The 144,179-nt window shown below is 39.6% G+C and overlaps 1 protein-coding gene across 1 annotated transcript; it reads right to left on the bottom strand.

Annotated features, from left to right (window-relative positions):
• Nucleotides 1–52,004: 52,004 nt before the first annotated feature.
• Nucleotides 52,005–125,705, bottom strand: MTX2 (metaxin 2). Its single transcript, XM_004577029.2, has 10 exons — nt 125,456–125,705; nt 94,237–94,284; nt 93,211–93,257; nt 72,486–72,558; nt 65,154–65,230; nt 63,718–63,810; nt 63,160–63,198; nt 62,650–62,775; nt 61,529–61,605; nt 52,005–54,483 (listed from the first exon to the last, which is right to left on the bottom strand). The coding sequence occupies exons 1-10, from the start codon at nt 125,493–125,495 to the stop codon at nt 54,312–54,314; spliced, it is 792 nt and encodes a 263-aa protein (XP_004577086.1). The 5' UTR covers nt 125,496–125,705; the 3' UTR covers nt 52,005–54,311.
• Nucleotides 125,706–144,179: the final 18,474 nt, after the last annotated feature.

Below are 144,179 nucleotides of genomic sequence, written 5' to 3'. Positions count from 1 at the left end.
ACAGTATTCTGCTTAATCCTCAGGAACTTTCTCTGTGGCTTCTCAAAGATTTTCTCAGCAGCCCCTGCTCTCAGGACATCTCTGAACTTTAACTTCAATCTTGCACTTAGCATTGGTCTACTTAAAAATGAGATGATTTTGTTTCCTTGTAGCAAAAGCTTCTGCCCAGTTCAAAAGCTTTTGCTACAAGGAAACAAAGGAAACCATCTTTGGATGGTGCAGTTTTGTTGGTCTCTATCTTATAGTCACTGTAATATAAGCATGAATTGACCATCACTTGCAATTTCTTTCTGTTTTAAGATTTATTTTATTTTTATTGGAAAGGCAGAATTTACAAAGAGAAGGAGACACAGAGAGAAAGATCTTCAGTCTGTTGGTTTATTCCCCATGTGACCACAACAGCAGGAGGAGCTGAGCCCATCTGAATCCAGGATCCAAGAGCTTACTCCTGGTCTCCCACATGGGTACAGGGTCCCAAGGCTTTGGGCCATCCCCCACTGCTTTCCCAGGCCACAAGCAGGGAGCTGGATGGAAGGGAAAGGGAGCAGCCAAGTTACAAACCGGCACCCATATGGGATCCTGGGCCATCGCATGGCCCTACAATTTCATTTAGTAAAGCAAACTTTAAATATGTTGTCAGGAATGAGTTAGATGTGCTGTACGGATCTAGAAACTATCAGTAACAGGAAGAGGATATGAGCGTCCAGAAAATGTCTCAAAAAAACAAGTAACTCATAAACTACTAAGTGTAAGATTTGACCTTGCTACCAAGTTCAGATGGAGCTCTGTGACCTTGAGAGGTCACGTCATCTGCTTGCCATGCTCCCCCACTATACAAATGCACATGCTACACAAACGTACCTGAAGGTAAAGAAATCCAACACCCAAAGCAGAGAGTATGGAGCCTAAAATAGGACAGTTCTCATAGATTTTAGACATTGTTCTTTATCCTCTAACTTTAGAATCCCAGACTGTTTTAGGAAAGGAAAGGAAAGAAAGAAGAGAGGGAGGAAGGAGTAGAGAGAGAGGGAGGGAGAAAGAAAGGCTGTGTCCTTCCCATTCAATGCTCTGGTTTACAGTAATGCAAAGAACCCGTTGTTTGTCTCCTGCAAAGACAGGAACCTAACAGTGTGTGCACATTCAAGGTAAGACAGAATCACAGCATGAGAAATGTATTCCTTTAAGGTAAAAAGAGGAAAGTACGCCAATAGTGTCACCCATACTTCCATTTCCTTTCCATGACCTGGTCATGGCAATTTTTGAAAAGATCCTAAACAGGTCCTGCAGTGTCGCCAGAGCAACAGGCTGCATCAGGCAAGAGGACATGAGAGCGATCAATGTCGTGACACGTCGGATCCCCTCAGGACCTGCATGCTCTGCCTTCTGTGGTGCCCCACGGATCTCACTCATTTACCATTGCTCTCCACCAGGCTTGTGCCTTCTGCACTCTTCCATTTAGCCTTACTAAGAAGCTTTTCAAAGATGAAATTCAAAGACAAAGAATCAAATTCCAGAATTATCCAAACTTCAATAACACTGGAGACATGAGATTCACAGAATCATACAGCTCAGGGTACATGATAAATAGCACTTTTATCCTTTGGGTTTCTGGTGTACTGTAGTAATGTAACATGTCACTTCTTTGTCTTTACTGGATATGTCTCCTTTCCTCTATAGAGAAACACACACACACACACACACACACACACATATATATATATATATATGTGTGTGTGTGTGTGTGATTTTGTGACAAAGGTAAATCTATAGGCATATTAATGTGTTATTTTCCAGATATTGTAGTAAGTGCACTCTAATAAAGTTTTCCAAAGACAGTGACTGCCTCCATTAAGTAAACTTAAAGGCAAAAGGTGATTCAGAAGTCAGTATGCAGCTATTGAAAAAAATATCAAATGCAGTAAATAACATATTAGGACAAATTTATAAAAATAATAACAATAAGGGGATGGGGGAAAGCACGATGATTAAATTGGCTAAAATCCTTCCCTTGCAAATGCTGGGATCCCATATGGGGGCCAGTTCACATCCCAGCTGCTCCGTTTCCCATCCAGCTCCTGACTTGTGGCCTGGGAAAGCAGTAGAGGACGGCCTAAAGCCTTGGGACCCTGCGCCCAAGCGGGAGGCCTGGAGGAAACTCTTGGATCCTCGCTTTGGATTGTTTCAGCGCTGGCTATGGTAGCCACTTGGGGAGTAAACCAGCAGATGGAGTATCTTCCTCTCTGTCTCTTGGTCTCTGTAGATACGCCTTTCCAATACAAATAAATAAATCTTTTCAAAAGAGTCAAAATAAAAACCCCACTTGCATTTCTCCCACTCTGTGACAACTTCCACCATTCTCTGTGCAGTCTTTGTCACCCACACATACTGTACAAAGACTACTTCATTCATATGCCACTGTGGGTTTTGCTTTCTAACCCTTAGGAACACATCCCCTGTTTTCTACACAACAAACACATTTTGTCCATTCACTATAAGCCTGCCAATTTAATGACTCTTAGGCTTAAGTAGCAAAGGTTTCTACTTGAATAATCTGTCTTCCATAAATCCACACTGCTTATAAGACACATTTGAGCTCAGAAGGTTTCTAGCACAACGTGCCAGTTCGGAAAACAGGTTCTCCAGGCGTTATGGGATTTGTCAGGATTATTCTCACCCACCTAGAACTGCAATCCACGTTTCCAAAAGCCCAGATTCTGCTCTTCCTGCCCAGCCCCAGAATCTCCTTTTGCTCCAGGGAGAGCGCTGGCGTCAGGGTGGAGGAAATGGCAAGAGCAGGGTAGACACAACAGCTGAAACTTACTTTTCAGCAGGGCTGGACACGAACCAGTGCCTATACGGGATACCAGTGCTGCAAGGTGAACGAGCCTGCTTTGCCATGTGCCGGCCCAACTTTTCTAGTTCTAAAAAGCTGTTCTTTGTTTCATGGGAGGCTGAGTCTTTGAGTAACTGGATTCCAACATGGTAGTAGGCCACCAAATTGTGTCATGGGGTTGGAAACTCTATCCACACAGAAAAGACACATAGCTCCCAGGAGAGTTTTCTAGAGGTTCATATCTGAGCTGCCTGTTGATGCTTTGGAGTAAGACAGAGCCTTGGATGGCCCTCAGAGCTACGTGACTGGCTCAAAGATGAGGAGTCAAGTCCGGAAGCCAAGGTCTGCATTTATACACTGCATCCTCAGCCAGTATACGCATGCATGAAAGCGTTCCTTCCAGGCGGTCGGAACTGATGTGGGTAACCCAGTCTCAGGCCGAGCTTTCTCCAGTGCGCATGCGCAGCAAGGGTCTGTAGGGCCTCATGACTCGTCATTGGAAAGTGGAAAGCACCAGGTTCAGATGCTTGGAGTGTTGGTCCTCTCCCCAGCTGTCTACAGAGGAAGCAGGCATCACTGCCCCACTTGTCAGCAGGCTTGGGCGGTGCCAAGGGCAGCCATGCTTCCGAAGCACTAAGCACAGCTGGCTTTAAACCCAGGACCCGGATCCCTTTACAAATCCCTCAAGTCATGCCAGCTTTCGTGCTTGCTGTTCTTCAGGTTTCACATCCTTTTCCACAAGTCAGGCACCCATTTCAAGAGCACTATACAGAAAGCAGCCCCCACAATTATGTGATAGCAAGGAGCCCTCAACTTTAGAGTTTGCATCCCCTCAACCCTGCCTCCAAAGCAAGCACATTGGTTTACAGATTCTATGTAGGGTTGCTCATGTGGGGGATTCTGTCTGCTGCTAATCGATAGAGAAATCAAGCCTGCAATGCACTTCGGAGCACTCCGCCCTTCTGTAGACAATGCTTTGTGAAAAGCGGTGACAGCATCCTCCAAGATGTCTGCTACGGACAGATGGCTCCTTGTGGACAATCGAGCATTTGTCAGGAATGTTAGACAAAAGGGGCTTTATGTTCATGATGCAGGGACTGCTGTCAGCAGCATTTGTTCAAAATTAACTGGCATTAAAAAAAATAAAATAAAACAGAAAGGCAGCCTATCTTCTCATTGGTGACAGCACTCTGCAGGGCATGCCTCTGTGGGTTGAGAACGATGAAGACAGGCTTTCAGATATGCATACCTGCTTAGTTTGCCCCTGACCAATATTTGAGGGCATTTTAACAAGTTCATGGAGAAAGAAAATTATAAGACAACTTAATTTTGATACAAAATATTTAAATTTCATGCACAATGTTTTCATGATGTGCATTTCTCCATGAGCTTTTTATGACCAAAAATATGCGGCAAATCAAGTTGTGTTGACTAAGCACAGGTTAGCTATTGAAGACAACAAATTTATAGAAATTTTGACACAATTAGAACTTCCGGAGTATTTTGGACTATTAGTTCTTTTTTTTTTTTAAAGATTCATTTATTTTTTTTATTACAAAGTCAGATATACACAGAGGAGGAGAGACAGAGAGGAAGATCTTCCATCCGATGATTCACTCCCCAAGTGAGCCTCAACGGCCAGTGCTGCGCCGATCAGAAGCCGGGAACCAGGAACCTCTTCAGGGTCTCCTGTGCGGGTGCAGTGTCCCAATGCTTTGGGCCGTCCTCGACTGCTTTCCCAGGCCACAAGCAGGGAGCTGGATGGGAAGTGGAGCTGCAGGGATTAGAACCGGCACCCATATGGGATCCCAGGGCATGTTCAAGGCAAGGACTTTAGCCACTAGGCCATGCCGCCGGGCCCGGACTATTAGTTCTTTCAAAAAGACTGTTGTTTTTTATCACCTTACTTACTTCATGATTAAAAAATACCAAATACCAAATGCTTCATGATTCAAGAATACAAAATAAATCTTAAAATCAGGGACAATTAGACATTCCAGCACATTTTCAGGACAGTGTTTATCTTTTGCTGGTTACAGTTGTAGATTTTGCCACTTCTGGGTGCTCTGTGGCTCAAAAGGCATTAACTCTTTTGTGGTCGATCAGAACTAACAACCTTCTTTTCTCTGGTATAGTTCTGCTTGAGGAATCCCCTGGTGGTGTGTGTTTGGCAGTATTGTGTGTCTTTATCCATGTACTGACATTTATGATAATATGGGAAATGTTCTGTGTACCCAAACTCCTTCCCTTCACCCATATGGATTTCTCACTACAAAAATTAAGTGTCATTCTTGCACACCATTGCTTTTTGTAGACAGCAAAGCACAAAACGGGCTCACTTATCCTTACCATTACATTTTCAAAAACTCCTGAAATAGTTTAGAATCATTTCTTCAGTAGAATACAATATGAAACAAAACACAAGTGGAACCATATCGATTTCTTCTGTATTTACATATTACACTAAAAACATTTGCTTTGCTCCTATAATACCAAGTATTGCATTCTGGGTAGGAGAAAATAACGTCTTAGTGGACTTATGACTGTTCATGAAGGACCACCCATTGTAATACTAGAGGAGAAATCAGTAACGGGGAGGAAACTTGGGGAGAGGGTTGGAAAATCCCAGAGACCATAGAACTGTATCATAAAACAATAAAAAAAAAAAAAAACAAAGAAAATAGCATCTTAGCCCTCATTAATGCAGTTAGGTATTTTATGATTATGATTATCTGCTCATAGGAATCACGTGGGATGCTTATCAAACCTGTAATTCCCCGATCTGCCTTTGGAGCTCTCGGATGGGGCTAAGGAGTCTATACTGTCATGTAAATACCCAAACTATCCTATGACCAGGCAGGTGGAGGAAACACTGCAGCAGTCCAAGCAATGGATGCTTGAAACCCGCCCTTCAGAATCATAGTGGTAATAAAAAAACAGAAGGGCAGGGATCGGGTGCACTTAAGTGTAGTAATAACGTCCACATTTCTATGCATTTTATTATGGTGTCAGTACTCTAAAAGAGGCCTGATATGTGTAAAAGCAACTTCAGAAGCCTTCTACACTCCTAATGAACTCTCCTTCATTAAAACAGAAAAGCCTGAGGCTGGCGTTTGGTCTAGCAGTTGATATGCTGATTATGATGCCTCCTGTCAGAGGGATGCAGCCCATTCCAGGCACCAGCTCCTGACTCCAGCAGTCTGCTGGCACAGGCTCTGGGAGCAGCAGCGACGGCTCAAGTAGCTGAGTTCCTGCCACTTATGCAGGAGACCTTGAGAATGTTCCCAGTGTCCAATTCAGTCTTAGCCCATCCGCAACCATTGTAGGCATTTGAGGAGTGAATCAGCAGATGGGAGTTCTCTGTATCGCAGATAAAATATATATACACATACATATTAAATGCATGTGTGAATATACATCTAGTTTATAAAGTATAATTTATGTATTACATATGCAATTTATATGTGTCATATAATTTATACATATACATTACAAAATTATACATACATGTGTATGTACATGTAGTCCCATCAAAAGAAATCCCAAGGTCTGAACAGTTTCAATGGACAACTCTGCCTTGTTAATTTAATGGAGTTCTTTGCACAAGACCAAAGAGGAGAGAACAACATATTCTGTGTCATCAACATCATCCCAGGGCCAAAACTAGACAAACAGCACCACAAAAGGATCCTAGGCAAGAATACATCTCATGTGGTCAGGCATAAAATCTCCAACAAAATTTTAGCAAATTGAATTCAATAATATTGAGAGTTATGGGGCAGGCATTTGGTACGGTGGATAAGAGGCTGCTTGAGGTGCCCACATTCCTTACCAAACTTTTGGTTCCACTTCCAGGTGCAGCTTCCTGCTAAGAGGAACTCTTGGAGGCAACAGATAATGGTTCAATTCCTTGGATTCCAGCCACACAACTGCAGGACTGAAACTAAGGTCCAGGTTCCTGGCTCTCCTCCAGTCTTCCCTAGCCGTGGCAGGCATTTTAGGGAGTGACTTAGCACATTGAAGATTCTCTCTTCTCACTTTCTCTCTCTCCTTCAAAACTTAATTATTAACTAAAAGAAGTGTGTACCACAACCAAGTGAGATTCATTCTATTAGGTGACTTGGTTCAAAAAAAAATCAAAAAATAAAACCTAACAAGTTAATCAGTTAAAGAAGAAAAAATAACCATACTATCATACCAATGCACATAGGAAAAGATCTGTTAGGATGCAACATCCACTTTTTTTTTTTAAATTTTGTGTCTATTTGTTATTGTCTGCAAGGTGAAAAGGACAGAGAAAGGCAGAGAGAGATGCTGAGAAAAGTCCCTGTTCACGGAAATAAAGGCATCTTAATCATTGTCTTAATTGCAGGCTAAATAACCTGTCAACATCCAGTTTTGATTGAAACTCAGCAAATCAGAAATAAAAGAGAACTTCAAATACTTGACAAGAGCATCTACAAAAAATCTACAGCTCACATCATACTCAATGGTGAAAGACTGGAAGTTTTCTCCAAAACACAGAACAAGGTAGTGATGTCCCTGACACTACTCTTACTCAACATAATTGGCTAAAAAGAAGGATCATGGCCCTAAATGTTAAATGGGAAACTATAAAACTGTTAAAGTGGAAAGCATAAAACTATATAAAAATAAGACAAAGGTCTTGGGGGTAGAGCATGGAAAAGAGTTCCTACACCTGGCACTGCACGCACCACTCATAAAAGGGAATTTAATAAGTTGGACTTCATCACTATTGAAAACTTCTACTCTGCAAAAGACTACATTGAGAGGATGAGACGATCAGCTAGCGACTGGGAGAAAATAGTTGCAAAGCATGTGTCAGAAGAACACTCAAAAGTCAGCAGTAAATATCAAACAATTCAACTAAAAGACAAAGAAAAGACATGACCCAGTATTTCACTGGAGAGGATAAACAACAAGCCCATGAAAAAACATCCAAAATCATCAGCTCTCAGGAAAGTGCAGACTAAAAGCCTGATGTCACTACACACCTATCACAATAGACAGCTAAAATTAAAAACAGCAGCAGCAGCAGGAAATGGCAACAAGAAACCGGATCATTCACACATTGCCAGTGTACACACACACACACACACACACACACACACACACACACACACTCCCCCGTAGGAAATAGCATGGCTGTCTCACAAACCCTAGTACAGGACCATCATATCTAGCCATTGTACTCTAGGGCATTTGCCTCAAAGAGATGAAAGTTCATATTCACACAAAAGCCTGTTCTTGAATGCAACTTTTTTTAAAAAGATTTATTCATTTTTATTACAGCCAGATATACACAGAGGAGGAGAGACAGGGAGGAAGATCTTCCATCCGATGTTTCACTCCCTAAGTGAGCCGCAACAGCCGGTGCGCGCTGACCCGAAGCCGGGAACCTGCAACCTCCTCCGGGTCTCCCACGTGGGTGCAGTGTCCCAATGCATTGGGCCGTCGTTGACTGCTTTCCCAGGCCACAAGCAGGGAGCTGGATGGGAAGTGGAGCTGCAGGGATTAGAACTGGTGCCCATATGGGATCCCGGGGCTTTCAAGGCGAGGACTTTAGCCGCTAGGCCACGCCGCCGGGCCCTTGAATGCAACTTTATCCATATTTATTCCTGTTGAGAATGGGAAAAGCCCATGAGTTCTTCAATAAGTGACTGGACAAGGGCTAGGGATCTTTTTCTTCCAAGGGTCTTTTGGATATAGATAATTCACAAGCCATACAGCATGATCAACTTAAAAATTAGTCTGCTGTGGATGTATTAAATTTGGAGTCTCACCTGCACTTGCCTTAGCAGGACTGGATTGAAAGATTTCTACAACTTTACATGGCCTGCAGGTTGGACTTTTCCAACCCCTGAAAAGCTATGGTGGGTCCCAATCACGGAATGCTCCTTTGCCTGGAAAAGGAGCAACCTGAGGAGGTACACTCAGAGTTACACTCAGCGGCAAAAAGCCAAACCTAAAGGTCACATACTAGATGATTCCATTTAAATAAGAAGCATAAACTTTCAAATGCATATATAGTTGAAAAAATTATAGAGATGAAGTACAAATTAGTGGTTAAGTCTGGAAATGAAAAGAAAGGAGAGGGAGGAGGTAGCTACAGACATCATACAAGAGGGCCTTGTACAATGCAAGAGTTCAGCTTTGATTGTGATGGTTACACAGAATTACATGTGTGATCAAATTGGCCAGAACTACACATACACAACTGAATGAATATAAAACTGCTGGAACTTGAACAAGTCCTGTAGATTGTACAAATGTCAATTTCCTGTTACAACATTGTCATACAGATATACAAAATGTTAGCATTAGAAAAAATCAGATAAACATCTATGTATTTTTTTCAATTCTTATGTTGAATTTTGAATTTTATGATACAATTCCATAGAGTCTGGGATCCCCACCCCCAAAAGATTTCATGTACATTTTTTGGCAACTTCTTATAAACTTATAATTATTTCAAAATACAGATCTCAAGGAAACTATCCTCCTTTTAAACTGGAGGACATGGCAGGAGCACTTAAGAGAGTGAAGCTGGGAAATTGGATGGGGTCTTGCACATTTAATTTTCTATAATTCTCTAAGTGGCTGAAATGAATACATAATACAAATACAGATCCTTAGCAGTCAGAAAACTCAGCACAGATTGGTGGGTTCCACTTTTAAGACTTCTGACTCAGTAGGTTTGGAAAGGAGCCCAATCATTTGCATTTCCAATCCATCTTTTGCAAGATGAGCTATGGCTGCTGGTCTGGAACCCACACTTTTGAGAACTAGTGGCGCAAGGATATAGGAAATCAATTGAATCTCTGCTTGTCTGGTCTGGTAGAAGAAGGCTCCTTTATCTGGTGGTTAGATAATCATAGAAACTAATCTGAGCTATCCTTTCAAATTTCATTTCTTTCAAATAGACAAATAGAGAAAAATACCCGATCAGATAAAACGTCTTTCATCTGAAATACAGGACTACTCAACCAGGCCCTGGAGAAAAAAAATTCAGCTTACAAAGGGAGATGGCTCCCTCTTACCTCCGTCATGGAGTGAATCAAGCCTTCGCAACAGCAGGCAGGAGCAGTCTTTGTGCTCCACCTGCGCTGATGGCCCAGAGCTCTGAATTTTCACGACTTCTCACCTGAAGGAAGAACACCCAGTGTCTCATAGTGATAGAGACAGAGTGGAGTGGATAAAGCATCCTTCTCTCATTTCATGTCCTTTTCTGTGAATGTATATCACCACAAAGAGTCCTGGCTCTGAGGATCTGGCAAGTAACTCCCTGCTGAACAGGCAGGAAAGAAGCCTCATGAATCACACACTTCTGCAGTCCACTTGCAGCCTTCCTGGCCAGTAGTTGGGACCTTTGAAGAGTCTTCAAAGCTACAGAGTTGAAAGCAGCACTTTTGAAAGCAAAGATCCAACTATTGAGCTAAATGTCCCTAGAAGTCACCCAGACACCCTAGTGAGCCACACCCAGAAGGTGTCAATCACTCCCTTGACTTCCTGCCAGCACTCAATGGTCACCAGCCAAAGCTCAATGAGAGCTTGCCTATCTGAAACACCAACTTCCTGCAATAGGAAAGCAACGTACTTACTGGAATGCTAAGATGTGCAAATACAGAGCTTGGCCATGCATTCCCTGGTAAGGGGTCAAGATGATTCAACATAAGGAAGCTGGGACTATCCGCAGGACTTCTGTTAAGAAGCTAACATCCTAGAGCCATTTAGCTCAATAGGCCAATCCATACCTCTAAGAGCCAGTGTACTATATGAGCACTGGTTCATGTTCCAACTGTTCCACTTCTAATCCACTCCCTGCTTATTGCTCGGGAAGGCAGTGGAGGATAGTCCAAGTTCCTTGGGGTCCTGTACTCATGTGAGAGACCTGGAAGAAGCTCCTGGCCCCTGGCTTCAGATCAGCTCAGCTCTGGATGTTGTGGCCATCTGGGGAGTGAATGAACAGATAAAAGATCTTTCTCTCTGCCTCTCTTTCTTTCTGTAAATTTCCCCTTCAAATAAAAATAAACTAATCTAAAAACAAAACCAAAAAAAGCTAATATTCTGGAACCTAAAGACATTCTGAATATTCTTAAGTCTTTGCCACTCAAGATTTGTTTCTTCAATGAGAAACATAAACATTAACCCAAGAGCTTCTGCAAGACCAAACTCTGCAGTCCCACCTAGACTGTATGATCCCATCCCGTACAAGCCTGAGCAGCTTGGCTGTAATGAATAAGGCAAAACATAGCTGTCCATGACAGTTGGAACGTTGCTTGTATCTCAGAACTGGCTGTTACCAACACAGACTATGTAAGACCAAAACCAGAGAGCTAAGGCTCCGAGTCCAAGTCTGCACAATCAGGAAAAATGCTGGAAACTGTGGGCTCTGTCCTCATCAAATGTTGGAAGGCTCGAAGCTTCTAAGGGCTACCTTTGAAAGTGGAAGAGCTATTTCAAATTTAAATTGCTAGGGAATTAAAACTGAAGATTTGAATAGAAAAGCAGTGGAAACATCAGTGTCCGAGGACTTTCAAAGCACAGAAAATTTTTATTTGAGGCTTCCTAAGTTAAAGTTTCAGTCAAGGGTGATTAAAATGAACTTGAAATGGACAAGAAAGGTACAGGATATGTTTTACCAGAAATGTATCATGACACTAGAAAAGGAGAGAGTTTAATCTGATACAAGGAGTTGCTTGACCAAGACTATAAACACAGGCGGGAAACAAATAAGGATTGTAGTCACAAGGCAATGATGTTGATTTGGACACCACAGCTTAGAAGTGAAGCTAAGGTAGCCAAAAGGGGAATATGTCTTCAAGAGCAGAATCAGGTTTAGGATGGGAGAGTATGGCACCAAATGGAGATGATGCTCACTCCCATTGTTCTGGGTGGCCCAGTCTTGGGCCCGAGTGTCACCCCAATCCTACATTTGGGACCTCTTTTACTTGACCCAGGTCCCTCCCCTACAGGGACCTGAGTTCAGACTTGATATATTCCCAGAGAAAAACTTTACCCCACTAGCAATCTCCCAGTTAAATTTCTCATTTCTCAAAAACACGAGAACTTGATAGTTTGGAAACATGAAAATTGAATGTAGATGAAAAAGCATGACTGGAGATTCAGTGTTTGAAAAAGCAGCTTAACAGCAATTGTTGTATTCATGAGCTCTTCAAAGTTGACACAGAAGAGAAACGGTGGGCTCAGGGCTGAGCCATAAGCAAATCTGTGGAAACCTGGGCAGAAGGAAGAGCTAGCAGGCCAGACCAGAGACACCCAGAGGGTTCAGGAAATGGGCATTCTGTCTAAGCACGGTAGATTGAACACACATGCAGGCTTCCTGCAAATCATGACTTAACATGCGAATGAAACCATTTTTGGAAAAAAAAAAACCATTCAGCTGCAAGGGTAAGAAACAGGTGAGGAACTGACAGTGCTACGATTTTGGACTTTGAAAAGCAGGTGAACAAGTCCTGACTAAGAAGAGGTAAGAGAAGATAACTCAAAGCCAATGAGGGTTAGGAGTGGGGGAAGCCTGGGAACCAATACAATTGCATCACAAAACCCTAAAAGGTCTAGAAGCAGAGGCTACTGATGCTTCTGGAGGGGATGTAGGGCAACTGATTGTCTAAAATTGTGTATATTCGACAACGGTTTAACACAGCAAATCTCCTCTCCAGCCAGCATGCTTAGATATGTCCTACACCTAACCTCACAGGATTCTGGATTCATTCTCTACAAAGTAGAATTTGAGTGAGTTGGACCACAAGGGTGCAAGTGACAGCTTAGCATAGGATTTCTATTCTGACAGTAAAAGAACCAAGTGCAACTCTATCTATTACCCTGCTGTTGTAGCTTGCCTCATGGACATTTCGGGCTCTTATCTCTGCCATGAGAAGGAATTCGAGAAGGAGACGCAGGTGAAGGTGAACCTAGAAGCAATATGTATTTAAATTCCAAGCAAAAGGATACACCCAGAAAAGAGTGTAGCCAAAGTCAGGAGAGAAAAGGCTGCACTGAACAGTGTTCCAGCTGCCTTTTGTCTGACCTGTAGGCATAGGTGTGATATGTGGGGTAAAGCTTAGTGAAATATTCAAAGTGGGTGGAGTTTGAGGCTAATCTTGAGTGCTACCCAAAGTGACCAGGCATCAGGTACATGGTAAAAGTGCAAGTGTGAAATATGGTCAAATTAGTGTGACATCACCTTGAATTAAAGATCTCTGGGGGATGAAGCCACCAGCTGTGCTGGATGTTTTCTGCCAACACTGCTTCTGAAGCACAGAAACTCCAATGGCTGTGGTCTGCATAAAATCAGTAGGATTCGATTGAGACTACAGTACAGGGGTTGCCAATCCTCAGATCTTTCTGGCCACCTGCCTGCCTATACAACTTCCCCGGCTGACTTCCAACAACACTTGGGACCTGGCCTCTGTAACTGTCAGGCAAGATTCCTCTCTCAAAGAAACTGACCAAACTAAGGAAAAGACTCAGGAGCTTCTGCTTCTGGCATTGGTATCTTGTATGAGCACCAATTTGAGTCTCAGCTGCTCCACTTCCAATCCTGCTCCCTACTTACAGCCTGGGAAAGCAGTGGAGAATTTCTCTAGTCTTTGGGCCCCTGCAACCATGTAGGAGACCCAGAGAAGGCTCCTGGCTTCAGGCTCCGCATTGGCTCAGCTCCAGCTGTCACTGTGGCCATTAGAGGAGTGCACCATAAATGGAAGATCTCCCTCTCTATCTTTTTGGAACTCTGCCTTGTGAAAACAATCAATTGGTTGATTGATTTAATGAAAAGAAAAGATCAGAATAGGCAGGTGTTTGGCACACGAGTGATATTCACACAAGGGCTGTATCCCATGGAGGAGAGCACATTCAAATCCCAGTTACAATATTTCCCATTCAGCTTCCTGTTAACACTTAACCTAGGAAGGCAGCAGATGATGGCTTAGAACTTGGGTCCCTACCACACCCAGGGGAGAAGTAGATAGAATTCTGGGCCCTAACTTTGCCCTGGCCCATTGCTGGCTGTTTCAGAAGTTTAGAGCAGTGAGCCAGCAGACTGAAGATGTCTTTTTCTGCCTGTCTGTCTCTGGCTTTCAAATAAAATGAAAATAAATAGCTTGGGGTTTTGTTGTTGTTGTTGTTTGCTTCCTTGCTTTTAACAAAGGAGAAGTCAGTAAGTACAAACAGCTTTGGTCCTGCCTACATGAAAAGAATGCAGTCAGGCCACCTAATAGTGAAATTTACCAGGAACTTGGACATACACACCTACTTGCACACCTGGCTTCCAGGTCACATGGTACATTCAAAATGCACAGACAGCCACAGGTCACTAGACAATTAAAAAAAAAAAGCACTTCTAGCATGAAGGAAAGAAAACGAATGGAAGAACGACATTAGACCTGGAAAAGGAGAAACATGGGGGGGGGGAAATTACAAAATAAATATAATTACATAAAAGACAAGTTATTTAAAAGTAATAATCTGTGGATGGTGTTGTGGCACAGCAAGTGAAGCATCCCATATTAAAGCAATTGTTCAAGTCCTGGGTGTTCCACTTGCAAGTCATCTCTCTGCTAATTTGCCTGGGAAGTCAGCAAAGGATGGTTAAAGTAGTTGGTGCCCTGCCACCCACACAAAAACTAAAGCTCATGGATCCTGGCTTCCTTGTAGCCCAACCTTGGCTATTGCAGCTATCTAGAGCTATCTAGAGCCTGTGGGACCCAGCTCAATAGCCTAGTGACTAAAATCCTTGCCTTACATGCACCAGGATCCAACATGGGCACTGGTTTGTGTCCTGGGAGCCCCACTTCCCATCCAGTTCCCTATTTGTGATCTGGGAAGCAGTGCAGATGGTTCAAAGCCTTGGGACCTTGCACCCATGTGGAAGAACAGGAAGAAGCTCCTGGCTTGGATAGGCTCAGCTCTGACCATTGCAGCCACTTGGGGAGTAAACCACAATATGGAAAATCTTTCTCTTTGTATGTCCTTCTCTCTGTATATCTACCTTTCCAATAAAAGTAAACAACTTTAAAAAAAAAAAAGAAAGCGGGCAAATTAGAGTGCTCGCTCTCTCTCCCTCCCATGCATGCTCATTTTCTCATTCTATTTCAAATAAAGAGTTTTTTTCAAGGAATTCATTTATGTATTTATTTAAAATGCAGAGTTAGAGAAAAAAATCTTCCATCTGCTGGTTCATTTGCCAAACGGCCGCAGCAGTTGGAGCTGGGACAGTCTGAAGCCAGGAGCCTGAAGCATCTTCCGGGTCTCTCATGTGGATGCAGGTGTCCAAGCACCTGGACTGTCCTCCACTGCTTTTCCAAGAACATTACCAGGGATTGGTAGTGGAGTAACCAAGACACAAGTGTTGCCAAGATTGGATGCCGGTGCCACAGTTGGTGGCTTTTATCATCCAGGCCACAGCACTGGCCCCTCAACAGCTTCCAGCTGTCGTATATCATGGGAGGCAGTGGATGATAGCTTAACTACCGGGATCACTGCCACTGGTGTCGGGAAATGGCTTTTTCTGACTCCTTGACTCAGCATGGCCCAACTGTGGCTGTGGCAAATATTTGAGGAAGCAGTGGATCAGTGCATGGAAGACCTCCCTATCTCTCTGCCTTACAAGTAAAATGGAAAAAAAGTGAGTGACTTAGTACAGCTTCAGAATGATGGTGTCAGTCTTATTTTTTTTAAAAAGAGCAATTTATATAATATGTTTAGGAAGTATAACCTTTGAATAGTAGCACTTTATAAAGAAATAACAAGGTAAGAGAAGGAAGAAAATCTTCAAAGAAAATGCCAGAGGGAAAAATAGAAGAGAAAAAGACTTCAATTTTCATATTAGTAGGGCCTTTAATGTGCCTAGCATAGTAAAATGTAAAATTCTGGAACCTAATATTCTAAGGATGTAATTTCAGGACTTTGGAAACAATGAGAAAATTCAGAAAAGCCTGGGTGTAAAGGTAACGTTTACATCCCAAGCAAGGCATAGGGCATCTTCACCACCAAAGCAGAACCTAGAAGGCGATGGAACACTACCTTCCAAACACTGGGAGAGAAATTGTTGGTAGGCTAGAATCAGAATCTCAGCCACACAGTTGATCAGATAACGAGAGAAGAAAATCACTCCTGGAAATTCAAGGATGAAAAAAAGTATATCCTCCCTATCTTTTATTAAAGGCCCAACAAGAGGGTAAAACAAGAAAGAGGAAGATATGGGATTCTGGAAACAAGGGTCTAAGACAGGGAAAAGTAAAGAGAATCCCAAGAAGGGGAGCTTCAGAAAAAGCAGCAAGCAGCTGATGCAGACCCAGGCAAGTGCCAGGGAGAGCTGGAGGGAAGGTTCTGAGAAAAAGGCTGGCTAATTTTTTTTTTTATCATAGTCAGAGAAAGTTTCCTCCTCTGTTCAGGACTGAGGAATAAACCACAACAAAACTAGAAAACCAAGCAGATGAGAAAGAGAGATCACATTTTCATATATATTTTAAGATCGGAAACATCTAGGATAGCGAATGTATATTTCAAATGTAATGACCAAGTTTGTTCACCAATCTCTCAAGTTTTCTAAAGTCAATACACCTGGTTAAAGAAGAAAAATGAGATGGTTGTTTTGGAATTCTACAGCCACCGTTATGAAAGGTGGTTTTGAAGGGAGTTCAATGACTTTAAGGTTACGTTAAAAGCTCAAGTTCTTTCTATTCTTTATAACACCTGTCAGTTGCTCTTTCACTTTCTGCTCATTCTGGTAACTGGAAACAATACTGGAGAGGTGACAGAGAAGTACGAGATCCCCAGTGCTGAGAAGCCACAATTCATTTCCCATGTTGTCTGGATGTCTAGTCAGTAGACTCCTTCATGAATTTTTCTTTTTCAACTCACCAGCTGAATAGATTTTCACTTGTGCAGATGAATCCATAGTGGTTCACAACACATCTCAGCTTACACACAGAAACATTTCAGTGGGACAGAAAGCAGCACTTTATTCAAATAAGAGATTAGGGATGAAATAGTGGGCCTATGGTTGTTTCTGACGTTTAAAAAGGGCTGAAGTATTATTTGTATTCCCTTGCTGGATACCTAATAACTTGCAAGAGAAGATCCCAACACGTTACACACACTGAAACTCTAACCAACGCAAAGTCAAATTTTCCTTTCGATTTTTCATTTCTGGATGCTGACTCCAGCCCACAATATAAACATTTTCTTTTATTGATTTTCTTATAAAATGTATCCTTGTTAGATTCATTGATGACTATACATTACTGAGGCACCTGATAAAATTTCACTGTGTTATTAGCACTGCTCGGAAAATGCATTTTTTGCCAGATGAAAAGAGTACTTCCCAAGATGAAGATGAAGCTGGACTTGAGGTCGGATTCCAGAGACTGGCATATTTGAAAATGCATTAAGAAGAAGGGAAGCGGAGGGGAGGGAAAGGAAGGAAAGGAGAGGGGAAGGGAGGGAAGGGAGGGAAGGGAAGAGGCGGGGAGGGGAGGGGAGGGGAGGGGAAGGGAGGGGAAGGGAAGAGGCGGGGAGGGGAGGGGAAGGGAGGGGAAGGGAAGGGGAGAAGAGGGGAGGGGAGGGGAGGGGAGAAGAGGAAAGGAGAGGAGAGGGGAGGGAAGGGAATAAAAATGGGAAAGAAAAGATGAGCCTTCCCATATTGCACATTTAGTAATACAAAGCTTTAGTTCTTCAAGACAATTTAGTCTCTCATAACTGGCCTTGTGCATTGCACTTTTCTAAATCTTTCTGGTCTTCAGTGACCTCTGTCTGATTCACATGAATTAATTTGGGCCAGAAGATTTGCTAAAACAATTCAGGTTTCACAAAGCCTTTGCATTAGCAAATTGTATACATACATAATCCAGTTATTTTGTTTTTTAAGTTAAAAAAAAGTTTTGGTTTACCTGACAGATAGACAGACAGGTGGGTATATAGGGAAAACTCCCTTCCATTGACTCGTTTCTCAAATGCCTTCAGAAGCCAGGACTAGGTTGAAGACAGGACTGGGAACCAGGAATGCAATCCAAGCAATCCAAGACTCCCACATAGAGGCAGGAACCCAGCAACCTGACTCAATACCTGTTGCTCCATAGAGTGCTGCATTCCAGCAAGAAGCTGGAGTCAGGAAATAGAATTAAGAATTTAACTCAAGGATCTGATTGTAGCACAGCACATTAAGCCACTGCCTATGATGCCAGCATCCTGCATTAGCTCCCATTCTAGTCTTGGCTGCTCTACTTCCAATCCAGCTCCCTGCCAATGTGCCTTTGGAAAGCAATGGGAGTTGGTCCTATCACCCACAGAGTTCCAGGCTCCCAGCTTCCAGCATGGCTCAGCCATGGGTAAGGCGGTCATTTGGGGAAGGAAACATGGGACAATCTCTACCACTCTCCTTCCCTCTCCGTTTTCCCTTCTCCCTCTCCTTCTTCCTCTCAGTAATTCTGCCTTTTAAAAAACTAACACAAAAATAAATAAATTTACAATGTAACCCAGTCACTCTAATATGGGACATGGGAATCCTAACCGCAAGGCTAAATGCTGGCTCCCTATTTTTATATTTTATTTAGGGGTGTCATACTAAGGTAGTCCTCCTGACCAAAATTCCAGACACCACACTGTTAACAACAATAAACACATTTTCAAAGTTTAGTCAGAGATTTTGAATTACTACCAGAAAATTCCTTTTAAAAGGAGAAAAAGATGTTAGCGCTTGGGCAGGCATATGGCCCAACAGTTATCATGCTCACATTCCCAGATCAGAGTACCTGACTGCCACGCCCTGCACCTGCTCCAATGCAGACTCAAGGCAGCAGGTGTTGACGTAGGTAGTGACATTCCTGCTCCCCACCTGGGAGAGCTGGCCTGAGCTCTCAGCTCCCAGATTTCGCCCATTCCCGTCCAAGCCATCGTAGGCCTTGGAAGAGTTAAATCAGTGATGCCTCCCCTCTCTAATTAAAAAAAGAAAAAATTAATAGTGTCACTTAAAACTTTGATCTTACATATTCATTTGAGATAATTTACTTGTCAGTTAAATTTTCTCTCACTCTGGGCTGTTCCCAATGGAATAGCTCATGGAAACGTTGGTTTCAGAAATGAAGTTAAATTTTCTTCTTGGTGGGAAAAGATTTCTAAAAAGCAATTTCCTGCTTGAAATTAGGATGATTGTTAATTTTAAAATAACAAAAGTATTGAGAAACCCACTGGGATAGACAACAGCAAATTTATGAATAAAGCTAATTTTTTAAAACTAGTACTTCTTGCCACATCAAAGTTGACATATGATATGGCAACAATTCCTAATTCAGAGTAATCTGAATTAGAAGGCTTTTAAATCAATGTAGTTTTAGTTCTTTAAACCACACTCAATAACTCATACAACTAGCAAGGCATTGCTAATGTGAGATTATTGAAGGAATTGCTTAAAAAATAAAGAAATAGCTCATAATTAGTGTGGCAACTGTATATGACCAGCTACTTCCCCAGACTGGAAATAACATATTGCACTAAACTTTGCTTCTATGTGGATTATTAATTAGTTTAGCAAATATACACCCCTTTGCTCCACAGTCTAAAGGCCAGAGCCCATCTCTGCCTTGCTTAGCACATCTCAGCTGCCCATGGGTTACAGGCAGCAAATTGGCCAGGTTTTCTAAGAGCCCAACTTGTGTTCCTTGTGACCCATTGGTTTCTGCTCAACTCAGAATAAGTCATTTGTGTATCTGCATGCCTTAGTTTCCCCTCTTGCAATGTGACCCAGAGGATCTGTGCATATCCCAGTGAATCATCTGTGAAAATCTAATTTGATTCGAAGAAAGATGACCAGGCAGACAGCACTCCCCTCCACGAATCATCTTGAGAGCATTTGACCACAGTAAACCCCTTTGGGCCATTGTAGCAAATGTGTGTAAGCAACACTGCTCATGCAGCCCTTCCGAAAAATATACACTTGGGGACTTATAAACAGCATATTTTCACTCATTAAAACATATCCAAAATAGGCTGTGAATGACAACTTAAAAGTGCTTAAGAAAATATTATTCATTCTGTGAAAGAGCTGCTATGCCTTAGAATGCAAACTGGTCATTTGGGACTATTTTAAAACTGGAAGCAGGAAGAGGCCACAGTCATTGCCCTCCTCCCCATCAGACTTGCTTGTGGGCCACTCCTAGGTTGGAACGGTCTGCTCACTGGGGTTTTAACTGCCTGGACATGAGCAAGACTTTTGATTTGAACAAGGCAGGAAAATGACAATGTTAGAACCAAATTCGCAGTCAAGGAAAAGAGCGTAGTTTGTGTTCCAGATTTTATTTTAAAACATTTATTCAGGCTTCTCTATGATTTCAAGCTCCACAGCCCAAAGGCATTAAGCTGTATTGAAGCTTAATGGTCTGAAAAGTTTCCTTTTGAATTAAAGCACATTCAGTTACAAAAGTGTGTGTGTGTGTGTGTGTGTGTGTGTGTGAAGTGGTTGAGGACTGCATCTGCAACTAATCTGAAAATTCCATTTCTGACTCTGGATTTTGAGAACACAAAAATGATGTGATCCTTTCCAGTCATACAGAGGAGAAACTGTATTGGGACCAGCTGAGTTCCAATGTCAGCGCCCAGTGAAGGGGCTTCCCCATCAATGAAGGCTGATCTATAACATAGAAAAATTGAGATGGGTGCTGGGAAGGGGAAAAGATATATAAGCATTTTTGACCTGTTATTCTCATCAAGTGGAAAATTCTAGAACTTTTCATTATATAGATGAAATGGGGCTTTTGTTATCCAGACTTACAGAGTCCAAGATGGGAATAATATTCTGGAGTTCAGGTAGAAAAACTTTTAATTCACATATACTATTCAGATGATCTTTAATTCTCTGTTGGTCTCATGTAGTATGCATATGACATTAAGCACAACAGCATATATGCATTCCCCTAAATAAATAAATGGGTGTGTGTTGGGGTACTCAATCATGAAAAGCCTTAGACAGCGACTCCAGGTATCATACGGAGACATAGGTCTGATCAACCTAGAAACGGAGGGAGAGCTGAAACTCACAATGAATCTAACACCGACTTGGCAAAAAAAAATTCCTTTAACACTGCAGTGGCAGCTGCCTTAGTCCAAAGAACTTGAGCAACAATAGCTCTACTCAGTCAGCTTCTCCGTTATTGCATCTTTTTCTTTTCTCTCATTAAAAAAAAAAGTGCTATCATGCATTGCTAACAATAGGACTATAAGAAAAGTACAGACAGCTGGGTCCTGTGTGAATCTTCATTGTCAACTCATATTGTAAAACATGCACACCTGTGTCTTAGCACCAAACAAAGCAATTCCGACACAATCATGTTCCATTTGATGCCCTGTCAGTTATGGTAGCTTGGATTATCACATATAGAGAGATTCAAAAATGCTCACTCTCAAAGCAGGCAGTTTTCATATCAACCTCAATTTGTTACTTTTATTTTTTTAAGATTTATTTTTATTTTTATTGGAAAATCAGATATACAGAGAGGAAGAGAGACAGAGAGGAAGATCTTCCATCTGATGATTCACTCCCCAAGTGGCTGCAACGGCCAGAGTTGAGCCAATCCAAAGCCAGGAGCTTCTTCCAGGTCTCTCATGCAGATGAAGGGTCCCAAAGCTCTGGGCTATTCTGCACTGCTTTCCCAGGTCACAAGCAGGGAGCTGGATGGGAAGCGGGGCTGACAGGATTAGAACCAGTATCCATATGGGATCTTGGAGCATACAAGCAAAGGTTTTTAGCCACCATGCTGCTGCGCCAGGCCCCTCCTATTTTTAAAGAGCTATTGTAGTGTCTGTGTAAGCTGGGTATCAGGTCTGACTTTCAATGGTTCAATTAGTATTTCCTCTTTTATATGCTGCCTGGATGGTGGTTTAGTGAAAGGGGAACACGGCAGGCTTGGAGAAATAACATTCTGTCTCTCAGCTTCATGAAAAAAAAGAGTAACCCAGACTACCCTTGAAGGATCTGAAAAATTTATTCTTAACCATGTGGATAGCATTTCTTTTTTTTTAAGATTTATATGTACAGAGAGGAGGAGAGACAGAGAGGAAGATCTTCAGTGTGATGATTCACTCCCCAAGTGGCCGCAACAACTGGTGCTGCGCCGATCTGATGCTGGGAACCAGGAACCTCTTCTGGGTCTCCCACACGGGTGCAGGGTCCCAATGCTTTGGGCCGTCCTCAACTGCTTTCCCAGGCCCCAAGCAGGGAGCTGGATGGGAAGTGGAGCAGTTGGGATTAGAACCAATGCCCATATGGGATCCCGGCGCATTGAAGGCGAGGATCTTAACCATTACGCTATCGTGCCGGGCCCATAAATAGCATTTCAAAGTAAGGAAACATCTCTGCCCTTCAGAAATGTAACCTTACATTAAGGAATTCCAATAGCCATTACACATGGACATTGTCTTTTAACAGTTCCTGCTATTAAGTTTTTTTTTTAGTTTGAATAAGTAGATTCTCATAAATTGCTTTTTATAAATTTATTTTTATTTTATCTGAAAGGCAGAGAGGTGAGAGAGATCTTCCATCTGCCAGTTCACTATCCCGTTGTCCACAATAGACACAGCTGGGTCAAACCCATGGGCCTGGGCCTCCATCTGAGTCTCCCTCATGGGTCACAGGGATTCAAATACTGAAGCCATCACTGCCACCTTCCAGAGTGTATAGTAACAGCAAGTCGAATTGGGAAGCAGAGCTAGGCCTCCGATGTAGAATGCAGGCATCCCAAGTGGCATTTTAACCATTATATGAAGCACCGCCCTTATTCATAAGATTTAATGTATCTTATTCTAACTATAAAATGCCAAGGCCTGCAACAAGGTGCAGAGGGCCAATAGAATCCAAACACGGAGAGCCTCAGAAATGAGGTGCACAGTCCTGAAGTGGCGGGAGTTCATTGCCAGATGGACCAAGAGGGTTTGGCTGAAATCCACATGCACAGTAGTTTTTCTTCTTCTCCTCCACCCTGCAAGGCCAGGGTAGCAAATGTATCCTGGAGAACCAGGCTCAGGGACACGAGACACAGCAGAGAGCAATGGGGAGATGGAGTTCCCTGGGCCTGTTCACATTAAACAGTGTCCTGCCCTTAATACATGCAGGGCAGATACTGTGCTATAGCAAACAGATTAAATGCCTGCTTGGGTGCTCAGACCCAATGAAAAAGGGCTAGAGGTTTAGTTCTGCCTCTGCTTCTAATCCAGTTTCCTGGCAATATGCATCTAAGAGACAGCAGATAATGACCCAAGTACTTCACTCCCTGTTACCCACACGGGAGACCAAGATGGAATTTCCGGTTTTTGGTTTCCACCTGGCCAGGCCCGAGGCATTGGCATGTGGGGAGTGAACCAGCAGATGAAAGTTCTTTCATTCTGTCTTAATGGAGATGGTTTCAGAGACTGAAACAACAGATAATTGTATTTGGAGGGCTCTCAGTGAAAATGACAGCTCATGATTCATATTATAGTTAGCTTCATCAATTGACGAGTTCCTCACATACAAACAAGGTCTTAATCTCAAACACCTACTTCACTGTTTTCTTCTCAGTAATTTTTCTTTTGAATCTGTTTTCCTAAGGAAGTAATCAGACAAGTGGACAAAGATGCAGCTACAAAGATGCTTAGTACAACATTACTTGTTATAGAAGCAAATTGGAAACCTAAGTGCTTCTGGCAAAATATGATTGGCTGAATTAATTTTATAGCAATTAAAAACTGTACAGTAGGTGAAAGGACATGGAAAGATATCAATGGTCTAGTGATGGTGGGAAAGCAGATTTCAAATGCAGTGTTATGATTCCATTTATGTAAATGCATACTTATTTGCATAGAAATCCAAAAATGCATATATAATGTACGTTTTATATGCATAAAAACATGATTTAAAATAATAGCGGTTATCTCTAGGAGGTAGGATTCCAAGGAAATTTTCATTCTTCTCTAATGCTTGCATATTTTGTCAAACATATAAAAAGAAAGCCAAAGATTATTCCAGTTTAGAAAATAAAATATTATGAAAAATTTACAATATGGACCTTGATCTTAATCATAAACTTACAGCCAAGAAATACCAGATATTGTCCAACCCAAGTTGGGAAATCCTGACTTAAGGAATAGAAATTTAAAGCAATAAAGCTGGCAGAGAGAGGGAAGGATGATTGAGATAAACAACAGTAGTGCAGAAGCAAAAACAGCTTCTTCAAAACTATGATTTTTATTTTCAGCATGACAGGGTGAATATCACACTTGTGAGATGAAAAGCTGTTATAAAAAGGGAATAAGCAAATAACAGAAAAATATTTTAGAAAAAACTATATGACCAAAGTAAAAGCAAATAATAAAACAACAGAATAACCTAGGAAAACCTCCTAAAGAAATAATGAGGGGAAAATGTGATTAGATACCAACCCAGATTATGCACAGTTAGCAAATGTAACTGACAAAAGGGGAAAAAAAACAGAAAATAATTGGGAAAAGAGTATCAAACAAATGACATAGGAATGATTCCCAGAAAAAAACGGAACATAAGTGTAGAAACCTGAATAACAATAGGTCTTTTGAGGGCCTGGCATACTAATGAATAATGTTCTCATCATGAAAATTTAGAACACTAGAAATCAAGAGAAAACACTAGTAGCTTCTAAAGGGGAAAGTAGGAACAAGTTATGTATGAAGAATTAGCAATCAGAACCACATTTGATTTCTCCAAGACTACATGGGTACTCAGAAGACAATCAAGCAATGATGAAATGGGTTTCAATCTAGCGTCCCATAATCAAACAGTCATCCTAAATGTGGGAGTAGTTAACACATTTTGAGATTCAAAACACAGAAATAATTCCCTCCTCTGATGTTTTTTCCCCTTCAGACATTCATTCCCCCCGCCTTACAAAACAGCACAACAGAATAATAATCAGGGGAGCTGGCACTGTAGGTGAAGCCATCACCTGTGGGGCTAGCTTCCCATATGGGGCATCAGTTTTGAATCCCAGCTGCTCCACTTCTGGTCTGCCTTCCTGTTGATGGTCTTGGAAAGCAGAAGATGGCCCAAGTACTTGGGCCCTGGCATTCACTTGGAAGATCCAGAAGAAATTCCTGGTTCCCAACTTTGAACTGGCCCAGCTTCCGTTGTTGCAGCCATTTGGGGAGAGAATTAGCTGATGCAAGAGCTCTCTCTGTAACTTGCCTTTCAAATACTTCAAGATTGAAAAGACTTTTTTTAAAAAAATAGGCAGGAAACTAGAGGGGTGGGCTCTTGACCCCCCTAGAGAAGTTGCGGCTTTGAATACCCACAGCCCACATCAAAGTGTTGGGATTCAGGTCTCAGCTCTGCTCCCAATTCCAGTTTCCTACTAATGTGCCCTCTGGAAAGCAGGAGGTGTTGGCTCAAGTGATCATATCCTGTTAGCCACGGGGAAGACCCAAATTGAGACCACATTGAGTTCTTGGCTCTTGGCATCAAAAATGACAAAAAGGAGAAGCCTTACAAAGGGTTGGAATTGTCTTTCCTCCAAAGAAGGACAATATGCGCTTCAAGAAAACAAGGTATGGATATAAGAGGCAAAGGAGCGGCAGGTGTTACAGCACAATGGGTTAAAGATGCCCACAGCTCTTGAGATGCCCCCAGCCCATATCCAGAGTTTGGGACCAACTTCTGCCTCTGTTGCTGAAACAACTTCCTTTAAATGCACCTGGAGGCAACAGGCAATGGCCCAAGAATCTGGGTCTCTGCCATCCATGAGGGAGACGTGAATGAAACTCCCTGCTTTGGCCTGGGTCAGCCCTGACTGTTGGAACCATCTGAAACAAGCGAATGGAAGATGTCTCTCCCTCTCTCTTTGTAAGTCTGTCTTTGAAATAAATAAAAATAAATCTTAAAAAAATAAGCAAGTAAAAAAAAAGTAAATCCTCTTGGCACAAGTCAAAACTCCCTAGATGGTTAGCACAATCAACAGTTCAAAAAAGAGAACACATTTGTTGTTTAGAAATATGAAAGTCGCAGGTGAAAGAACAAAAAGTCACTGAAGGATAAGGGACAGAGATTCTCACACAGTGAATGACAGAATCTATCTTCGTGGAAGACTGTTTCATAGCTTTTGCGTAAAAGTCAACATCAGCTCTATCATCTACACAAAGCACTTCAATTTTACACTTAGGAAACTTGGCTGTAGTGTCCTCAAAGCATTTCCACTCATTGTAGGTCTGCAAAATCCTCCAGGCCAGGTTTAAACTGATTCAAACTAGACACTCTACTGGCCTGAATGAGGCATACACTCTCTCCTGCTTGCAAAACATCAGTTTTAGAAGTTTCTGGGCCAGTTGTCTAGAGCATGGGAATGTTTTTGCTTCCCCACCATAAGCGGTCCTTTAAAAAATGATTATTTATTTGAAAAACAGAGAGAAAACTCTTCCATCTACTGGTTTACTCCCCAGATAGCCATAACAACTGAGGCTGCACCAGGTCAAAGCCAAAAGCCAGAAATTCCATTTGGGTCTCTTCTGTGGGTGGCAGCATCCCAAGTCTTTGGACCATCTTCTGCTGCTTTCCTAGTTGTACTAGTGAGGATCTGGATCAGAATAGTAGGAGGAAATCCTACCCAGGATTTGCACTGGCATTCATATGGGAGACCAGCATCAGAGGCAGCAGCATAACCTGTTTGCCACAATGCCAGCCTTCCAGGAGAAACAGGGAGTAAGGGATGACTCAACACAAGATCCTGGATGATGACTGCTTCATGTGGTAGCCAGGAAGAAGGGATGAAAGGAATCATAGGTTATTGGAGGGGTTTATGTTTTTTTTCCATTTTATTTGGAAAGGGGGAAGAAAGAAAGTGTGCAGGGGAGAGGTAACAGAGAGAGAGAGAGATCAAGAGAGAGAGATCTTCCATTTGCTGTTTCATTTCCCAAACGCCCACAATAGCCAGGACCCACAATAACAGACCAGTTGAAGCTAGAAGCTTCAAATCCAGTCCACGTGGCCCACATGGCTGGCAAAGATCGTTTTCTTTCCTCAGAGTATGTATTAGCAGCAGGAAGCTGGAATCAGAATTGGAACCTGGACTTCAACCCAAGCACTCCAATATGAAATGTGGACATTCCAAGGGTTATCTCAACTGCTTCACCAAATGTCTGCCCGTAGATTAATCTGATAAGAAGAGTTTTTGTGTTGGAAGGTAGGTTTATTGACATTCATGCTTTCTAAAATCATATTCATAAATAAGCCTTGAAGCAAGATCAATTAAGAAAGCATATCATCAACCTTAAATAAACCATTTCTATGTACCAACAGAGAAAAAAAATGCAGACTCTTCTTTATTTAATGATACAATAGATGATATATTTATTTGCCTTTATATTTAGCAGATGAGAGCAGTAAATATTTCTTCAGTATCTCCTAAGGGTATGTTTATGTTTATTAAGAGAAATAGGATCCAAAGATTATAGAGTAGTCATCTTGATCTTTTGGAATCTAGAAGTTATATTCAAGTGTACAGACACACATGTATTCATCTCTTTATGCGTTCTATAAGCAGACACAAAAATGAAAACACCATGAAAAGAGGAGTGCTGCATCTCAGTGGTTGGCATTTGTGAAAAGCAGATTACTACACCAGGAATGTGGGAAGTTCAGAGGTGGTCCGGACTGGCTTCGGCGGGGTCCTGGTGCTTCGGAGCCCCATGGGAACTGGCGGGGCCAGACCTTCCCTCTGCTCTGACATATCTGTCCTTGAAGACTGCCTTAAGTTCACAAGTTAAGACTAGGGGGAAAGGTTTATGTCACAAATAAAGTGGGGGACGTTATCATTCCTGAGAAAACAATGGAAGTCTCACAGCCATAGTTCATCGCAAGATGAAAGAGCAGGGACCAGAGAGGTTGAATGCCAGAGTTTACTTCACTTGAGCTGCACACAGGAAGTCCACTTTCCACCTTTCTGAGTCCCAGGACAATTAAGAAGTCATTTATTTCTCTGGAGAACATGGCTATGGGAGGAGCCTGAGGGGACGATGCTTGGGGTAACACCTAAAGCTACCTTTCCAGCCAACCAAAGGGACAGAAGCCAAGAAAGAACAGTCAGGGGAGGAGGGGCCCTAGGTCTTGGGAAGCGAGTACTTCCTAGCCAGGGTGTGGGTAGGGTGAATAATGTCAGTGGCCAAGGTAGGGTCAGGTGACTCCATGCCTAGAGCCCACTGGTACAGATGACAGCACACTCCAGCTACCCGTGGATTTAGTACACTGAGGGAGAAAGCCAACCACCTCCCATCAGAGAGGCATTTGTAGAATCGGGCTTTATTTCCTATTCAACTCCTTTGGTTTTCATAAAAGGCATATGATAAGGCAACAGAGTAAAGTCTCTTTTCTTGTCTCAGTGGAGTCTTTCTGTTGAACTTGATTATGGGTGTGGTGCACAAGTGATGGCACAGGGGGCCAGGCTGAGAGCAGCAAGGTTTCTCAGAGCATCACCAGCAGAAAACAAAGGAGCCAGCCAACACCTGCCAAACCCAAAGAAAGCTGAAGTAGGAAGGTCAGCCACTCTAAGAATAACTGGTCTGCAAAAACAAAATCAGATCACAGAGAGCATCTCCTCCCCTGGCCAGAATCAGCAGTCTTTTGAAAGAGAGTGTTATGTTCTGATGCTTCTCTCCTTTATTCCTCTTTTGTTCCTAGTACGTAGGCCATCCTCCGAGAGAAGGTACGTATGTGATAGGCCTCATTTGACATCTATTTCAGCACTATTGAATTTGAGATGGTTATTTTCAGAAGCAAACAGAATTAAAGAAATAATCAGCAGCCCACAGGTAACTCTGGCTAGATAGTGGCCAGTGTTTCATGATTAGATTTAAAAACTTCAAATTGACTAAAACAAACAAACAAACAAAAAATCAGGTAGTTTTTTTGAGTTGGCTAGAAAGATGATTTTTCTGAAATCCAGGAATAGAAAGTGCCTCTGTTTCCCCATCTGCCTATCCCGTTCCTCTCTCTGCCCCCAGTCTGTGCAGTTGGCACCATCAGCTGGCAGTGTGGTGCTGGTGAGGGATTCCTGCTAACCCACCCTCAGCCTTTCTCCTGTTTCCACCCATGATGAATGGCCACCATTACAAGATGGCGACTGGGGTTAGGAGCGCAGCCTAAGGGAGCTCGCCCCCACAGGGGAATCAAAGGCTAGACCTTGGCCTCTTTTGTGTGATGCTTTAACCTATTGAACTAATCAGCCCCAGAAAAATAAGGATGCTTGTCACTGACTTGCTGAACAGAAATATGCTGAGAAAATAAAAGGAAAGATGTTAAGAGCTTTGCTTCCACAATAAAGTAGCTATTTCAATACCCACTAATATTGTTAGAAGTCAGGAGCAGACAGTGGCAATAAAAGCTCATTCTCTAAGTCAACAACTGGTTAGAGACTACATGTGTCTACAAAATGAATTTCATAAGATTATACTTATTTTAGAAACATCAGTACTAAGAAAGCAGTAACACAAAGTTGGGTTTTTTTTCCCCCTTAGTTTAAGCCCTTCTTCTATATGTATTATATCCAGCCAAGCAATAACCAAACAGATTTTTCTTCTTAAATTTCCCCAAGTTCAAGGATATGGCTTTGAGCATGTCACAAGCTTAATAAAACAGCCTAGCTGTAAGTATGCAATAATCGCTCATTTCCTGGCCATTAATTCAGACATCATGCAATCACTCAAAGGCATCCATTTTCCGTTGCTGCTATTTTGGGGACTGCTGCCCTATTGTCATCCCTGCCTTAGACCCCTGGCTTAGTGGTCTTTTAATTAGAGCCAGCGAGAATGGCAGGCGGAGTCAGCCTGCTGAGGGTGATCCATCACACGGCTTGCCTTGCTCCCTGGCCCCTGAGATGACTGTTTATAAACAGGATCTCTTGGATATCAAGATAGCAGTTTAAGGAAACAGAAGAACAAATGGTGACCGTTTTGCAAACTAATTCCCTGAGATGATAAACTCTCCTCTAGAGCCATATTGCCTGACACTATTTAGGTTAGATATCCAAATAAACTTTAGACCTGATGACTCTTTCAAACGTATTTTATGTGAGCCTGCCCTCCAACAAACTGATTCTCTCATCTAACAGTCGCCCAAGGTATTAACTTCGAGACTATAACTTAGCAGTTGGGCCTATTTTAGTGGATCTGGTTTTTTGTGTTTTGTTTTAGCTAAATCCTCTCCACATTGTTCAATAACAAGCTCCATTTCTGGAAAAGGGGGAAGGGAGGAGTCCTTTCTAAACTGGTAAGTTACTTTCACTGTCGTTACAGAAAGCACTAGAGAGTATTACTGTTCAAGCTCACTTTGCTGGTAAAGCTAAGATCTGAATCTATTCGCTCAAAGACATGGAAGACCAGAAGTTGTACTAGATTGTTACTGAAGTCAGCTTTGTACAAGCCAGCATGTGTGCTAGCGCTGCGGTTGCAGGCACCCAGTCCGTGTGCCTGAGAAACTGCCCTGCGGTCAAGGCAGCCATGCTGGCGAGACTGAACAGAAGGGCATGACCCAGGGCGAAGCGGCAGGACCTAACACAGCCCTGGCGAAGGCCAAAGCACGTCCGTCCAGACACAAGTCCCAGCTCCTCCATACCCCAGCCCTGCAACCTTGGGGAGGTTAGGCATCCCTGTTTTCTGGATTTGTTTGCTTCCAATTCCTTCCAATCCTCAACAAAAAAGTGAACATGATCTTTTTATATATTTAAGTTCTTTGAAAAAAATTGTTTTCATTTACTACAGAAATATGTATGAGAGCAAAAGATCTTTCATCACCTGGTCCATTCCCCAAATGCCTGCAATAGCTAGAGCTGGAACAGGAACTAAGTCTCTCACATTGGCAGCAAGGGCCCAGGTGCTTCCACCATCTTCTGCTTTCTCCCAGAGTACACATTAACAAGAAGCTGGATCCGAAGGGAAGGGAGGAATCAGTTCCAGGCACATCCCCAGCAACAGCTCAATCCACTGCGCTATAATGCCCACCCCTTAATTTTTAGTCTTAAAAGTCTACCAGAAGCATTTTCTGACAGTAATATTATTGGCCCTATCAAAAATATGCTCCTCAAAATGCACCTGTATTAAGCATAAGGAGACTTCTTTTTCTTATCATTAAACAATAAAACAAAAGAACAATTTATATAGTGTTTATATTATACCAAGTACGTGCAGGGGCAGGCATTTGGCACAGTGGTTAAAATACAACCTAGAGACCCACATCCCGTATCAGTAGACCTGGATTCAAGTTCTCACCCTATTCCTGATATCAGCTTCCTGTCAGTGCAAACTCTGATGGGCAGCAGATGATGGCTCAATTGTTCTGCTCCTTGCCACTCACACGGGAAACCCAGGTGGAGTTCCTGGCTAATGGCTTTGGCCTTGGCCAGCCCTGACTGTTGCAGGCATGCAGGGAGTGAAGCAACAGATGAAAGTTCTATATCTATCTATCTATCTTTCCGTCTATCATCTACCTCATCTCTCTGCCTTTAAAATAAACAAAATGATTTTTAAAAACCTTATGCCTAAAAAAAGTACAGTATATGGGGGCACATATATAAATTATGTATAAACAATATGCTACTTTATATAAGGGACTTGAGCATCCTCAGAATTTTAGTGTCTGAGGGGGATCCCTAGAATCAATGCTTTGTAGACACTAAGTGATGGCTATATTACTTTTTATTATGGTATTACAATAATACAGTGTGTGGATACATGTTAACTTATTGAAAAACTCCTTATTGTTGAACATCTATATTGTTTCTGTTATTCGCTGTAATAAATTCTGATGAATATTTCACTTGTCTTCTAAAAGACCTTAACAATAACACTAAACTGTAATATTTCATGAAAAATTGTTAAATTCTAATCATATGTGTATACAATTCAATAGGTGTTTTAGGTAAATATCCTGTAGCTTTTAAAATCTTTCTTTGAAAATTTCTGTTCCATTTTTAAAATAATGCATTTTTTTTTTTACAAATACTGCTATACAATAGTTATTTAACTCATTATTGAATGACAAATGCAATTGGCTTCTGGTCTACGGCCAGATACTGACTCACTACTGAAGATTCAGCAGTGAGCAAGATTTTAAAAAAAAACTTAGCCATCATGGATCCACCTTCCTGCAGATGAGATGGACAAAACAAGCGTACTGGAAATGGAAAGTACATCAGAAAGTGAAGAATGCCTTAGAGGAAAACAGTGAAGAGAAAGCTACGTGGTATCTGACCAGTGGGCAAAGTGATTTTTAAATAACATAGCCAAGGAATTGTTTTTTGGGGGAAGGTGATATTTGAGCAAAAATGGAGGAATAGAGGTGGAGAGTGATCTTGGCTGACTGAGCAAGACTCAACACGGAGGTCCATTTGGAAGGGGCTGAGTGCGAAAAGGAACCTCAATAGGAGCTATGCTCAGTAGAGCTGCAGGGGTCAGGCCATATCAGGGGTTTTGAGCCTTTGAGAGAACTCAGAGTTGAGCTGGTGGACTTTTGTTCTTAACTGTTGTATTCATGCAAATTATGAAAAAAATTCATTTCTTTTCAGGGTATTGTTTCCAAGTGAATATTATTTGGGATGAATCACATTCCACATATTTTAATAACCTTTCTTCCCATTGCAATTACCAAAATATGCCTTGTTGTAAACTTGCATATCCAAGTGGCTACTTAAGAGGAACTGACACTGCATGCAGTGGTTAGTGCCACCTGAGACACCTGCATCCCATATCACAGTACTTCGGTTTTAGTCTCAGTTCTGCTTCCAGTTCCAGCTTTCTGCCAGGGTGTTTCCAGAAGCCATAAGTTAGTAAATGGTTCAATTACTCAGGCCCCTACCATTCATGTGGGAGTGGGAGATCTACTCTGAGTTCTGGGAGCCAGGTTTTGTCCTGGCCCAGTCCAACTATTGTGGGCACTTGGGAATTAAACCAGTGGGTGAAGATTCTCTCCCTTTCACTCTCTCAAGCTTAAATAAATAAATTTTTTGAAAAGGGGGGAGGCTGTTACTGAACTTAAGAGCTCTATTCTTTTTAAAATAGATTTATTTATTTTTACTAGAAAGTCAGATATACACAGAGGAGAGACAGAGAGTAAGATCCTCTGTCTGTTGATTCACTCCCCAAGTGGTTGCAATGGCCGGAGCTGAGCTGATCTGAGCCAGGAGCAAGAAGCCTCCTCTGGTTCTCCCACACGAGTGCAAAGCCCCAAGGCTTTGGGCCATCCTCAACGGCTTTCCCAGGTCACAAGCAGGGAGCTGGATGGGAAGTGGGGCCATCAAGATTAGAATCGGCACCCATATGGGATCCCAGTACATTCAAGGCAAGGACTCTACCCACTAGGCTATCGCATGGAGCCCAAGAGCTCTATTTTTAAAGACCTGTTGTTGCTTCTTGAGAGAGAGAAGTATAAAGACTAGAAACACAAAGCAAATAGAACCAAACATTTTTCTGATTTCAAAAATGAGTTTCCACAGAAATCAGAATTGGGACCAGCTGATGTGCTATAACATCACAACAGAAAGCTCCCGGGGGGGGGGGGGGGAGAAAAAGATGATGCCAAAACATCCAATACATGACATGCTTACAAGAATAAAAGTGTGGAAGGATCTCTCACAACCTGAATTTGATATAAAATTGGAAAATGCATGTCAGCATTTAGAAGCCACACAACTGCAGCTCTAAAAATTCCAGGAGCCAGCTTTCTCTACCATTTTTCTGCAACCAAATAAGTTCATGAATGTTGCATGGCATCCAAAAATGGAACAATATTCATCCTTCTTAGAAATATGCACTGAACGCAGATCATGCGCCAAGCACTGTGCTTGCTGCTGGAAATACAAAGCTTATAGTCTAACCGAATGATACACTGAAGTGACCAAATGTGATTGCTTCTTTCCTAGACATACTCAATGCTGTAAGGAAAATGAAAATATAATGGATGGAAGGCCACAGCAAGCTAAAGGAAGTGGTGGGATGTATAGAATGTAGATAGGTTGAAATCATTTGGTGATCCAGAAAGACAAACAAGCCTACAGGGAATCCACAGATTGTTCATGAGGTTGCTCTACTAGGTTAAAGTGCAAAGACAGAAAGACGGAGTCTGCACTGATGGGAGAAGGAGGTAGTGACTTACCTCTGCGCTTCTAGGCACAAATGCACATCAAGATCTAGATTTCTTGCAGTTCCTGTTTTCACACTCAATATCCACACGTGGTAGGAGCTCAGATAAAAAGCAACTAAAACAATCATATAGCTGAAGCAGTTTTCACAGTAAGAAATACTACAAAGAATCAGAGTTCTTACTCAAGAAATCTAAAAGGAAAAGTGTGCCAAAATCTATGAAAATAATACAAGTGCTTACTATACTTTTTCACTAAATCCAAGAGACCAAATTCTAGGTGAAATGCACTCCACTTATATGCTAACTCTCTCTATAGTAAATGTCTCCTACATACATTATGTGTGTGGTCCTTAGGTGGTCCTTGTGAAAAACACAGATCCCAGACTTCATCCTACTTGTTTTCCACCCCACTCTACCTTCCTGCCAATCTCCTGAATGCAAATCTTCAAGAGAAGACTTGGAAATGTTTATCTTAACACAGGGAAAATGTGTAAATGCTGTTCTAAAAGCATAGACTAGAAACTTTCTGCATTGGTAATATTAATTACAAAAGGGTTCTGACCTAGCCAGTAGTATTTTCTGCATATATAAATCAATGATACACAGAGAGTTTGAATCATCTTAAAGGGTGGTGCCTGATTAAAAAAAATACAGAAGACATTCAATGAAACTGAATGTCTCGTGGTGATTGGGGATCCTTGAGGGGAGAGGGGAAACACCATTCATTCCAGTCATTGCCAACATTACCAGCCTCACCATCCTTTGGAAACCAAAAAAGCTCAAGTAGCAGTATTTAATCACAGCCAGACCAGCAGTCAAGTGGCACATACAAAACAAAAGTTTCTTTCAGAATTGTTCCCTGCTTCCCCAATTTCTGCCTCCAGCAACAAGTCGGTGCAACCTCTTCCCCTCAAGAACCTTCACTGAAGTTGGAAACACCCAGCCTTTCCCCATTTGGAAAGTCAGATATGTAGAGAGGGAGAGAGACAGAGAGGAAGATCCTCCGTCCACTGATTCACTCCCCAAGTGGCTGCAACAGCCAGAGCTGAGCCGATTAGAAGCCAGGATCCAGGAGCTTCATCCAGGTCTCCCATGTGGGCGCAGGGTCCCAAGGCTTTTGAGTCATCCTTGACTGCTTTCCCATGCCACAAGCAGGGAGCTGGATGCTCCTGCTAACTCCTCAGTCCCGTTCTTTTCTCCCCTCCAAAATGCCCTTTTCTAAAATGTCTTTTTTCCTTCATCTGTCACAGCCATAAATAGCCAGAGGAAGAGACTGAGATGTACATTACATTCTCTGACTTGAACATATCTAAGACTTTGCTGCTACAGGGCATATTACCACAGCCACTGTTCTGCCACCAAAAAAAGGTATAGCATTCACCCGCTTGTCAAATAAAAGATGTTGACACTCACAACTATTATCTTTGCACCCCTGCACACATCAAACAGATAATTTAAAAAAAATATCTGAAGTAGAGATTGTTTTGGCAAATTTCAGCTTGATGGTATTTGAAATACTTAAAGTCAGAATCAATAAAATTATGGAACTTCAACATCCTAGGAACTACTACCAGCTCTGGGAAAGAGAATGCCTTTCCTACAATTTGCATAAGTCATCAGCATGTGGCAGACAGATGCAGTATAATGAAAATGGTTCAGAGATACTTCTGAAACATACTTGCATTTCAATACTTCACAGTAAGTGAATGTATTCTAAGTGTGAGCTCAATTAAGCAGACTATAAACACAACTGTTTCTCACCATCCCAGTCCAAACAGCCAAAGGATTCAAGATTGTAATCAATTTAAGTCAAATTTGATCATTTGCTTTTTTGTTATTTCTCTTTATTTTAAATTTATTTATTTTTATTGGAAAGGCAAATTTACAGAGAGAAGGAAATACAGAGAGAAAGATTCGTCCACTGGTTTACTCCCCAAGTGGCCATAATGGCCAGAGTTGAACCTCTCCAGAGCCAGGATCCATGAGCTTCTACCAGGTCTCCCACATGGATGCAGGGTCCCAAACCTTTGGGCCATGCTCCACTGCCCTCCCAGGTCACAAACAGGGAGCTGGAAGGAAAGTGGAGTAGCCAGGACATGAACCAGAGCCCATATGAGATCCTGGCAGTTGCAAGGCAAGGATTTATTCAGTGAGCCATCGTACCAGGCCCTTGTGATTTCACGAAATAGTGACACCCACGGTCTGAAATGTCTGGAAGTAGCAGGACTCCCTGCTTGGACAACATAGAAAACTAAGAGAAGGTTCTCTGGGCAAACATTTTTCATACATTAAACAAGTGCAACACTCTAGAAATCATGTTTACAACTTACTAACAGCTACCGGCAATTTGATTCAGGCATAATCCACCTGCTATAGCTAGGTGACATATTGAAAGACTTATGTGAGTTTCATATGGGGAAAGAAGCTATCACTCAACAGAAGTATAACCTGCCATTTTCAAAACACCTGTGACTCTCAATAAGGACCATGTAAGGCCTTTGATAATGGTAATTCTCCCAGTCACACACATGCCCAGGGAGGAGATAAGCTCACATTATCTTTTGTGAGCATTTTTTTTGCTACCCCATTCCATTAAGGACTAGCTGCTTATAGAGGCAGACTCTTGTTCAGAAAAAGTCAAGTTCTCTGGAGATGTCAGAAACCAATCTCTTTTCATTATTCAGTATTCTATATTGCAGGATGCTTTTCAGAATCAATTATGAGCCAACATATTTATTCATCTGGCATGTTTGTGCACCCTCCACACACATCAATGTTAGTTTCTTGTTTCCCCTCCAATTCACTGGATAATAGATCTTAGTGCAGAAGTGCTTCTTTCAATTAAACTTGCAGTAGATCTAAAGGTTTGGATTGTAAGCCCATTACAATGGGAGTAACATAGGAGAACAATACCATTGCTGGTGGCCCTGACTGCCCAGACATAAGAGGAAGAATTCCTCACAGCAAGTTTCAAATTGAATCTTCATGTGAGTGGATTCAATTCCTATGAAGGAGACAGAATCAGACATCAAAATTCAATAAACAGAGCCTCTGAGCATGAAAAATCAGTAGTTGTGAAATATTTGAGAAAAACCAAATATTGAACATGGACTCAGAACTTTGTTCTATTGTGACCTGTGGGAGGCAAAATGGAAAGGCCCATGCTCCTGTCAAGCCACCCCACAGAGTAGCTGGGAGCCAGCTAGGCCCCGGGCTGAGGGAAGGCAGCTGGCACTGTTGCCATCAGCAGGAGGGTCTTTGTGTTTAACTCTTCTGAGGTTCTAATGCAAAACAGGTAAGATGGACCAAAGCCTCCAAAAAGGGTTTGCAAATCAACATCTACAAAAGCAACATTGTAGTGCATTATTTAAAACAGATTAAAACAATTCATTTGTAAATGATCATCTTACTGCACTTACCACTATGGACATAAAGCAGCATAGTGATGATGGTGACTTTGATGAGGAAAACTGCTGTTTCAAAGATGGAAATGCAATAAATCCTTGCTTTCAGAGCTTGTAATGCAAGAGGGGGGCAGACACAGCCCTAGTGCTGTAACTGAATGAAAGTAACTTCTCTAAATGAAAACAAATCGTACTTCTCTTCTTGAAATTTTGGTACTCAGTTTCTGAATGCCCTGTTTCAGAAGTTATTTTTCTGTGGGAAACTGGGAAATTGAGAAATTCTTTCTAAAGTCCATTTATCAATTGGTCCAAAGACATGCAGTAAAGCACTGATTTGGAAACATCTACAGCATTTGCTATGTCTGGTTAAACTGTAAAACACAGTTTTCCACAGTTGGCATCAAGAGCTCAATAAGGAAAACATGCCATATGGCCTTAAGTTCGTACAACAGAAGCAGGGACAGCACCATATGCTATTGAATCACCATTCACAGGTATTTCCCTGGGCTGAGAAAGAACTCCAGTGATATCATAAATAAAACATAAAGATGGCCATGAGATTCTCCTGAAACATCTGCATGTTAGCTTCTTGAAAGTACTAGAAAGCCTACTTACAGAAAACCCCCGGAAGGGACCACGTCTGTCTTACATATATCGTGCACAGTGATGGTGAGAAGCGAGAGCTAACAATTGCAGAAATAACCAGCCAAATTTGCAGGATGAGCTAAGAATGGCATGGATGGGAAGTTTTACTGAACCATCACCTGTAAAGATTTGAGATGGGCGACTGCCTCAGAATGCCCATGCTATGCAATGTGTGCTTTTATTTTTACCTAGCCAACGTGCATGATACAGTCCATGACTAAACATAATCCAACTTGATTTGTGTTGCCGCGGTGCTCCAAAGAACAAATCTACAAAATTACAACATGTGAAAGCTTAACACCGTGATATAAGACAGCAGTGGCACGGTTCATATCTTAAACTGACAGACTGATGGTGATTATTGCAAGGACAATGCCCTGCATATGTCAAACGATTTGCAAATAATTTATGTCACCTTCCCCTCCATTATTGTTTTTGCAGAGGACATAAACTGTGTCACCAATATTAAACTGTCTGCAAAACAGCCGAGCTCAGCTTTCTCTTCTTGGAGAGCGCGGAGCCATCTGCACCCAGACAAACATGCATATGGCCATCATTTGTCCAACATCTTACACAGTGTGAAGGTTTTTTACTTGAAATGCCAACCTATGTGGCAGATGATGTATGTGTTTCCTCAGTCCTGTGATTACCAGGCTCGCGCCGCTGTGCCGCGCTCTCACCTCATCAGTTCCACAAGGCACACTCCAAGGTGTGTGAGGCATTTGCAGCAATATGGCTTCTGACATGCGGGGAAGCAGAGGCGTCCCGCCGTGAATATCAGACTCCAGATTTGGCTTCAGTTAGGGGTCAAAGTCTGACCTGCAGAAATTAGCGTGGGGAGAGATTTAGGACTTGAAAACAGCAATTTGAAAATGCGAATGAATATATTTTGATAAAGGCGAAAGCAAAGGGCACCCTTGCTGTCCCTGGCTGACTGCTGTGCACAAATGCCTTAGAAATGATCCACGTTTTGTTTCTTTGAAAGACAATGTTGTGGGAGGCATACTTGTTAGCACCAGCTGGAAACCGAACTGGGTCCACCTGCAATGAGCAGATGCAACTACTTTCAGAGACTGGCCATCACTACATAGCAGGGGGTTTGTCAGCCCTGTAAAACAAAATGACAAGACGAGCTCTTCTACAGATCCACGTAGTTTTAGGAACACTTACATATGATTTCCTTTAACACATACACTGCTACATGAAGAAATTCATGGAAGGATTGGGCACTACAGGCAGGGAATGCCCACAGCCCACACTGGAATTTGAGTCCTAGCTCCACTTCTGACTCCAAATCCACAAATCCACACCCCAAGATGCAGCAGTGATGTTCTCCTGCCATCCATGGAAAATATTCAGACTGTGTAATTGGCTCCTTGCTTCAGCCTGGTCCCTGTTCGGGCTATTGCAAGCATGTAGATGGAAGATCCCTCTTCATCTCTCAAAATGGAAGTAAAAGCTATAAATGAAATTAAACTTACTTTAATGCAAAATCTCAAAATCTATGCAGTCAAAGAGTCCTCACAAAGCTCATGGAAAATACATTTTGCAAAAACACTATGCATGGATTTACACATTTTTCAAGATTCATTTATTTTTATTGGGAAGGCAGATTTACAGAGAAAAGGAGATGCAGAGATAAAAGGTCTTCCATCTGCTGATTCACTCCCCAAAGGCCTGCAATGGCCAAAGCTGAACTGATCCAAAGCCGGGAGTTTCTTCCAGGTCTCCCATGCGGGTGCAGGGTCCCAAGCCTTTGGGCCATGCTCCACTGCTTTCCCAGGCCACAAGCAGGGAGCTGGGTGGGAAGAGGAGCAGCTGGGTACGAACCAGCACCCATACATGGCGAGGATTTAGCCACTGAGCCATTGTGCCAGGTCCTCTGTGCATCGATTTCAAAAAATAAAATTTTGTTCCAAAGTAAATTTATCTTTTAGTTCCATGTCCATGAACGTTTGAAGTACTCTCAGGTAATTATACACACTCAAAGGTATACACATAAAGGATGAGAATAATACACTGTGATTTCTAAACTCTGTGATTTTTTTTTTTTCGCTTTTAAAAGTTCTTTAAATGCTAGCCCTTTAGGTCAAGCAGAGAAAATGGTATTTTTCTTTCTTTTTTATCAGAGAGGGAGAGAAAGCAACAGAGGAGGATCACTAAGAAGTTTAAAGATGGTCCCAAAAGGATATTTCAGACATCAAATATCCTTTATGAAACCACACATTTTGATGAGTTAAGTGTAAATTCATCAGAAACATATGGATTTACTTTTCTATAATATTCACATGGACATAAAAATATCTCCCCCACCTCCCTTTTTCAATGATGGGTGGGTAGAACTAAAAGAAGACATGTGATGGTTAGTCCTTATCCACTGGCACTTACCATATTCAGACATAACTTAAAAAGTTTCCAAACATGGACTTTTAACATTTGAAGAAAAGTACCTAATTTTAATAAAAAGAAAGAAATCCTCAAAATTAATTTATAAAACAAAAATCCATGTGTCCCAAAACAAAAACATGTCTGATTTAGGACCACTTATGTTTATGAGAGCAAGCAAGAGGCCGTTTAAATCGTGGCTCAATGGGATTTCCAGAAACTGAATACTCTCCATTGAAACTAACATGCAGGCAACAGAATTTCCATCAATGTTTGCCACTTCTGATTACCTGTAATTCTTTCAATTAATGCCAGGATAGAAGAAAATGGAAACATACATATGTTAGCAATAAAATTGGAGAAAAACAAGCATGATGGATTTTGTGGATTTATATTTGCAGAATTTTTAAGATGTGGCCAGCAGCCCCCTAGGAGTTGATCCTGACAAGTTTAATTTGCGTAGCTTTGAGTGAGCATTGTGAAGATTGGCAGAGCTAAATTATGGCTAGTTTATCCCTACCCCATTCCCAGCTATTTTTTAATACCTAAAAAAAAAAAGGAAATGGCTAATAAAGATTTCTACATCACAGAAGACTCTGTGAGAAAATTGTTTAGACTGAAAATTTATGCTGCTTAAAAATCACCCGTTGACAGTCTAGACTCCCCCCCCCCACCAGAAAAAAAGCCAGGTCCACCAAAATTACGCTTCAACACTATAAAAAGCTAAATATTACACTGAAAACAGACATGAGACAACTGAATAGTAATCTATAGCCATTTTAAGGTGTATAGAACCCAGCTGTATATAAACTAAAATTGAAATGTTAATGAAGAAGTCACAGGACGTGGTTAACAACTTGCATTTTTTTTAACATATTGGTTACTCAATACTATGTCAATTAACTCCATAACATTATAAATTGTTACTGATGTTATGTTGGGGCTTTTAATTGATCAGGATGATACTCTGCCGGCTCTACCTTCAGACCAGAGGTGGTCTCCCCAAGAAGCCGTTGAACTTATCTGGACAATAAGATACTGGACTCTATGCTTGGTATATGCTTGCAATGAAAGAATCTCAACTGAACTTGAACTGTGGCAATGCAGCAAGGTGGAAGAATCCACCATGGGGGGAGGGTTTGGGGAGGGGTGGGGGGAATCCCAGTACCTATAAAACTGCGTCACATAATGCAATGTAATAAAAAAAAGGATTATACAATATAAATAAATGCCCAGAACAAAAAAAAAAAAATCACCCGCTGAACACATCCATTTGGATCTTCAACACTGGCCTCACTACACCCTCATCATTTCCTTTACCAACTCTGTGGTTTGTGTGACTCCTCAAATGGCCATGATGACCAGGGCTACACCAGGTTGAAGCCAGGAGCTAGGAGCTTCACCTAAATCTCCCATGTGGGTGCAGGCACCCAACACCCATGCCATGCTCTGCTGCCTTCCTATGTACACAATGAGGGAACTGGATCAGAAATGGAATAGCTAGGGTTTGAACTAGTGCCCATATGGGATGCCAGTATTGCAGATAGCAGCTTAACCTACTACAACCCTGGCCCTTTAATGTTAATTTAATATTTATACATTACTTTCTTAAATTGTTTTTTCAAAGGCATTAACATTTTATTTATACGTTTTTATTCCAATTGTACTCTTGAGAGCAGGAGTTACTTCTATTTTGTTTGCCCTTTAGAACCTAACAAATGAAGTACATAAAAAGTTCAGTATTTGGGTGAATTCGTTTTGACTGAGTTCTATTAGTGGATGGTTTGTATATTTGGAATTTCCATCCAGGTCCTATAACGGGAGACCATATACAGATATTCTGACAACCTGCTATTCAGTACTTTTAACTTAACATGTATTTTACTTTTTTTGTTTACTTTAACTACATAGCATTAACTATTATCGAAGAAATATAAAATAACCTTTTTGAGATATTCTGACAACCTACTATTTAGTACTTTCAATTTAACATGTATTTTACTTTTATTTTAACTACATATCATTAATTATTATCAAAGAAATATAAAATGACCTTTTTGAGGGGTTATTTAGAAGCTAAGTTTTCCTTTAATGTTATTTTTCTGAGAAAATGTATACAGAGATGGTTTTTTCTAACTCCTATTAGAAAATAGGAATGTAACAATAATCAATAGCAATTTAGACACACTGTAAATCACTTTGATGAAATGCCAAATGGAGACCTGCATTGTAACATAGTAAGTAAAGCTGCTGCCTACCATGCCAGCATCTCATGCCAACACCAGTTCAAGTCCTAGATACTCCATTTCTGATCCAGCTCCCTACTAATGGCCTGAGAAGTCAGCAGATGGATCAAATCTATGTACCCATGTACCTCTGCACTCATATTGGAGACCCAGATGGAGTGCTGGCTCCTGGCTTTGTTCTGGTCCAGTATTGTCCACTGCAACCATCTAGGGAGTGAACCAGTAAGTAGGTCTCTCTCCCTCCCATTTCTCTGTAACTCTTTCAAAATTAATAATTAAGATCTTTTAATGATACTTTTTTTTAAAGATGTATTTATTTGAAAGGCATAATTAAGAGAGGAAGGAAGAGAGCGAAAGAGAGAGATTTCCATCCACTGGTTCATTCAAATAGCCCCAACAGCCTGGATTGGGCCAAGGTCTCCTATGTGGGTGCAGGGACCCAAGCACTCAAGCTGTCCTGCTCTGCTAACTAGAAGCATACGTAGTGGAGCAGCTAGGACACAAAATGGCACCCACATGGGATCCAGTGCCACCAGCAGCTTAACCCATGACACCACAATAGATCATTTTAAAAGAACTTGTACTATATCACAAATATGAAATTCAACATTTCAATCTGCTACTCAGGATTATTTTCTTTTTCTATTGCTTGAAAATCCTAATGACAAATGTTTTCAAGATTTTTTTTATACTTATTGATACACATTTTCTGAACAGCCAACTATACCAACCTGGCCTTTTGGCATTGGTCCAGTTCTTCATGCACATTAAAGCCCTACATCCACTGTCTATCCAGAATAGACCTGTTTGTCACTACTGTTCTCACTATCTTTTTGAATCTACAGAGTATATTTATGATGTTTGTTTCAATATTCTTGCCTACTAATTCTGTCATCATTTCTTTTTTTTTTTTCTACTGATTGAAGTTTCTCCTCTTGCCTCTTTACACACTGTGTCAGATGCTAAACATTTGTGAATTTTACATTGCCCAAATGTTGGAGATTTCTGTGTTCCTCAACTATTTTAAGGTTTTGTTCCGGGATGCAGTTAGGTTACTTGGAACGAATTCAATCTTTTTGAGACTTTGCTTTTAAGCTTTGGTAAGCGGATCCAGACAGCCATTAGGTCTAATTTGGCCCTCAAATAGAGACAGTACTCTTTGCGAATTCTATTTGGTACGTGTATCAGAACGGTCTCTCCATGCTTGTTAGTGTGACTCTATTGCTGGCCCTTTGAGAGCTCAGAGGACTGCTAAGCTTCCTTTATGCCAAAGGTCCTCCCCCGCCATGAATCCTGGTGGCTTCTTCACGTCTTATGACGATGAAGCCTCACTGAAGACTAACATAATACTCTGCCAATCTCCACGCTGTCAATCTTCAGGACCAGGCTTTGTCAATTCTGGTCAGGAGAACCTCAACCTTGTTGAAATTAGAATCTCTCCTCAATTCAAAGAACCTTTCTGTGTGCAACCCAGAACTGCCCACTAAGCAGAGACTGAAGCTGATTTTGAGGAGCCCCTCAGCTTGCTTCCGTTCAGGCAGGGATCACTTCCTGAACTATCTTTCCCTATCCAGAACCATTGCTTCCAGTATTTTGCCTGGTTTTTTTTAGTTAAGGCAGCAAGATTAATCTATTCTTTATTACTCCCATCAAGACTGGAAGTGAGCCTTCTTAGATAGCATTATGAAAGACAAAAATTGCTCTAAGAGATCAGAATGAAAATGAACTTTTCTTATTTGGAATTGTCAAGGACCAACCAAACCAACAGAAATGAAAATTCATCCTTTATAAAATAATACTTAAAACAAGGGTATTAAGTTTAAAATTTTTTAAAATGTCAACTACATTAATACCTTAGAATAAAATTTTTAATAAAAGGAGGCAATCCAACACTTTAAAGGTAGTTTATCCTGTTTCAAAATCACTTCAACTTCTTGAAGGTCACAAAAAACATTATTTCAATACTCAAGATATATATTCTGACTAATGTTGAAATAAAAGTTGCTCATTTCAGTTACTTGGTAACAACAACAAAAAAAAGACAGAGAAACGAAATAAACAAAACATTGGCCTGAGCAAGTTGGTATTTTTTTTTTCTTTTGTATATGCACCACTTTGTATTGGTAAGACCAGATAATGAATAGCACTTTTTCTTTGTAACAATTCATTAATCAGAGAAATGATCCTTGCTAGTGTTTAGATGTTTTACTTAATTTGGTACCTCTGGCCTGCTGCCCCACTTGTGCCAAAATTATTATTTCTCACCCACCAGGTGATAAATAACAACTTCAGTTGTGATTAATACCATGAATCCTTCAACCTAACGTGAAAAAACTTGAGACCAGCAGAACAAGTGGGTGGTAATTGTTGTGAGGACTGTTGCAGCTCAGCTCAGCTTGTGAGAAGGACAAATCCACAGGAAATGAAGCGTTCGCTCACAGTCCAGCTGATCCTACATGGCTTCATTAAGCCCATCTCACAGACACTTGCCATTTGAACACCAGTGCAAGGTTTCTCCCTCCCAACACTAAGTTTTAAGTATCTTCAGAGAAAAGAAACCCACTAACTTGTTATTGCATCAATTTAAATATTTATTGACGGATGAATGAATGAATGAATAATAAATGAGAAAATAAAATCCTTGCCCAAGTACTAGACATTGTTACTATGGGTCATTTGAGAGCTACATCTGGTCCTCTCTTGTCATTTCCCTAATAACGCAATTTGCACAAATGTTGTTTTGCTAAACCCATGCAAAATGAATATTCTCTACTGCTAGGAAGAGAACTGTTAACAATGGCCAGTAACTAAAGCCACATGATACTGTCAGCTTTATCACTTACCAAAAGATACCAACGTAGAGACTCGGTGATCTTCAGTGAAGCAGGTGGTGGCACAGGAATTGTGTAGACTTCAAACGCTTCCCAGAATACTCCTTGTGTCCTAATTGAGAACTGCTTTAGATGGTGCCATCTCTTTTAAGTCACATAAGGTAATGAATTCCAAATGGAGTCAACCAGTCACACCTGACCTACTGGCATGTCTGTTTGGCAAGCAAGCTATTTTAATATTTTTCATGCCTTCAGATAGAGGAATACATTATCCAGTTTGGCACAATCCCCACGGTTTCTTTTATCTAATACTTTTATCTATTTAAATCTATTCATCATAAGTCTAGCTTCTGAACTGAGCTTGTGATTCCTGCTAAATCAAAATGTATCAAATAAAAGCAAAGAAAAAGTAAGAAAATAACTTGGATAGAGGTATATGACAATATAGATTTTCAAGGATCACACATTAGGCCCAAACTTTTTCAACCATATCTTTTAGTTATATTCTTATCTACACAAGAAACACCTGGCATGGTGTTGTGACCACTTGCAAACTGCATCAAAGTATAATTAACACTGGGAACACAGAAGAGGGGAATAGAGCCCCACTCTGGATTTCAGAATAACTTCTAAGGACAGCTTTGAGCATAGCTGCAGTGGAAAATAGACAGTAAGATAAGAACCATCTTCCCTCACTAATGAAACATCTCATAATCCCTAATGATAAGTGAAACATTCATAACTGAAATTCTACACTATTGAGCTGTCATTGATTTATTCTTTAAAGTAAAAGGAAATAGAAGACTAAATATATTAGTGACCATAAAATGAATTGAATTGGTAGTCAAAAATCTACTCCCTCCCCCAAAGCTGGTCTGTCTCTCACCTGTTTCAGAGCACAGAAGAGAAAGCACCTCCCAATTCATTTAAATCAACTTAGAGATGTGATTTACATAAAATAGAATAGCACGCGGCTACAGTCCTCACCTTGAAGGCCCCGGGATCCCATATGGGCGCCGGTTCTAATCTCAGCTGCTCCACTTCCCAGCCAGCTCCCTGCTTGTGGCCTGGGAAAGCAGCCGAAGATGGCCCAAAGCTTTGGGACCCTGCACCCGCATGGGAGACCTGGAGGAGGTTCCAGGTTCCCGGCTTCGGATCGGCACAGCACCGGTCATTGCGGTCACTTGGGGAGTGAATCATCGGACGAAAGATCTTCCTCTCTGTCTCTCCTCCTCTCTGTATATCTGACTTTGTAATAAAAATAAATAAATCCTTAAAAAAATAGAATAGCACTATGAGCTTCATACTTATATACATCATATAAGCAAACTCAAAACACAGAATTTTTCCATTTGTCCTAAGTGCATTCTTCTCTGCATTCAACAATCTCTCTCCAATTACTGATCTGCTGTCACTACAGATTAACTTTGCCTATTTAAAAATCTTATATACATATACATATACATAAATACGTGCAGTGCATGTACTCACATGTCTAGTTTCTTCCTTCCAACATAGATAAGGTCTTAAGATTCACCAAGATTTGTGTGAATAAAATTTCATTCATCTTTATGATTAAGTGATGCTCTGCTATTGAACTGTTTTGTAATTTACCTATTCACTGTAGATAGGCTTTTGGATAGTCTCAAACACTGGGTGATTTTGAAGTAAGGTGCTATGAACATTCAGGTGTAATCTTTGCAAAGACATAGTCCCCCATCCTCTAAGTCACATGCAAGTGGAAGCACTCACATAGTGAATGTATCTTTGAACAAGTGTAATTTTTCAAAGTGGTTGCACCAATTCATACTCCCATTAGCAGTATATTTTTCTGGGGGCTAGTGTTATGGCACAACATGTCATTATGTAGCTCGTGACATCAGCACTCAAAATCGATTGTTGGGTTGAGGAGTTGTTGCCCTGCTTTCAATCCAGCCTTCTCCCATTGTGTCTTGGGAGGCTATGGATGATGGCACCTGCCACCCAGCTGGGAGACTTGGATGAAGCTGGGGCTCTTGCCTTCAGTCTGGCTGAGCTGTGACTACTATGGGCAGTTGCAGAATGAACCAGTAGAAAGAAGATCTCTGTATCTCCCTCTCTCTTTCGCTCTGCCTTTCAAATACATACATAAATAATAAACATGTAAAAAATACGATTTCCATTGTGGTATCATCCATGACCCTAGGCTACAGCAAAGTGAGTTAACTTCTAAGTATTTAGGGATTTTTCCATGACTTTGGTTCACTCAGCAAGTACCTCACTAAATTTGTTCCTGGATTTAAGCAGCAGCATTTCTAACTCAGAGTACTTTACCAACATTTATTGAATGAATGAAAATAAGCACTTTGGAGGATGCACACACAAAATAGCATTACAACTTCACTCTCAAGAGCATTAATCTAGTAATGAAATATGATACTGAGCACTAAAGACCACTGTTTAAGAATTTGCAGATATAGTACCTCTTTGTGTTGTCCAATTAAATACTCAGCATTTCTAAAGTCTCCCACGAGATAGATACCAGAAGCCAAATCAGTTAGAAAAGATTTTGAACATCGCAGAGTCAAATGACTTCTAATAAATAACATGGTGGATCTAACACTCTGAGTAATATGTGAAGATTATGTATTGCTCCCCAATGTTTTAGGAGATGTAGTAACCAAATTGTCATAAATTGGAATTTCAACAGCCCAGGACAAAACACAGGAGACAAGACACCAAGACTGCTCTCTAGCAGAACAAATCTTCCTGCTAAGCAGAACATGAAGGCTTTATTTTTCTCCCTTACCTTTCATATGTGGACACAATGTAGTTGAAAACTATAACTTGCATGTGATACCAGTTTTCCATTTTCCTCCAAAAATTTCAACACAAATTAAATTGAATGCACTTAGAAACTTTAGTGTTCTTTGCTAGTATTACTTTCGACATAAGTTTTAAGAGTTTAGTGGGTAAAGTGTGTAAAATCAAAAGGTGAACATGAAAACAGAAGAATAATTTGCTTAGTATCAATTGGTGGAGTCAGTTTCCGGTCACATGTTCTATGACTTTAAGATCCACCACAACCAAATTAGTTCCCAAGACTGTGCCTACCTGGGGTTAAAAATAAACAAGCCACGGGGGGTGTAGGAATCACTTTGCATGGGTGAATAGGGCCTTTTTATTTTAAAATCCCACCTGTTGATAGACCTCTAAAACTGAACCTTGATTTAAACATTAGAATTGGGAGGGATACCCTACACAAGACAAATAGCTCAAATCATAAAAGACTGATCTTCATTTTGACTATATTAAAGTTAAGAACTTCTACACCCAAAGGCAACATAAGATAATGAAAAGAAACACTGTCAACTACAAGGAGATATTTGTAACCATTATAACTAGCATTAATAGCTATACTACAAACGGGTTTACCACAGATCACTAGGCACAAACAACAAAAAATAGGCAATGCTATTATGAATAACTTTCTCCATTTCTCTCTCACAGACACATCCAAAAATACATATATACATCCAAAAAACCCAATAAACATAAAACAGTTCAATGATAATCTTAAAAAATATAAATTAAAATCATTTTAGAAAAATTGAAGTCTAATAATTGCAAATGTTGGCAAAGATATGCATAAACCTTAAGCATATAAAATCTTAAGCGTATAGTTAAAAATCTATTTGGAATTACTTAGTACAATTAAATATACACACACCTAACAACTGAACTATTACATTAAGTATATGCTGTGGAAAATCTCTTAAACACTTGTACAGGTAGATATACACAGGGTTATCCATATGCAGCAATTTTTTTTTAATTTTATTTTTTCATTTGAAAAGCAGATTTACAAAGAGAGAAGGAGAGACAGAGAGACTTCCATCTGCCAGTTCACTTCCCAAATAGTCACAACAGCCGGAGCTGAACTGGTCTGGAGCCAAGAGCCTAGAGCTTCTTCCCAGTTTCCAACATGTGTCCAGGGACCCAAGGACCTGAGCCACCTTTTGTTGCTTTCCCAGGCAAATTAGCAGAGAGTTAGATCAAAGTAAAGCAACCAGGACTTGAACCAGAGCCCATAAGGAGTGCCAGCACCTTAGGTAGAAACTTACCCTACCACATCATGGCACAGCTCCTAGGCAGCTATTTTTACAACAAAACACCCAAATGAATCCAAGTCTAAAACCAGAGAACAGAGATGTGCAACATTTATATACAGTTAATTGTAACATAATAGATAAAGTTTTTAACCATTGCTAGGATTAACAAAATGAATCAATTTTAAAAATGTAACATCATATGAAGGAAGCCAAAGCACAGAACGTATACAGTATCACTTCATTTATATCAAGATAAAAAAATGTGAAAATTAAATCATGGGGAACAATTAACAAAATTTAGAATAACAGCAAATCAGGAGGGACGGAGAGCTCAGATTAGATGAAACAAGTGCCAAACAGAGATCTTCGAAGCTATTAGTAACATTCTTTTTTCCACCTAGACTTGAACATAATACTAAGAAAAACACATTTATATGCTTTTTTTTAGTAATATGTATTTGAAAGGCAGTTATACTGACAGAGACAGAAAATATTCCATCTGCTGGTCTACTTCCCAAATGACAGTAACAGCCACAAGGTTGAAGCCAGAGCCTGGAACTCCATCCTGGCCCCATGTGGGTGAGGGATACAAGAACTTGAGCCATCTTCTGTTCAGTTGCCAGGCATAATAGGGAGCTGGATGGGATATGGAGCAGACGGGACTGGAACTGGTACTCCTAGTTTAGGTAACAGTTAAACCTACTGTGCCAACAATGGCAGCCCCTGAGTACTTATACTTTAAAAAGCAAATTTAGATAAATTGATATAACACATATTAAGTTAAAAAAATTTTAAAAACTGGAATACAGATTGGCCTTGAGTCATAACTGCTAAGCCCTAGCATAGTTCCTTAAAGAGGCAGAAGAAAGAGACTGGGGTGCAGCCCATCGCTCTCACTGCAGAGAGACTGGAGTGCAGCCCATCGCTCTTGCTGCATGTACAGTGAACAGGTCACATTCAGGTCTCAGCCAGCCGAGACTCCTGTCAGGGGTCCCCTTTGGGGAAACAGTATGCCATGTGCCTGTGGCATCCCACATGGGCTAGGCAGGCAGAGATCCAGGGGTGATCTCCCACAGGCAGGTGGGAGAGCCTTTCATTATTCTCTCCATTTTTGTATATGTATGAAGTGAGCAATAATAAAACCTCTCAGTACTTTAAATTTTAAATAACTGGCTTTTTAAAAATTATTTGTTTATCTTGAAAGGCAGAAATCTGGACCTCACATCTGCAAGGTTCACTCCTCAAATGCTGCAATGTTCTAACCAACAAAGACAGGAATCAAGTCTAGGCCTCTTGCATGGGTGGCAGGGATCAACCAACTGACCCATCAGGAAGCTGGAATTCCAGGGCACAAATCAGTATCAATTTCAAGAATCAGAAACCTAGCTCTCTAACTTATAGAAAGATGAAAAGAACAGTTTCCTATCTGAAAAACAACAAATGCTAGAAACTTTATAGATTCACCTTGATTCTCAACTCCATGAGAAAGCTGACACCAGTGCCTGCATCAGCTTGCAACACTGGCACCCAGCATTAGAGCACCAGTTTGAAACCTGGCTGCTGCAGCTCCAAACCAGCTCCCTGATAAATGTGCCTGGGAAAGCAGTAAAAGACAGCACAAGAACTGAGCCACTGTCATAAAATACTTGGGTTTCTGCCAGGTGGGAGTCTCAGATGGAGTTCCTGACTCCTAGCTTCTGTCTGACCCAGGCCCAGCTGTTGAAACCATTGGGAAGTGAACCAGAGCTTTAGAACAAGAAATATTATTAGTGACAGTACAGATACATGATATAATGTAGATGAACCTTGAAACATCATGGTAAATGAAAGCCAAACATAAGAAGCTACACATAGTACGTGATTCCACTGATATGAAGTATCCAGAAAACGGACATCTATAGTAACAAAAAGTAGTCTGGGGGTTTTCAGGGACCTGGAAAAGGGAAAAAGGGAATGCTTGATACAGGATTTCATTTGGGGATAATGAACTAGTCTGATGTGGTGGTTACACAATATTGTGCACATACCGATCACTTTAGTGTTCACATCAACATTAAAGAACTTGGGCTTGGCGGCGTGGCCTGGTGGCTAAGGTCCTCGCCTTGATCCCATATGGCCACTGGTTCTGGTCCCGGCAGCTCCACTTCCTCTCTATCTCTCCTCCTCTCAGTATATTTGACTTTGTAATGAAAATAAAATAAATCTTAAAAAAAAAAAAATTAAAGAACTTATTAAGAAAGTAGGTATCATGTTAAGTATTGTTACTACAATAAAGCTAAAAACAAAAAGGCTTGCTAGGGGAATGATTATGCAACAATGCAATTCCGCCCCCTGGCAGGCTCCAGGTGATGAAAGGTAAATATCACAGGTGGGTAGAAGGGACTACATGTGGGGGGGGGTTGGGGAGTGACTTCCAAGCTGATGACCGTGAACAAGCTGCCTAAAACCACAACAAAACTAGAGATCAGTAACAGAACATTATATTGGAAAAACTCAAATATTTCAAAACTTCACACTTACAAATCCCATGAATGAAAAATGAAACAATAGGGAAATCAGAAAATATTTTGAAATACTTAAATAACTCAAAATAAAAGTACATTATCAAAATTCCCTCCACACAATGCACAGAAGAAAAAATAGATTTAAATATATATAGTCAAAAAAGAAAATCTCAAAAGTAGTCTAAGCCTCCACATTAACAAAGGGTGAGATCCACAAACAGTTAAATCAAAAGAAGGTAGAAGGAAATAAGAGCTGAGAAGAACTGAGGAAATGAAAACTACAGAGGAAAAACAATGGCACCAAGTTTGTGACACAAACCAGTGAGAAATGAAAATGTTGCCCATAGCAAAAATAGTTTACAAATGCAAAAAAGGAAAAAGGGGTTATTACCACAGACACCACAGACATTTAAAGGTAAAAAAGGGCTAGTAGAACAACTGTAGAAAATGGACATACTCCTTGAAAGGTGCAAGCAAAAGAGCATCTAAGAGAAAATAGATAATCAGAATAGTTCTAATAAAAAAACTGAATTGCAGTTTAGAATGTTCCCATAAAGAAACTTCACAGTCTCAGTTGTTATACTGTTGAATTCTACCAAACAATGAGAGAATAACTCTAGATCTAAACTCTTCCCACATGTGAGAATAAGCAGCTCATTTATGGAGGGCAATATTAACATGACACCAAAACCGGACAAAGACATTACGCAACAACTGGAGAACAGCATCTCTCAAAACTATGGACACATACAAAACAGCAAATGGAATCCAACAATATGCAAAAGGATAATATATCCTTATTAAATGGGGTTTCATCCCAGGAAACCAAAGTTGCTTCAGCATTTGAAAATCAATTACTGTGACTTACCATTTCAATAAATGAAAAATTTTAAATGTGCTGTCATTTCAACAAATGTACAAAAAGCCTTTGATAAAGTCTACAACTGTTCATGACCTTAAAAATTCCCAACAAAGCAGGAATAAAAAGAACTTCCTGAATCTGATAAAGGATACAAACTTACTACTGGTGAAAGAGAGAATGTTTATGCCTACAATCATGAACAAGGGAGCCAGTCCATTTCCACCACTTCTATTCATCACTGAATTGGAAGTTCAGTAAAGCAATACAAAACAAGACAATAAAAGGCATACAGAATTGAGAGGATGAAATAAGAAATGTTTCATACCTATTTCGATAGCATCATTGATTTTTTTTTAAGACATAAAATATTAGAAAATTTATGTTTAGTTTTTTTAGTATTTACAAGTAAATTTTTGGCAATACTTCTAAAAAAAATCTTACCTCCCCTACAAAAGAAATGAAAATGTATTATTTAAATACTCCTATTTGGCGTTAATATTGTGATGCAGTATTAGGCCATCACTCACAACACGGCATCACCTATTGGGTTGCCTGTTCAATCTCCTGGGTGCTCTGCTTCCAGCACAGCTCCGTACTAATGTCCCTGGGAAAGCAGTAGAGGATGATCCAAGTGCTTGGACCCCTGCCACCCACATGGAGACCCAGATGGAGTTCCAGGACTACACTGCTGCCAGCCATTGCATCATCTGGGGAGTGAAACAGCAGATACAAGATATATTTCTCTGTCTTTTTGTCATTCTACCTTTCAAATAAATAAATAATTAACTCTGAAAGAAAAAGTCCTGTCTAATGAAGTATATTCTTCATTTAAATATGAAGAGTACACAGCTTTAAATGTTAAATCTGTGCCAGCTTTTAAAATCATCCACATTTCTAAGCATACATGTGTTAAGAACATTTTCCCATCATCAGGTATGCGATGTGTCTAAGCAAAGCATCTCACAATATGTAGCACACCTTACTTGCCTTAGAAAAGAGTGTTAATCTCACATTTACAAAAGGTAGCTATCAGAAAAATCAAAAGGAAGGAAATATGACATCAATAGTTACTTAAACTTTATTTTAAATGCACACATTTCAAGGAAATAAAAATTTCCAGGTACACAGTACAACATTATCAAATAAAACAATTCAGAATTATCTTATTGCATACACATGTAACAGTAAAAAGCACATGTTTAGGATATATTATATAATTTGTTTTGTGGTATTGAAACACAATGTTTTTGGTTTTCAAATTTTGACACCAATATACATTAGAACATTCAAGTAACACATTTTTTGAAACTTTGATTTTAGGGGATCATAACTAAATTAACCCAGAACTCTAAGACAACCTGCCTTTACCACGCTCTTCAAAATAGTGTTGCTCAATTCTTCTGCAGAAAGCAAGGAGGTTACTATAGTTTTTCACCTTCTCAGAAAGTTCATCATTGGTCAACTGGGTAGTAAGAATAGTATACAAATGGCCAAACACTAGTGCATCAAGTTCAGTAGGCCTAAAAAAATGGAAACGAGAGCAACTTAACTAATACAGTAGAAAACATAGTTTTAAAAATATTTTATTCATTGTTTTAAAAGAAAAAAGTCATAAGAAATCAGTATAATTTGAAAAATTGTTTTTGTTTAGTTATTAAAAACAACCTATGGCTTACAAGTTATATAATTTGTTATTTTAAAAAGTAGTATTCTTTAAACACTGTAAAAGAATATAGAATAACAGATCATATTATTTTATTGCTTAACTTACCAGATAAAAACAGCAGGTCTCCAATATGCCAGGAACTATGTCAAGTAAACGTGTGTACATATATATACGTATGTGTGTGTGTAGATACTCTAAGGCATGGTAAAAACGTAAATTATCACAATTTACTAAGTATTTTAATAGATACATGAACAAAATGCTTTGAAAGCAGAGAGGATTCGGTTGTGATCCTTGCACAACAAAACTGACACCCAATTATCCAAACATACAACACCAACATGATATAAACTCAATTTTACCACTTTTAAAAGAATTTAGATTTCTAAAGAACACATAAAAATGGTTCCAACATAAAATTTTCCAGTTTTCCTGCTTCAATTATATATTACTAACAAGAAAATGAAATCTATTCTATCACTAATGCTTTATAAGTAGAGCATCATCAATCTGTATTACATTAATTACTAACGCAATATTACTAAAAGGAGAAAATACCATAATTATGAATTATTGCTGCTATTCTCATAATAATAAAGCTTTTGAGAACACAGATACGAGCCTATCTAAATATGAAAACATACTTCAGTTATCTAATTTGGCACAGTAGATTTGGGGGATCACTGAGATCTAAATTTGAATCCTTCCAGGTGCTGGGAAACTAGATGGCCACTGATGAATGAGCTCATGAAGTTGTGTGGTTTTAAATAGTATCTTCACTTCACTACCTCTAAAATTAAGAAGTTCTACAGAAGTCTGTGGAAAACATGTACTATGAAAACAAAAGGCATGAATTTCAAAATTTGTACCAAAATGAATTTAACTTCTAATTCCATTATCCATGAACTTTCTGAAATACTTGTGTCATATTCTTTTCCCTAAATTTTAGATTCATACAATTAAAGGCCTTCATAACATCTCAACTTCAGAGATAAATAAGTACCTCAAATCTATTTGTCCCTCATTTCCCCAAAATAAAAGGCAACATTATTTACCCAGTTGCTCAAGACAACTTTCTAAGGGCAACCCTTAAATCCTCTTTTTCCCTCACCCTTCCTATAACCCTAAGTAAGTTGGTTGAGATACCTCCAAATATGCCCAGAATACCATCACTTGTGTCATTTTTACTTCCTAGTCTGAGCTACCATCATCTCTCACCTAGACCAGAGCAACAATCTTCTAATTACTTCCTCCTACTTATTCTGCATACCACTGCTAAAGTGGCTCTTTTTTGTTATTGCAATCAAATCTTAAAATTGCGTGCATGACCACGGGGAATTGGAGTGCCCTCGGAAGCCGAGAACTCTGAGGTCACCCACCCCCAGCCGGAGCTTCCACAGGGGATGGAAAAAGTCCAAACACTACCGTGCAGAAACTAACCTCATCGGACGACAACCAGAAGCCCTGAGCGGTCAGCAGAAACAGAAGAACAATAAACGTCCTTCGGTACCAGGGAGGGGACCTTTCTCTGGTCCTGGCCTGGTTTCGGCTCTGGACCCCCACCCTCCCTCGCAATGACCATCGGGATCGCTCCGGAAGCCCCTCAAAACAAACATACAAACAAACTAAAAAAAAAAACTAGAATTGGGCCCTGCGGCGTGGTCTAGCGGCTAACGTCCTCGCCTTGAAAGCCCCGGGATCCCGTATGGGCGCCGGTTCTAATCCCTGCAGCTCCACTTCCCATCCAGCTCCCTGCTTGTGGCCTGGGAAAGCAGTCGAGGACGGCCCAATGCTTTGGGACCCTGCACCCGTGTGGGAGACCCGGAAGAGGTTGCAGGTTCCCGGCTTCGGATTGGCGCGCACCCGCCCGTTGCGGCTCACTTGGGGAGTGAATCATCCACAGAAGATCTTCCTCTCTGTCTCTCCTCCTCTGTGTATATCTGGCTGTAATAAAATGAATAAATCTTAAAAAAAAAAAAAACTAGAATAAATAGACAAACAACAAAAAGTAAAGCTTAGAATCTGACAGGAAAGAGCTAGCATGGATTTACTCATACCTCACTAGGTGGGACACAAAGATTAGGCACTCCTCACTATGGTGTTGAAGATTTCTCTGCACACCCCTCCAAAAACAAAATGTTCTGCACCTTAATTGTCGACAAATGTCTTGTTAGAGTTATAAGTCAGTCTAGATTACCCTAAAATCCGCCAAGTTCAGCAAAATTATACTTCAACACAGCAAACGGCTAAATACTAAAAGGAAAATAGACACGAGACAGCTGAATAGTACCCTATAGCCATTTGAAGGGGTATAGCAGCCGGTTCTGTATATAAACTAAAATTGAAATATCAATGAGCTAATCACAGGATGTGGCTAAGAACTTGCATTTTTTTTAACATATTGGTTACTCAAAACCATGTCAATTCCATAATGTTGTAAATTGTTATTGATGTTATGTTGGGACTCTTAATTGATTGGGACGATATTCTGCCAGCTCTACCTTCAGACCAGAAATGGTCTCACCAAGAAACTGTTCAACTTATCTGGACAATAAGATGCTGGACTCTACACTTGGTATATGTTTGCAAAGAAAGAATCTTGATTGAATTTGAATTGTAATACTGCAACAAGGTGGAAGAATCCACCATGGGGGAAGGGCATGGGGAGGGCTTGGGGGAAACCCAGAGCCTATGAAACTGTCACATAATGCAATGTAATTAATAAAAAAAAAAATCAAAAAAATTGCGTGCATGAAATATTCCAACGGACTTCCATTCCACTTACACTAAAATGACCAACTCCTTGCATAAGGATACAAAACCTAGATGATCTGCCATCCATATACCTCTTCCACCTCTCCTGCTAGTCTCAACACACAACCAAAACTGACCCTGCTTCCTTCATCTGAGCACAGCAAACTAAGGCCAATATTGAAACCCTGACATAAGTTATTCCTTTGTTTTCTGGAATATTCTTCCCCGACTTACATGTTGGCCCTTTCTTGTGGTTTTTGTTGTTACTGCTGTTTTAGAATAAGGTTTAAATGTTACATTTTCATCCCTGACCACACAAACTGAAGTGGACATAGTCACTATCATATCATGTGATCCCATTTAAATTCTGTGTAACACTTAGCACTATATAATAGTTGTTGTTTATTGTGTGTCTCTTCCACCAGAATGTGACAGAAAGGACCTTCTTTGCTTTACTCACTATATTCATACTCTCTACAACAATGCAAGGCATAGGTGGGTTGCATGAATAAATAGAAAAATGACACACACATCAAGCTCTTCAAAGGCAAGCTGGCAAACAGCATTTGCTTGTGACTAAGGCAGATGGGTATTTTTTAATACTACTGATGCACATTCTTTCAAAGCCTTCTTTCACACTCCATGAAGTATTTGTCAAAGTCAGAAATGCAGTCTACAGCTAAGTTAAGAGGGTAGCAAACAGGACTGTTGAAACAATGACCAGTGTCCTTAGACTCAATAGTTTCAGAATCTCATTTTTTATAAGCAAAATTCAGTAACAGATTCCTTGACCAGACAAGAATTTAGTGCAGAAAACTAGAGCTCTGAAACACACTGATACCTAATATGAACACCAATTCTTCCACATATCTCTAAACGTATTTCTGAAAAGGTGGCTCTATCTCACCAATACAGCATATTCCCCCCTGATCTAGCTAACCACTACTTCTTGTACAAGGGCCTAAAAAAGGTGAATATGTGCCCTGAAGAGGCTTTCAGTAGTGTATGTGGGTACCCTTTATTGTAAATGACGATTCCAAATAAGTTCAGATATGAATGTGTGCTGAAATCAGGGCGTTTCACAAGCACTCCTGAAGAAGTCAAAATAGTAGCATTGCCACAAACATACATCCATACCATTCTAAAGATGCTAAATTATATATGGGTATAAACACCCAAAAATTGACTTGCTGTTACATACAGATAGCAACCTTGTGGAAGTTGCTTTAGAACATCTATCAGGAAGCAGAACACTACAGATTAAAACAAAGCACACATATACATAATTTTAAAGCATATTTTTTTGAACTTTCCTCCTTATATCGATTCTGCTGTAAATGATGAATGCTCACAATTGTTTCTTTCAGAAAAGTACACTTATGATGGCAGTTACCCAATTGTAGGCTATGGTAAAATTCTGAACTACGTAGATAAAATGGTCACTTTCTACCACAGAAAAATTACACCTCATAAACCTGACCTATAAAAAAGACAATAAATTAAGAAAATATTTGTAATTCATTTGAAAGACAAGAAAAACAAAAAATAAATTTTCCAGTATTCCTGCTGAATTGAATTGAATTTCTACTGAACTGAATTTTCTACTGAATCAAGCTAAGACCTTCATGTAGTTACAGAGTTCTAATTATCTTGCCATATCACAGGGAGAAAAAAATAATTTTCTACTCTTCTGGTTTACCAATTGGTTTGTGTACTATCATTTGAATAGAAGTAGGAATTTTCCTAAGGGTTCTAAGAAGTTTCAAATATGTTAAGTTTATAGACTTCATATTAGAAAAATAATCCAGAGTGATAAATATATTTTCAAAGTCCTGAGAAATTTGCTCCCTTCTTTTTGTGCATCATTATCCTTCCACATTTCTGCGGTTATCTTCCACTCTTCCACTTGAATAACAGAAACAGTATTGGAAACGTGAGCATTTTCCTAAACTTCTCCAGTTTAAATTTTTTATAGTGCTCATGTTTTTTGTTTTCTTTACTTATTATTATTTCATCTTTCTTTCTTCTTTATGACACCTTTCAAAATATTATCTAGTTCCAAAATCATTAATATTGTCTGGATGTTTTTTAATTTTTCTTTCTCAATATATTACTGTCATTTCTGTACACTACTGGAAATAATCTACAGATCTTTTCTTTATATACCAATCACCCAAGTGACAATTTTCACAATGACTATTTCTGCTGCAAACCCTCCCTAACTATCCTTTCCTCATCTCATCCAGTGAAGTCACGTGGTTTCTATCCTCAGATCTTCATCGTGCCTAGCAGGCAAGCTGGGAAGAAGTTGGCTCTAATTTTAGAGGGTAAAAATGAAGATACATAGAAAGTTAACAGCAACCAGGCCATCGGTATACTTTAAAACAAAAAATAAAATCCTGGGTTCTAACCTGGAGCTTAATATTATATACTTCCTCTTTTAACTAAGGCACAGTGTCCCACAAAGCAATAACACCTGCTACAGAAAAAATGGAAAAAATTTTACCATAACTAAGTGAATACAAGTTACCATTTCCTAAATGTTGCTTATTTGCATTTTAAAATGAACTAAATAACTGCATAAAATTAAAATTTAAATCTTTCGCAAACTTCACTTTTTACTATTTATTAAGCAGAATGTACTCATGTAGGGTAAAACCGCCTTTAAAACCTACATGTTATTACCAATTAAACAACTCCTCAAAACCAAGCCTTTGGTTTTGCCATTGTTCTACATCTGAATTTTTTATTACAAGTTTAAATATAACTATATCCTTATGAAAAAAGAATTGTACCTTGACATTTTCTGTGTCTCACATGCCAAATGTTACTAACACATTAACAATGAGTTTGAGAAGAAAACTGAGTTAGATTCACTCTTCTGTCTTCCACTAAAGATAGCATAAACAACAAAAATTAATTCCTAAGACAAAATAATGTACCTCAAATAATAAACATACTCTTGCAGACCTTTTCAAATCCCAAGAATTACAATATCCAAAGGATAAGGAACTACGTAATGCTCACATCTGGATGATTTCTTGTGTGTTGGGAACTAAACAATCTGCACAGCAAGCATCATAAACACAGGAACCAGTTGTCGAATCTTTATCTACCATGATTTCAGGGTGTGAACTCTGACCTTTCAACAATCAGTAGACCTCAAATTTAATTTTAATTAAGTTATATATATATATATACACACACACACATACACACGTTATTTGTGTTACAGTGTAATATAAGTACTTTCAAGTTATCAGATATTTTTACTTATAAAAATTAATATCTTTAGAAAAACATGTTTGGAGATGGATATAGAAGATGAATGTCTACAAACATAACAAATAACAGCAAATAAAGCCTTTTAAAAATTATCAATTTAAAAACCAATTTTCATTGAAAAGTCAAGAAAAAGTCCAACTCACTAAGTAAACCAGAGATATTAAACTAGCTTAATTTAAGCTTATAGTATACATAATCAGCACAGATAGCTAACTCCTATATAAAAGAACTATATTTTTAATAAAGGAAAATTCATTGTGAGGCCTACTGTAGAAAAATCTTTTTTAAAGTTGCAAAAAAATCTATAAATAAACATGAACTATTCAAGTTACATATATATAAACATATACATAGATCTATATCCTTTATATTCAATGTCTTATAAACATTTAAATTTACTTCCAAAAGGTAAGTTTCATTAACATTTGACTATCATTTATTGTTAGGTTTTACTGACTTTTCTAGTACCCAAGGTCACTCCTACATAGATAGCTATGGTTGCACTAATATCATTTTCTTATTTGTATGCAGTACATATTTGGAATTCTGCTAAGACACTGTTATTCTACACATAGTACCGTGAACAGTCTCTGGGAATCTTTATCACATCATACAATACTGATTGATTTATATGACTTCAATTAAGAGAAATTCTTAATGATAAAGACATTTTAGAAATTTTAGGTCACTAGAACCTAGTACCATTCCTGACAGCCAGGAGGTGCTAAGTAACATTAATGAGTGCAAAAGTAGATTTTTCCGTAAATACTTCTTAAAATAGTAATTTAGAATAGCAGAAATACAAAGCCTAAAAATAAAGGGACTAAAATTAAAATAAAAAAATAAATAGACTTTCTTACTGCTTATTGAAGAAATATGGCTGTGTTCCCAGTCTTTGAGAAAGAGCTTGACAGCATTGGTCTACATCTTCTAAGACCTAATGAAGACAATGGGCCCCAAAATAAGCAAATAAATAAACTGCAAGAAGCAAAACAGTAAAGTGTATCTAAAACAATTTATGTCACAGTGGATGACAAGAATGCAAATTTAGGTTAACTGTTTATATTTAAATCAGATTACCATAAAAATGACATATATATGAAAAAGGATGTAATTCTGGGAGCAAATTTCCTCTGCATATAAGTACATCTAAGTTATTTATAAGGATTACTATCCAGAAAGTTTTTCTGTATAAGTTCTAAACTAACATTTTCCTGAATGCATACATCCAAATAATTTTGTAGGTATTTTTAAGAATCTGCTTTATGAATTTGACACTGTTGGTACACCATAAATAAAATTATTGGAGTTGTTTTCCCACTAGAGGACATAAATTTTATTTACTTCATCTCTGTTCATTTCCTTGATCCCCTTGTGGCCAACAGCATGTATCGGTGAAATGGTTGGCTAGGGCTAGCAATAGCCTTGACAAAGAGACATTAATTAGCTTAATAATGATCAAACTCATAATCTGTACAAGATACATGTTTTCAAACTGTGCTACTTTGGTAAATTTAACACCAAAGAAAAACAGACATACTAAGTACTGCACTAGATTTAATAGTTTTCTTTGAAACCCCCTGGAGCTGCAAGTCCATAGTTATTAACATAAAATATTACCACCCTATATTATTCAATGGAAAAAATTCAGATTACATCAGCAGGAATATTATTCATTTATAGAAAATGTTACAAAGAGACACTGAGATGAATACTCACCAAAGAAAGGAGAGCAGCAATTTCTGGGTGGTAGGGTTTTAGATGACCTTTTTTTCTTCTATACTTTTCTACATTATATGATTTGCTTTGTAAAAATCACAATTTTTACAAAAAAAAAATACTTAAAGTAAGAGAAAATAATAGCTATTTTTGCTATTTTTGTACAATGCTAAGTTCTTACACAAGAGAATCAATAAAAATCAGGAACTTTTAATTAATGCAGAAAACCCTGAATGTCTTATTAACATTAACCTAAACTGACCTGGTCCAGAGTCTTGTTCCCCCATCCTATGGCTTTCATTTTGCGTTTGATTTCCCACTGTTTCTGATAGGCCAGAATATGATTCAAAGGCCAAGGGTAAGGAGATCCATATCTAGCATGGGTGATCTAAAGCAAAAAAAGATGTTGTTAGAAACATTGTTCCTAATAACAACGCTCGCTGGTTTTTATAAACAGAATTCTAAAATAAACATTTTCAGAGAACATAGAGTACTTTGAAAAAAATATGTAGGTTACAATCCAAACAATTAAAATTTTAAACCATTCCCTTTAAAAATATATAAACTTTTATGTACTTTGCAACCAGTTATATCAAACAATGACACATAGCTTCCTTAAAATGTATGTGCAAGCAAAATTAAAGTAAGTGAAAAACTATATCACTAATGGTATAAACCACAATGTTTCATTTATGAGCAGGGACTTGCAATTCTGAGCAAAAGTGTTTTCTCATTAAATTTTAATTAAGATAAATGCTGCAGATCCACTCACCTCCCCGACTGTAGCTTCATCACACCACTGAAGATACAACTAGGAACAAAAGAATAGTCACTAAAACTTTAGAATACCAAAAGGGAAAAGGAGAAAGGAAATTATTTCTTGCCCTGCTACATTGTTAAAAGCCAACTTTGTCAGTCACATAGCGAAGAATTGCTTTTTTTCCCCTTAGTTAATGTTCTATACAATCATTAAATAATGGTGGCACTAAATAAAAATATTTCTTATTCACTGCACCTTTAAGTATTGCTAAAGTATTTCATAGGCAATAATTAAGTAAATGTCATAAGACCAAAGTAAAATGAGGAGTTGCCTAAAAAAAAAAATCACCTCTCTTTCAAACAGAAAAACCAGAACTAAAAATGTCAGACAACACATTCAAAGATAATGATCAAACAGTCTGGATAACCACCTCAGTCCTAGAATCACTTCATTGTGCTCCACTTCTCTCTAACTTATAAAAAGAGCCCATGAGAAAGATTATATTTAGTGAGAGAATACCGACTTGAAAAGGTCACAGACAATTCCCAGCCCTACGATCATGTATTGTACCTCTGCAGTCAACAGCATGTTGTTGACTAACTCCATATAAGCTTTCATCTCTGCTTTCTGAACTTCATCCAGACCATCACTAAGAGAATGGCCCTAAAAGGAATACACAAAACTTTTAGTCACCTTACAGATAAGTAATGTAACATGCACAAATCCAACAGATTAATTTCCAGAATGCCTCACAAAATTAGTTTATTTAAAGGTAGACCTAATATTCTATCACTATAAAACACTACTGAGTACTTTTTATGTTTCCATACATAAGTATTTTCCAATGGACAAGATCACATCATCAACTACTTCACCAAAGAAAATAGAACAGTCAATGAAACTTGTGATTTTTTTTTAAATGACTGACATGGCTTCCTTCTAAGGTAGTTGAAAATGAAAAAAAAAAAAAAGTTGGTGAAAAAATAAGAAAATATGTATTAATTTTAAATTCTAATGCATTGTGGTAATGAGTAAACAATGATATGGTAAAACCTTCAGTTAAATCTGGCAATTTGTAAGACTGTTAAAATGCATACCCCATGACATCCCAATAGTACTTTGGGAAGTTATCCTAAGAGGATGGGTAAGTATACAAACGTATATATTCAAAGAAATGTATCATATTATTAGAGAAAAAATGGCCATAATCTAAAAGCTACACCAATAAAAACACGGAATAAATAGTATTATAATACATCTAACACAAAAGAATATCACACAACAATTTAAAAGTATGACACAGAGCCCGGCACAGTAGCCTAGTGGCTGAAGTCCTCGCCTTGCATGCACCAGGATCCCATACGAGTGCCAGGTCACATTCCGGCTGCTCCACTTCCCATCCAGCTCCCTGCTTGTGGCCTGGGAAAGCAGCGAAGGATGGCTCAAGGCCTTGGGACCCTGCACCTACGTGGGAGACCTAGAAGAGGCTCCTAGCTCCTGGCTTTGGATGGGCTCAGTTTCGACTGTTGTGGCCAGGTAGGGAGTGAATCAGTGGACAGAAGATATTTCTCTGTCTCTCCTCTCTGTATATCTGACTTTCCCATAAAAATAAATAAATCTTAAAAAAAAGTATGATTATTCCTATATATCAGTAGTCAAGGACATGAAGGAGTTTCCAAACATGCTGTTGATCTTAAAAGACCTGTTGAAAATTAACACATAGTACTAATTAACACCTTTTATGATCTATGTTTTTCTGTATATGCAAAAACCAAAAAGCACAAGTTAGAAAATTATCTGCCATTTTGTAAAGACCAAGCCACCTATTTTGTCACTGACTTACATTACAAAAAAAGATCAACTTACAATTTTTAATATTTTACAGTGGTTTGTACTGGCATTTTATATAACTGTTAAAATCTACATAAATGTCAAGACACACTAAAGAATGATGAATGTCTTATTCAAGAGTAAATGTGATCTAATACATTTAATACCTTTATTACCTTTGCTTTAACGAATTGGACTATTGGACCAAGTTCTGAAACTACTTGATTTCCCACATGAATGAAAGGCACTTTACCTGTTAATGGAAAAAAATGTGCAAAAGCATATCAACACATTAAAGTTTATGTTAAGAAGTTAACACAAAACTCAGAAGTGTTTATTAATAGAAGGATTCCATAAAACTATAACCTTTAAAAATCATAATTAGATGTGTATGTTAAGCTCTTTGAATAATCTTTGAAAACTACAATTCCAAAACAAAAGAAAAAACACAATGAATTCATTTATAAAATTCTCAAGAGGATACAATAATCAATCACAATATTCCCTTTTCATAGCTAGCACTAAAAAATCACAGCAGTAACCATCAAATATCCAAATCACACAAGCCAGGCTGAGTTACTGGTTCACTGACAGGTTTGAAAGAAATTTGACTGAGTTTTCTTGTCTCATCAGTACATGAATCCATCTTTCTTACAAATTATATCTAAGAAGCCCTTTTACCGTTTCAAATTTTAAATATGATATTCATTAAGCTGAGTATTTTAAACACATAATGGTAAAAAAAATCCTTGAATTCAAATTTGAAGAATTTTTAAAATCATCAATCTTTGATGGTACACAAAATTGTAAATTATAATACAAAGTATATTTCCAATGCATGAGGGGGAAAGGAACAAGCATTATGATTATCAAAACTGGTTTATTTAAATAAATGCCACACTAAAAAAGAATATTTCATTGTAATAACTACTTAATGAGATTACCAGGGATGAAGAGACCAAAACAGTCTCTTAAAAAACAGGCTTATTCCAAATGCCAAATGTTAAAACTTGCTGTCAGTCCTAGTTCAAACAGAGTTCACACTGCTAGCAGGCTTCTTCCTGTTCCTTTTCAATAGATTTTTCTCCTCTCTGGTTCAGTCTGCCTGGGGGTAATGGATGAGACGCACAGCATCAACAAAAGCTTCATCCATATCCATGGGGGTGCACACTTTACAAAGGAAAAGCCAGAGTTCTGGACCACAGCAACTCAACAGATGGATTTAGAAAACATTTCCTTCTTATCAGTTCTCTATTTCTTCCTGCCACTGCTTCACAGGTCTTTTTTAAAATCCCTTTTAAAAAAGGGATACTGATTCATAAATTTGCTCTAAAGTCTTTGGAACCACTATGTTATACCATACTACTAGAGTTAGAAGAGATCCTAAGAAAATCTATGAAAAACTAGTGCCTAGAATAAAATGATATGGGAACATGCATTTCTTCAACCAGTTTCAGATTCATGGAAAAAAAAATGTTTGATTATTATTTTTTTTAAGATTTTATTTTTATTACAAAGTCAGATATACAGAGAGAAGGAGAGACAGAGAGGAAGATCTTCCGTCTGATGATTCACTCCCCAAGTGAGCCGCAACGGGCCGGGGCAAGCCGATCCGAAGCCAGGAACCAGGAACCTCCTCCGGGTCTCCCACACAGGTGCAGGGTCCCAATGCATTGGGCCGTCCTCGACTGCTTTCCCAGGCCACAAGCAGGGAGCTGGATGGGAAGTGGAGCCGCCGGGACTAGAACCGACGTCCATATGGGATCCCTGAGCCTTCAAGGCAAGGACTTTAGCCGCTAGGCCACGCTGCTGGGCCCTTGATTATTATTTTTAAAGATCATGAAGCAAGCAAGCAGTGTAAGTAACCAAATAAGTAACATATATAAAGAGATATATAAAAGCCAAACAACAAATTTGAAGTGAATAATGTTTTCTGTCAGGAGACTGATGCAAGATGTAGCCAATATCACATTCTAAATATTATAATTATCAAGTAAAAGCAGAGATAGTTATTGTCTGGCACTAATAAAAGATCATTAAATTAATAATGAGTTGTGCTTTTCACTTTGGGCAGAATACTAACCATTAAAACTTATTTCCAAAGTAAATGAGAATAAACAAGCAAGTTTGTAGTTTTAGAGAATATTCAAAAGGGTTCAAAAATCTGACAACCTCATATAAAAATGCCTGTCACTGAGGCTAAAGGAAGACAAAAAGAATTTACAAAGCAACGTGTCTCGGGCCCAGCACCATGGCCTAGAGGCTAAACTCCTCGCCTTGAATATGCTGGGATCCCATATGTTCTAATCCCAGCAGCTCCACTTCCCAACCAGCTCCCTGCTTGTGGCCTGGGGAAGTAGTCAAGAACAGCCCAAAGCCTTGGGATGCTGCACCCATGTGGGAGTTCCTGGATCCTGGCTGCAGATCGGCGTAGCACCATTCATGGAGGTCACTGAGGGAGTGATTCATGGGACAGAACATCTTCCTCTCTGTCTCTCCTCCTCTCTGTTTATCTGACTTTGCAATAAAAGTAAAAAAATAAATCTTAAAAAAAAAGATCCTATATCTCTTAGCCAACTGGTCTTTTGAGAATTCCAGTCTCTACTTTAAAAATCTTTCATAAGGGCCCTAGCGGCTAAAAGTCCTTGCTTTGCATGTGCCAAGATCTTCCTCTCTGTCTCTCCTCCTCTCTGTATATCTGACTTTCCAATAGAAATAAATAAATCTTTTTAAAAATCTTTTATAAAACATCAAACAAATAATTTTTTTTTAATTTCCAGGTCATTCCAAATCATGATCAAAGGAGTAATTCGAAGTATAATAAAATGTAAATATCTTGGTAGAGATAGCCATTTTCTTTCTTTTTTTAAGCTATTTTCTTTCTTCTTCTTTATTTAGAAAACTAAATTCAATGGAAATTAAATGATCTAGCCATGAAAGACTCCTATGAATGAATACATATATATGCATATACTATTTATGTATCTGTAATATTTATATTTGCTTCCCATACTATAAAACAAGAGGTATCTAATGGGTATAGAAATTGAAAAACAGATGAATGAACTACATGATTTCTCGACAAAGATTTTAAAATTAGTATTAGACTACCAATAGATACCTTTTTGTAAGTGTTCATAACATTTTTGAATCACTATGCAGAAAAATCTAGATAAGACACAAAATAATTTAAGCCACCAGAATTCAGTAAAGCTTATAAAATCTTATGTATAAGATCAACACAAAAGAATCATGAATGTCCTCTAAGAACCCAAGATATGTTAACATTTATAGGTACAGAAATTATTTTATAGGAGGAAATGTTGATTCATGGGTAGTGGGTTAAAGCTAATTAAAAGCGATAAAATTTGTTGCATAGTAGGGTCACTACAATTAATACTAATGTACTATAAATTTTTTATTAAATTAGGGACATTTTCAACATTAAAATATTAAATATCTGAAGAGATAAATATGTTTATCCCGATTAGACATCTCATAATGTACACATGTACAAAACATTACATAAAACCCCATCAAATAGTACAACTTCTAAAATTTTTTTAAAGATTTATTTTATTTGGGGCCCAGCACAATGGCTCAGTGACAAAATCCTCACCTTGCAACCACCAGAATGGGCACCGGTTCATATCCCGGTTGCTCCACTTTCGTTCTAATTCTCTGCTTGTGGCCTGGGAAAGCAGTGAAGAATGGCCCAAAGCTTTGGGATCCTCTGTGTGGGAGAATGGTAGCAGCTCCTGGCTTCAGATGTGCTCAGTTCCAGCTGTTGCGGACACTTGAAGGGTGAACCAGTGGATGGAAGATCTTTCTCTCTGTGTTTCCTTCTCTCTGTAAATCTGCCTTTCCAATATAAATAAATATCTTTTAAAAATATTTATTTTATTAGAGAAGCAGAGTGATGCAAATGATCTGAAAAAACACAAGGTGGACTGACTGACAGAGCTTCTATCCACAAATGGCCACAATGACCAAGGATGGGCTGGGCCATAGCCAGCAGCCCAAAACTCCGTCCATGTCTATCTGAGTGGTACAGAGAACCAAGGACCTGGGACATCTTCCACTGCTTCCCCATGCTCATTAGCTCTTTAATGTGAAGTCATGCAACCAGTACTGAAACAGTACTCCAATATACGATGTCTGCGCTGAAACACTGGTTCCAGCAATAACTTAATTTAAAATAGAAAGATAGATATATATCAGATTGATTTGAAAAAGTGACAGAGAAAGACAGAAAGAACAGAGTCTCTATCAACAGTTCACTCTACATATGGCTGAAGCAGCCAAGACTGGAAGCCAGAAGCCTGGAATTCTGCTGTCTCTTTGGTGAGTGGCAGGGACCCAAGGAATTGGGCCATCTTCTACTGCTTTTCAAGGAAGCACAGTATCACGGAGCTAGACTACAAGTGGAGCAAAAGCACCCCCTATACTTACAGGCCCCTTCACAGTTTTTAAAAAAATACATATTTATGTATTTGAAAGGCAGAATGATACAGAAGTGAGAAAGTATAACTTTGATATGTTAAAATTTTTCTTTAAAGTAAAAAAAAAATTTAATTCCTTTATAGAAATGTCTTCTAAATGCAAAAGTACAAACTTAGTAAATATATGCATTCATGCAAAATTTTCAGTCTGTATGGGATGTTGGATCTCTACATTTTATAATCCTTTTTTTAAGATTCATTTATATTTATTGGAAAGGCAGAGAGAAAGATTTTCCATCTGCTGGTTCACTCCCCAAGTGGTCACAACAACTGGAGCTATGCCTATCTGAAGCCAGGAGTCAGGAGCTGCTTCCAGGTCTCCCACTCAGGTGCAGGGTCCCAAGGTTTTGGGCCATCCTTCACTGCTTTCCCAAGCCATAAGCAGGGAGCTGGATGGGAAGTGGAGCAGCCAAGATATGTACCAGCATCCATATGGGATCCCATTGCTTGCAAGTAGAGGATAAGATGATTGAGCCATCATGCTGGGCCCTACAGTTTATAATTATTACTCACCCTACAAGAACGTAAAGTGAAAAAAAAAGTTTAATAGATGTCATTCCTAAGTTATATCACAGTGAAAAGAAGGTGTTCCCCAAAAAATCAATATTAACCCACATCAATCAGTGACTCCCAATAATTTATTCATGAAAGAGTGATTCTATGAGTTATTATTGCTCAAGCAAATAAGCCAGTCTCAAAAAGACAAATATCATGTTTCCTGTCATTTTTAGCCCATGTCTATACACCCATAGAAATATGGTCTTCCTACTCCTTACTTGTTGAATATTATGGCTAGTGAAAAAATTGAGCCTTTCATACAGAGTAGATTAAAATTGCTTTTGCAAAAACTGATGAAGAAAGGAGGCCCAGCAGTAGGCAACTGCCTTTATTGCCTTGTACCTGGGAAAGCATTACACTTCTGGGAGAAAAAGGGCATTTGTGGCCTGGTTAATGCCAAATCTGTGTTAACTATACTGATACCAGTACACCAGCATAATTGCCTATTCTATTTTTCCCCCTTTTTAAAGATATGTAGGGAAGGCAGGGGATGCTGGGCCAGGACACATTGCCCCAGGCCCCAGGAATGCTGTGTGCTGCTGGACAGTGACAGGGCTACAGACTGCTCAGGGAAAGAGGTCTGGGGACATGTTGGAGTAGAACAGCTGAGGGCATGTTTGACAGGGGAGGAACGACTGCCGGGGGGCCTACACAGATCAGGCTACTGCACTCTCAGGTAGGCAAGGGAACTGATATGAAATGGTTCAGAAGGGGGAAGCTGGAAGGCATGTCTGGATCAGGCCAAGACACCCACCCATGCAGAGAAATATCACCCACCAACCACTGACACATGCCAAACCTGAGGCCGAAGGACATGTCTGGCTGGACTAGACCACATTACTCACAGGTAAAAATAGCGGTAGGTTATGGGCCATGTCAGACTGCACCGCAGCACCCACTGGAATACAACAGAACTGGATCTAGGGGCAGATTCTATAGCGGATTTGGGAGCCCACCTCTATGGGATTGCAAAAGCCACTGGTTTACATAAGACCTGACAGTGGTGATGGTAGGACTGTGGAACTTACCAACACTTGCAAGAGCTGGGGCTGGGAGGAGGCCAGACTGCTAGGGAAACTTCACTGACTACCATGCTGAGCCTGAGAGATGGGACTGACAGCCACAATGAGTGTGGACTGGTCAAGCTAGACCACAACACCAACTAGCAAGTACCACGACTAGGTGCAAGTCCTATCTGGCTGGACCGCAGTACCCCTGGCAAGCATAAGATGAGGTGGTGGGGAACTGTAGGCACTCCCCTGCTAAGTTGCGCCTCCTGCTGATGAGCGCGAGAACCAGGGCTGGGGAATGGGCCATAGTGGTTAAGGTGACATACATGTGGGTTGGGTCTGGATGCAGGTCAGACTGAACTAAGTCACAGCACCCAGGGGTGTGCATAAGAGCCAGATAGGATGTGGGATGGGCTGGGCTAGGCTGCAGCAAATGCCAGCATGTGCAAAAACCAGGACTGGGGACAGGTCTGGTGGGGGTTATTCGAGTTGCCCCAACTAGACCACTGCACCCACTGGTACGTATGAAGGCTACACCTGTGGTGGAATGGGCTGGGCTAGGCTGCAGCATCCATCAGTTCACACAGATGAACTAAGCAGTCACCAATACATGCATTGGCTGGTACAGGTGACAGACTGAACCCAACCCTGCAAGAGCTGGTGCACATAAGAGGCAAGTCTGAGGTCTTCTCAGGCAAAGTGCTTTGAGGGATTCCCCAAGTGGATCGCTGGATTCAAACTCTGGTCACAGGTAAAAAAAAATCACAAGATAGATGGTCTAACCTTGAAGAGCATGTACCAGGATGGCGCCTCTCAGTTACTAATGCCTGTGCAGTGAACAGCATGTCCAAATGCACACAGGCGACATGACCGCTAGCTCATCTAGGCAAACAGAGGACGTGGAGTGTCTCATCAGAGGATGGAAAATAGAACAGCTTAGACAACTCTGCTGGTCAAGCTTTGTAGCATGTTCCTGGGTCTGTAACGCACTAAGGCATATTGGTCAGGAAATAGACCTCAGAAAGACTAGAAACCAAAGCATTCAGTGATGACTCAAAAATCCAATGAGCAATTAATTATTCCATAAACTTTCTTCTTTCATCAGTATTACAGGAGAACATAATTTAGAGAAGTGTTTTGAATAACAAATGGGTTTGTCTACAATGTGTTTTCAAAAGAGGAAGGTCCTATCTAAGATTGGATAAACTGAGATCATACACTTCCTTTTTAGTAGATAGCATCTCTGATCCCATGGGAAATGAGTACACGTGCCAACCCTGAGTTTGTCAGATTTGCAATTAATACTTTAACAAAACTACAGGGAAATTCTTTAAAGGAAAACCAAAAAGCAGGGTTTTAAAAAAAATAGGTACAAATGGACTCCCTCTATAACTCAATCAGTTAAGAATATAAAAAGAGAAAAAGAACATACACTTACCAGATGGAGACATATATTCTGCATTTGCCCTGCAAACCACTTTGATGGGCAGATTACACATTTGCAGAAAGGCCTGTAAATCAACAGAAGGGTAGTAAGCCTGGAGATATCAGACACATATTTGAACAAAATTTTTTATTCATTTCTTTGTTTTTTTTTAAAGACTTATTTTTACTAGAAAGTCAATTACAGAGACATACATACACATATTTGCAATCTGGTTCATTCCTGAAATGGATTCAACAGCAGGAGCTGGTCTAGTCTGAAGCTGGGAGCCAGGAGCTTCCTCCAGGTCTCCCATGGGGTTGCAGAGCCTCAGGGCCTTGGGTCTGTTTTTCCAGGCCACTGGCAGGAAGCTGCACTGAAAGTAGACCAGCCAGGACTAAAACTGATGCCCATATGGGATGCCGGCATCACAAGGCGCAGCATACTCAGCTGTGCTATTGTATAGTCACACTCACTTCTAAATCGAATAGTTCATACATTAATTCTCTTTTGGAAAAGAATGAGCTAATATAAAGTGAAGGATTTGATTTTCACTACAAAAATAATTTAACTTCAATATCAGTGAATACATTAAGTTAAAACACTTATGTATGTATCACTTATTAAAAACAAATTATTAATACTTATTATATTAGTTTACAATACGGGCCTGGTGAGATGGCTCAGTGGCTAATTCCTCAACTTGTGTACACCAGGATCCCACAATGGTACCAATTTGTGTCTGAGCTATTCCACTTCCCATCCAGCTCACTGTTAACAGTCTGGAAAAGCAGCAGGAGATGGCTCAAGTCCTTAGGCCCCTGCTCCTACATGGGAGACCTGGAAGAAGTTCCTGGCTCCTGGCTTCAGATGGGCTCAGTTCTAGCCATTGTGTTCATTTGGGGAGTGACTCGGTAAATGGAAGATAAATCTCTCAATCTTTCTCTCTCTCTCTCTCTCTCTCTCTCTCTCTATCTCTCTCTCTATCTCTCTCTCTATCTCTCTCTCCCCCTCCCCCCCCGACTACTATGTCTTTCAAATATAAATAAATCTTAACCAAAAAAAAAAGTAGGTCTCAAGCCAGGACTCACACAGGAGGCCAACATTAAGGCATCTTAACCCACCACACACAATGTCAACTCAAGAAAAAAAACTACTATCTGTTTAATGCACTGATGTTTTGGGTTTCTATCACATACTGACAGACTAATAGCTAATTAATTCACCTATTACTACTTCTTCTATATTTAAATACAACCTCATCTGATGAAAAATTTACTCATTTGTGCTGAAATAGAAACTAATAATCCCATAAATACTATTTTCTGTTATCCCATTTTATAGCAGTAGTAGTGAGTCTTACTGACCCACAAAATGGACATACATTTGATCATGTGGACAATCAGATAGAAAAAAAGGAATCAGAATAAATATAAACAGCTCTCAAAAATACTTAATTAGAAGAAAAGAAAGAAGACAAGATAAATTCCTTTGTATTGACACACATATCTTCCAATGATGGAAACTTCAAATCATTTAAACACAAAGGCAAAAAGCAGTAAAAAGTGAAATTAAAACCAGTAGGATTGTACAAGGTTCCTATATAAGTAAAAAAAAAAAAAGAACAGCTGAAAAGGATTTCTGCCAGTTTTTGCTGCAAACAGGAGGCTTCCACCGTAATATAAGGACTCATACGGAATCAATGCTGAATACAAGCGAAGAAGCAAGAAGGACATGAAAACTAGGAAATGCTCACACTTCACAAAAGGGAGCAGAAATCATTGCTGAGAGTGATAGAATTAGAGAAGATTGAGACCTTTAGAAGTCTAAAAAAAATTCTAAAAGAACCATTTTATCTCCTCCAGGCCTAAATAATATCCAACAGTTAATTACAAAACTATATTTAATGTACAGTATTTTTACTAAACTACAGGCACACTGGTATCTACATTAATATTTCAAAAAAAAGAGCTAACATTTCACTAAAAGAGCTAAGCAAAGTTAAGTTCTACAAATCCCTGCTTCCTTTTTTAAAAAACATTCATTTTTATAAAGATTTATTTTATTTTTGTATTGGAAAGGTAGATTTACAGAGAGAAGGAGATCTTCCCACCATTGGTTCACTCTGAAATATCTACAACAGCCACAGATGAGCCAGTCCGAAGCCAGGAGCCAGGAGCTTCCTCCAGGTCCCAAGGCTTTGGGTCGTCCTCTACTGCTGTCCCAGGCCACAAGCAGGGAGCTGGATGGGAAGTGGAGCAGTCAGGACATGAACTGGTTCCCATATGGGATCCCAGCAGTTGCAAGGTGAGGATTTAACCACTAGGCTACTGAACCAGGTTTCTTGGTACTTTATTATTTAAAAAGTAAATAAATAATAAAAAAAAGACATCACCTTGGCATAGGAATAAAGCCCTGGCGTGTGATACTGGCAACCCATACGGGCAGCAGCTCAAGCTCAAGTCCTAGCTGTGCCACTTAGGATCCGGCTCCCTGCTGATGTGCCTGGAAAAACAACAGGAGATGACCCAAATGCTTGGGTACCTGTCCTCATGTGGGAGACCTGGAAGAAGCCCCTGGCTCCTCACACTGATCCGGTCTAGCCCCAGCAGCTGCAGCCATTTAGGGAGTGAACCAACGGATAGGATATCTCTGTCTCTCTTTTTAGCTGTGTATTTCAAATAAGTTAAAAAAAAATCCTTTTAAAAAAGCAAATAAAAGTAAAATTAGAAAATTGACTTAATTTTGATCAATTTAGCATTCATCTTACCACAGACCTCAACTGGTTACAAAATTCTGTTAGCTATATATCAATTTCATAGCATTTACTACAATTACCATCACTGAGATTCTCTGAATTAATATGTAGTTCATAAGGAAACTTGATGCCATAAACATAGTGTTTACAACCCTATTAAAAAATACAAAAACAGGGGCCCGGTGGCGTGGCTTAGCAGCTAAAGTCATTGCCTTGAACGCGCCGGGATCCCATATGGGCGCCAGTTCTAGTCCCAGCAGCTCCACTTCCCATCCAGCTCCCTGCTTGTGGCCTGGAAAAGTAGTCGAGGATGGCCCAAAGCTTTGGGACCCTGCACCCACGTGGGAGACCTGGAAGAGGTTCCTGGTTCCTGGCATCGGATAGGCGCAGTACCGGCCATTGCGGCTCATTTGGGGAGTGAATCATCGGATGGAAGCTCTTCCTCTCTGTCTCTCCTCCTCTCTGTATATCTGACTTTGTAACAAAATAAAAATAAATCTTTTTAAAAAAATGCAAAAACAGGGCCCGGTGCAGTAGCCAAGTGGTTAAAGTCCTCGTCTTGCACACACCAGGATCCCATATGGGTTCTGGTTCAAATCCCAGCAGCCCCGCTTCGCATCCAATTCCCTACTTGTGGCCTGGGAAATCAAGAGAGGAGAGCCCAAAGCCTTGGGATCCTGCACACATGTGGGAGATCTAGAAGAAGCTCCTGGCTCTTGGCTTCCGAGAGGCTCAGCTCCAGCCGTCGCAGCCACTTGGGAGCAAATCATCGGACAGAAGATCTTCCTCTTTGTCTCTCTTCTCTCTACATATCTGATTTTCCAATAAAAATAAATAAATCTTTATAAAATTATAAAAGCAAAACCTTATCATGAGTGTCTTTACCAACATAAAACTTCAAAACAAATGCAACTGTTGACTTATCTGGCCATTTTACCTTTTTCTTGCTGGATGACAGAAACCTCTGAGAGGTTCCAAAATAGTATTTTCACTTCCAATATCTTATCAGCACATAAAAATAATTCAAACAATAGGCATGATATGCCAACTAAAATACATCATACTTAATAGTGATCTCACATAAATTTTAAAAATGCAGGAAAACTGACCAACTCTTACTATTCAGGACACTTTATTTCAAACTAACCCAAAGGAACGACAACAAAATTTGAATAAAATACTAATATATCTTATCAAAATGCTTCTTAAGAACTTATCAAAAGATCTTATCAGATTTTTCTAAAAACAGATTTGTTTAGTTGAAAGGCAATTACAGGCAGAGAGAGCAATGGCCAGGGCTGGGTCATCGGAAAGCCAGGAGTGAGGGGCTTGCTCTGGGTAACCCATGTGTGTCCCAGGGCTGTCCTCTGACTTCCCAGGCTCATTAGCAGAGAGCTGGCTCAAAAGCAAGGCAGCCATGGCGCAGGCCAGTCCTTTGATATGAGATGTCAGCATTACAGACAGTGACTTAACCCTGTGGACCACTCTCCTGCCCCAGAATAAAGCTTTATCACTATGCTGTTCATCATGACGGCTACTAGTCTCAGGTTGCTTTTTAACCTAATTTAAATGTATTAAGGCTGAATAAATTTTAATTCAATTTCTGACAGTCAGTAGGTATATTTAAAACAGTCCACAGTTTCTAGGGCTAGCAGCTACCACTGTATTTATTCAATGGTTCAATGGCACTGATACACAATGTTCCATTCTCACAGTGGTACATAACAGTGTACACTACACAGCATGAGTCTGCAACAATGCTAATCAGTGCATACCAGCAATCTTAGCAAGAGAGGCTGAGGATTACAAAAACGTAACAGCACACTGTACACAGTACACTGTGCTCAACAGTACAGTCTACAAATACTATACAAGCAAACAATTAAGTTTTGACAGTGATGACAATAAACACAATATTTCCAATTACAGAAAAAAACTAATACAGGGTTACTCATCTGTTGAGCAACTGCTAAAGCGATAAAGCAAATTTACTAATGTGTAAAACTTAGAACTGGTAAATGAATAAGCTGAAACTCCAGGCAAGAAATGCATCTATTCTTTGAATATAAATTAACTGAATGTCTAAATGAAATGGTAAGGGATTTTTAAAAATATAACAAATACAGATACACACAGAACATAATAACCAGTACCTGACTTCTAAAACCCTGAGGCCTAAAAAGTTTGATGAAGTTTTAACATATTAAATAAACACATTTATCTCTCTAAAGTTTCAAAACATTTATTAAAATGATAGAAAAACAGGAAAGGCATAAATACAGAAAGGCCTACAAAATGGAAGAAGTGGCGAAAGCAGACCAAAGATGTCAACCAGAGATTTATATGTAAGCCAGAAAGCAGCTTTAGCAGGGCAGAGGAAACGGAAACCTGAGTGCAGCAGAAAAGAAAATCAATACATTTGCATCACAACAAAGAAGATTCCAAAATTGGAAGCACCAACTTGCACAGAGGGCAGAGGTGAGGTACGGGATGCAGAGAGAAAGCTCGGGTGAAAAACTGTACAAATATCAGAGAACCAGCCCTTCCTCAATCTGGCAGGAAACAGAAGTTTATTCTTTGACGAAATCAAACCCGAGAGGCTCCTGACCCAGGGCCCGGAGCACAGGAGAAGGCAGTGGGGCGAGGCAGCTCACCCAGAAGAGCAAGCCTAAGGTGAAGTACACACACACCCACTGCAGCGCCCCACAGCGCCTCTCTCCTCAGCAGCTCCCAAACACACGATACCTCTCCGGAGAAAAACACATACAGACACTGCTGGGTTGAGTAGGGCAGGGAGTGGAGTGGGGACAGGGGCAAGACAAATGACAGCACAACATATCATTAGTCTACTACGACACCCCGAGTAAATAAGGACTTCAACTCCCCGTCAACATTTCAGTTCCTCACTCTTACTTATCAATTGTTAGCAAAGATCAATAATTGACACTATCAAACATAAAATGTACAGTCAAGCAAACCACAAGAAATAGAAGCAGAAAATCCAAAAAACAGGAAATAACCTCAATGAAAAATTAGACTAGTAAATGTGTATTGGGTACTGACTGCTTGCCAAGTATTTGCAAGAGAATCTTGCCCTATGAGACAGGTATAACAACTACTATGAATTTAAGATGAGACCACAGAGGAAGAAATACTAAAAGAGATGATTAAGCAAGGAAATAAAAAAGGGAAGGCAGGATCAAAGGGGGAAAAAGCAAGTCCAGTGCCTGATCTGGTACATACCTAACAAGTGATGACTGTTAGCTCAATGAATGAAAAAACTACATGACAATGTGAACAACAAATTTTTTTTCAAGATTCATTTATTTTTATTGGAAAAGCAGATAAGATTTGTGGACAGAAAGAAAGACAAAAAGATCTTCCACCTGCTTGGGTCCCAAGGTTTTGGGCCGTCCTCAACTGCTTTCCCAGGCCACAAGCAGGGAGCTAGATGGGAAGTGGAGCAGCTGGGAAATAAACTGGCACTCATAAAGGAAGGTGAGGATTTAGTCATTGAGCTATCATGCTGGGCCAGTGAAAAACAATGTGCCATTTATAGTCAACTTCTTTTTTTCTTTTTCAAAGATTTATTTTATTTTTATTGGAAAGGCAGTTCGGATTTACAGAGAAAAAGAGAGTCAGAGAAAAATCTTTTGGTTCACTTCTAAAATGGTTGCAATGGAAAGAGCTGAGCTGCTCTGAAGCCAGTAACCAGGAGTTTCTTCCAGGTCTCCCATGTGGGTGCAGGGTCCCAAGGCTTTGGGCCATCCTCTACTACTGCTTTCCCAGGCCACAAGCAGGGAGCTGCACAGAAGTGAAGCAGCTGGGACAAGAACCAGAACCCATACAAGATGTTGGAACTAAAACAATATATTTTAATTGGGAGCTGGTATTGTGGTTTAACGGATTGGGAGGCCACCAGAAATGCCATCATTCCATAGAGTCCCCAGTTTGAGCCCCAGTTGCTCCGCTTCAATCCAGCTGCCTGCTATTGTATACCTGAGAGAGCAGAAGACAGCTGTTGTAGCCATTTGAGAAATGACTTAGATGGGAGATCTCTCTCTTTCTCACCCTCTGCCTCATAACTGCCTTTCAAATAAGTAAAATAAATCTTTAAAATTTATATGCAGTTAAATCTCCAATAATGAGAAACAAAAATAAAATGCAGTGAACCATTAATGTAACATTTATAGCCTTCAAAAGCAAATGATATCACTCTTCAACTGAACTTTATAATTTATTTTTATTTTTATTAGAAAGATCAGATTTATAGAGAGAAGCAGACACAAAAAGATCTTCCATCCACTGGTTCACTCAAATGGCCACAACAGCTAGAGCTGAGCCGATCCAAAGTCAGGAGGCAGGAGCATCTTCCAGGTCTCTCATGCAGGTGCAAGGTTCCAGGGCTTTGGGCCATCCTCTACTGCTTTCCCAGGTAATAAGCAGGGACCTGGATGGGAAATCAAATTGCAAGGACACGAACCAGTGCCCATATAGAATCCTGGCACTTGGATGGTGAGAATTTAGCCACTGAGCCATTGTGCCAGATCCTCAACTGGAATTTTCATACTAAAGTCCAAAAGACATTGCTCATCCGGAATCCTCTATAAAGACTACCAAATAACATTAAAGCAATATATACTAAATGTAGAATTGCCTTTTGTGTGTTTGTTTACTCTTAAGTCCTATGCCTAAACGTTACAGTTGGGCTGCACAAGGCTAGTTTATTTGTTCCATTGTGAAGATTCATAGTGCACTAACTTGACAGAAGAACACAGTTTTGAATATATAAGACAAATCAATACATAATTTAATATACAGGAAAACAAATCAATACATATTTGAATATATAGGAAAATAAATCAATGCATATTTGAATATACAGGAAAACAAATCAACACATATTTACTGAGTACCTACTATGTATCAGGGACAATATAATCACAGAGTACAGAAAAGTTAACATAAAGTATGAGAGCTCGCAGAGTTTACATCCTAACAGAGACACATGACAAGCAAATAATCCAGAAGCTATGTGTGGTAATTCCTGCTACTTACAAATTTAAAGAGTTATCAAGGTATGGCTATCAAATACAAAGTGGTCAGGTAAAGTCTCAACAAGGGAACTTGTGGATAAACCAAAAAAGGTCTGGAAGTAAGCCATGTACCTACCCAGAGGAATAGTCCAAGTTCAAAAGCATAAACAGGTTTGTGTATCAACTAGCCCGCTTTAGGAATAGTGTTCATTATATAGGAGTTAGAAAATTAATAGTAAAACATGCATGCAGAGAGGAAACCAAAAGTTCATGCAGGGACATTTGTAGGTAATAGCTTTTACTCTGAGTGTGGCAAGGAATCATCAGAAGGTGTTAAGCTGAGGATTCTGGGAATCTGACTGACATATTAAAGGACTACAAACAGCTGTACATGGATTAAACTATAGCGGGTATTGCCATGAAAGCAGGAAAACTAGTCAGGAGTGCTTTGTAATGACTCAAGCAAGAAATGAAGACAGCCTGGAGCGGGGGTGGAAGGTGCGGTCAGTCATGGAATGTAGGAACTCAGATTTTGGTTTTATATTTCTAAAATAATTTAAAATGTTTACCTATTTATAAATTTAAAAGGGAGAGTGAAGAGGGAGAGAAGGGAAGAAGTGGCAGGGAAAAGACTGCCTACCTGCTACTTTATTCCCCAAATACCTTCAACTACAGGTCTGGTCCTGGCCTAAGTCAGGAGTTGGAACTCTATCTGGATCTTGACCCATACAGGTAACAGAATTCCAAGCACTTGGGCCATCAGCTGCTGTTTCCCAGACACATTTGGCAGTAACTTGGACCGGATGTAAAGAAGTCAGGACTCAACTTCAATATAGGACGTTCCAAATGGCAGCTTATGTGCCATAATGACAACCCCTTGGTTATATTTTTAAGGGAAGATGAAGAGAATTTGCCAAAAACTCAATGTGGATACAGGATAAAGAACTCCCAAGACAATTCAAAGTTTCTGGCACACACAACTAGAAAGACAAAACTGCTATTTCCCAAGATAGGAAAAACTGAAATCAGCAGGTATGGTAGTAGAAAAGGGATATAACTTCTGACAGGAAATGAGTAAAAAACAACTCTGTTCCTTTTTCTGAGTCAGAATTGTAAACTAAAGGTGCAGCTATATGTTCTGAAAGCCACGTTCTATTTAAAAAAAAAAAAAAAGGTTTATTAACCAAAAAAAGTTGAAAAACAATGCTAACATCCATATGGAAACACAAGAGATCCCAAATAGCTAAAGCAACCTTAAACAACAAAAACAAAGGCAAAGGCATCAAAACACCAGATTCCAAGACATACTACAGGGCAGTTCTGATTAACACAACCTGGCACAAGAACAGACATGGAGACCAATGGAACAGAATAGAAAACCCCAAAATTAATCTACCTATCTACAATCAATTTATCTTTGACAAATAAACAAAATCCTAATGATCTGCTAGCCTGATCAAGTTTCTTTATCTCATAAGCTTTCTCATTTTCAAATAAGACAATTTATTTGGCATTTCAATTGAAATGCTATATGTAAAACACTCTACAGAATTCAATCAATATAAAGTATTATTAATATTTAGTACAAAGGGATTCAAAAGGGTTGTAGAAAACTGAAATTTATAGACAACATGCATTTCCATGTAATTTTTGAAGCCTTTTACAGGAATAGTACTAGCAGTAATAAATACTTGACCATATGCACGGGAAGAAACTCTACTTGAACTTAGTGACTTTTTAAAAAAAAAGCCATTATTATTGAATGCCTCCATATGAGAAAAAGGTAATTTAATACATACCAGAATTTAATTTTCTCTATTTCTCTAAAAGCAACATAGCAAAATTGTGCACTAACATAAAAAGCAATAGTGAAAAGATAAAGCAATATAATTTTCCCCAAACAAGGTACTTTTGAAAGTAATTAACACAAGCCAATGTATGACTCACACACTTTCAATGTATATAATTATATAAGATCTTTTCTAACAAAGCAGAAACCAAGTGACGTCAAGTTTTACTTTGAGTAATTTTTCGAAGCTCTGCATGCTGATGAAACCGATGGATGAACTGCTAAAAGATCTCCCCCTCCAGAACATGAGCTCTAGTAGGGCTCCCAGACCACATGTGTCTTGCTCAATATTCCATCCTCTGCACACAGTAAGTTATCAAAACAAGTCATAGACATTCCTAACAACAAATACAAACATACCTTAAGTCTATAGAAAATTAGTAGGCTACCATAAAGATTAGCATTTTACAATGGCATAGAACCAAACCTCAATGCTTTAAAAGCTTACATGTTAGGGCCCACATTCTGAAAGCAATAGAAGATAACCAGAATAGGATTAATTTATTTACAAATTATAAATTACATATAAAAAGAATTTATTTACTACAAGTGAAACTTGTGGGGTCAAACTTCTATGGAAAACAGTTATAAAATATTCAAAAGGCATACAAAAAAATAATTTTTGTAACCCAAGAAACTAAAATGATAGTGGAGTTCACTAAACATTTAGATCTGAAAGGAAGCTACTTTTTCTGAGGTCTTCCTCAGAAATGGCAACATTTGTTGCTTACAGAATATATACCTAGACATATATATAAAGAGAAAAATAAGAAAACAATTAAAGTCCTCAGGATAAGTGAAATTGCAGATGGCAATATATTCATAATTTCATTTTAATGAACTAACAGTGATAATATTAAATCATTTGTTAGTGAGCAGTACCAACTATCTTCTTTATTCCAAAGAATAAAATGAACATTTCTCTTACAAATTACTTACAATAATATGAAAACTCTTTAAGAAAAATAAAAGCAGCACTGTTTGCCAATAGAAGTACAAAATAATTCAAGATTCTGAACAATTATTCTTATTAAATAACCTTAAAAGACTACTTTACAGTAACTAACACTACAGAATTTAACAGATTATAAACGTGGCTTCCAAATTATATAAGTCATATTAATAGCCCTTCAAATCAACTAGGGAACAATCCCTTGCAGTCCAACCAGGTAAAGCTCTCCTTAAAAAGCAGATCTTGGACCAGGCTGAATCAGTTCACGTCATCCACTGCCAAATCCAAGCACCGGAACAGAGTGTGGGTCGAGCCAGGTTCAGTCGCAACAAAAACCAGTCCACAATACAGAATGGCCAGGGTGAGGTTGCCTGTACCGGATGTGACTGCAGCGCCCATCCAGCACGCGTGAGAACCAGGAACGGCGGGGAGGCGGGCAGAGCCAGCAGGGGAATAAGCGGTGGTTCCCTTGCTGGACAGCTACTCCCACTGGAGAGCGTGGGCTGGGATGGGGACAGACCAGACTAGACAGGGCTGTAACACCTGTGGGCCTCGTGGACTAGATTAGGGAAAAGCCAGGCTGGGCTGATTATTCCTACTGGTGCAAACAAAATTAGAGCGGGTGAGGGTTGTTGGGGCTTAGCTGCAGCATCAGCTGGCAGAAGCTGGCACTGAGGCTAATTCTGTCAAGTCAAACCACAGAACCACCTGGAGAGTGCATAATCCAGGAGTGAGAGAGACCTGGGAGGGAAATAGCTCCTCCCTCTTGGGTCACCACTACCATGGGAGGGCATGAAAACTAGGACGGGGGCTGGGGTGGCTAGACAGAGAGGCACTCAACAACATCCGTGAGGGCTGGAGAGTTGAGCTGGTTAGATGGAAATAAGCTTCAATACCCATCGACATGTACGAGAGCCAAATGGGATGTGGGACAGACTGGACTAGTCTGCTACACAGACTGGCAAACCAGGGTAGAGGGTGGGCCAGGTGAGAGTTACTGTGGGTCGCTCCGACTAGGCTGCAGCTCCCACTGGTTTATGTGAGGGCCGAGTATGTGCTGGCCAGAACCAGGCTGGACTGCAACACCCATTGGTTCCAGTGCAAGTCGGGATTGAAACCAGAACCCACCCAGCAATTGCAACCACCAGCTGATTGGGGTGATGGACTGTGCCGGGCCCTGTACTTGCTAGTACATACAAGAATCTGGTCTGGGAACACCTCAGACAAAGTTTCTTTGGGGATCTCCCCAATCGAACTGCTGGACTCAGAACCCTAACCAAGAAAAGACAGAGACAGAACAGGTCAATCAACCACCTCAGCTATACGTTGGCAGCGAAACACCGGACAAATGGAGACTCTAAGATGGACTATGTCAATCAGTGGATTCTTCAACGACCTCATCGTGCTTGGAGTGGCGAGATTGGCAGTGATTCCTAACTGGTGAACTATCAAAATCACTTGAGCAAGTATCTCGGAGCATTCCCCACATCTGGGACCTGGGGTGGGTGGGAAACTGGGTGGGGCTTCTCCCTCAATATCTCCTTTACCTCAGATATATGAAGGAAACAATGTGAAAATAATAGTCTTACCCACTTTCCTATAGCTTTTGTACCTTTTTACCCTAATTAACTATGTAAAGATTGTCAAAAATATAATAAAAAAAAAAGCAGATCTTGGGTTTTCTTTTCAGGACAAAGCTTCTATTCGTTGTATAATTAAATTTGAACAATTCTATGTAAGAATTCACTCAGAACTATTCTCAAGCAGGCAATGCCATTTTCAGGACACAAAATGGAAATGGTTCTGAATATTAATTCATATCCTGTTTCACAAGGGCACAAAGGGAAATCTGTGACAACAACTGAAGAATTATTTTCCACGTTACTGAAGAGGCATGTTTTAAAATTAAAAACCATGAACAAATCTATCCACAAAATAATTCATTTTTATATCAAACAGCTGCAGATCATGTAATTGAAATAATATATCTAAGGTTACAAATAAAAAGTGTTAGGTATCATTCTTAAACTGACAGATTAAGTTCCTAATCCAGTTACTGTAATAGCCATATTTGTAGTTTAACATAAATTAAGACCTTAATTATATTTGTGACTTTTTAAACAAAATAACAAATTCCTTTGTACCTGTGAATGTAATTTATAGCAAAGCCAAGTTCATTTTCCAAACCAATCTATTTCACACTGCAGAAGTACTCTGGTATAATGGTCTAATGCAATTCTTGTTGTAGAATGTTGCAAGAGTAGATCCACTAAAAGCACAGAAGAGGTTTGAAGATAAATGAAGATGCTATTCATTCAAGGGTAATTTCATCTTAGAACTATATGAAAGATGTTTCACTCACACGGGGTACTGTATGGCCTCAAATTTAAGTGTATTTTCAGCTCAAATATAATGCTGCTAGATCGATTATGTTGATACTGTGTATCTAATAATGAAGAATTCTAGCCTTTTCTGCTTAGAAAATTGACTCATTTTTTTTATCTTACTACTACATCTTTATTGTTCTGTTTAACAGCAGCAAATTTTTTAATCCTGCTTGCTATTCACTTTTCAAAAACAACAACAAAAATGAGTATGGTTGCTACACTAACTTGCAATCTCTCACAACTATAGAAGTGCTAATTTTTGCTAAGTTAAATAAATACATTAACAAGTCATTACCCTGTATAACCATTTTACATTATTAACTGATTACTAAAAATGGCAATGCTAATAGTCACCTAATTCTATACTGAATACACAATGCTTCATAGCCACAAATCCTTCAAGACTAATTTAAATGTTTTACATACACCAGTCCATTTGTATCAAGAGACCAGCATTAATATGGTTTTTTCAATCTGCTAAATTATGTTTGCAATTTAAGTTAACAGTTATACACTTACATCACTTCAGGTATTATAAGTATAAATCATTGCTTGCTTTAAATACTTCTAGTATATAAATAATAATGCAATGTAAGATAATTAATATGCAGAACTTAAATTCTGTGGCAACAAGAAAACATCTGCAACCTCTATTTTGCTTCTCTCAACACTAAGAACACCTCACAAATTCCCTTATCTGATCAATGCTCATTAAAGCCTCTTTGCCCTTAGCATTCCTTTCCTTCTCCTAACCCTCAGAGTAAATAAAAATAAAAGCTTCGTATTGAAGAGGACAGTAAAAATGAGACAAGAAAACTATCAAAAATCTACAATTTCAAACTTTATAAAACTTTTTTAAAGCCATGTACCTTCCAAAATTCATTTTCATAAAAAACTTGTTAATTCTCTACTATAACACATCCACTGGGTTCAGCCTACTTTTATTTATATCAGGCTTAAACTGATACTTTAAAACTTTCTATAACCTTCAATAACTTATTTAAAACAAAATGGACTCAATCAAACCTAGAGTTCAAATTCATTTCCTCTACAACTCTGCAGGTAAGCTGTCTATGGTGGCCACATAAATGGCTTGACAAGTATATCGCACCTGGATTTGCATACTTACAGCTGTTCTCCAACGCTACCACCAATCAGCAGCCCCAAAAGACAGAGATCCTTCTGCTCTCCTCCAAACATTACACTAGGCTATTACCATGTAACCGCTAATTAATATGTCCACCTAAAAAGCATCATTTGCTAAAAGGAAAAAACAAAGGTCAGCTAAGTATTTATCAGCAGATCTGACACATTAGTGCTCATGATCCAGTATTAATGGAGTCTACAAAAATGCTGACTTTTTAAAAGTGATATAACATATTCAACAGAAATAAAATAGACCTTCTTTTTTCTGTTGTTTCCCATTCATGTTTAAAGTGCTTACTCACCAAGGGTAGGAGAAAACAAAAATATAAAATAGTCCCATTACCCTTAGCTCAAATGTTATTTTTTACTTAAAGTAAAAGATACAATCAACCAGAAAAGACATCAAAAGCAAAAGCAGTTACAACAAAAACACACAAATGAAACTTTATAACCTAAGAAGCTTCTGGTCAATAAAGTAAGGACACAACCAATAGACTGAAAGAAATTGCTTAAACACTACACAACAGACTAACATCCAGGATCTACAAAGAACTGCAGAAAATCAACAGCAAAATAAAAAATCCAGTTAAGAATTAGGCAAAGGAGAGCCCAGAACACTAGCCTTGTGGGTAAAGCCCTTGCATTGCACTCGCCAGAATCTCATATAACCACCAGTTCCAATCCCAGCTGCCCTGCTCCCCATCCAGCTCCCTGCCTGTGGTCTGTGAAAACACTAGAGGATGGCCCAAAGCCTTGGGATCCTGCACCCAGGTGGGTAACCCAAAAGAGACTCTGGACTCGTGGCTTCGGATAGGCTCAGCTCTGGCTGTTTTGGTTAGTTGGGGAGTGAATCAACACATAGAAGATTTTTCTCTTTGTCTCTCCTCCTTTCTGTATATCTGACTTTCCAATAAAAAGAAAATATTTTAAAAAAGAAATAGGCAAAAGAAATTAACAGATATTTCCTAAAAGATTAATTTTAAAGGGCTGATAAACACATGGGAGAGAAAAAAGCTAAGGAAATAACCCAAATGCCCATCAACAACTGAATGCATAAAGAAACTGTGGTGCATTTATTCCATGGAATACTACTCAGCCATAAAAATGGAAATCTTCCCATATTTACAACAGAATGAATCCAGCTGGAATCCATTATGTTTAGTGAAATAAGCCAGGACCAAAAGGGCAAATATCATATGTTCTCTGAGTTCAAAACACACACACATATATATATATACTAACTATACAAGGGAGATTATCTTATGGAGAAGTATTGAAGTAGTAGTTATACACAGTACACATTTCTACTACCAAATAATAGTGGGACTCCCATTGGTAACTTACAAATACACCTTTACACTACAACACTGTATTTTCTGTTTTCCTATACTTACCATGTCATGACGCATTTCAATATGAGAAAGTTAAGCTTCAAACCATGAATAATTGTGCTTTCACAACACCATGGGGACAAATAGTGGAAGGGGAAATTGGAGAGGGAGGAAGAGCAAGAGAAAGGATGAACTCTTGTGCTTATGAAACTGTATCATGGAAAATGGATAAATAATTAATAATTTTTTTGGAAAAGTAGGATTAGCCTTCTCATAAAGCATTCTAATAATGATGATCAGTTTGAGACATTCTAAAATATAAATTCAAATTTCCATAATAGCTGGATTAAGCCCAATAAAAAAAGGAAATTTAATTTTTTAATGCTTACTATGTCAAATGAAATTCGAAAATTTACTAGAAAGTAACACATTATTACATAAAGACACTCACAAAATATGTATGTATGTTAATCTTAGAAGGGAAAATAGGTGGCAATTCTACATGTAATATCATCTCACACTTCTATTGCTTTTATTTTTTAAAAGAATTTCCCACTTATTACCTAAATTGAACACTCTAATAATAACATAACATAGGTAGAACCACCTCTATTTCATTTCAAAGATCCAAAAGCTAAGAGAAGTTTATCTTTCACGCCTTAATGAAAACTACAAAATAGAAGATGCTACTTGCTCAGCAATGTCAGGAATGATTTGTGATTAAATGTTCGCTAAGTCTGAAATAAAATTCAAAGATTGGTGTCACCAGGCAAGTGAAGTGCTGTGAGCTGGGTACTCAACTTGGGTTGCACTGCCACTGGCCAACTACGACTTAGGTAATTTTAGAATCACTGTTGAATCTCCCTGCCTTACCTTCCTAATCTATATGAACATCTGAATAAAAATGCCCAGTTCCTATGGTACCTCTGTGAGAGGACAGTGATGTGCTATCAGAAAATTCAATGAGTTAACAAGAACTGAGGGCTCAGCATAGCAACAAGCACATGGCGCATCCAACCAGCGCGGTCATGTTTTGTTTCCCTCTACAACCTGTAACACTATTGCCTTGTTTGGGCAGAGAATCTCCTAAGCTTTAATTTTCAAATCTTTAAAATGAGGATAAAAGCGGCCAGCATGGTGGCTCAACAGGCTAATCCTTCTACCTGCAAGCGCCAGCATTCCACATGCCAGCCAGTTCGTGTCTCGGATGCTCCAATTCCAATCCAGCTCCCTGACTATGGCCTAGGAAGGCAGTGGTGGATGGCCCAAGTCCCTGCGACAGATTTGTGGGAGACCTGAAGGAAGCTCCTGGCTTCAGATTAGCTCAACTCAGTCGTTGCAGCTATTTGGGGGGTGAACCAGTGGATGGAAGATCTTTCTCTCTGTATATTTGCCTTTCCAATAAAAATAGATTAATCTTAAAAACAAACAAAAAAGAGGGTAACAATAGTGCCCTGTGTTAGGGTTTGGGTAAGGACTGCAAGAAGCTCTTTGTTCAGTCCCTTTCACAATAAAAGCATTCATTAACTACTGCATTTTAAGGTAAATCTGCAGTATTATTGAAATAACATTTAATTTGAATTAAAGCATTCAATACTAATTTTAAAATAGGAAATAATAATTATAAAAATTAACAATGTTCTCAGATACAAAAGTGTCTCTAAAAATTCTTACACATAGTATTTAAATTATGTTGGCATTTTTAGCCATTAAGCTTCCATTCCTCCAGCTGACATTGACCATGCATATTTCTGTCAAAGAATCAGGAGAGAAGGAAATAACCAACAGTATCTATCACATATTTACAACACATAATGTGCTTTTCAAATATGTTAGCACATTCAATCTACCCAAAACCCAATCAGATTGTTTCCATTATATCTCCATTTTATGGACCAAGAAACAAGGTGTTCTATTTACACTATGCTACATTTAGAACGGAGACCAACTACTCCATCTAAAAAGACAAAAGACAGCATACAGGCAACCAATAAAGACATAAAATGCTTAAGAAAAATAAACATTTTTAAAGAAAATGTGTATAATTCATACATACTTCACCCTACTGTATTATCTACACCTACATGATCCAATACAAGAGCCACCAACCACAAGTGGTTCCTGACTATGTGAAATACAGCTGCATAAACTGAGATGTGCTGTAAGTATAAACATCAGATTTTAAACTTTAAATGGAAGATAGGCAGAACATCTGATTAATGAATTTTATATTGATTGTAACTACAAATGACAGTATTTGGATATACTGGACTAAATATAAAATATATTATTAAAATTAATTTCACCTGTAACTCTCACTTTTTTAAAAGGGCCAATATTTTACACTTATTGAACAATCAGTTTAGGTTTAGCAGGTAAGAGGAAAAATAAAAAATTATTTTAATCAACGTAAGCTTAAGTTCTTCAAAGCAGAAGCATTATAGAACAGAAGATTTGTCTTTTTCTGTGTGTCTGTGAATACTACCCACACACCTACTTCATAGAAGCCAGAACACACAAGTCTAATCCTTCACTATATCCAACATATGAGATTACATTAGGACCAGACAAATACTTCAGGTATTTATCAATACTTTTTGGATAAGGGAAGGAAAGTAAAGACAAGAGGGAAGTAACAGCCACAGGCATAAAATTTATCTTTTTTTAAACTGAAATCGTAACGGTTTCCTTAATCAAAAACGATCTAACCACTTAGCTTCAAGGGTATAGTAAATTCAGTGTCCGCATGGTAAGTAAGATTTGAAATTCCAGATGACTTAACTTGTAGGCTATTAAAATATCTGATGCTCAGTATCTTCTATCTCCTAGAAAATATCCAGTTTATAGATACCTGTCACATTGTTTTGATCAATTTTATACATCAAACCTGATGTCTTTAACTGATTTTTCTAAACACATGCTGGCACACCAGATAGGAGAAAATTACTCTATAAAGCTTACATCAGATATCTGGAGAATTCACATTTATAGTCATGGCTACTATCAGCTGTCAAACCAAAGAATATTGAAGAAAACCAAGAATTTTTAATATATGCTGGTTAATTTATCATCTAAGTGACATATATAGCATAAAATAACCAAAATGGTTAAGCAAAATCTTACATTTTAAAAGGTCTCTTCTTTCTGGTTTTATTTTTAATAAAAACTATGATTTGAGGAACCATGATGAGAAAGTAAATTAGTGGGAAGCATAAAAACAGAATTGATAAAGTACACAGTAAAATTTATTTTTTTTCTTCCCTTTCCTGGGTTATTTTAAGTGTTAATTTTTCAGTGGCAATATGTTCACATCCAAGCTTGGATTTGAAGCTGTTAAACCATCTTCTATTCCAGGTTTCTCTACCCTGACACTATGTACATTTGGGACCAGATATGAATCTTTGCTGTAAAGGGCCTGGTTTATACATTTTAGGATGTTTAGTAGCCTCACCTTCCCAAAAATGTGCACACATTACCAAGTGTCTTCTAGGGGATGAAACATCTACACACTATAGAAATACAGATCTATTCCTACCCAAAATGCTTCTGTTTTGGTGAAAAATGCTGTGATGTGTCTAACTTACTATTTTATGTAGTTGTAAGGGTACTTCATAGGGGATCCCCACATAGCTTCAGTATGAATACAGGTAAATGTGCTGAAATTATATGCAAAATAGCCTGGGTTGTTCTTAACTATGTGTGTACTTTGGCATTTCTGGAAAATATTCTGTAGCTTTGTCAGATCCTGAATTATCCTCAAAATGACCATTGAAAAAGAGGTTAGGAATCAGTGCTTCAACAAAAAATATTTACTGTACCCTGAAGTTCTTTTCAAAGATCTACCACTCAAAGTACTTAATTGACAGTCAGTAACTTACTAGTGCTATTATCAGCCAAAACTACTTCTACCACACTTACAAACCATTCACCCAACAAACATTCATAGCATTCTACGTGTTAAACATATGCTAGTATAGCATTTAAAAGCTCAACTTCAAGTCAATCTCCCTCATCTAAATAAATAAAATGATGACAAGTAACAATACAAAGTCAATATTTATCTCATATTACTGATAATTTCTCTTATCAAAAGGTAACATTAAAAAGGGAAAATACTGGTTAACAACAGTAGTATCTAAAGACAAAATAAAGGTAAATAAATACACAATTTTGATTCTCAGTAAGATATAAAAAAGAAACTTAAAAGATAGGATGAATATTCATCCAAAGCACATTTCTTTTCATCTTTTCCTTCCTCCCCTGCCTTAAACAAGGAACACGGAATTATATCTATTATATTTCCATAAAGAATGACAATATCAAACACTGTTATTAAGCCCATGGGATAGCAACTTAAATATAAATATAAACAAGATGATCTAAAACTAAGTCCTTAAAATGTAACAAAAACTTAAAAAACAGGTCCTTCACTTCCCTTGCTTTCTATCCTCAAGAAGCCCATAGTCAGCTCAACTAAATACGTGTGCCTTAGATTTCTCTTTTGAGTTATCTTTTAGAAGCTATACATTAATATCCTCTTTGTGATTCAAACCTTCAACTAAGTGAATAGCAGCTAAGCATATAAAATGTTTGAACAGCTACATTATCGTTCTAAAACCTACACAAACATTTCTTTTTGTAAAGCAAACAATCCCCAAGTATCCTATTCTTTCATATACAGCTTCAAGTTTATAGGGCCACTAATCTTTTTTGGATTACACAACTGTGACATATAACTTGCAGAGCTACTGCATTCAATAAGCGGTTTGGGGATAATAAACTCTCATGTAATCAATAAATATAGAAGAAATACCTAGAAAAAATATGTCTGCATCAAGATTATCAAACGAATTAAGGCTAGCCAGAGCACAATGAGCAGAATAAAGCTTAAAAATATGCAGCAAATCAATCTTTACAAATAAACAGACAGTAATTCTGAGTCCTAAATGAACATCGCTCTAATTAATCAATACCATACCTAGCCAAAAGCAAAACGGCACAAACACCTAGAATGTGCACAGTATACAAGGTGACTTTTACAAGCAGAATGAATAATGACGAGTTTTGTTTATTTTACATACTGACAACAATTAACTGAACAACATATAATAAAACTATCATCACAGAAAAGTGATGTTATAGTGATAATGGTAAATTACACCAAACAATTTAATATATATTCTCAGGCTTTCTGTCATGGGAAAAAAAATTGCAGTTCAAAATAATGCAAATCACCTAAGACGTAAAAAAACTACATAAATTAGATTATTTACATATTTACCTGCACAGCAAGAGAAGCTGCATTGTCAGAAAGCAAAATTTGCTCTCCTGTGGAAAAACAATGAAGGAGTCAAAAGCATAACTACTAAACAAGTCAAATATAGTTATATTTTTATTTTAAAAAACTATTCTCATGTTCATTAACAAAAAAACAGCCTATCACTATATGTAGCTCTATACCAATGCTACTGTATAATTATGATTTTGACTAAATTATTATAGAATGTAAATAATGATGAAATAGGATTATTTGCTATCAAACCATCTGATCATTTATTGCATTTTATCAGCAATACTCATAATTAAAATCACTCATTTAAAAAAAATTCATTTTTCAAGGTTTTAAGAATTATTGCTCTTCTTTTCATTAAAATTAAGCAAAATAGTATCTACCCAAACCCCACTAGTTAAAAGCAAAAGCATTCACAATCATATAAAACCAGCTTGCAGTTAATATTGCACAATGTGTCTAGGTCTGTGACACAAAAGAAAGATGACAAGTTCGCTGCAATAAAAATTCCATGCTTAGAAGACTAGAGCTGCTTGCCTATTAGTCTTCATTACTTTGCAGTATTCTGACAACTGTAGCAGGCTGCTGAGCCCCAAATGGGGTCCATAATGTGATCTGATGATATATGAAGAGCTGCTAAAGGGAGCCTGAACCATCCTAGCCCATACATTTTAACAGTTCCTTTTTACTGAGAGCCCACTTTACCACAGGACTTCAAAAATCTGCTGTCTCAGCTATTGGTGCAGTAAATCTGCCAAGTGTTCCTGCAACCACATCATTTTACACTGCCTACAGCAGCCAATATAATGAGTCAATAATAAAGTAAGGACCTTATAGGCCATGAAGAGTTGGTTTACACTAGTAGATACAAGTTTAGGTAAAACCATCTAGACAAATTATACAAGGGAATCTCTATTTCTTATACTCTCTTTGCAGTAAATTATATTACTAAAGGGTACTTTTCGTAATAAATATTAGTTGCTACAATGCCATTTTTAATTGTGAACAAGAACCTACCTTTCAGTTGCTGATATAAGGTAGCATTTTCAGGCCAAGGCTCTGTAGCTGCAGAAACAAAGTCATAATTAGGCACCCAGAACACAAACATAAACTTAAAAGCCTATTATTAATTAACCAATTTAATAAGCATATACATTTGCCCAGAGCACAGTAAAGTCAAATATTGATTACCTTAAATGTGACAACTAATCACCCCAGCAGATTCTAAGGTAACTTGTAAAACTAGGTCAGATATTCTTTTAAATCCATGTTTGGTTTATTATTTGGTGATTGGTTTTAATGAGGAGGAGGAAGAAGATATCTTGCCCAATCAAAAATGAGACTATAAAAAATAAAAGAGCCTAAAAGCTATAATTCCTCTACCCTCCTTCAACATAAACATCCAAAATGCATATAAAATACACATAAAAAGAAACCGATGTTTGATTCACTACAGAAAAAGACAATGAAATAATTTTATAATACTTTATTACAAACTTAACAAAGTAAAATTTCAAACAGATGACATTGTGTAGAATAATCAAATATATATCCCTATCAGGCTATGCATCTTTCCTTTTGAGCCATTAGTATTTAAGATACAGAGGAATGCTGTTGTATCCTAGATATGTCACTGCCTTGACCCCACTACTAAAACTGCACAAAAATAATAAAGAGCACACTGTGATGACATATTAAGTTCCTACTATATGAAATGTACAGTTACTTTTAGGTCTAAAGTAAAGCTAGACTTTGCAGAGGAATCTGTAATTTCTCAACCAGAGAAGACTCTAATTACACAGAATATTAGCAAATTAGCAATAGTTGAGATATGCACTCAATTTGAATATTGTCTAATCAGCTACATTTAAGTAGCAGTGACTCTGCTGATGAAATACACAGGTTATTGTCTGCTGAATTCCTGGATAAAGCCATGAAAGAGCAGAAATCAAGAACTCTAATACAATAACTACATTTGTTCACAGCAGAAAAGCAAATCTGTAACATTTGATAATAATCTGGCAAATTTCCTATTACACCTATACTAATCCAATCTCTGTGATACAATAACAAATCATTGTCTGGAGATTTTTTTAAAAGAAAATTTATACATGTGAAGTTTATTTTTAAATTAATTGTTTAACATATATTAAAACTCCCTGGGCCTGGCACAGTAACCTAGTGGTTAAAGTCCTCACCTCGCACGTGCTGGGATCCCATATGGGTGCTGGTTCTAATCCCAGCAGCCCCACTTCCCATCCAGCTCCCTGCTTGTGGCCTGGAAAAGCAGTTGAGGACAGTCCAAAGCCTTGGGACTCTGCACCCATGTGGGAGACCTAGAAGAAGCTCCTGGTTCCTGGCTTCAGACTGGAGCTCAGTTCCAGCTGTTGCAGCCACTTGGGGAGTGAATCATCGGACGGAAGATCTTCCTCTCTATCTCTCCTTCACACTGTGTATCTGACTTTCCCATAAAAATAAATATAAACATATATAAACAATTATATACATAATTATATATACTTAGATATATAAATACTCCCTGAAGTAAGGAAGAATTCTTTAATTTGCATTTTCTTATGCTTTAGAACAAAAAGAAAAATACATATAGTATTATTTTAAAATCCCAAATATTACCTTTGGTTTGATTTGCTTCAGCTCCAAACAATCAAACTCACAATCATGAATAATACCACAAATCCTGAAGCAAATGGTATACCATACAGAGCTTTGTGTGCCACTACCTACAATATCACACATTTGTATAAAGGCTACTGAATTTCTATGCATACACTAAGAAGGCAATGAAATTAAATATTCACTATATTTTGCTATAAATTTCTAACAAAGTAAAATTTCACCAAGACTCCAATAAACTTACATAAAACAATTTTTAAAATGAGTCAGGGAAAGAAAAACAAGCTGATATCAGCAAATTACTCAAAAATAACCTTTTAGGATAAATTGTATCGTCAGCACACCTATACTATTTACATCTATACCAGATACAACACAATGAGGTCCATTCATTATAAGATCCTAAACCATTGAAGATTCAATTTTATGCATTATATTAATCTTAAGGCAACAAACAGAAATAAAATGTATAACGTTTTCAATATTAAAGCTTAATTCTTGGCAGGCACAGATGTGTTGCCTGCATCTATATATTTCACATTGTTTTGCATACAGTTGTTATTCAGTAACTATGTATGGAAAGAGAAAAGACAGATATTTGATTAAACCTGTCACATAATCCCTTAAACATTCTGGTTAATAAGTTTTATTGAATGTAGTATTATCATCTTGTTAAGGTAGCAGGGTGTACTAATTAAATAGTCTGGTAATTTTAATTTTTGCTTAGCTTGTGTACATATTAGATATGGATTACAAATGTTCAAAACAATGGAACAAAAGGATTAAATATACTGAATATGAGTACTATGATAATAAAGAGTTTACTTCACTAATTTGTAACATAACAGAATTTTCACATTAAAAGAAATTTGTGTGTTTGGTAATAACACTAAAACTTATTTCAGGAGCAGGCATTGTGAAACAGTAGATTAAGCCATGGCTTCCAATGCTGGCACCCCATACTAGAGTGCCAGTTCAAATCCCAGCTGCTCCACTTCGATCTAGCTTCTTGCTGACACAGCTGGGAGGCAGGGATGATAGCCTGAGTGCTTAAGTTTGGGTCCCTGCTTCCCACAGAAAAGACCCAGATGGAGTCCCTGGTTCCTTGGCTATGCCTGGCCCCACCCTGACTGTTGTGAGCACTTAGGGAGTGAAACAGCAGACAGAAAATCAATCTCTCTCTCCTCCTTCTCTCCCCCCCCCCCATTTTATCTTTCAAATAAATAAGTAAATCTTTTAAAAACAAGTTCATTCATCATTTTTCTCCAGATGGGATCTAACACATTTGTATAAAAGTAACAGAAATTTTACAACTTCTTATCTGACTGCAAATGAAAACCAAAGAGGCTGCTTACACAATTACCAAAAGCTCTCTTATTAAGAATCAAAAGTTGGATTCTGAGATGAAAGGGGAAAGATTCTGCTTGGTGCAAAATACAAACTGTTTCAACTCAGAAATTTTTATTGACCATGGACTTTGTGGCTTAGCAAATTGAGCTCCTGCCTGCCATGCCAGTATCCCATATGGGTGCCATTTATGGTCCAGCTGCTTCACTTCTGATCCAGTTCCCTGCCTAGGAAAGCATGAGAGGATGTTCCAAGTACTTGGGCACCTGCACCCACATCAAATGGGAGACTTAGATGAAGTTCCTGGCTCCTAGTTTTAGCTTAGTTGAGCCCTCGCTGTGTGGTCATTTGGGAAGTTAATTAGTGAATGGAAGACCTCTCTCTAATTCTACCTTTCAGATAATAAATCTTTTTCTTTCTTATATAAAGATTTATTTCTTTTTATTTGAAAGGCAGAGTTACAGAGCTAAGGGTAGAGACAGAAAAAGAGAGACAGGGAGAGAGATCTTCCATCTGCTGATTCACTCCCGAACTGGGCAAAATGGCCAATCTAGTTGGTTCAAAGCTAGAAGCCAGGAGCTTTTTCTGGGTCTCCCACATGAACGCAGGGGCCCAAGGACCTTGGCCATCAGCACATCAGCACATCAGCAGGGAGTTGAAATGAAAGTAGAACTGTGTTGGAAATGGAACATCTGAACTTAAGCAACATCCATATGGGATGCCAGGGACAATGGTGGAGATTTAACCTGCTACACCATGACATCAGGTCCATCAAATAATAAGTGTTTCTTTAAAAAAAATCGAAAAATAATTCTCAGAATGTAACTCTACCAAAACATATGGTGATTCTTTCACAAATAGAATCTATCATTCAGAAAGAGAAGGCAAACTGAGCAATATAAACCTATATAACCATGTTATTTTAGCAGCTGGGATTCTAGCATATTCTGTATCAGTAGACGATCGATGGTAGGAAACACACAGAAAGCATTCAGATACAGCCAGGCTCGTCGGTGTGTAATCTGTATGATTGTACAGAGCTTGTACATAGAAGATTCCATGCTTGGTTTAGTGTTTTGTTGACATAGCTATGAAAGTCTTATTTTTGAATGAAGGACCTTGAAATTACATTTTGCATTGCTTGCTATGTGTCTATGTAGTTGGTTCTGTGTCCAAGGAAGTCTTCATTGACTCCCAGAATCATTCAAACACTCCCTTCATATGCTCTTGTATGTAACATGCACATCTCTTGGCACCATTTCTTTTTTTTCCCCAAAGTCCTTTTATATCAACATGTTCTTTTTTTTTACTTTCTTTTTTATTATTCATTAATTACATTGTATTATGTGACACAGTTTCATAGGTACTGGGAATTCTCCCCACCCCCTCTCCCCACCCTTCCCCTATGGTGGATTGCTCCACCTTGTTGCATAACCACAGTTCAAGTTCAGTTGAGATTCCCTCTTTGCAAGCATATACTAAACATAGAGTCCAGCATCTTATAGTCCATCAAGTTCCTCGGCTTCTTAGGGAGACCCTGTCTGGTCTGAGGGCAGAACCAGCAGAGTATCATCCCGTTCAATTAAAGGCTCCAACATACCATCAGCAACAATTAACTTCATTGTGGAATTAATTGATATAGTATTGAGTAACCAATATGTTAAAAACAAATGCAATTTCTTAACCACTTTCTGTGGTCACCTCATTGACATTTCAATTTTATTTTTTACACAACATATGACATACATAAAATAACATGTTTTACATAACATCATATCATCTTAAATTAAGGCAAACATGTGGTATCTAAACTTTTGGGATTGGCTCATTTCCCTTAGCATTATGGTTTCCAATTTGGCCCATTTGGCCACAAAGAACTGCATTTTGTTTTTTTTAATGGCTGAGTAGTATTCCATGGAGTAGATGAACCATAGCTTTCTTATCCAATCCTCTGCTGATGGGCATTTTGGTTGCTTCCATGTTTTTGCAATTACTGACTGTGCTGCTACGAACATAGGGGTGCATGTTGGTTTCTCATAAAACAAGTGTTTTGGATATATTCCTAGGAGTGCTATTGCTGGATCATACGGTATGTTGATTTTGAGTTGTTCGAATGTTCTCCATACTGATTTCCATAGAGGCTGAACCAATCTGCAGCCCCACCAGCAGTGGAGTAGGGTTCCCTTTTCCCCGCAACCTCGCCAGCAAGTGCTGTTGGTGCTTTTTTTCATGTGGACCACTCTTACTGGCGTTAGGTGGTACCTCATTGATGTTTTAATTTGGATTTCCCTTATTTTGGCACCATTTCTTACAGACAACAATTTTACACCCATTCAAGTAAACTATTTGATTCTCCACTGGAAAATAAGTACCATTAATGCTTACTGTGTGGAGCCATGCAGTTGGGTCGGATGGCATGGGTGTGTGATGAGCACCGCTTCTCAGTTAGCAAGGCTGCAAGGAGTTTCTGGCAGCGAGGCAAGTCCCGGCAGCATGTCTCTGGTCACCTCATTGCTGCCTCACCCCATTATATGGACACTCAATCACCTCTCTGAGGTTTCATAGAATTCTCTTGAGGGTGGTATTGTTTTTCTGCTAATGTGAAGTGATTCCTGTAACTGGTATGACACCTCAAATTGATCAATCATGTTATGATAAAAACATCTTTAGCGACGTAAGGCTATGACACATAGCTAAAAGTATACAATAGTACAATTGAGCCCACAATGTCTCCAAACATTCTGTTATGCGTCCACTTTTGTCCTGAAGTTTGCCCTAGTATAAGTAATGTTTTCCTTAAGGAATGGCTTGATAATCTCTTGGAACAGATGGCAATCATGGAGGTACAAAGAGTTTATTTACCATGCGCCTCAAACTGTTACAACACATGATATGATGCATTTTAGTTTCTCACCACAGAAAGCAAAAGTATATGGGGCATTTTCTAAAGAAAAACAAATGTGAACCCCCTCAAAATGGCTTGAAATCTCAATCTTCTACTGGCACTTATATTTAGGGAAAGAAAACAGTTTATAAAAACTTCTATCTTATATTGGCACTTATATTTAGGGAAAGAAAACAGTTTATAAAGATAAAAGGAAGGGGCCCGGCGGCATGGCCTAGTGGCTAAAGTCCTCACCTTGAACGCCCCGGGATCCCATATGGGCGCTGGTTCTAATCCCGGCTGCTCCACTTCCCATCCAGCTCCCTGCTTGTGGCCTGGGAAAGCAGTCAAGGAATACCCAATGCATTGGGACTCTGCACTCACGTGGGAGACCTGGGGGCAGAGGTTCCTGGTTCCCGGTATCGGATTAGCGCGCACCGGCCCGTTGCGGCTCACTTGAGGAGTGAAACATCGGATGGAAGATCTTCCTCTCTGTCTCTCCTCCTCCCTGTGTATCTGACTTTGTAATAAATAAATCTTAAAAAATAAACTAAAATAAAATAAAAGGAAGTTTCTTGTAAAGGCCCTCTGTTTGTAGATTGGCTGAGCTGCCTTGATCCCTTTCACTGCCCTTTAACAAAAGAACAAAAAACAATTAAATCAGCACTAGGTGAAGGTGACGGTAATTAATCCATGATTTGATTATAAGATTTAGCAAAGAATCTATGTTATATGCTTTTATAAAATCCTTTCTTTCATGATCTTTTAATTCTGTACTCTTAATATTTTAAGCAATATTAGTTAGTTTGTGTTTAGTAAAAATTGATTTTGAGTATAAGTAAACTACTTGTCACTATGTAACTGCATGTGCTGCCAACCGTGGAGTTCCTGGCTTCAGCCAGGAGACTGCAGGTTTCAATGAGTAATGGTTTGTTGAAAATGTTTTCTTTGAAGTAAAATAATATTTTTTGGATTGTTTTTTGTATGATGTAAAAATGAAACAATTGGATATTGTGCAAAAGCTTGTGATGATTTGTGTATAAATGAAGAAGGCAACTTTTCTGAGTTGTCCATTATGAGCATCATGTCATAGTGGGGTCCGCGTCTTATCTCTTCTTCTTATCGTTTCGCCGATCCATGCATCCTTTGCAAGCTCTCAGTCAGCCAGAGCTGGTCTCCGGCAGCTTACCACTTCATTCCTAAAACCTAGTACATAACAAGCCATGAGTAAATGTTGCCTAATGTTTATTTGTATTTTTACCACTATGATTATGGTTATTACTCAATACCATTTAGGCTAAGATTGCAGCATGCAAATAAAAAGAAAATGCATGACAAAACATAAAAAACAAAATAAATTTTACCCAGACAACTTCAATACTACAATTAACAATACAACTCAAAAAATATTAAATTACATAAAAATAGCTGGAACTTTATTTTTTTAATATACTTTTCAGCTGTGTTTTTTTAGTCTATATTTTATAATGTACATGACATATGAGCTCTGCAATGAAAACCCATATGATTTCCACATCTATTAGGGCCTTCTTGTTGGTGGGTAAGATAGCTGCACCCCCTCATCAGAGCACCTGGATATAAATCCCAGTTCTGGCTGCTGGCACCAGCTTCCTGTGAATGCAGACTCTGGGAGGTAGTTTTGCTGGCAGTTAACTGGGGTCCCACCCCACTCTGGGATCCTGAATTGAGCGTCCAGACCTGGATGAAGTTGCAGGCTCCTGGCTTCAGACTGGCCTGGCCCTGGCTGTTATTTTTTTTTTTAAAGATTTATTCATTTTATTACAGCCAGATATACACAGAGGAGGAGAGACAGAGAGGAAGATCTGCCATCCGCTGGTTCACTCCCCAAGTGAGCGGCAACGGGCCGGTACGCGCTGATCCGAAGCTGGGAACCTGGAACCTCTTTCGGGTCTCCCACGTGAGTGCAGTGTCCCAATGCATTGGGCCGTCCTCAACAACTTTCCCCAGGCCACAAGCAGGGAGCTGGATGGGAAGTGGAGCTGCCAGGATTAGAACCGGCGCCCATATGGGATCCCAGGGCCTTCAAGGCAAGGACTTTAGCCGCTAGGCCACGGCGCCGTGGCCCTGGCTGTTATACGCATTTGGGAAATGAACCCGCAGATGGAAGCAAATGCTTGCTCACTGTCTCTTCCCCTGTCCTTCTACCTCTCAAATAAAAAAGAAAAATTATCCTTGGAAGGACATCATAAGACATGGGAAGAGGAATGGTGACAATGGGTTGACTAGCCAGCATTAATATCTGATGAAAACCATATATTTGATGTAAAACATCAAATAAAAATATCCAGTTTTAGGGTTAGAGTATAAGTTCTTTTTTAAAGGCAGAACTTATTTAGGTATTTTTCCCCTATACTTCATAGGATTATCTTGTATACTACGGGGTGTGAACACTTCACCACAAAGTGTGTAACATGCTCTAATTAAACAGCTCTTTACTTGATGTTATAGCAGAAAACAGCCATTCGTGTACTCTGGAACAAGAGAGAGTCTTCCTCTCTCCTGCTAAAACCATCTTCTTTTTAAAAGCTTAAGGAAAACTACACATGAATTAGTAAGAACAGAGAATCCAGACCCCTAACTACTGAACAATAAGACTCTCGTATCCAACCCGAGGACTTCAAATTTCCCCATATATTTCACACTTTCTCACCTTCATGCTTTTGATCAAATTGTTCTTCTCAACTGAGCATACGCAACTTCACTGCTATATGCCCAAGCTCCACACCTTTTCTAAAATTATGTTTAAATGTCATTTCCATCAAAAAAGCTTTCATAACAAATCTAATTTCTCTCTTATCTATACTGTACATAGTCATCTCTACTTGTTTCATGATGAATATTATTTTCCACTCAATCATAATGTCACACTAATATTTTCTTTCTTGAAGGTAAATTCCTAGAATGTAAAGTTCCTGTAGTCCTGGAGTTATTTATTAAAATCTTGACTTCTCAATTTCTCCAACAGAAGATGACATTATAATAATATATGCTAAAATATGAAATTCAAATTAATCAAGATTTAAACTTTTTCTCAAAGTATTATCTAAAGCTATTATTTTCACTGCAAGAGTTCCAAACTAAAACTATGTACCTTTTAGGAGTGAATTCTTTCATAATAAGGAAACTACTACCTCATTTCCAGATTGAGGCAGTTAAAGTTAGTTTCAACTAAGTGTAAGCTACATTAATTCACCCTGAAAAAGAATTGCTTTTCTAATACTATTCACTACCAAAAGACACATTAAATTTTTATCATTTAGTAAAGAACTTCATTATCTTATAGCTGTAAAAATTACATATAGATAAAGCAAATATTAGAGTACCTTGTAACTAATTACATATCCAACTAAGTTATTTAAAAACTAGTTAGCCCTTTTCTGACTTTTACATTTTACCCAGCATTGATTAATTTATATTTACTGTCTTAACAAAAACAGAAGTCTATTAAACTGTTAATTTTGGAGCCAGGGTTGTGACATAGCAGGTTAGGTCATCAATCACAATGCTGGCAATCAGAATGCCAGTTTGAGTCCAAATCACTCTGCCTCTCATACAGAAGCAAAAAATAGGCCAAGTGTGTGGGCTTCTGACACCTTCATGGGAGAGCTGGGCAGGGGCAGGAGGGGGAGCATTTCTGGCTCATGGTTTCAGCCTGGCCCAGTTCACAGTTATTGTGCCATTTGGTAAGTGAACCACCAGATAAAAGACCAATAATTGATATCTCTCTATTACACACACACACACACAGATGCTGCCTTTGAAATAAATGAATTAATGTTTTTATTTTAGAAATAAAAAAGTTTCACTCTGGGCCTGGCATGGTAGCCTAGTAGCTGAAGTCCTCACCTTGAAAGCACCAGGATCCCATACAGGTGCCAGTTTGTTTCCTGGCAGCCCTACTTCCCATCCAGCTCCCTGCTTGTGGCCTGGGAAAGCAGTAGAGGACAGCTCAAAGCCTTTGGACCCTGTACCCTCATGGGAGACCTGAAAGAAGCTCCTGGCTCCTGATCAGCTAAATTCCAGCATTGAGGCTATTTGGGGGGTGAACCAACAAATGGAGCATCTTTCTCTGTTTCTCCCTCTCTCTGTAAATCTTACTTTCCAATAAAATAAATAAATCTTTAAAAAATGCTACTTATTAAAAAAAGCTTCACTTTTAGAGAAACAGGTATTTTTAATCAAAATTAGTATTATTTTAAATTATTCAAAGAAACTTTCTCTACTCCTACAAGTATTTATAATGAAGGAGAAATAAATAAAGCTAAAAAGAGAACATACATCCCTGAGTTTTTGAAAGTCAGAAAAAATATAATAAAGCATAACTAAATCAATACTAGATATGTAAACAAGTCACATAACAACACCCACAACCCAAAAGAACACACATTTGTTTTTCACTCATTTTAACTGTTTATAAGGTATTTATTTTCCAGTTTTACCAACCAATTTCATAAGGTAAAAGAAGTATTTATTACTAACCCACTATAATTTCTACTGAAATGACTATTGATCACTGAAAATGTGTGTGTGTGTGTGTGTGTGTGTGTGTGTGTGTGTGTTAGTCTCAAAGACTTTATATTTCTTGGATCAACTTAGGTAGTAAAGTCATTAGTGACAGGCAATCTACCTATTCCATTCAATTCCAAGTATTTCACAGTACGAAAGTGCTGTGACCCTATAAACAAATCTAATCACAAAGTTTATCTCTTAAGGTCTAATCAAAAGGGACAAGAGAAGGGCCATGAAAAAAGGTGTCGTGTGTGTGTGTGTGTGTGTGTTTAAGTTCCTCATTCTTAATGTACAAGCTGACTCCTATGGCTTACGAATGTAGGTGAAGACATAATTTGTAGAATAATAGGCACTAATATTACATGCTGCTTTAGTTCTGTCATTTTTCCAATCCATCAAATTGATTAATGCTATAATAACATGACACAAACCTATCATTTGTGCACTAATGAAGTCAAACCCAGTTTATTCCTTAGGCAACTAGATTCCAAAAACTCATAGATGTCATCTCTGCAGCCCAGCATGACTATTTCGACAGTGCTTTATAAAAGGGGTAACAAACAAGTGTCTCTGTCTCCAAATTTAGATGGCATTCTGCCAGAGGTGTAAATACAAATACTGCTAATATAATAGGACACTCAAACAGCATTTGGCGGCTCTTAAACATGGACAAGTTACTGCAACACACACAGAGAAAAGAAGGAAATAAATTTGCTAATTTGACATTGATGACTACAATGATATCAACATAGACACTAAGTGCAAAACCAAACAATTTTTCAAAAATACGATGTGAAGGCTTCATTTAAAATAGAGTTTTAAGATGTTTAGACTTAAAACATGACATATGGGACTCAACAAAAGTCAGAACTATATCGAATAACTAAAGCAATCTTAAACCATAAAAATGAAGCAGGAGATATTACAATACCAGATTTATAGACGTACCTGAAGATCAATCTAAACAGAACAGAAATCCCAGAAGTGAACCCACACACCTATAACTAACTAATCTTTGATATGCAAACCAAAAATCAACCCAAGGAGAAAGGATAGTCTCTAGCAAACGATGCTAGCAAACTGGATATGTGCTTACAAAACTAAGAAACAATCAAGTCTAAATGGATCAAAGAGCTAAACCTATCACCTGACACCATCAAATTACTAAAGGAAAACACCAGAAACACCCTGCAAGACACAGATAGAAGCAAAGACTTCTTAGAAAAGACCCCAAAAGCACAAGCAATTAAGCAAAAATATGCAAATAGGTTTACATTAAGTTAGGAAGCTTTTGTACTGCAAGGGAAAAGGTCAATAACATGAAGAAACAACCAAGAGAATGAGAGAAAATATTCGCAAGTTACACAACAGATAAAGGACTAATATCCAGGATTTACAGAGAACCATAGAAACTTAGCTAAAGAAGCAACCCAGGTAAGAAATGGACAAAGGACATGAACAGATATTTTTCAAACAATGAAATTCAAGGGGCTACATGAAAAACTGCTCAGGTTCCCTAGCTATTAGAGAAATGCAAATAAAACCACAATGCGGTTCTACCTAACTCCAGTGAGAATGGCCTAAGTGCATAAATCAACAAATAATAACTGCTGGCAAAGATGCAGGCAAAAAGATATCTAATCCATTGTTGGTGGGAATATAAACTAGTGCAGTAACTACAGAAGTCAGTAATGAGATTCCTGAGACAACAGAGAATAAGTCTACTACATGATCCAGCCTCCCACTACTGGGGATATATCCAAACAAAATGGAAATCTGCATCCTAGAGAGGCATTTATTTTTGTGTGTGTGTGTGTGTGTGTTTTCTTTTTTTAATAATCTTACTTAGTTGATTAGGGAACAAAGTGTCAAGGGCTACAGGGTGAAAGTGGGTAATACCATTGTTTCCACATCAATATCATTTTACCCTGTATCTGGGGTCAGGGAAAAAAACAAAGGGAAAAGCCCCACCCAACCTCCCACCCATCCCAGATCCCCAACAGGAGGCGCGCTCTGAGGGTCCTACTCATACAGTTTTGATAGTTCATCAGTTCTGGATTGCTGCCAATCTCTCAGTTCCAATCGCAATGAATCCTATTCAGAATCCACTGGCTGACAGTCTCTTCATGGTTGGGGTTCTAAGATCAGCAGTTCAGTTGGAGGCATCTCCAAAGAAACTTCATCTGAGATGATCCCAGGCCTGATTCTTACGCGAGTTTGCTAGTACAGAGTCTGACACCGTCCGTCACACCAATCAGCTTATGCTCATGCTGGTCGTTGGGATTGCTGGGTTCGTTCTGTTTCCAGCCCTGTCTTCCTCGTGAACCAACGGGTGGTGTAGTCCAGTTCGATCCTGCCCACTTCATACTCAGTCCTCACGCAAACCGGTTGGAGCTACAGCCTAGTTGGGGCGACTCCCCATAACCCCCACCAGTTCTGCCCCTTACCCTGGTTCCCATGCTGGCCAGTACGCACCGCAGGCTTGTCAAGTGTGTCCCACATCCTGTTTAGCTCTAGAGAGGCATTTAAAACCCCATGTTTACAGCAGGAAAAATCAAAATAGCTAAGACATGAAATCAATCCAGATGCCTATTGACAGATAAATAGATAAAGAAAATGTGGTACATTTACTCCATGGAATACTACTCAGTCATAAAAAAAGAATGAAATCTTGCCGTTTGGAACTGGAAAATCATTATGCTTAATGAAAATAACCCAGTTCCAAAAAGACAACTATCATATGTTCTCTCTGATATGTGACAACTAATACACAGAACACACAAACAAAAATTATAACTGTACAAGAGAAATCAGCACACTAGAAAATAATGACTATATGCAGCATGTGTCCTTACTCCCAAATTACAGGATTCCTATTGTTTTTAATTATATTTTGGTATTTTATTTCCTTATTTTTCCTACACTTGTCATGTCCTGATACATTTGTATAGCAGAAACTTAAGTCTGTAACTATGAAATGAATGACTATGCCTTTGTAATAATCTGGGGACAAACAACAGGAGGAAGACACAGGCAAGGAGGAAGGAAAAAGGGGTGAGAAAAAGGAATGTTCTCCTGTGCAAGTAAATCTGTACTTTGGGGGGGGGAATATTCATATTTAAAAATGGAGCTGTGATGGTTATGTATGAGATTCAACAGCAACTCAACCTGAAAACTATAGTACAAGTCAGAGAGCACTAAATATCAAATACTAATGACAGGAAATAATAAAAGATTATACCCCAAGGTACTGTTTCATAGAGAATGATTCATGACATTATAGAGGAGCCATAAGCAGGAAGTGCCTCTTCCCACAAAGGAAGTTTAAAGCAGTTTTCCCATTACCTTAGAGATCAGTGTTCATGCGAGAACACAGTTCACATCAAAGAATGGGGAAGTGCAGTGTCACACTGTCACTCCCCTGAACTTAAAAGGCAAGCAGGCAGTACATGTGAGTCACACAGTGGCAAGGTTACTCAAACACTGTCCTGCAACAAGGGTAGATTAAGGGCTCTGGAAGTAAAGATCATATTTTTGGATAAACTAGACAAATGTAAGACACAAATACTACAGGAACCCCCAACTTGAAGAAGACTTTTCTAGAAGAAAATTCAGACCCAAATCCTTCTCTTAGTTACAAATTATCATAAATCCCTAGGAAAAATAAGCTTGTTGCAGACAAGAAAACTCACTGTGTATCTTTCATTGCCTACTACCTATAAATATGTACAGCACTCCTTTCAGAAAGCTAATTTAGCTACACTGTTCAAATCAATTGCACCCTCAATTCAATGAATATTTACTGCATATAATATGCCATGTACCATTCTAAGCACTAAATGTATAGTTATAAATGCAAAATAACTACTCATAAGGCATTTATAATTTAATAGTACCATATGTCTTATCTCTGTATGTGTTATCTTTATAAGGTCTAGAGTTACAAATTCTAACAAACATGGATATCTCACTATGGCATAAATGTTATCTGACATACCTATAACAAGAACTATGTGTTGCATAAAAAAATTTATGCACTAGTGCAATATCCCCAAAATGCCAAACTAATACCAATTTACTAAACTATGGCAAGTAACTCAAATAATATTTCACAATCATTCTGAATCTTCAGCCAGCAAATTATTTGGAATAATTGTTTAAAAAGAAAAGATTAAAATGACCATGAGTCAGACACTTAAGAATACAGTAAAATTAATAACAAATGGGTCAAAATGTATTACCAATCTGGAAGAAGATGGAAAACACAGGGAAACTACCCAATGGCAGAATTCTCCCTCACAACCAAAGTTTGAGCCCATATAAAAATAGAGAATAATGGAAATCTATCTCCTTCTCATCAAATACAACCTGGACTTCTATATCAGCAGATGACGATGATGATGATAAATACCAAATATATAAGGAGGCCTTGACAACTCACTAATAAATGCGGATATGGCTTAAAGCCAACTTTTACAACATACTTTAGCAACAATACTGCAGTGTCATAATGGTCATGAGTACAATGTTCAAGAATAAGAACCTTGGAATAAATGAAATAAGGTCACACTTACTTTCAAACAAAAATGGCTAAAAGATAGTTACTATTAAATATAATCAAGAAGGAAAGTAAAAAATAAAAATAATAAAATAATAAAATAATAATAATAATAATAATAATAAAATAATAAAAGTAAGAATAATTATGATATTCAAACACAGGCCATACAAATTTATGTGAAACTGAAGGTGAGTTTCAAAATGGCATTCAAAGATCAATTTCATAAAACTGACAAACTTCCAGAAGTTATCAACGATCAAGAAGACAGGCTAAGGTAAATCAGTTTAATTTAAAATCTTCCAGTCTTTCAAGAAAAATGCATATGTGTCATGTTCTCAAATGATAATGTTTAGACTTTATCAAACTATAAAAATGATTCCTGATTTTTTTACTACTATCCAATAAGCAGGTCAACTCCATATGATTATTATGAATTAAGAGGTAGCTAGGATTCAACTTTTTATTATTTTTTTGAAAACAGTAATCTGAAATTCAAAGAACAAGATACACTGGCACCATCTGAGGTTTTCTCAGCATAGAAACAAATATGAGATCAATAACAAAACTATACAAGAACAGATGGCTAAAATTAAAAGCACAATATCTAGCCAAAAGAATAGAAATAAGAAAAGTGTATCACATAACTAACAGACCTCAACAATGTAAACCTTCAAAGTACAATTGTTCTCTCAATCTAATCCTAGAAAATAGAAAACAGTCCTCAAAGTAAGGAGTTCTCCCTACTCTGCTAAACCAAATACAGTATGGTAGGAACAACACCCATCCTATCTTCCACATGGTCACTGTTTCAAGCATGTCTCACACACTTGTCTCATCAAAGCTGCAAAGAACAATCCATCCCTCTTCCTTCACTCTTCCCAACCAGCGATGCACAAAAGATTCCCTCCACTGCCCCTCCACTGCCCTTACACCTCCTGAATTCATGGCAAAATTGCAAGATCCTCAAAAAAAATTTTAAGCAATGAAATAACTTAGCCTTGCAATCACTGAATTCCAACACAAAAATGAAAACAGAAGTAACAAACCCCCAGAGACGTTCCTCCAAAATAATAGACATTTAACTGAACAAACAGGTTATATAACATCCAAAATTATCATAGACTATAACAAAAAGCCCAAGATAAACATAAAACTGCCATTGCCTGCTAGGATCTAATTATCTAAGTAGAGGGGATAACTGAGACACATAATACCATTAACAATTAGTGAATATATGTGGGCCAGGAAAAACACAGATTTTCTACAACTTAGTGTTTGCTTGCAGCCAAGTCACTTAACTTCTTGCCTCAAATATCTCAGTGTAAATGGAAGAAATATTAATTATCTTATAAGACTATTGAAAGAACAAACTAACTGTAAGTGCCCTATATAGTCCCTAGTTGACAGAATACATTTAATCAGTAACTACTACTGAGCCAAAAGTGTGTATAGTATTACATAAACACTCAAATAAATATGCCACAGTAAAATAAGAACAAATTTATAAAAAAAGATGAAATCTGAATTGTATCCAAAAAATAATTAGAAGCACGACAGATGCAAAGTGAATGGAAGGGAGGAGTTGAGATGTTTACCAAAACCAAATCCAAAACAACCTCTCGGATTCAGCTTGAGGAAAGGGAGGTCAAACGCTCAGCAAGGCCTCATGAACTAGCCATCTCCAGACAGATTTCTTTGATAGGACAGACCCCTTCATGCTGAGAGTATCATTACAACAGATTTGTCTGTCCTGCCCAAGAATCTAAGTACATCAAGGGCAAGAACTGTTTCACTCATTTTTGTACCCAAGCACCTAGCACAAATCAAGTACACATAAAAAAGTATATATTCTGTAAGAGGGGTTTAGCCTGGGACAGTGGAATGGGGGGCAGGGGTGGGGTAGATGGAGGCAATACAGCCTCCTGCTAGATATCTAAAGCCTGAATAATACGCGACCACAAAAAATTGCTATAACTCTGAAAATGCTCAAGTCCTGGCTGCCCCATTTCCCATCCAGTGCCCTGCCAATGCACCTGCAAAATCAATAGAGATGGTCAAGTTCTGGGGCTCTCACCATTCATGTCAAAGAATCAGATGGAGTTCCTGACTCCAGACTTTGGCCTGGCCCAGTCATAGCTGTTGAAGTCATTTAGGGCATGAACCAGCAGATAGAAGATCGATCAGCCAATCAATCGTTCAATCAATCAATCTCTCTTTCAAATACATTACGCTTTCAAAAAAAAAACTGACCCAACTTAACCATAGGTAATAAATTCCACAATGTAAATTCAAGAATCCACTTACCTCCAAATTCTTCAATGGTTCCCTACCCAGTTATGCTCACCAAACTCACCTACAGAATATACAACAAAAATCCATGAGCTTTTGGTGAGCAGTTGGTCTAGCAGTTAAGATGATATTTGGGACACTCACTTTTCATATCAAAATGCCTGAGTTCAAGTACTGGCCCTGTCAATTCCAGCTAATTCCACTAATGCACAACCCAGGAGGCAGCAAGAATGGCTCAAGTAGTTGGTGACCTGCCACCTACAGGGAGGCCCTGAATTGAATTCCTGGCACCTGGCTTCAACACAGCCTAGTTCAACATGTTGCAGGCATCTGAGGAGTGAACCAGCTGATGGGAAAGTGTTTTCTTCTCTCCCTTTCTCTCTCTCACACACACACACATCTGCCTTCCCAATACCCTCAACTTTCCCATAAGAAAGCCTTTGGAGGAAAAGGACAGAACCAGGTAAAGCCACAAGACACCAGCAACCCACATGGGCAGTTCATGTCCCTCAACTACACTTCCAATCCAGCTCCCTGATAATGGCCTAGGAGCAAAGGAAGACGGTCCACATCTGGCACCCTACACCCACGTGGCAGACCCAGATGAAAATGAAGTTCTTAGTTCTTGGTTTCAGCCTGACCCAGCCCTAACTGTTAGAGCCACCTGGAGAGTAAACCAGCCGATGGAAGATCTGTCTCTTCCTCTCTCTCCAATTTGTTCAAATAAATAACTTTTTTCAAAAAGAGAGAAAAAAGATAATAGGTATACACACATGCTTGTTTGGACAGAAAAGCAATGTCAGGCAGGCCACACTAGTTTTTTTTTTTTTTAAGATTCATTTATTTTTATTGGAAAGATAGAGCTACAGAGAGAAGGGGAAACAGAGAAAAAGACCCTCCATCCACTGGCTCACTACCCAAGTGAACACAATGGCCAGAGCTGAGCCGATCCAAAGCCAGGAACCCGGAGCCTCCTCTGGGTCCCCCATGTGGGTGCAGGGTTCCAAGGCCTTAGGCCATCCTCCACGGCTCTCCCAAGCCACCAGCAGGGACCTGGATGGGAAGTGGCACAGCCAGGACACAAACCAGTGCTCATATGGGATCCCAGCACATGCAAGCCAAGGATTTAGCCACTAGGCCATTACACCAGGCACAGGTCTCACTAATTTTAGAGAGCTCCACAGGTAATACAGTACATAGTACCACCTTTCCCCATCATTACGCTCGCTCCCACCTCCCACACACCCCATCACACTGAGAATCACTAGTCAGTAACAGTGTGACTAGTTAATTCCCAAAGATATTTCAAATTGGCTCAAAAGAGCCTTCTGCATCTCTAATATTTACCTTGCTAACTACAGCAGATTATATTTTTTCTCTCTTTTTAAGATTTATTTTATTTTTTATTTGAAAGAGAGTTAAAGAGAGAAGGAGAAACAAAGAACAAGAGATTCATTCCCAAATGGCCATTATAGTTGGATCCAGGATCCTTCCTCTGGTCTTTCATGTTGGTGCAATGGCCCCAGGACTTGGGCCATCTTCTGCTGCTTTCTGAGGTCATGAGCAGTGAACTCAATCAGAAATGAAGCATCCAGAACTTGAATCGGCACCCAAATGTCAGAGCTGCAGGCAGAAGCTTAGCCTACTATACCAAGGCACAAGCCCCAAGCTTAGATTCTTAAATTAACGAACAGCAAAAATTAAAAATAATGGAATCTAGGGCCCGGCACGGTAGGCTAGTGGCCAAAGTCTTCACCTTGAATGCACCCAGGATCCCATACAGGTGCCAGTTTGTTTCCTGGAAGCCCTACTTTCCATCCAGCTTCCTGTCTGTGGTCTGGAAAAGCAGCTGAGGACAGTCCAAAGCTTTGGAACCCTGTACCCACATGGGAAATCTGGAGGAGGCTCCTGGCTCCTGGCTTTGGATCGGCACAGCTCTGGCCGTTGCAGCTGCTTTGGGGAGCAAATCATCGGAGGGAAGATCTTCCTCTCTGTCTCTCCTCCTCTCTGTATATTTGACTTTCCAATAAAAATAAAATAAATCTTTAAAAAATAAAAAATAAAAATAGAATCTAGTGAAAATAAAGGAACTTAATGTTACTTTTTAACATAATATTTTCTAAATTCATAAGAAACATTACTTAAAATTATAATGCCAAAACATCTTCTTATAAACAAGACTAATACCAAGAGTTAGCTACCAAAATTACCAACCCTGTAGTAATGATCATGTTAAATAAATTATATAATTTATTCATAAAAAATTCTGGGCTAACCTAGTTACTAAACAAGATGTGGGGTGGGCTACTACAGTAGCCGAATACTACAGCCATACAGCCAACAGTATAAATAAAGACATCAAAATTTTTTTTAAAAATCTAAAGGTTAGGTTCAGCAATGCACACAGCAATCTAAGCTTCCACCTGCAGACACCAATTTGAGTCCCAGCTGTTTCCACGTTCAATCCAGCTCCTATTGCCTTATCTGAGAAGATGGCAGAAGACAGCCCCAGTCCAAGCGTTTAGGCCTCTGCACTCACAGGGGGAACCTGGGAAAAGCTCTTGGCTCTTGCTTTGGACTGGTCCAATTCCAGTCATTGTAGCTATTCGGGGAGTGAACTATCAAATGAAAGATTTTTCTCTCTCTCTCTGACTCTTCAAAATAAAAACAAATAAATATTTTAAAAACTTCAAAGATTAAGCTATGAAGAAAATTCTCTGGCTAATAAGACATTCTTAGAGATAAAAATATAGAATCAGCACAAAAAACACAGCTAAGTGTATAAGCACAATGAAATACATTTTATGGTTTCTATTTTGCTAACACAGTTAATGGGAATTGTCATGACAAAATGGGAATTGTCATGATGGTTTTTATGAAAAGAATCTTCTTTATTACTAACCAATCAAATTTCACTTTTATTACTGATGTAAAAAAGTCCAAAGCCATGATTCATTTATAGAGCATACAAAAATAGGAAAAGTGTTCAAGAATAAAGGATCATTTACAAAGCAATAAAAAATTAAAGCATGCATTTCTCTAACTGGCAAGCCAGAGACTTCTCTTCTACATATAAATGTCTCTAGCCGGATCTTACCGAATATTATAACTTCTGTCTCTGAACAAAAAATGAGGAGCCTGAATTCTCAATATTTCATCTCTATTTGATATCTGCAGTCCATCTGATACCAACCACTTAGGAAGCTCAAAAAAAAATCTCATAATTGTTAAGAAAGTCTAATGGGGTTTGCTTTTAATTTTCACTCAGATATGGAAGACTTGAGTTAATATTCATGACTCAAAAGTCTTCACAAAAAATACGACCAACAAATGCCATGAGATATCACCACCAAACTCTTTAAGTTCAAAACTAGAAACCATGAATTGTATACACGAAAATTAAAACTCACAAGACAGCCTAATAAGGGACTATTTCAAAATCAAAACACAAGTTGTTTCAAAGGATCCTAGTGTCAAACCCAAGTTCTCAAAAGGTAACAGGACAATGTCTTAAGAATTTGGCTTCTGGGGGCCTGGCGCAATAGCCTAGCAGCTAAGGTCCTCGCCTTGAAAGCACCAGGATCCCATATGGACACCAATTCGTACCCAGGTGGTCACACTTCCCATCTACCTCCCTGCTTGTGGCTTGGGAAAGCAGTCAAGGACGGCCCAAGACCTGGGACCCGGCACCCGCGTGGGAGACCTGGAAGAAGCTCCTAGCTCCTGGCTTCAGACCAGCTCAGCTCCGGCCGTTGTGGCCAGTTGGGGAGTGAGCCAACAAATGTCTCTCCTTCTCCCTGTGAATCTGCCCCTCCAATAAAGACAGATGAATCTTTAAAAAAAAAAATTTGACTTGCAATCTACTTATGAATTAAGTATTATAAAATGAGACCACAATGTTGTCAATGGTGTACTTTGCCTCTAAGCTGAAGTATAAACTAGTTTGTCTTTCTTTTGCTCTACTACCTGCCCTTCCAATGTCATGCTAACTTAGGTGGGAAGCGCCACAGTACAAGACAACTCACAGCATATGAAATGTGATATTCAGCTCAATACCTTCTCAATAATTCTTTGTTGCTTCCCTGAATACTGAAGTATCCTCAGAATACTAAAACAGTATCCTCATTTTCAAGAGCAAAAGAATGTAATTCATTGTATTATTTCAATTACACATTGTGAGTTTCAATATTAAATATTCTATTATGTAGGTTTAATTGTTTTTACTATCATTTTCATGTTTCCAATAAAACCTTAAGATCAACAACATCCCCTCTGTTTTGCAAAAGGCTTTTAATCTGTTTTCTGCATCGTCCAACTTCCAAGATTCCTCACTACTCACCTGAGGAGAGGCAGACCGGAAAATCCTTTATTACTAAAAATAAAAACAAATTTTTGAAAATATTTTATCATCCTTTATTTCAAGATATTTCTGTAGCAGCCCTTGAAAAACCACTTTTCTAGCTAAGACTATAAGTTAGTTACTGCTGCTCACTAAAGCTATTAACAAATTTAAATAATTAAGTATCCAAATGCCCATGATGAGATAAATGAAATATTTAAAAATATCCTTTCTTTTCTTTAATATAATTTACTGAGTTTCTAAATAAAGAACAGAATGGAAACTGTCCTGATTTCAAAAATTAATAAATCACAATACGATGAAATCACCCAATGTGCTTAAAATCTAGCAAATCACTGAAGAATAATTCAGAAAAAGAAAAAGGACACAGAAATAAGTAAGAATACTTTGAGCATTTTCTGTTATCCAAAATGGCAATGGGATAAAAGAAGCTACAAGGTAACATCCACAAGGGCCATTTCCTCCTACAGGGAAAGGTTCCTTTCTCGTCCTTCCTCCCTCTCTCTTGCCTTCCTCCCTCTCTGTCACTCAGCCTATACAACAGGTAAAAATGTTTTCAAAAAACTTATTTATTCAAAATCACAACTTACTATTTCTTCCATATTAAGCCAAAGAAACAATTCAAAAGCCCTTTCTATTGCAAGAAATTTATCCCAAGGAACCACTGAATATATGCACAAATACAAACACTTTTAAAACAGGAAAAAGAGAATAACCATACACACCTCTGACAGCTTTGAGCCTCATCACCTTTACTGAACTACTTTGGCTGAAATCCCTTTCTACTGGATCCCTGCAGATTAAGCTTAAAAAGGTATTTTCTAGCAGAAGATGAGAAAACAGAAGAGAGATGTTTTTATAGCACAAAAACATCTACTTCCCTGCTATTCCAACCAGAATGTAGGGGCTACTGAAGGGACTTTGCTGATTTAAAGTCTTTAATTAGCCACCTTAACATTAACCAACAGGGAGATTGATTATATGGAGTGTCTCAATCAACCAGCACAAGGACTTGAAAAAACTGCCTAGGGCCAGCAGAGCACAGCCCAAGTCTAGGGGACCCTGCCACCCATGTGGGACACCCAGAAAGAGTTCTAGGCCCTTAACTTCACCCTGGACAGCCACAGCTGTTGCAGCCACTTGGGGAGTGAATCAGTGACCAGAAAGTATCTCTGTCTCTCCCTCTCCTTCTCTGATACTCAGCCTTTCAAATAAATACACCTTTGCTTAAATGTGTACATCTAAATAAAATACATCAATTATGGCGGTTCTTTTTAAAATTTAGGGGGAAATAACAAGATAGCTTTGTCCATTAAAGTTTTTTTCATTTTATTCCATTTTTTCTCCCAACATTTTTTTAAAGATTTATTTTGTTTTTATTGGAAAGTCAGATCATCACACCCACTGGCAGATCTGAGAAGTAGTACAGGGTGCAGGACAGGCCACGTCAAGAAGCAATACCAGCCAGTTCACATTAGGGCCAGGACTGGAGGCTGCCAGTGCTGGGGTAGGCTAGGCTGCAGCACCCACCAACATGAGCTAGAACTGGGGGCAGACCAAGCTGAGCCAGGCTATAACACCTATTGGCAAATGCCAAGGTGAAGCAGGCCATGCCATACTGGGTTAGAGCAGCCACCAGCACACATGAGACCTGGGAGTGGGGGGAGGGGAAGCAAGCCCAGTAGGGAGCCTGTGGGGGGCTCCCCTGCTGGGTCACTCTTCCCATTGGTGAGCATGAGAACTTGGAATCAGGAGCAGACCAGGCCAGCCAAGGCTAAAACACCTGTTGCCCTGCATGTAAACTGGGTTAGAGGGAGAGCCAGGCTGGACTAACTGACTGTACCCACTGGTGCATGCATAAGACAGAGTAACTGCAGGCTGGCTGGGCTTTGCCACAGCATCAGGTGGCAAATACTGGGACTGGGGGCAAATCCTGTCAACTGTAGAACTACCTGGAGAGTGCAAGATCCAGGACTGGGACTTGGCCCAGTAGGGAAACTGTGGGCACCTCTCTGATGGGTTGCAACTCCCACTCACGAGCATAAGAACCAGGGCAGCGGGCGGACCTGGCTAGACAGGCAATAGCACCCACCGGCATATGTGTAGGCTGGATACTGGGGTTGGTTTGGTTGAGCTAGGTTTCAATGCCCATTGACGTATACAAGAGCTGAACGGGATGTGGAATAAAACTGGACCAGTCTACTCTACACACTGGTAAGAACAGGAACCAGGTCTGGGCACAGCGGGGGTTTTTGGGGATCCCTCCGATTAGGCCGCAGCTCCCAGTGGTGTACATGAGGGCAGGGTGGGCTGGGCCGCGGCATCCACTGGTTTACATAAGAGCTGGGACTTGAGTCAGAACTGACCCAGCAACTGCAACTACCAGTGTGTGCACAGACTGATGTGGATGATGGACTGAGCCAGACCTGTACTGGCAAGCACACTAGAGTCAGATCTGGGATCAGATCTGGCTGGTTTCTTTGGGGATTCCCACATTTGAACTGCTGGACTCATGAATCCAATCATGGGGACAATCACAGGATCTGTGGTCTGACCATGGAGTGAACATGTCAGAGCTGGGCCTCCTCAATGGCTAAGATGGAGCAGTGGATGAACACCCAGATGCACATGGAGGATATGGTAATCCACTGGGCCTGCAGAGGACATCTGGTACCATAACAAAGGAAGGAGGGCAGAACAAATTGGTCAACTACCCCAGCCAAACACTTACAGCAAATATCTGGGCAAATGGAAACTCTAAGGTAGACTATGTCAGCCAACGGACCTCGGAAGGAGTTCCTCATCCTTGGATCAGCAAGATCAACAGCATTTCAGAACTACTGAAACCACTTGAACAGAACCCTCAGAGCATACTCCACATCACAAACCCTGGGATAATATCAGGTGGCTGTTCCCCATCCCCAGGTACTAAGACGGTTGGGAGGCTGGGTGCAGCTTCCCCCCTTATCGACTCTCTTCCCTAGTATAGGAGGAAGCAGAAAAAATTTGGAAACAATGCTCTCACCCAATTTCCCCTAGCCCTCACCCTTCCCACATTAGTCAACTATGTAAACATCATCAAAAATTAAAATTTTTAAGGTGTTTTTTATTTACTTTCTTGAAATTTATTGTTCCTTATGAAATACAGATTTTTCAGAGAGAGAGAAAGAGATCTTCTATCTACCAATCTACCCTCAAACTGAACACAACACTCAAGGTTGGTTTAAGCTGAAGCCAGGAAACCGGCATTCCAATGGGTCTCCCCTGCGGATGGCAGAGGCCCCAGCACTTAGGCCATCAGCTGCTGCTTTCCCAGACACATGTGCAGGGAGATGGCTCAGAAGCAGATCAGTCGGGGCACAAACCAGTGCAAAGCTTAACACACTGTTCAACACTAGCCCCTGTCTCTCAAAGTTGTAAATATGAGGATTGGAATTTATTCCGTTAATATGAAATAAGGATTTACTTGAGAAATTTAGACTCACCAAAAAAATATTTATTTTTATCTGTTTGAAAGGCAGAGCCAAGTGCTGGCTTTGGCAGCACATACACTAAAACTGAAAGGCAGAGCAATAGGCAGCAACAAAGACACCTTACATCCACTGGGTCACTCCCCAAATCCCACAACAGCCAGGGCTGGACCAGGCTAAAGTCAGAAGACAGGAGCTTATTCTGGATTTGCAAGTGGATGACAGAGCTTCAAGCACTTTAGCCAACATCTGCTGTCCCCCAGAGTGCACATCAGCAGCACTGGAACCAGACATGTACTCCAGCCAGCCACTGCAGTATGTGATGCAGAATCCCAACAGACAGCTTAACCACTGCATCAAAATGCCTGCTGAGGATGGCATTTTAAAACCTTAATCTGGGTAGTGGATTTCAGGTGATTCGTACTTTATTACATGTCTCTGGCTTGTTCTCATTCGCTATAACAGCCATTTATTAGTTTTTAAGACTTATTTATTTTTCTTGGAAAGGTAGATATACAGAGAGGAGACTGAGAAAGATCTTCCATCTACTAGTTCACTTCCCAAGTGGCTGCAACAGCCAAAACTTAGCTGAAGCCAGGAGCTTCTTCCAGGTCCCCCAAACAGGTGCTGGGTCCCAAGGCTTTGGGCCATCCTCTGCTGTTTTCCCAAGCTGCAAGCAGGGAGCTGGATGGGAAGCAGAGCAGCCAGGACACAAACTAGCACCCATATGGGATCTCAGCATGTACAAGGCGAGGATTTGGCCAGCCACTGAGCCACTGCACTGGGTGGTGGTATTATTATTATTATTATTATTATTATTATTATTATTATTATTATAAACCACAACAAGCCTTTCTTATTTGACAGGGAAAAAAGGAATCAGATATACTTAAATCATATTCAGAGTCTTAACAGACATACAGAAATTACCCAAACATAGCAGATATTTCAGGCACCAAGAATGAACACCTAAATTGTTTTGAAAGGGTGTTCAGGTAAAGGGACAAGAGTTGAGGCTGCCAGGGATGGGGAATCCCGTGGGGTTTGGGTCTCCTGTCCCAGGCCCTGGGACCCACCTACTAAGTAAATGTCATGTTCATGAGAACCAGGGGAGGCAGATCCAGTGATGCTTGGGACACCTGGCCCAGGTACTTGGACTCGCCTGCAAGAACATACCCTACTTAATGAAAAAGGTGGAGCAGCAGACACAGACCCTATTGTAGAAGGAGAATATGGCAGCACATACGGTGCTGTAGCAGAAGGACAGAACTAACTGGACAACAACCCCAAACAAACGATGACAGCAAAACTCAGTGAATGGAACCAATGAACATCGGGAGGGAGGGAGACATCATCCTCGGATCGGTGAAATTGGCAGCATTTCAGAACTATCCAAACCACTTGGACAGAACCCTCAACATATGTACACACTGGAACTCTGGGTTGATGTGAGGTGGCAGTTCCTCATCCTTGGGTATTGAGATGTGTGGAAAGTCATGAGTGGTTCCTCCCTTTGTCTCTCCCATTACCCAAAAAACAACAAGAAGAAATAGCCAATTTGGAAGCAATGAATTCACCCAATTTTCCCTAAACCTTGATCCTTCCCACCCTGATCACCCATGTATTATTATTATTAAAAAAATAAAATTAAAAAAAAAAAGAAAGAAGTACATGCATACAAGGTAGAGGAATCCACCATGGTGGGAGGGTTTGGGGAGGGGTGGGGAGAATCCCAGTACCTATGAAACTGTGTCACATAATACAATGTAATTAATGAATAAAAAAAAAAGAAGTACATGCATAAGTAAGATAAAACGTAATGGGGAAAAAGGCTAGAGACACAGATTTGAACTACGTTACATAGGTCTAATGTGCCTCACTCTTCTAAATGGACAAAAAGAAACTACAACAGGCAATAAAACCAGAGGACAGTGATGTTTTGGCAGCAAGTTAAGCTGCCTGCTGCTTGAAACACCCACATACCATATCGTAGCTGAGACAGCTGAGTCTCAGCTATTTTGCTACTGATCCAACTCCTAATACCCCTAACAAGGCAGTAGAAGTTGGTCTGAATATCTAGGTTCCTGACAACCATATGGGAGACCCAGAAGCAGCTCCACACTCCCGGTTACAGCCTGGTCTAGCCCCAGCTATTACAGTTATTTGGGGAATGAAAAAAGTGCATGGAAGATTTACCTAAGTGTTGCCATCCGTCTCTGTTGCTCTACCCTTCATGTAAATAAATACATACGGAAAAAAAAAAACCAAGAAGGCATGTCAACATTCTAGAAAAATAGGGGGCAGAGATTTAGGGGCCGCTTGTCAGCTGCTCCAGTTCCACTCCAATCCTCTAACCTGGGAAAGCAGGGGAAGATGGCCCAAGCACTTGGGCCCCTGAATTCACATGGCCGACCCAGAGAAGGCTCCCAGCTCCTGGCTTCAGATCAGCATATCTCTGGCCATTGCAGCTGTTTAGGAGTGAACCAGTGCATAGAAGACCTCTATCCCCTCCTCTCCATCATTTCACCTTTCAGGTTAATAAATAAATCTTTATTTAAAACCTTTTGAGAAAACAGAAGTAAAACCAAAACAAACAAAACTCAAAGAGGCTGACAGTATCTAGAATCTGCTGCAAGGCAGCCTGACTGGAAACAGGGAAGTCAATTCAGACACAAGTATAACAATCCACCTGAATAACGACAAGACCTTGAACCAAGGTAAGAGCAGTAAATACACAATAACTCTTCTCAAGGAGTTAAAACTTGGTGGAGGATCCATGGGTAGCAAAGTGCTATCAATGGTTTACTTAATGTGAGGAATTTACAGAAGGTTCCCAAAAAGATGTCCTTATGAATAGGGTTCTCAAGAAAGTCCCTTCAAGAATATCATAAATACATGCCATCTGTCTTGAACTGTTTCCAAAAGAAATATCAAATAATGGACAGTTAGCTCATGTCCACTGGAAATAAGACTAACAGGCAAAATGTCTGCAATGCCAAAAATTACAGCTCTCAAAAACAAATTCATAATTAGCTATAAAGTAATCACAGGACTATGTAGATACATAACCTCTAACCTCTTGAGGTTGACCTCATCTGTATTTTGCCAGAAGTACAACTATATTACTGCCAGAAACTGAGCACTATGAACAGCTGTCAGAGGCAAACCAAGATTTCAGGTATATTATGAATGTAGTCTCATTTCTTTTAAAAAATCTTTTTAAAATTATAATCAAATTACAAAGTAAAACATATTCACTACAATAATCTGAATAATTCAAGAATATAGTTTCTAGGGCCTGGCGCGGTGGTCTAGCAGCTAAAGTCCTCGCCTTGAAAGCCCCGGGATCCCATATGGGCGCCGGTTCTAATCCTGGCAGCCCCGCTTGCTGCCAGTTCCCTGCTTGTGGCCTGGGAAAGTTGTTGAGGACGGCCCAAAGCCTTGGGATCCTGCACCCACGTGGGAGACCTGGAGGAAGTTCCTGGCTCCTGGCTTAGGATTGGTGCAGCACCATTTGTTGTGTTCACTTGGGGAGTGAATCATTGGAGGGAAGATCTTCCTCCCTCTTCTCTGTATACCTGACTTCGCGATAAAAATAAAATAAATCTTAAATATATATATATATATATATATATATATATATATATATGGTTTCTCCATTCTCCACTAATAATCTACCCAGTACAAGAAATTACTACTTAAAACTAGTTGAACATTCTTTTGTAAATTTTGTCCATGTAAACATATCCATATTTATGTAGGGTTTACTTAACAACAATGGGTTCATATAGCATTAAAAATTTTTTTTCAGAGGTACAGAGTGAGAGGGAGAGATAGAGAGGCACCTTCCACCCGCTAGTTCTCTCCCCAAGTGGCCACAACAGTCACAATGAACCAAGTCAAAGCCAGGAGCTTCACCAAGGCCTCCAATACCGGAGCAGGGCCCAAGCACTTGGGCCGTTTTCTGTGCCCCTCCTCAGACACCAGCAGGGAGCTGAATCAGAGCTGGAACAGTCATGACACGAGCTGGCACCCATATGGGATTCAAACATCAGAGGGGCCCAAGCCACTAAGCCATAATGCCGATCCTTCATATATTATTCCATAACTTGTTTTTCTTTAATAAAAGTATAGCTTTCAAACCAATTTATTTAGCAGGGGCACTTCTTCAGTAGCTCATACACCTTGAGTATTCCTAATCCAAAATCCAAAATATTCCTAATCTGAAACTTTTGCATCTCCAAGTGGAAAATTCCACACCTGATTTCATGTGATAGATTGTAATCAAAACTCATATGGGATACACTGCACGTGATTTATGTTCAGTCTTCAGTCCATTCCCCACAGAATCTCTGTGTATGTGCAAATACTCCAAAATGTGAAAATAGCTGAAATCTGAGACATTTCTTGGATGAAGCATTTCAGATAAGGGATACTCAACTGTACATATTCAGGCATTTCTAGGTGTTTTTTCTTTTGCCATCATAACACTACAAATATACAAATTATATAATCAATTTCTTCCAGATAAATCCTTATACATAAAATTCTGGGTCAAAGGATAATTATGTTAAATTCCCAAACAGTATTAATAAATTACAGACATAATAATTTGAGGTTGTTTTCCTTCCCCAGCAGGTAGTAATTATCATACTCATTTTGCCAGACTCTAACAAGGTGTGAAAACTGCTATTTATTGTTAACAACAGAGAGCTCCTGTTCCCTGTCCGCATGCATTTCTCCTTTTATGAACTGTTTGGTCACACCCTTTGCCTTTTACTGTGTTGAGTTGTCTTTTCCTTGCCGATCTGCAGGAATGTATTAATAGTGTCTTTTATCATACAAAGCTTTTTGGAAATGTTCTGCAATCAAATTCGCCAATATTTTCCTTTCAGATTCTGGATCTTGCTTGGGCCTCGTCTGCTAGGCAAAATTAGTATAATAACCTACCAAATTGTCTCTTGTCCATTATAATTTGGTTTTTGTTCTTTTCGTAAATTTTGGCTCTGATCCATGTGAAATTCATTCCTACAAAATTACGACTTAGGAACTGTTCCTACATCAATTACTGAATTATGCATCTTCATATTCCTCCTCCAAGGATCCCAGATACTGCAACCAGCTAAGACAGCAGACAAAATTCCTAGACATCCTTAAGTTTCACCGAGAAAAAATTCTAAATGTATTAAAAGAATTCATCCTTTTCCCTTTAAACGTATCTGTGCACGCTGTATATGAACATCAGCATACACTGTGAAATCTATGTCATGATAAAATATAAACAATCATTGCTTAAAACCTCAACATTATCCACCAGCTGACTAGGTGCTCAGGGTACAGTGGGACATGATCCTGTATTCATGAGGCTGATGACCTAGGGGGAGTTTCTCTCCTAGAAAACAACGGATTTCAGTGGAAAGGAGGAAAGGAATGTATAGACACACAATGTCATGCCATGAAACACATGTTGGCAAACGTTAGGCCACATGCTGGACTTGCCTTCTCCAAACCCTACCTTCTTCTTGCTAAGGTATCTATTTGACCCTTGCTAAGGTATCTATTTGAGCTTCTTGGTACCAGGAGTGTGGGAAACACCGCGACGGAGTTAAGGTTCACCTATCTACATACAACTAGGAATACCTACGCCTACTTTCCTCACTGTCTCAACAGCCCTGAACTCCTTTCACTAAATAAACAGAGAAAACTTGTTACAAATCTACTCCCATTAGTCCTGTTCAGTCCATCGAATTGAAACTGTTTCTTCAAAGTACATGTCGTTTTTAAAGACACTTCAACGCACTTTGGAAGACTTGCCCAACCCAGAACATCGGTAGCCCCACCAGGCCCCTCACCCTAACCCTAACCCTCGCCTTGGGGTCCCAGGACCTGGAAACTGTCCCCACTGTTGGACCCCAGGCCTCGTGGCCACGCCCCCCTCAGCTGCATCCCAGCCCCGCCGACGAAGCACCGCCCAGGGCAAGCCACTGCGAGCTGACCTTGGCCTCAGTTTCCTCCTCCTTGAGTTGGAACTGGCACTCGGAGCTCGCGACCAGCCCTCACGGGCCCAGCCCTGAGGGGAGGATTTCCAGCCCAGCACGCCCCTCCGCCGCCCGCCACCTCCCACCGTCCACGAGCGCTACCTGCGATCTGCGAGACGAAGGCTTCCGCCACCAGAGACATGTCGGCCGGGCGGCTCTCCGCGGTCCTCCTCAGAGTCCTCCTCGGCAAAGCCGGCGGCTCCGGACGCCTAACGGGCCTGACCCGGTGAAGCTCAAGACGCGCAAAGCCCACTCAGGTGGCAGCGACAGGAGCGGCCGCTAGGCCCCTAAGGTTACCACCAGGCCCAGCCAGGAACTTCCGGTGCCGCTGACAGCGGCGGCGCGAGCACTTCCGCCGGCCCCGCCCCGCGCTCGGCGCGTCCGGGGCGGGAACTGCTGGGCTCCCCGGCGCGGCTCCCGCCTAGGGAGTCCTTACTACCCTTTCCGTAAGCGGGGAATTTCTAAGCCTGCGATGTTTTTATACACCCATTAGACCACAGGCACTTGGTAGACTTCTAGAAGGTATTTGGTTGACTTCATCGTCTGGGCGATGCGTCCCGATGATATGGTACCGTCCCTGTTTAGCTGAGGAATCCGGCTTGGAGAGCTCACACTGCCCAGACACTGGCTGAGCCCCAGGTTCAGTCCCACACGAATTCCCTGGCTCCCACCAGGCTGCTGGGTTGAATAGTTTGGGGCACGCGCCAAGTGTCTGGCTATTCAGTTATGGAAGCACCATCGCGGGAGAGAAACGCTGGAGCAGACCCTAACCTGGAAAGGCAGTGTGCCCTTGAACTCCAGACACTGGAAGTGAAGTTCAGCTTGGGGAATAAGCTGCTTCCTGCCAGAGAGAGAAGAGGAGGAAATACAAAAACCCCCAAGTTTAGACGAGGAACAAGTGTTAGCATCCGGTGAGTCCCTTTCCCTGACAGGTTCAGAGAGGTGAGGTGACTCATTTTAAATAACACAGTCAAAAAAGTTGGCGTTGTGGCTTAACAGGGAGTGATGCTGGCATCCCCTGTGGGCCCCGGTTCGAGTCCTGGCTGCTCCATTTCTGATTCAGTTCCCTACTCTTGTGTGTGGGAAAGCAGCAGAGGATGGCCCAAGTGGTTGGGTTCTTGCATCCACGTTGGAGACTCGAAAGAAGCTTTGGGTGCCTGATTTCAGATGGGTCCAGGTCCAGCCATTGGGCCCATTTTGGTAGTAAACCTGCTGATGAAAGTTCCGACTCTCAGCTGTGCCTTTCAAATAAATAAAATAAACCTGAACTGCTGGAGTGAGAAGAGCAACAGATTGGACACACACGCAAGAGAAACAGAACAAGAACATGACAGAGTAGATTGTTGAAGTGCTTAATTTATGTTAACGATCCATGGTTTGATGCACGGTACATCAGTAAACTGATTTGGCTCTGGTGCCTATCTGTGCTATTTGACTTGATTTGATTTTAGAAAATAAGGGTTATAGAAGGGGACAGAGAGATCTTCCATCTGCGGGTTCACTTCCCAAATAACCACAGCGGCCACAGCTGAGTCAGGAGCTGCTTCTAGATCTCCTACGCAGGTAGCAAGAGCCCCACCACTTGAATCGTCTTCTATGCTTTCCCAGGCCATTAGTTTGGAGCTGGATTGGAAATGCAGCAGCCAGAACTCAAACCAGTGCCCATAAGAGATGCCAGTGTCGCTGGTAGTAGCTTTACCTAAATGCCATCATGCCAGCCCCAGCTATTCTATTTTTAAAGGCAGAGAGAGGAAAAGAGAGAGATTTTCCAATTGCTGCTTCACCTACCAAATGAGCACAACTAGCAGGGCTGGACCAAGCTAAAGTCAAAAGCCAGAAACCCAGTCCAGGTCTCCCATGTGAGTAACAGGGACCCAAGCGCTTGAGCCGTCATCTGCTGCCTCCCAGGCACATTGACAAGAAGCTAGATTGCAAGTAGAAATCGCACTCAGTCCTGGATAATTCCAGTGTAGGCTGTGGGCATCGTAACCTGTGCCACAATGCTTGCCCCACCCCCTGGTCTTTGCAATTACAGCAATTATGTTGATGCTTTCTACCTATGATAACAAAATATCTCAGGGTAATTTACCATCAGAATTGTATTGCTCTCAGTTCTGGAGGCTGGGAAGTTCAAGATCAGGTGCAAGCAGATCCAGCATCTGGTAGGGATCTGTACCTGTGTCTCATAGATGGTGCCATCTGTGTGGCAGAAGGCAAGAGACACCACCCACCTCCCTTCAACCGTTCTTTGAAAGGGCACTAACCCCAGGCCCCAGGGCTGAGCCCCGGTAAATAAACCCTTTCCAGTTGCCTCACCTCTTGATGCTAAAACATGATGATTCCATTTCAGCATAATTCAGAACTCGGATATTCAGGCCATGGCAGCTGGTTTTTAGAAGAGACAAATAGGTCTGTTGAGGGCACAGTCTCTGCCCAACTCTTCATCGCAGCCAGAGAAGCAGCACCATCAGCACCATATGGATTTACTTTTTCACTTTGATTGACAGGTCCTTTGCTTCCCACACAGGCAAATTTAGGCTGAAAAGAATCTAGAATGTGGGAGGTCTTTATTATTAAAAATTAAGTCCAACAAAATGCAGATGTCCTGACGGTGCCCACAAACAAGCTGTCTTTGTAACGCAGAGCCAACAGGAGAAAATATATTCTGCGTCTCTGTGAGGTTTAAAACTGAAGATCTGTTTAAGATCACCACAATTAAGGGGCATACAAGAAAATAAGCCACTGGAATTTTTGAGAATGAGGTTATGACACAAAGTGCTGAGGAATCCATATGTTACTTAAAAGATAATCACTATTTTTAAAAATAAAATATTAATACATGACACTAACAATCCTATTGTTTAACTAATAAAATCACTTTTCTGGCCAAAATACTCTATCATAGAATATTTTGATGTCTCTAATCCATCTTGTGTTACTGTATTAAAGATTAAAATCTACAACTACCATGATAAATGCAAGCTTTATTGCTATTAAATTACTAAGGCTTTTTATCTTCATTTTATTTTCTCTAACAGAATGCTAATATTTTAGGGAAATATTTTATTCTTAAAAAGAGTGCTTATAGGACCCTGCACGTTAGCCTAAAGGCTAAAGTCCTTGCCTTGCACGTACCAGGATCCCATATGGGCACTGGTTCATACCCGGGCTGCTCCAACTTCTAATCCAGTTCCCTGCTTGTGGCCTGGGGAAGCAGTAGAGCACAGCCCAAAGCCTTGAGACCCTGCACCAGCGTGGGAGACCCGGAAGAAGCTCCTGGTTCCTGGCTTCGGATGGGCTCAGCTCTGACTGTTGCACCCATTTGGAGTGAACCAGCGGATGGCAGATCTTTCTCTCTGTCTTGCCTTCTTTGTAAATTTAACTTTTCCACAAAAATAAATAAATCTTTTTAAAAAAAGATTGCTATAGCAAAACATTCTTGTCTGAGATTCCTTCAGAATTGCACTGTGGATTTGACAACGATGTGGTCAATTCAGACCCTTTGACCAAGTTAGTTACACCTTCCCGGTTGGCAGAATTAGCCATAGTTTATTCATCAACCTGAATAGAGAGTTAAAACAGATAAAAACACTAAGCTAACCATGTTCTATCTCAGAGCTTTCTGCTTACCTCTTAGCAGTAATCACTTCAAAAATAGCAGAGAAGCAGGAGATGGGTACAGGGATTATGACAATATTTGGGTGGCTTGAATCCCATGCCGGAGCACCTGATCCAAGTCCCGGTTCCTGTGCTTCTGATTCCAGATTCCTGGAATGTGCACCCTGGGAGGCTGCAGGTGACAGCACATGGCTGTGGATCCCTACCACCCATGTGGAATTCCAAATGCATACTTCGCATCTGGCCCAGGGTGAAATATATCTTCTTTTTTTACTTTAGATTAAAAACAAAACAACCAATAATAACAAAAATCAGATCTCCAGACAACTACAAGTGATATAATCTACAGGTTTTACAAAGATATTTCTTAAAACAGAAATATAATGGTCATTCTTCCTTTTATCTCAATGCTTTTCCTCCGATTTTCAATTCTTAACAAATAATAAACAATTCAGAACTGTGTGTATTTCACTTTTTTCTCACTTTTTGTGTGTTAGGCCAGTACAACCTCATGTAAACTATGATATAGTTGATCATATTTGGTGAACGAAAAGTATAGCTTTCAGTATTTCTTCTGTGTCCATTATTAGGTTGAACCGTAGGTTAAGAGCAAGACATGAAATTTTAGGAAAAGGCTGGCTTTCTGGAAAACATTTGAAGCTTACTAACTCTGCAGATTATGTTGTAATAAGGATACACATTTATAAAAATGAAAGTCTACTTCAGATGCACTAAGACAGGTCTAAAAATTAAAAGTAAATACCATATGTTTTATGTAAATGCAGAATTACATTTGCAAATTTAAAATGTTTGTGTTTGTCATATATATAGCACAATAGACGGTTTAACTGGGCTTATTCTAATTTCTCACTAACATTTCTTTTGTGTGGTACAGAGTCCAGTTTGCACTGCATTTATTGATTATTTATGTTCCCCTCCAATCTTTGTCTTCTTTGACACTGACACTTGAAAAACGCTGATCACCTCTCTTGTTGATTGCCTGACATTTGTCATGATCATGGGTGATTTTGTGTTTGGGACTAAGCATACTGCCCTAAGTGTGTTTTTCCCAGCACAGCATAGCACAGGGTACAGAGCATTGTGTGTCCTTGCAGGCAATGTTAACTTCGATCGTTTGTGTAAGGTAATGTGTGTCCAATTTCCCCACTATGAAGTTACTTTTTTTTCTTTTTCATTAATAAGCACATTTTGGGAACCATTTTGAGACTACACAAACTCCTCTTCATGATCATACTTTGTTCCTAATTTTAATATCTATCCATGATCTTGTTTATAATAATGATTGCTTTGTTGTTTGCCTAATGATGAATTTCTATTTTTAACATTTATAAATTAGAATCATATTCTAAGAAGAGCTGTGCCTTCTTTCTTTTTATTTGTTTTTAATTATTTGTGTCCCTCAATCAGTAATTGCAAAAACATGGAGGCAGCCAAAATGCCCATCAACAGAGGACTGGATAAGAAAGCTATGGTTCATCTACTCCATGGAATACTACTCAGCCATTAAAAAAAACAAAATGCAGTTCTTTGTGGCCAAATGGGCCAAACTGGAAACCATAATGCTAAGGGAAATGAGCCAATCCCAAAAGGTTAAATACCTCATGTTTGCCTTAATTTAAGATGATATGATGTTATGTATAACATGTTATGTTATGTATGTTATATGTTGTGTATAAACTAAAATTGAAATGTCAATGAGGTGGTCACAGAAGGTGGTTAAGAACTCGCATTTACTTTTACCATATTGGTTACTCATTACTATGTCAATTAATTCCATAATGATGTAAATTTTTGCTGATGGTATGTTGGAGCTTTTAATTGATCAGGATGATACTCTGCTGGCTCTGTCTTCAGACCAGAGAGGGTATACCTAAGAAGCCATTGAACTTGACTGGACAATAAGATGCTGGACTCTATGTTTGGTATATGCTTGCAATGGGGGAATCTCAACTGAACTTGAACTGTGGTTATGCAACAAGGTGGAGGAATCCACCATGGTGGAAGGGTTTGGGGAGGGGTGGGGAGAATCCAAGTACCTATGAAACTGTGTCACATAATACAATGTAATTAATGAATTAAAAATAATAAATAAAGAAAAAAAGAAAAAAATTATTGTGTCCCTATAACTTCATGGATATTTCCATTATTCTATTGATTATCACTTTTTAAAACTATCATTGTTTATTACTTTATACTTAAATTTTCCCAATTTTTGGCTATTGCTGTATGTTTCAAGTTGATTTCTGTGCTAGTTCAACGTGTTCTTATAAGGAACAGAGTTATGGTGTTTCAGATTAAACCACTGCCTGTAATGCCATTATCTGATGACAGTTCATAACTCAGTCACTCTGTTTCCAACCCATCTACCTGCTAATGCACCTGGGAAAGCAGCAGAAGATGGCATGAATGCTTAGGCCTCTGAACCCAGGTAGGAAATCTGGATAATGAAGCTCCTGGGGCCTGGCTTCCACCTGGCCCAGACCCAGCTGTTAGGATCACTCTGGGAGTGAATTAGCAGATGAAACATTTCTGTTTCCCTCTCTGTAACTCTGCCTTTCAATTAATTAAAATAATAAATATTAAAACACACACACATACACGCAATGCCCCTACAACTTTTTAGCACTTTTTTATTATTATTAAATGGCACTAGAAGATGTTTCAGCCTCATTTTGTATTTCTCCCTGCCCCAGTCACAGAATCAAGCATTTCCTATGGAGGCTGGTTTGTCTTAGTGGACGCTGATGTCTAGAAAGCCAGATCCAGTTGCCAGTCATGCTCGGTGCTAGACTTGTCACTGTTTCCGGCCTCTCTCAGTAGACAAAGCTGGAGAGGTGTGTGTGTGTGCACGCGCGTGTGTGCATCTGAATGTGTGAAACCAAAACATCATATTGACATGATATCTTCTATTTTAATTCAACACCATCTTACTTCCAATGGAATTGGCACTGTAGTGTAGTGGGTTAAGCTGCCGCCTGCACTGCCGGCATCCCTTGAAGGCATCAGTTTGTGTCTAGGCTGCTCTGCTTCTCCAGGTTAATGGCCTGGAAAAAAAACAGCAAGAAATAGTCAAAATTCATGGGTCCCTGCTCCCATGAGGGACACCCAGAAGAAACTCCTGGCTCCTGGCTTTCTGGGGGCCTAACTCTGCTCCATAAATTAGTTAACTACACATCAATTAATTAAACACTTATTTGATAATTAATTAAACAAAAATTCAGCACAACAAATTTTATTCTAGGCTTCCCCTCTTACTTTTCCATAATTTCTTTCTCTGGCAGTGAGAAATCTGGTGTTCATTATCTGCTGTGCATTTGGTCTGTCATGGTGTATACATGAAGCGGCTTCAAAATAGTAAGTTCGTCTCCTCAGGAGAGAGAATGAGCACACTAGACTATGAGGGTAGTCCAGTTCGTGGAACATGGAACTAAAAGATAAGGTTATTTCAGTGTCAACAACAATAAGATTTAAAGCTTTATTTTTATATTATTTTGAAAAGCAGAGAGAGAGGCAGAGAGAAGTGGTAGAAAGTCACTAGGTCGTTCCCCAAGTGCCTGTGACGGAGGCTGAGCTGCGCCAAGCCCTCACCAGGCGGTCACTGGTGTCTCCCGTGCGGCTGGCCAGGACCCAAGCACTTGCTCCATCTTCCACTGTTTTCCCTGACACGTTAACATGAAACTAATTTGTAAGTGAAGCAGCCAAGACTCAAACCAGCACTCTGAAACGGGTTTCCAGCATCACAGGGTTTAGCTTAACCCACTGCATCACAATCCCAGCCCCAAAGACGTACAGGAAAGGGCTCTTCAAAATTTTGGCACCAGAATAAGCTTTATAAAAAAACGTTTATTTATTTTTGGGGTAGAGGAGACAGTGGGAAGGACCATGCTCCCATCTACTAGTTCACTTCCCAAATGCCTACATTTCCCAGCCTGACCAGGGCTGCCCAAGGTCAAGGCCAACAGCTGGGAACTCAATCTCTGTCTCCCACATGGGGGATAGTAACCCGATGACTTGGACAATCTGGTCTGAGTCAACAGCAAACTGCAGTCACAAGGCGCTGTCGGGAATTGAACCCAGACACTCTAATTTGGATGCAGACCTCTCACCTGGCCAAATTTCTAACCCCTAAGGTTATTTTTTTTAATTCTATATTTTCACAATTTTTTTAGAAGATTCCCTTTATTTATTCGAAATAGTTACAGAGAAAGAAACTAAATCTTCCAAACTCTGGTTCACTTATCAAGTGGTTGCAACAGCCAGGAGCTCCACTTGTGCCTCCCACATGGTGACGAGGAACAAACACTTGGAGCATCTTCCATTTCTTTTCCCAGGTCGTTAACAGGGAGCTGCATCAGGAGTGAAGCAGACACATTGCAGGTGGTAGCTTAATCTACTGTGCCACAACACTGGGAATGCACCCCCCCCATACATACATAAATCTTTTAAGTGCCAACTATACTATAGCTATTCAGATTTCTTTCTTTGTTTCCTCACTTTACAAGCCAAATATTGTTTTCCAAGAATGTTACTTCTAGTTTCCACTTCAGTGTGATTGTCTTAGTCATTGAAGCACTTAGGCTCATTTATTACTCTTCACATTCCATTTGGAACTCCTCCATATTCTGGCTGCTTTTATTATTTATTTCTGGGGGACAGAGGTCTGTGAGATGTTGCCAAGTTTCTAAGAGTCAGATCAGTACAAAAAGACCTGCCTGGTGAGTGTCACTTCCCCATCATTCCTACTGCATTTTCTGTCTACACTGGTCTTATTCGTTCCGCTTCAGTAACTAGTCTCATTTTTCTGATTTGTCCTCCCTGCATTTCTATTGCACAAATGAGCAAATGGATATTTTTTAATCCCCTTCCTTTTTACACAAAGCATTTTTAATTTTCTTCAATGTCATTCTTTTCTCATAATTTTTGTTTTCAACGTTTCCCTGAGTGTTCTTAATGTGTTTGTTTTCTGCATGAACTTTGTATCAACTTATGTAGTTTCGTTTTAAAATGTCTCCTTGGTATTTTTATTAGAATTACATTGAATCTGTAAGTTGACTTAAGGAGAACTGACATCTTTATGGTGTTGACTCACCCTATCCAAGAGTAGGGGATGTGTCTCCATTTACTCAAGTTTGCTTTTCTGGCTTTCAGAAGTGTTTTAAATTTTTTACATCTAGGTTTTGTACATTTTTATGATGTTTATTTCTGAGTATTTAATCTTCTTTATTGCCATGAAATGGAGTTTTCTTTAACTGTATGGACTGTGACTGGTTATCATTTGTATATATGAAGGTTTTCCATTTTGATTATTTTACCTTAATTTTCAAATGTTGGATAATAACTTTGGTGACTAAGTAGTAGTTTTTCCTTCATGACTGAAAAAAAAAGCATCTAGAGTGGTGTCAGAGGTAGGTGTTTTGGTAAGTTAAGCCACCACTTGGGACACCAGAATCACATACCAGAGTGCTAAGGATCAGGTGCACATTTGCTTCCGATTCAACTGCCTTCTATTGTGCTCTCCGGAAGACAGCAGATCATGGCTTGCATCCTTGGGACGCAGCCACTGGCTTGGGAGATCAGGTGGAATTGCAGGCGCTTGGCTGCAGCTCAGTTCAGCCCAACTTCTGTAGGTGTTTAAGGAGTGAACCACCAGATGAAAGATCTCTCTCCCACCCTGGGTACCCACTTTGTTATTTTTGCTTTTCAAATAATTCAAAACAAGTAAATACATATTTTTAAAAAAGAAAAGAAAGACATCATTTCTACCAAGGCAGTTCCTTCTCACCTGGGTTTAAAAAAGGCTCCACCCCCAATGTCTCTGTCAGTGAAGAGCACGCCACAGGACATCCTATCAGAGAAAGGTACTTGCTTAACGTTTCTTTCTTTTTTTTAAGATTTATTTACTTTTATTGGTTAAGAACTTGCATTTTTAAACATATTTGTTACTCAATACCATGTCAATTAATTCCATAATGTTGTAAATTGTTGTTGATGTTATGTTGTGGCTTTTAGTTGATCGGGATGATATTCTGCCAGCTCTGCTCTCAGACCAGAGATGGTCTCCCCAAGAAACCGTTGAATTTATCTGGACAATAAGATGCTGGACTCTATGCTTGCAATGAAAGAATCTTGACAGAATTTGAACTGTAATGCTGCAACAAGGTGGAGGAATCCACCATTGGGGAAAGGGTGGGGGGAGGGATTGGGGGAATCCCAGAGCTATGATACAGTGTCACATAATGCAATGTAATCAATTAAAAAAAAAAGAAAGAAAAAAAATTTTACTTTTATTGGAAAGCCAAATTAACAGAGAGAAGAAGAGTTAGAGAGAAAGATCTATCCACTGTGGCCACAACAACCAAGTGGCCACAACAACCAGAACTGAGCCGATCCGAAGCTGGAGCCAAAAGTCTCCTCTGGGTCTCCCATGCGGGTGCAGAATCCCAAGGCTTTGGGCCGTCCTGGACTGCTTTCCCAGGCTGCAAACGGGGAACTGGATGGGAAGTGGAGCAGCAGAGACATGAACCGGCACCCATATGGGATCCCAGGGCATGCAACGCAAGGATTGAGCCACTGAGCCATCATGGCAAGAACTGCTTAACATTTCTAAAAATATATTTTGTTCACCAAAAATGGAAAATTGAAATTATAGCTGAAGTGACTGATCTTTGGGAGAATAGAGAAGCAAACACATATCGTGGAGAGGGAAGTATGAATACATTGAATCTAAGACAGCAGCAGACCTTGCCTGTGCAAATGTTCTGCAGAATTAGAGCCAGCGGAGATATTAGTGGTTGCTTTTTTTTAAAGATTTATTTTTTTTATTAGAAAGCCAGATATATAGAGAGAAGGAGAGACAGAGAAGAAGATCTTCTGTCCGATGATTCACTCCCCAAGTGGCCACAATGGCTGGACCTGAGTTGATCAGAAGCCAGGAGCCAGGACCTTCTTCTGGGTCTCCCACGTGGGTGCAGAGTCCCAAGTCTCTGGGCCAACTTCAACTGCTTTCCCAGGCCTCAAACAGGGAGCTGGATGGGAATCAGGGCTACCAGGATTAGAACCGGTGTCCATATGGGACCCTGGCATGTGCAAGATGAGGATGTTAGCCACTAGGCTACCATGCCAGGTCCTAGTGGTTACCTTTTAAAGTCCTTATATGAGTGATAACTGAAACAAGAACTGGGATGTGATGCCTAAGGTAGAGAATAGAGTACAGAGAAAGCACAGGCTTGAACCTTGAAGAAGAACCAGATTTAGGACATAGAGAAGGTAAGAGTAGCATCTGAAGAAAGGAAATCACAGGCACTGAAAAAGAAGAAAAGCACAGGAAAGAAAAATAGGCAAAGATGCGAAGAAAATGAAGGCTGAGAAGTTGACATTATTTGCAGATGATTCTACTGCTTCCCAACATGTTGTCTAGCAGTTCAGTTTCTTCAGAATGACACATATCATTAAAAAAAAAAAAACTGTTACAAGGTCAAAGGGCATGAGCTTGCTCTAATAGAACATTGGTTAGGATGCTTGCATCTTGTATCAGAGTGCCTGGGTTCAAGTCCTGCCTCTGCTCCCAGTTCCAGCTTCCTGCTAATGCAGACCCTGTGAGGCAGCAATGATGTCTCAAATAATTGAGTTCCTGCCACCCATAATGAGAGACCTGGATTGAGTCTCCAGCTTCTGGCTTCAGCCTGACTCAGCCTCATCCACTGAGGACATCTGAGAAGTGAACCAGCAGGTACAAGCAATGTGGCATGCACTCTCTCTCCCTTCTTTTCCTCCTTCCTCCATTTGAAATAAGTAAATACATAATTATCATTTTAAAATATTACAGAGGTCAAAATGTTTGGAAAACATTGACTCAACTGAGGCTAAGCAGATGCCTTTACTGTTGGACTTCTCAAAGTTAGCAATCCACACTTATAAACTGTGGATTTCTATGTGTGAGAGTAGGATGCATTTCTTCAGAATGTCTCTTACCAACTCCTCTGAAGTCTCTTTAACCCTTTTATTGTTTCTTTTTGCCAAAGGATCTCTTAGGATGAGACATCCCTTGCAACACATGTAGCACACGTGAGTGCATGCTGTCAACTGATGATCCTCCCCCTCCACAACTTTCTTTCTACTTTACAGAAAACAGCAGGAGCTCTGAAATGTTGGTGCAAAATTTTCCCAGTGTGGCCAGAGCTGAGCAGCCCTCTAAAGACTCTGATGCTGGGGAGAGAGAGAGACTACAGCAGGAGGATGGACCGAGGAAGACAGGGGCCCTGCTCGGGACCGGAGAGAAGATCAAGGAGCCATTTGAGTCAAAAAGATGGGGAGTAAGTGGAGTATCTCAAATGCAAGCTGACAGCATCAGTTCCCAGGCAGACTGACCGCAGAGGGTCAGAAAGGCCCTGTGGTTCTCAGAAGCAGACCCTTTGCCCTAGGAGGAGGGCAGCTGCAGGCTCCTTCCAGAAGGGAGCAGGCTGAACCTGCCGAGGGACAACGTGAGAGGTGGTGAGGGACAGGGCTCACCAGGATTCCATCTCTCAAATCACAAACCTCCTACATGGGGTAAAAAACAAACTCTCTGGACAATTCAAAATGCATTTTTTTTCTTCCAAAGTGAAAGACCATTTTCCTTTATCGGCAAAGGAAAAAGTACTTTTCTTCATAAACGTCTTCAAAGAAATTACAATGACAATAGAAGCCAATAAAAGAGTTAGATGGATTTATCACATGTGAGTTCACCAACCGGCAGCATTCATTTAAATAGAAGTCATTGTGTGCAAAAAGAAATATATGGCATGATAGTTTGTAGTAAATTAAAGAGGATGGCAATTGCTTTAGTACCCAATACTAATGTAAGCATCTTCATTCTGTAAGTACTAAAGGCATTGCACAGCCTAGAGATAAATGAGTATATAGACTCAGCTTATCTGTGTCTGCCTCATGAGACTACAAGCCCTAAATCTGCTCAACTTCTGAGCAAGTTCTGGTAGCGTTTTAGAGACCCCATGTTCATCAGTATGTAACAACCGCTCAGCTCCACTACATCTACTCTGTATCTTCTCTATGTGTGCTTACCCTGTGGTATTAAACATCTTTGCTACTCTATTTTGTAACTTACAATTCTCCTCCTGTGAATAGACATCTGCCATGGACAAAATTCCTCCTGGGTGTGGACAATCACCCTGGTCCTCTACCCCCACTGCCAAGACCATCTCCATTCTACCTGGCAATTGAGATCTTATTTCCTATTGAACAAAAACTCACCAGCGCTATGCTTCGGCCATTTAATTTCAATTTTCACGAGTTCCTGGGGATTTATGCTACTAGGCCTTACCTAGAAAATCTAAGAGCTTTTAGAAATATGTCAGTGGGATCTGGTGCGGTAGCCTAGTGGTTAAAGTCCTTGTCTTGCAAGCTCAGGGATCCCATTTGGGCACCAGTTCTAGTCCCGGCAGCCCTGCTTCCCATCCAGTTCCCTGCTTGTGGTCTGGGATGTCAGTCCAGGACAGGTCAAAGCTTTGGGACCATGCACCTGCGTGGGAGACCTGGAAGAGGGTCCTGGCTCCAGGATTCTGATCAGCTCAGTTCTGGCCGTTGCAGCCACTTGGGAAGTGAATCAGCAGACAGAAGATCTACCTCTCTACCTCTCCTCCTATATGCATATATGCCTTTCTAATAAAAGTAAAGAAATCTCTTTTAAAAAAGAAATATATTAATGGCTTATTTTCTAAAGTTTTGACTTATTTGTTTAAATCTATAATTACGTCAACCAGATATTTTGGAATATCTAATTAATGCTCCTATTAATTGACGTTCTTGACATCTGATCATACCAATTGGATATGTCTGCTAGCTTTTATCTGCTGTAGATTACTTCCTTGTGAGTTTTGTAAGCTTCCATCTGCACCGCTTGCTGTATGAAGTTTATGTGCAGTTAAGGTTGAGAATGTAGCTTTCCAGAAACACTTTGCATTTACTCCCAGCATAAACTGAGCATAGCCTTTCCTAGGGTTTCTTAAATTGTTTTGTTTTGTGGGCCCGGCGGCGTGGCCTAGCGGCTAAAGTCCTCGCCTTGAATGCCCCGGGATCCCATATGGGTGCCGGTTCTAATCCCTGCAGCTCCACTTCCCATCCAGCTCCCTGCTTGTGGCCTGGGAAAGCAGTCGAGGATGGCCCAAAGCCTTGGGACCCTGCGCCCGCGTGGGAGACCCGGAAGAAGTTCCAGGTTCCCGGCATCGGATCAGCGCGCACCAGCCCGTTGCGGTCACTTGGGGAGTGAATCATCAGACGGAAGATACTTCCTCTCTGTCTCTCCTCCTCTCTCTGTATATCTGACTTTGCAATAAAAATAAAGAAATCTTTAAAAAAAAATGTTTTGTTTTGTTTTATTTTGTTTTTGTTGTTTTTTTTTTTTTTAGCATTGCAGAAGTTCCTGTTCCCCTGTGAGTTCTCCTATAAAGAATTTGTCTCTGGGTGGACAGGTAGATGTTTGCAAGGCTTCTCTTTCCTTCCGTCCTTCCTTCCTTTGTTCCTTTCTTCCTTTCTTCCTTCCTTTTCCTTAAGATCTATTTATTTTTCTTGGAAAGTCAGATTGAGCAAAGGAGAGACAGAAAGATCTTCTGTGTGTTAGTTCACTTCCCAAGTGGCTGCAGTAGCCAGAGCTGATCTGATCTGAAGCCAGGAGCTTCTTCCAGATCTCTTATGCAGGTGCAGAGTCCCAAGGTTTTGGCCCATCCTCTACTGCTTTTCCAGGCCACAAGCAGAAAGCTAGTTGGGAAGTGGAGCAGCCTGGACGTATGGGATCCTGGCATGTACAAGGCGAGTTTAGCCACTAGGCTACCACGCCAGGCCCATAGGCTTCCCTTTCTTTAAGAGCACAACCTTTAAGCCTGGCGCGGTAGCCTACTGGCTAAAATCCTCACCTTGCATGTGCCAGGATCCCATATGGGTGTCTGTTTGTGTCCGTTTGTGTCCCGATGCTCCCCCTTCCCATCAGCTCCCTGCTTGTGGCCTGGAAAAGCAGTCGAGGATGGCCCAGAGCTTTGCGGTCCTGCACCTGTGTGGGAAACCTGGAAAAAGCTCCTGGCTCCTGGCGTTGGATCAGCTCAGCTTCAACTTTTGCAGCCACTGGGGAGTGAATCAGCGATGGAAGATCTTCCTCTCTGTCTCTCCTCCTCTGTATACCTGACTTTCAAATAAAAATAAAGGAATCTTAAAAAAAAAAAAAAACAGCATAACCTTTCAGGGGGTCTAGTACCTAAAACATTCATTTTATTATGACCAAGTAGAATGTAGAGAACAAATCTCCAGTGAACAGACTGCGTCCCAAAAGCATCTTATAAACTAGCTTCATGAAATACTAAACAGGCTTCCCCTCAGAAATCAGATCATAAATACCGGTAGAATTTCAAAGGCAGCTCTTCAAACTCTGCCTGGTTCTTGACAAAACTGAACTGACATAGTAATAGTGCCAAGTTCAAGAATCTGTAGATTACGAATCAAAGTTACATTGGTCCGAGCAGGAACAAAAGGATAAGTGTTTGTGTTTTCTTTCCTCTTGATAAAGCAGCTATTTCTGTGCATAGGCAAACCTCTATTTATTTGAACAAATATTTATCAATTACTGAGTACCAGTACTACACCAAATAAAGTGGAACTATCATGAACAAGACAAATTCCTACCTTGGTCTAATAGAAGTGCTTAACCCCAGCATCTTTCCAGAAAACAGTCCCCACCCATTGTACCGCACCCTTCTCCCAAGGCCTAGAGTTTTGGCTTTGTGACTAGGTTACTGGGAGCAGTGCCATTCATTGAGGTAGGAATCATCAGAGAAGTGATGGCTTGGTTGGGTTGGATTTCTCGGGGTTTTTGTGATGAGGGTAGTAACAGAAGTAGTTTCTCTTTTTGTTATATTGGCTGGTGGCAGTAGGGGAGATGGTATGTTGAGGAAGGAACATATAGGTGTGCTGTTTGGTACTTCAGGTTTAGTATATTTTGGGAAAAACAGGTAGACATCTAAAGGATAAAAAACAAAGGAATATTTCCAAAAATATCATCAGAGCATTTTGGGGGAGAACTGACTTGCACCAAAACTACAAAGTATAGGAATCCAGAATAAACCAATGCAAGAATGGATAAGATCTTTTATTTAAGCATGGGTTACTGAAAGTTTTACTTGTTAAAGTCCTCGGTAGGTTATATGGTCTTGTATTTCATTTTATTTTTCCTTGAGGCCATTTCATCACAGCAACTAGCTTGTTTCCTTCAGACAAGAACCTTTCCAATTCAGCTTTATGCACCATGAAGACTTGCACACTATATGGATTCAATAAATATTTGTCGATTGTTCTGCTGTGTCAATGTTACATTCTGAGACACATCAATAATTTCCCCAGGGTTAATAAAAGTAATTTTAAACAGTTGGATAGTCTGATGTACCACAGGCTGGCTAAATATAGCAATAATAGCTACCATATTCACTAAAATAACAGCTAAGCTGCTGTACACAATTTGGGATTAAAGACTCATTAAATAATAATGCAATTCTTCACAGTCGAACTTCTCTATTACTCCAAGAGAGGCATTGAATATTCCAGCTCCTACACTTCCAGTGACTCCGTTTATCCTGTTGGTTAAGGCCTCATCATCCTCAACTATCTTGATTACTTCTCTCAAAACTCATCTGTGAAGGCCTCCACCACACCCTGGCCTTTATGCACCTCACCCTCCCAGTATGCATTGCGTGTTTTCTTAATTTTGTCTATCTAGCCCATCTTCTCAGTAAGACTAAAGAAAATCTCTGAAGATTTCTAGTATCCTCTTTGGCTGGGAGGATAGAATAAAATGGGCATTCCATAACTCACTGCTGCTAATGATGGTTGAAAGGTAAATATGAAATAAAGACTGCTAAGGTTGGAAGAAAACTTGGAATTCGGTGATTTCAATCTGCATCTCATTGGCAGGTGCATTTATCCTCAGATTGACACATGGGCTAACCAGAAATTCTCCGTAGGACTCCCCAGATAACTGCTGAAATGAGAGCCTTTGGAAAATCTAGTCTTACCATATCTTTACTGCCTATAAAAAAAGAGACAGACATACTTGAACATTTTCCCTTCGTATTTTCAATAATCACATTTTTAAGGATTCATTTATTTTTATTAGAAAGTCAGATATACATAGAGGAGGAGAGACAGAGAGGAAGATCTTCCGTCCGGTGATTCACTCCCCAAGTGACCGCAACGGGCCGGTGCTGCGTCGATCCAAAGCCAGGAGCCAGGAACTTCCTCCAGGTCTCCCACATGGGTGCAGGGTCCCAAGGCTTTGGGCCATCCTCGACTGCTTTCCCAGGCCACAAGCAGGGAGCTGGATGGGAAGTGGGGCTGCTGGAATTAGAACCGGCACCCATGTGGGATCCAGGCATATTCATGGCAAGGACTTTAGCCATAAGGCTACTGCGCCGGGCCCAATAATCACATTTTTTAATAATTAAGGTAGGGGAAGCAGTACAGAAGCAAGCAGAATGAAGTAGTAGGAAACCAAATGAAATTGTTTTCATTATTGTATCTTTGTTACCAACTCCCAAACACAAGAATGCTATGAATTACCAAATCCTCCAAAATACTTCATTAATGGAGGCATGGCTTCTTCAGTGTTGCATAATTTCCATGCTTCATTTTGTTTTCTACACTCAACACAGAGTTCTTTCAGGATGCTGAGGATGGTATTGTGGTGTAGTGTGTTCAGTCGCTGCCTGTGGTGCCAATTTCACTTATGGATGCCCCTTAGAGTCCTGGCTGCTCCGCTTCTGATCCAGCTCCCTGCTAATATGCCTGGGAAAGCAGTGGAAGACAGCCCAAGTCTGTGCCACTCACATGAGAAACCAGCTTCCTGGCCTCAGCCTGGCCCAACTCCAGCTATTTCGGCCATTTAGGAAATGAACCGATGAATGGAAGATCTCCCTCTCTGTCTCTCTCTGTGACTGTTTCAAATAAACACATACATACATATGTAATTAAGTAAATAAATAAATAAATATTTTTAACAAATAAAGGAACATAATAAAAATAGGGGTCCTTTCAAACTGGAGTCTGCTGTGAAATTCTCTCAAAAAGAATTTGTTTAGTGTTGGAACATAACTAACTACCATCGTATCCTCTCAGGGCTGTGATAATGAGAATAAACACCACTGACATAAAAATCTATTCATTTCAAGGCTATCTATGCTTTCTAAGAGCTTAGAGGTACTACCTGAATTTTTTAAAATGCCATTCAATGAAGGGATTTACTTTCTTATACTCTCCCTTCCCCCATCTTTTAAACTACCAACAAAAAAAGAAATATGAAGTTACTTCTCAATTTATTCAGCGCTTCGATTGTTATATCTCCAGGGACTAAATTTGCATTTTGAAAAAAATACTATGATGTACAAATGTGCATACCCTCCTCAGTCAATGTATCGTAGACACTGCATAATAACATCTGGGAATATTAAACTTTGCTTTTGCTGGTGACCCAATTGACATCTTAAAGTTACAGTGCAGATGTCTGATGCTGATGTGTTCTGGAAATATTTGAAGTATTCTCAAGACAGTGTTCTGAGGGTTTGCAGTGGTTGACTGCAATCTCCTGAAGTTCTTTATATATTAGGATATACACATAGATTTTCCAACACATGCTTTTAGTGGGAAAATAACAAAAGTTCAAGATGGCAGTGTACAAAACTCCCCTGTGCTGTCTATACTTAATTTCTTTGTGGCATTATTTTTTGGACGATCAGTAAGCTTTCTGAAGCCAGGCTCATAAAACTGTTCCTCTCCCCTGCCTGCCCTATAGAACCTAAATCATTTGAACGCCTTGTATTTACAAAGTTCAGATATAAACAACACTCACATTTTCAAAGTATAGAGATAAAATTTTAATTTTACCTCCCAGCATGTGCTTTTTAAGCTGGGCTTACTCCACAGAGCAATGCCTGTTAACGGGAGCTGCCTGTCTGGGCAGAAATTCTCACTGAGTGTGATGGAGAGGGAAGAATCTCTCCACATTGCTCACATGAAGCATTGTTCTTTCATTTCAAGCCCCAGCTGCTTAGGGAGCAGCTTGGCTTTTGTTTAAAATGCTGGTTTTTCTAATGCTGGTATTTCTCCACGGTCCACTACTGTGCCACATGCTGCAAATACTGGCTTCAGAATGTCTTTA

This window comes from Ochotona princeps, chromosome 5, assembly GCF_030435755.1.
Source record: "Ochotona princeps isolate mOchPri1 chromosome 5, mOchPri1.hap1, whole genome shotgun sequence".
NCBI lineage: Eukaryota > Metazoa > Chordata > Mammalia > Lagomorpha > Ochotonidae > Ochotona > Ochotona princeps.
This window is presented reverse-complemented; position numbering and strand designations above follow the sequence as displayed.

What these genes read in the sequence shown, in the direction of transcription:
- MTX2 (XM_004577029.2), bottom strand. Translation starts at nt 125,495, where the DNA reads ATGTCTCTGGTGGCGGAAGCCTTCGTCTCGCAGATCGCAG. An exon ending in ATGAAGCTACAGTCGGGGAG is followed by an intron (nt 62,776 to 63,159) that starts GTGAGTGGATCT and finishes TTTTTGCTTTAG; the next exon opens with ATCACCCATGCTAGATATGG. An exon ending in GGAACAAGACTCTGGACCAG is followed by an intron (nt 61,606 to 62,649) that starts GTCAGTTTAGGT and finishes TGTCTTCATTAG; the next exon opens with GTCTTAGAAGATGTAGACCA.